General features: G+C 37.0%; 4 protein-coding genes, 3 long non-coding RNA genes and 1 pseudogene across 15 annotated transcripts; 3 read left to right on the top strand and 5 right to left on the bottom strand.

The window, feature by feature from the left end:
• Nucleotides 1-8,017: 8,017 nt before the first annotated feature.
• LOC148842535 (casein kinase 1-like protein HD16) lies at nucleotides 8,018-15,306 on the top strand. Of its 3 annotated transcripts, XR_016103013.1 has the most exons (17): nucleotides 8,018-8,893; nucleotides 9,799-9,930; nucleotides 10,035-10,108; nucleotides 10,193-10,262; nucleotides 10,353-10,408; nucleotides 10,590-10,661; nucleotides 10,809-10,903; nucleotides 10,993-11,059; nucleotides 11,145-11,274; nucleotides 11,351-11,569; nucleotides 11,681-11,823; nucleotides 11,909-12,083; nucleotides 12,648-12,738; nucleotides 12,825-12,982; nucleotides 13,072-13,260; nucleotides 13,352-13,601; nucleotides 14,754-15,306. XR_016103013.1 is itself a non-coding variant. In XM_088956941.1 (16 exons), exons 1-16 carry the CDS (start codon nucleotides 8,531-8,533, stop codon nucleotides 13,409-13,411), a joined length of 2,094 nt encoding a protein of 697 aa, XP_088813067.1. In that variant the 5' UTR covers nucleotides 8,018-8,530; the 3' UTR covers nucleotides 13,412-13,869. The 3 variants fall into 3 exon arrangements, 2 of the variants coding, with proteins under 2 accessions (XP_088813067.1, XP_088813068.1); XM_088956941.1 differs by lacking the exon at nucleotides 14,754-15,306 and having other exon boundaries at nucleotides 13,352-13,869; XM_088956942.1 differs by lacking the exon at nucleotides 14,754-15,306 and having other exon boundaries at nucleotides 8,177-8,893; nucleotides 11,693-11,823; nucleotides 13,352-13,869.
• On the top strand, nucleotides 14,754-17,539 carry LOC148842534 (uncharacterized). 4 transcript variants are annotated; one of them, XR_016103014.1, is made up of 5 exons: nucleotides 14,754-14,871; nucleotides 15,123-15,222; nucleotides 15,317-15,403; nucleotides 16,738-16,958; nucleotides 17,073-17,539. XR_016103014.1 is itself a non-coding variant. In XM_088956943.1 (4 exons), the coding sequence occupies exons 1-4, from the start codon at nucleotides 14,821-14,823 to the stop codon at nucleotides 16,833-16,835; spliced, it is 336 nt and encodes a 111-aa protein (XP_088813069.1). In that variant the 5' UTR covers nucleotides 14,754-14,820; the 3' UTR covers nucleotides 16,836-17,060. The 4 variants fall into 4 exon arrangements, 2 of the variants coding, with proteins under 2 accessions (XP_088813069.1, XP_088813070.1); XR_016103015.1 differs by having other exon boundaries at nucleotides 15,110-15,222; XM_088956943.1 differs by lacking the exon at nucleotides 17,073-17,539 and having other exon boundaries at nucleotides 16,738-17,060.
• A 993-nt stretch (nucleotides 17,540-18,532) lies between these two features.
• Nucleotides 18,533-27,802, bottom strand: SHH1 (SAWADEE HOMEODOMAIN protein). 2 transcript variants are annotated; one of them, XM_088960053.1, is made up of 10 exons: nucleotides 27,568-27,786; nucleotides 27,122-27,201; nucleotides 25,270-25,355; nucleotides 25,071-25,116; nucleotides 24,840-24,981; nucleotides 20,998-21,061; nucleotides 20,151-20,202; nucleotides 19,192-19,335; nucleotides 18,959-19,078; nucleotides 18,533-18,838 (listed from the first exon to the last, which is right to left on the bottom strand). In XM_088960053.1, the coding sequence occupies exons 2-10, from the start codon at nucleotides 27,128-27,130 to the stop codon at nucleotides 18,794-18,796; spliced, it is 708 nt and encodes a 235-aa protein (XP_088816179.1). In that variant the 5' UTR covers nucleotides 27,131-27,201; nucleotides 27,568-27,786; the 3' UTR covers nucleotides 18,533-18,793. The 2 variants fall into 2 exon arrangements, with proteins under 2 accessions (XP_088816179.1, XP_088816181.1); XM_088960055.1 differs by lacking the exon at nucleotides 27,122-27,201 and having other exon boundaries at nucleotides 27,568-27,802.
• LOC148842533 (uncharacterized) lies at nucleotides 23,001-23,363 on the bottom strand. Its single transcript, XR_016103859.1, has 2 exons — nucleotides 23,228-23,363; nucleotides 23,001-23,143 (listed from the first exon to the last, which is right to left on the bottom strand). It is a non-coding gene; the product is annotated as an uncharacterized LOC148842533 (long non-coding RNA).
• A 17,591-nt stretch (nucleotides 27,803-45,393) lies between the features above and the next one.
• On the top strand, nucleotides 45,394-118,496 carry LOC148842529 (putative RNA-dependent RNA polymerase 3). 3 transcript variants are annotated; one of them, XM_088956541.1, is made up of 19 exons: nucleotides 45,394-45,869; nucleotides 46,244-46,400; nucleotides 46,498-46,627; nucleotides 47,495-47,569; nucleotides 48,810-48,999; nucleotides 64,856-65,054; nucleotides 65,135-65,222; nucleotides 65,349-65,492; nucleotides 79,455-79,517; nucleotides 79,610-79,681; nucleotides 81,264-81,370; nucleotides 81,825-81,973; nucleotides 87,969-88,191; nucleotides 104,817-105,042; nucleotides 106,497-106,642; nucleotides 107,074-107,236; nucleotides 115,002-115,140; nucleotides 117,868-118,031; nucleotides 118,139-118,496. In XM_088956541.1, exons 1-19 carry the CDS (start codon nucleotides 45,572-45,574, stop codon nucleotides 118,295-118,297), a joined length of 2,892 nt encoding a protein of 963 aa, XP_088812667.1. In that variant the 5' UTR covers nucleotides 45,394-45,571; the 3' UTR covers nucleotides 118,298-118,496. The 3 variants fall into 3 exon arrangements, with proteins under 3 accessions (XP_088812667.1, XP_088812666.1, XP_088812668.1); XM_088956540.1 differs by having other exon boundaries at nucleotides 118,123-118,496; XM_088956542.1 differs by lacking the exons at nucleotides 115,002-115,140; nucleotides 117,868-118,031; nucleotides 118,139-118,496 and adding an exon at nucleotides 111,558-111,820.
• On the bottom strand, nucleotides 47,627-111,367 carry LOC148842530 (uncharacterized). Its single transcript, XR_016102814.1, has 3 exons — nucleotides 110,960-111,367; nucleotides 103,363-103,670; nucleotides 47,627-48,107 (listed from the first exon to the last, which is right to left on the bottom strand). It is a non-coding gene; the product is annotated as an uncharacterized LOC148842530 (long non-coding RNA).
• On the bottom strand, nucleotides 52,920-54,035 carry LOC148842531 (C-type lectin receptor-like tyrosine-protein kinase At1g52310 pseudogene; annotated as a pseudogene).
• A 12,920-nt stretch (nucleotides 118,497-131,416) lies between the features above and the next one.
• Nucleotides 131,417-132,773, bottom strand: LOC148842528 (uncharacterized). The gene is made up of 2 exons (XR_016103855.1): nucleotides 132,568-132,773; nucleotides 131,417-131,614 (listed from the first exon to the last, which is right to left on the bottom strand). It is a non-coding gene; the product is annotated as an uncharacterized LOC148842528 (long non-coding RNA).
• Between the last annotated feature and the right edge of the window lie 4,547 nt (nucleotides 132,774-137,320).

The raw sequence follows: 137,320 nt of genomic DNA, 5'->3' as shown, positions 1-137,320 counted from the left end.
AAAATAGAAACTAAAAGAAATAGCAACTCTAGCTTACTACAGCTAGTTATTTGGGCCGACTCAATAAATTAAAATTACTGCACATGACAATCCTTTCCCCGTGAAAACGTCCTTGTCCTCAAGGACACAAAGTCTAGGAATTTCTCTCAAAGTTTATACTCATCCTCCCAAGTAGCACCGGTTGTTGGAAGCCCCTGCCACTGTATAAGTAGTTCACGTTTATGCCCTTTGCCTCGAGAGTTTAGAATTGCTATAGGCTGAGGTTGCAAGTGACCTGATGTTTCTGATACTAATGGAAGAGAATAATCAATTTTATCAGTTGTACCCAGTTGTTTCTTTAGGAGTGACACATGGAAAACTGGGTGAATCTTACTTCCTGGCGGAAGATCAAGCTGATAAGCCATCGACCCAATTTGTTCCAGCACACAGTATGGCCCATAAAATCGTGGGGAGAGTTTATGTGATCTTCTCAATGCCAACGAAGTTTGTCAATAAGGTTGTAATCTTAGATATACCCAATCACCCACGTCAAATTCTCTCTCGACTCTTCCTTGGTCATAAGCAGTCTTCATTCTAGCTTGTGCTTGTTGGAGTTGGCCTCTTAGGTCTTTCACAACTTGATCTCTTGCTTGGAGCATGTCATCTATAGCCCCGACCTTTGACGTACCCGGAATATAGGAAAGCAAATTGGGGGGCTCCCTTCCATGCACCACTTCAAAAGGAGTTCTGCGAGTAGAAACATGTAGGCTAGTATTATAACAGAACTCGGCCCAAGGGACCCATTGAACCCACTCATTTGGTCTTGAACTAGTAAAGCAACGTAGGTACATCTCAAGAGTCCGATTTATTGCCCCCGTTTGGCCATTTGTTTGAGGGTGATAAGAGGAGCTAAAATTGAAGCTAGTCCCCTGAAATTTGAAAAGCTCTTTCCAAAAAGCACTTATAAAAGTGGAGTCCCGATCACATACTATAGAACTTGGCATGCCATGGAGTTTGAACACATTTTCAAAGAATATTTGAGCCACTTTTGGTGCAGTGTATGGGTGAGACATTAGGATAAAGTGTGCATATTTGGATAGCCGATCTACCACCACAAAAAAGACTATCTTCCCCTTAGATGGGGGTAGGTCATCAATAAAATCCATAGAGATGTATGCCCATACGTGTGTAGGAATAGGCAATGGTTGGAGAAGTCCTGTCGGCTTTTGATGATCTATCTTATGGTGTTCACATACATCACATTGCTTGATGTACCCAGTACAGCTTTCCTCATCTACCCCCAATAGAATATCGCCTTTACGCGATGAAGAGTTTTGTAAAGACCCTCATGCCCAACACCATGAATTTCCTAGAGAATGATTGGGATGAGTTCTGAGTTTGATGGAAGATAGATACGTTCCTTAAAGAACATTACGCCATGTCGATTTTCCCATGGTCCAATAGTTTCTCCTTGCTCGTGTAAGTGATGAATTCGTTGCAGCTCCGGGTGTGACTGGTTCTCGCCCTTGATGGACTCCAGCCATTGAGGAAGAGGGCTAGAAACTACATTGAACTCCCCCTATGTTTCTCTTCTTGATAAAGCATCTGCTGCCATGTTATTCCTACCCTTTTTGTTGAGCAGCCATTTTTGTTGATGTTCTATCATTATTCGTTGCTCCCAAAGAAATTTGAGGTTGCGTTGATCAGTTCGAACCACAAAGTAGCGTCCAAGCAAGTAAGGTCGCCATTTTTTTACTGCAAGAACCAATGCCATAAGTTCATTTTCATAAGTGGACAACAAAAGGTATTTTCCCTTCAAGGCAGTGTTGAAGTAAGCAATAGGTCTTTGTTCTTGCATCATATTCCACCACAAACGAGAGCTGGAAATTCGGCAAGGCTAAAACTTGAGCTTGCATCATGGTTTGTTTCAATAATTCAAACGCCCCTTTTGCCTTTTGGGACCAAGAAAATGCATTTTTTCACAACATGTCAGTCAAGGGGGCTGCAATTCTGCCATAACCTGCAATAAGCTTTCGATAATAGCCCGTTAATCCTAAAAAGCTCCTCAAATCTTTGATGGTTGCTAGTTTTGGCCATTCCACCATTGCCTTCATTTTTTCTAGATCCACCTCCACACCGTCTTGACAAATAATATGCCCCAAATATTTGATTTGGGTCTGCCCGAACTGACATTTTTATTTCTTGACTGCAAGATGATGAGCTCGTAGAATAGAAAGGTAATTCTAACATGTTTCAGATGTTCATCCCATGTGTTGCTATAAATTAGAATGTCATCAAAGAATACCAAGATGAATTTCCTTAGATGAGCCTTAAAAATTTCATTCATAAGTGATTGAAATGTAGATGGGGCATTAGAGAGGCCGAAAGGATTACCAGAAATTCGAAGTGCCCGTGGTGAGTTTCGGAAGGTTGTTTTATTACATCAAGAGGGTCCATTCGTATTTGGAAGTACTTGGATCCGAGATCCAGTTTGGTGAAGAATTTGGCGTCGTGTAGCTCATCTAATAATTCATCTATAACAGGAATTGGGAACTTATCTTTGACTGTCATCCGGTTTAGTGCTCGATAGTCCACACAAAACCTCCAACTTCCATCGTGTTTCCGCACTAAAAGTACCGGGGAGGAGAAGGGGCTTTGACTAGGATGAATTATACCTTGTGATAGCATCTCCTCCACCAAGCGCTCAATCTCTTGTTTCTGGAAATGCGGATACCGATACGGGCGTACACAAGTTGGTCCTACTCCTGGCTGGAGAGGAATCCTGTGATCATGAGAGCGCAGAGGTGGTAGTCCCATAGGTGCTTCGAACAGATCGCTGAACTCAATGAGTAAAGGCCCCATTGTTTCAGACAGTAACTCCGCACGATCTGCATGCTCATGTTGGATTGCACAAAGCTGTAAGATAATTCCCCTACTATCACTTTGCCTCAATGTTCTAGGAACAGCTTCGAGAGCTCGAAGTTCTGAGGATGTTGAACCTTGTAGCAACACCTTCCAAAATCCCATAAAATTGGGCCAAGAGTACCCAACCACTGCACTCCTAGAACAACATCACAACCTTCTAAAGGAAGCAAGAAAAAATCTACCTCAATAGGAATGCCTTGCAAGGATAGTTTTACTCCATTACAACGTTCTAGACTTGACAACCTTTCCCCATTAGCGACCACCACGTTAAACAAATAGCTTCTTTTCGGCTTGAGTCCACTAATTTTGGCAAATTTAGGATGCAAAAAATTGTTTGTGAAACCATAATCAATTAAAATCATTAATGGTGTCTTACCAATTTGTGAGTGGACCCGCATGGCTTGTGGGGATTGAACCCCAGCCAAGGCATGTAAAGAGATAGTCGGTATCTCTTCTACATACTCTTCTTCTGTGGTTCCTTCATCCTCTTCTTCTAATTCAATGAAGAATAGTTTCTTGCATTTATGACCCATGGTATACTTTTCATCACAATTGTAGCACAACCCTTGTTCTCGTCGTTTTTGTAGTTCAGTTGGAGATAATTTTCGGATTGGTAAAATCTTTTCTGGGTTGGTGCTTTTAGAACCATTCGGGTTTGAATTGTTCCAGTGGTTGTTGGAATTGCGAACTGAAGAATGGAATGTTGTGTTAGTGGAGCGCCTCACTTCCTGGGCCTTGAGTTCATAAGTACGTGCTAAACCAATTGCAGCGGACAGATTTTGAGGGTTTTGGATTCTCACATCAGCCCTTACCCCATCTTTTAATCCACTAATAAAACACTCAGCTTCTTGTTTATCTAACAAAGTACCAGCTCGTGCTAGAAGACTCTCAAACCGAGTTTGATAATCTGAAACAGTCCCCGTCTGCTTAAGCTTGCATAGGTCTCCAAAGAAATCTTCATATTCAGTCACAACAAACCTCTCTAGTAATCCCGCCTTCATTCCTTCCCAAGTAACCAAGTGTCCTTGGTTTTTGCGTCGCTGGTACCACAACTGAGCACCTTTCTCTAAGTGATAGGCTGCTAATTTGACATGTTCTTCCAATGATGTCCTTTGAAATTCAAAGAATTGTTCTGCACGGCAAATCCATAGAGTTGGATCTTCCGAGCCATCATAGCGAGGAAAATCAAGCTTTGCAAGCTTAGGAACCACCATTCCACCTGCGTACCTAGCACCACCTTGTCCATGTGGTCCCCGATTCCTATTGACGGACCCTTCTTCCAACAATTCAAATCGGGAGTTCATTGTCCCCATTAGTTCTTCCATCTGTTTAAGGAGCCTCTATTGACCTGAGCCCAGATTCTCCACCTGAATTTCAAGTCGTTGGAGTCGTTGATCGTCAGCCATAACCAGCTTTGATACCAACCTGTCACGTTCTGGGTTGATGGCATGCTCTCGTCCCCTTCCTCGCCCCCTACCTCGACCTCGAACTATGTTGCTAAGGCAAAGTAAGAGCAGAATCAAAGAATTTGGGAAACAGAATTCAAAGACAAGCCTTTGAAAGTTTTTTTCATCCTCTCCTTTCATTGCTCAAAAATAATAGAATTTATAACTTACAGGCCCAACAAACTTAGCAACTACAAAAAACAGCGACTTCTAGAAAATAGCAGCCACTAGAAAATGGAAACTAAAAGAAATTGCAACTTCTAGAAAATAGCAACTATTAGAAAATAGAAACTAAAAGAAATAGCAACTCTAGCTTATTACAGCTAGTTATTTGGGCCGATTCAATAAACTAAAATAAATAAAAATTGTTGCACATGACACCTTCACTTTAATCTAGGCTGCGTCGAACTCGAATCGAATCAGTGTTGTTGATTTTGTGTTTCTGTTAAAAGATATTGTCATGCTCTCTTCTAGAATTTCTGTTAGATTTAGCTTTGTTGTCAGGGAAAAGAATTGTGTTGCGCATCGAGTCCCAAAGACTTCTTTGGGACAAGGGGGAGTTTCTCTCTTTTTTTCCCTCTTGGGTTTGGGTCTGATACCTCTTTAGGGATCCCTATTTCTTATTCACCGTTTGTTGCTTCGTTCTGTTTTAGTGTTTTTTTTGTTTTTTTTTTTTATTACTGGATTTATCCTGCTATATAATATATGGTCAGGGCAAAGAGATGAAGAGGGATATGTCATATGCTAAGGCCTCGTTTTTCAGGCCAATTCAGAGCTAATGCATGGCTGCCTTTTGGCCATGTTGAATCTCCTGATGCTCACTAGGGGGCCATATCATAGTTTCCTTCATATGACACTGGTTTTACCACCCAATCATAATCGGACACCTAGTCTATGAAAAAAAATGAAATCTATAGCAAAATATTAAATTATACAGGGCAACTCACACGTGCCTGCTTTGTTTGGGGTTCCCTATCCACGTCTGAATTCTCTAGATTGGGTTATTTGATTTAGGATATTAAATTAGTTTTAATTTGTAAATAAACAATAAAATCTCTCTAGAAACTTAGGTTGGCGCTTTTATTTGTGATAAGAAACTTAGATTTGATCTGTGTTTGAAGAATGTTAGCTAACTTTCTAATCTGAATTAGGAAACAGAATGATTTTAGAACTAAATTGGGACCCATGCCACCCTTTAGTATTTTTATTTTGATTTAAAAATTGTGTAGCCTCCATTTCTCTGCAGTGGGAGGTCTACCCATGTGCTTTGAAGGAGTGCCCTCTTTTTCTTATGGCTGGTTTTTAGTTGTTATGAGAAGCAAAACCATTCATATTGATGAACGCTCAACGTCTGAGTGCTCCAAATACAACGTTAAAGTTGTTATTTCCTATTGAAAGAAATCGTTTTATAACCAATTGCAAGGTAAGGAGGAGAATGACAAATTTGCCGGTGAAAAATAACGATTAATTGATTCCTTCTTTTTCATGTGTTTTCCCAATTTATTTTCAAAAGACTCGTATTTATCATAAGCTGCCTAAAGGTTGTATTTGTTTTGAAAGAAAATAAGGGAAGGGAGGGAAAAGAAATGTTTTAAACCAAATACAGCCAAAATGTTTTAAAAGAGAAAAAAAAAAGCATTCAAGATTTTCTTTTTCTTTTTAAAATAAAATAAATTCAAGTTGGGTATGTAATATTCCTTTGTCAACCATATACATAAAAGAATATGCAGAATTAAGACCTGGAGGAAAGGTCTCCCGGAAATCCATCTAAAATATCGTCAAATGGGTGAATTGTTAATCTCGTTTACATGTGTGGATTGCCATTTTGAGATTGGTCCATAAAGTAGAGGAGTATACCACATTATACTAACATTTTTAGATTTAATATACATTAAAGAATTTGACCTCCCGTCTTAGTCAACTTATCTGACACTTTTTGGGTTCTCCTTTGAACCCATCAACTTCGATTTTATTCCTAATTTCTTTCCGACCTCTTTCTCCCATATTAGGTCAGTAGGGATTCAGCGATATCCCACTAACCTAACAATAGGAATTAGGGAGCGGGGCTGTCTATAGGTTGGTTTTACTGATCGATCTAATTAATAATTGAGTTGCTTTTAGTTCTTGTCTGTTTAAAAATGATACAGACCCAAATCTTCTTTAAATTTGTATATATTTTTATGTCTAAAACGATAAACTTGATAATAAAAATACTTGATTTATTGATACATAAATAATTTACTATTTCATTGTTCTTTTTACCAATGTTATATTATCAAGTTTAAACTGTTATTTACATACATAATTATATATGTCAGTGTAATCAAGTCTAATTGCCCAATTATCCCAATTATTAATCTAGAGGTTCTGGGTCCATGTTTTGTCCCAATTAAATGATGTATTTGGCACTGGTATAGAGCATAGACTGTCCCAAATCAGACCTAATTCATTGGCAGCTCTAATCCTTCATCTCTCCTTCAATTGAAGGATGATTCAGTCTTTCTATGTCAGTTGGTTCCCTTGAGCATAAATGCAGATTTAATTCTCACATAGAAGAGGTTAATAGTGTGTTGTTTATCACCAAATACAAAAACAGAAAAGAAAAAACTTTAGATGCCGAGTCATCTATAAAAATGTTTAGTTAAAAAAAAATATTTCAGCTATTGTTCTAACTTCTTTTGATGCAAATCACAAGATGGAAACATAGTTCAAGTATTTGGTTTGAAAAGGTTGCAAAATTTAACGACCATGTATTAGATGAAGCTACTGGTCTGTCAGTTAGGTTTCGGTTTGAATAGAAAACAAAACATAATTAATTGATATTTCAGTTAGACCACGAATCAAACCAAACTGAACTCGAAATGATTTCCGGTTGGGTTTGATTAAATTTTTTGTCAGATGCCTTCAGAAAAAAAAAAAAAAAAAGTCAGATCGAACAAAAAAATGAAAACCATATATTTCAAAAATCAAATCAGACCAACTTATAAACCAAATAGAGTAAATCGAGTCAACTTATTTGGTTTGATTCCATTTGATTTCCGGCTTGACAACCAAATTTAAAGACGTTGTTTTGTTCCCACACATTGAGAATATCTCTTATATTTTATATATTCTAAATATACGGTTGGATGGACGGACGTGATCGGCAATGTATCGTGAGGGTGACGCTTTTAGAACCTATGATTCAGATTGTTCACATCTGCGCCTCACTTGCGTCCCGCATGTACATTTCAGCGTGCATTGAGAATATCTCTAAAAAATTATCCTCGAGAGATGTTTTCAATACACGGTTGAGATATTCTGTGGGTGCCCGTCGGGCGCGCTTTGTGGGGCGCAGATATGAACTCACCGGTTTCAGCCGTCCAAATCTGTCCAAATTCAAACCCTTTGGGTCTCGCCCTGATAATTAAGATCGTACGATCTTGAAGCGGGTAGATTTTGGTCTACGACGCCAAGACGCTTTAAGATGGTCCTCCATTTTAATGGTCCTGATTGATATATACCAGACCCATCCTCCGAGGATCGATGGCGTCAATTCAACGTTAGACTTTTGTCCGGTCCTTTTGTAATTTAATCCAAACATGAGGAGCATCTGGCAATTCTCTTTCTTTGTCTCGTAGTTCTGTTATTTACAGAGAAATAAGCAAAAGTGGAGGTATCTATCAAAAAAAGAACGTAACAAAACTGTAGTTAAAATGAAATTTTCTCATTTCTAGAAACTCAAATCTAATCGTCCATCGGCTCCTTCGATCGTAATCAACGGCCGAAAGGAGCTTCTTTTAATTTCTGGATATACCTATATACGCTTCGGCTTTCTCTTATATCTAGTTTAGTTAAATAAATAATAAGAATAAATAAATAAACAAGAAATTGTTACATCTCAGGAAGCGTTTTTTCCCCTGAATGTAGTAGAAGCTCTCCTCTCCCCCCACGGATCCCCAGAATCACATCAGCGAAACCCTAATTCTTTCCTCTGAAACTCTTTTTATCCGTCTTCGATTGTGTCGTTTTTTCCCTTCTTTGATTATTGTGCTTGACGTCTAGGAAGAAAGTTGATTTCTTTATTTATTTGCCTTCCATACTCAGTCGATTAGGGGGGTTTTGTTTGTATGGTTCTGTAAAATCAAGGTTTTGTGAACGAATAGATAGGGGTTTCAGGTATGAGATTTGATGGATGAACGATGCCGGAACTGCGTAGCGGAGTGCGCAGGGGCCGGGCAGCAGCACAGCCAAATGCGATCGGAGGGGAGAAGGTGATTCCCAAGACCAGAAAGAGGCGAACTGCAAAGAACAAGCAGCCGATCGATGAAAATATTGTGAAAGGTACTGTTCCGTCTCCATCATTACAAGCTAAGGAAGAGGAGAAGGTTCTAGAAGAAGGCGGAGTCGCCGGAGGAGTCGGCGGCGATCTTGTTGGATTGGTTCGCGCCGAGGAGGAAGGGGTAGGAGAAAAGCTGATGGACAATTACGATAGTGGAGCGAGAAGCGCTGACAAGGCTCCTGGAGCGGAAGATGAAGGGAGCACCGCTCCGCTTCCTGAAAAGGTTTGCTTTTTAGTTATTCTCTTCTCTTCTTTAATTGATCATGGCTTTGGCTCGGCATTTTCGGCTTTCATCTCGTGGAGATTCTGATGTGAATTGCTTGGTGCTTGAAGGAGCTTAGTTCATTTTTTTGTTATTTAGGGGCTTCAACTCCTTGGTTTTGCCAGGGAGTTTACGATTTAAGCCACTTGGAGATTATTATGTCTTTGTCTCTATTTTGGTTTTTGCTGATAACCACAAAGGGAGCATTGTTAATAACCAGTAATTTGAACCATGGAATTGAGCTTTATTGCAACGGTTTTCTCATTATATGCGTTATTTACAGTGTTTTTGGGACAGAAGATATGGATTATGGAGTGACGCCAAATGGGGCTTAAGAATTTAGACGTAGTTTGTTATGTATTCTGTTAAAATAGGGGTTCTCTTCAAATTTCCGACTTTTCTAGCGTTGGAAAAGGGGAGTTATTGGGTTTCGATATTTGGTATCTTTTTTACTCTTCTGTTTTAAATTTTATGTAAAGAATTGCATTATGCCCACTTCAAACGCTGAAAGAATGGATCTCTATGTACTGGTTCTTTTAATCCTTTGTTTGATTTTGTTTGTGTGTGTGTGTTTGTGTGTTCTAAACTATGTCCATGTATTCTGCTGGGATGGTTCAAGATGTAAACCTAAATTGCAAACTAGTTAGTGTGAACTAGGGGAGTTAATTATTAATGGTTTGGAAATGTTCGTTCATGACCTACAGAGACCCCTATGCTATATTGCTAGCATCTAATTCTTTTGGTCCCCCTCTCTGGGTTCTCCCGTTTTAATGGCAAGTGTGCAGATGCCAAATAACAATACATATGCTACATTGCATTTGAGTCGTTCCACTGATATTTTTAACTGCTTGCTTTATCTTATACAGGTCCAAGTAGGTGGTTCCCCAGTATACAGAATAGAAAGAAAGTTGGGCAAAGGAGGATTTGGACAAGTTTATGTTGGTCGTCGCATTTTGGGTGCAAGTACAAATGATAGAACTGGGCAAGGAGCTGTTGAGGTATGCTGTTTGCTTTTACTAAAGGGTTTCATCTTTTAATAGTGTATGAGTAGGAGCCAATGGATTCCATTTTGTTAATATATTTTTTGCTCTGTGTGAGTTAGGTGGCATTAAAGTTTGAGCACAGAAGTAGCAAGGGATGTAATTATGGACCACCCTATGAGTGGCAAGTGTACAAGTATGTCACTTTGTAACTATGACTTGCATAATTATTTAATATCATGAATGGATCTCTCACTAACATCCTGTGGTGTTTGCTCAGCACCCTTGGTGGTAGTCATGGTGTGCCCAGAGTACACTACAAGGGCCGTCAAGGTGACTATTATGTCATGGTATGTTTTAGTTGCCCCTTACAACAGTGTGCTCTTTTCTTTTTCTTTTGTTTCGGATTGCTTTTTGGTAACACTCTTTAATCCCCATAGGTTATGGATATGCTGGGACCAAGTTTATGGGATGTCTGGAACAACAATTCACACACGTAAGTTCTCTGAAACTGGTGTGAATGTGTTTATGTCTAGGATTCCTTGGTAGTCTTTGATGAATTGTTATTTATTTCTGGTTCATCATTTAATTGAAACTCTACCATCTCAAATAAACTGCTCTTTAAAGAATTGACATTTGTATACTTGTGCAAATATTGATACTTTTAATAACTGCAGGATGTCCATCGAAATGGTTGCATGTATTGCAATTGAAGCAATATCAATATTGGAAAAGATGCATTCCAGAGGGTGAGATGTTCTGTCATAAGTGTGGATTATGCAGCTTCCTTTTTTATAATTGGCATCTCTTTCAGAATTCTTATGGTCTCCTAGTGCTGTAAAATATTTTATTCTCGGTTTTTAGACTTTTAAGTATGATGTTTTGATTTTTGACAGCTATGTGCATGGGGATGTAAAACCTGAGAACTTTTTACTTGGCCCCCCAGGGACTCCTGAGGAGAAAAAACTATTCCTTGTTGATCTTGGATTAGGTAATTGATACATATACAGATATCAGCATTGATATTATCGTAAAAAGAGTAGTATCTTATTCTTTATCTTCTGATTTTGTGGGTATCAGCCACTAGGTGGCGGGATGGTTCAACAGGTCAACATGTTGAATATGACCAACGACCAGATGTTTTTAGGTACAATTTTCAATTATTATTTTTGTTGTTGTTGTTTTTCTTGGTTTATTGATAGTTTTGGCATATTGGCATTGTGGTCTTGCAGGGGAACAGTTCGATATGCCAGTGTGCATGCTCATCTGGGACGGACTGGAAGCAGGCGAGATGACTTAGAGTCACTTGCTTACACTCTTATTTTCCTTCTCCGTGGTCGTTTACCTTGGCAAGGATACCAAGTAGGTCCATATAAACTCTAGTGTAATTCTGTACAATGTCTTGCACTTGCACTGCTTCTGACCTTATTCTTTATAGGGTGAGAATAAAGGGTTCCTTGTGTGCAAGAAGAAGATGGCAACATCTCCAGAGACACTCTGTTGTTTTTGCCCAGCCCCCTTCAGACAATTTGTTGAGTATGTTGTGAATCTCAAATTTGATGAGGAACCAAACTATGCAAAATACATTTCCCTTTTTGATGGGATTGTTGGGCCAAATCCAGATATTAGGCCGATTAACACTGATGGTGCACAGAAGGTACTCTTTTATGCTATTACTTTTCATTCCTTTTTAACATTCAGTATCAAGCTGATATTATTCTGAATTTCATTATTGGATACATCTAATGTTTGGTTACATTTTGTGAAGCTTATCTATCAGGTTGGCCATAAGAGAGGGCGGCTGACAATGGAGGAAGAGGATGATGAGCAACCAAAGAAGAAGGTTCGGATGGGGATGCCTGCAACACAATGGATTAGTGTGTATAATGCCAGGCGGCCTATGAAGCAACGGTATGTATGCTTCATTTGTCATGTGAATTTTCTACCAGAATTATGTAAAAGTGGGTGTAAATATTATTGCTATTTATTGTTTCAGGTATCACTATAATGTGGCAGATGCAAGGCTTGCACAGCACATTGAGAAGGGAAATGAAGATGGGCTATTTATAAGCAGTGTGGCATCATGTTCAAATCTATGGGCCCTTATTATGGATGCAGGCACTGGTTTCACTGCTCAAGTTTACGAGCTTTCACCTTATTTTCTTCACAAAGTGAGTAACTGCTTGCACCATCACCCTTGTTTCTCATATGTATTCGAAACCAACATGATGTTTGCTTTTCATGTCCTTGCATTATTTTTTTTTTTTATAAAAAAGTGTTTGTGAGATTTTTTTTATTGGAAACGGTAACTTCATCAAAATGTTACAATAATCTCAAAGTACAACTGTCAATCACCCCCTATTATGAAGTTGACCCAAGTTACTTACTCATACAACACTGCCCAAAATATGTTCTCCCTTACTGTCCCTTGTTTTTCTGGTATCCGCTAAGCCCATTAGCTGACCTTCTTGTCCACTTGAAGCACACACCAATCTCCCTCGTTATATAGAGTATTTCCTTTATCCACTGTCTATATTTCCATGCTCCCAAGCAACCTGACTGCATCCACCCCATTAACAGCTTAGAGTCGCCTTCAATCTCCATTTGTGAGATTCCATATTTGCACTTATCACTACATTGTTGATACATTTCTGGACTTATATTTTGTCAAGTGCATGTATTATGCAAATTAATCAGCAAACTAATTGTCTCTGTTCATTTTTGTTCGTTTGAAGGAATGGATTATGGAGCAGTGGGAGAAGAACTATTACATTAGTGCAATTGCAGGAGCTAATAATGGAAGCTCGTTAGTAGTGATGTCTAAAGGTTAATCTCAGTAATTATTGATATTTTGGATTTTTGCAGTTTCTATTTTGAATTCCTAATAACTGAAATTTATCCATTGATCTCAGGTACACAGTACGCTCAGCAGTCCTACAAAGTTAGTGATTCATTCCCATTCAAGTGGATAAACAAAAAATGGAGAGAAGGTTTTTATGTCACCTCCATGGCCACCGCAGGAAGTAGATGGGGAGTTGTTATGTCCCGTAGTGCTGGATTTTCAGACCAGGTCTTGTTGACTTATTTGATGAATATATGTTATTTCAGAAGACATTGGGATTTAGAGGTTATTGACACTGATGTTGCTTATGATTTCAGGTTGTTGAGCTAGATTTTCTGTACCCTAGTGAAGGTATCCATCGGAGGTGGGATAGTGGCTATCGTATCACAGCAACTGCTGCAACTTGGGACCAGGCTGCCTTTGTTCTTAGTGTGCCTAGAAGGAAGCCTGCTGATGAAACTCAGGAGACACTTAGGACTTCTGCTTTTCCTAGTACACATGTCAAGGTAGATTCATCACATGCATTAGTTTCTTTGGTTCTATTATGCAGTGATTTATTGTTGGAGACTGAAATTACCTTGTGATTGGTGTTTGCAGGATAAATGGGCTAAAAATCTTTATATTGCGTCTGTTTGCTATGGCCGAACAGTTTCATGAGCTTCCAAATTTTGTTTATTTGTGGAGATGCTTTGAGACATCATTTTTGAAGATACATGGTTCTGACACGTGCAAGCCAACTCTTACAACTGTACCACTATGTTGGGAAGCGTGAAATCTTTTGTTTTCTGTAGCCAAATTGCTTGGTGGCATCCAGGCTAGAAATTTTGATGTGAACCTTTACTTAACTGTATGTCATTGCATCTCAGCTGCTACTAACACCTTGTGCAGTGTCCATGTCAAGTGTCTGGAGATGCTTTTTGCGCTAAATGTTCATTATCTAAAGTCTTAGGGGATGGTGGGCTATCTTGCTAATTGGTAAATTTGTATAGTGTTGAATAATGATTACTTGATTGAAGGCATATGCACAGGTCATGTTTTGATTACTTGTAATGGTTGAACACATTCCAAGAAGTGTGCATTCTATGACATGTCATTGGACCTGATCGTTTTTATCATGAGTGACTATGAGTTCCAGTTTTCTCTCTTTTTTTTTATTTTGTTTTTGAGTTTTACATGTTGGTTGTTCAACTTATGGTTCTGGGAATTGGGTATAACCAAATGGGAATAAAAATGTATTTGCATCAATTGATGCTTTAGCTAATGGCTCTTATTTGATTTTTATACATGGGGAAGATGATGCATACCTTTCCCCACTTTTCTATTTCAGCAGAAGCAGTCAGTGATGCTACTTGTTGATTGATTACTTGTCAGTTGACTCCTGCACAAGCATATTGTTGATTGATGGCAACTTAGTGATGCTACTTGAATATAATTCCTTTTTATTAGATTAAATAATAATGAACCTAGTAAGCCAAGCTATTCTGTTGCTTGTTCTCTCCTGCCCTTCTTTAATATGGACAAGGTTATTTGGTTCATGAACACGACTCCATTCTATCTAATCTGTTTCCAAAATCATAAAGTTATTGTTGGTTATGGTCGATGCTTTTGGAGTAGCTTGCAAATCAAATATCTATCCCTGCTACTAATGCTTTACCAAATCTGTTGAGTGCATTTGGGCATGCCATTGAGGAATGAAAGACGAGAGAAATTTGCATGTGGTTTCTGCCACATTTTATGAATTCAGAAAATTTTATCTTGAAAGACTGAAACAACTTCTCGGTGGAACTTTAGCAGCAAGATGCATGTGTGGTGATTTCATGTTGGATTGTAAAACAAGGGACAATTTGTGTAAGATGCATCTAATGATTCCTTTTACTTAGGCATGTATTGCAATAACATCATATCATCAAGGACACATCTCTGCTTTCCTAGTTCCCGTATGTCTAAGAACATTATATTGTGATTTGTGAGTGATTTAGTTTTTCCTGCTAATATGTAGTTTGTGGATGTTCAACTATCTATCAGAGTGAAAATTCAAAAGCAGAATAAAGAAATCCTGTGTGAGAATGATCCTATGTCCAAATATTCAAGGAACTGACCAAGTTGCCTCTTGGAAGGTAAGTCCATATCCTGTGTCCAAATATTTAAGGAACTGACCAAGTTGCCTCTTGGAAGGTAAGTCCATATGTATCATGTGAAAACGAAGGTTCTGTTTACAATTCCAGGTTTTCAAGTAGTTAACCTGTCTTGTTTTAGAGTTGTAATATTGATGTGTAACTCTTGATAATATATTCTTTCTTTACTGATGTAGTAATTTGTGGTTTTGTTAGATCTGATTTTACTTCATTTTTTTAGTTGTTTTTCTCAGGACAATATGCTTCATTCACTTGGCTTGAGGAAAATTAGTCCCCTGCTATTTTGGTGCATTAAACTTGTTCAGATCAGTCTACAAGTATATTGTAACCATGGTGGGTACTAACGTTTGTAGGTGCTTTTATACACCAACTTCTGCTAAATATAGATTGATTGAGAAGAAAACATCATCTTCTATCTGTGTATCAGTATATATGGTTAAGAGCCATAATCCAGGGTTGCTGGCAATGGTAGAACAACTTTTCATTATTCTCTTTATTGCCACCGAGCTTGCAGGTAAGCCAACTTGCTCTTGATATTGGATTACCTCAACCATAATATTTGGCTCTTTCATATGATTAAATTACTGCTGTATCTTCACTATATAACGCCGATACTTTGATTTCACGTCCAGATGGCCATGTGAAAGTTTTAGTACATCTCTCTCTCTCTCTCTCTCCTTATACACTATTATTATATTATACTATAAAGTATAACATAATAATATTTTATATTATTTTTGCTATTGATAAATGATTTTAACCAGCAATAGACTAATGCCAAGGAAAACCAAGTAGAATAGGAGTTGGCAGATCAGCAGGATACAGTTATTAGCTTCAGTAATTGGTTACTCTTGTACAGGCTGTTTCTTCTACAAGTTACCAAGGTTCCCTAGGTTGACATGGATTCTAGGCAATTGGTTATGTGTTCATGTGAATTGTGTTGCTTGAGTTATTCTCCTTTTCTTTAGGTTAGGCAAGTCCTTGTCATCTCTGAGGTTGTATTATATAAAGCCTTTTTTTGGTGCTTACAAGGAAGCCCATTGAGATTAGAAGCGAGCATTCACTTATTTTCTCCTTTTGTGAATAAGTCAGCTTGTCAATATGTCTTCTGAGTTCCAAAAGGGCTTTCTAGATGGATCAACAATTTAAATGATTGGACATTCCTTATATTTTTCTTTCCTATATTTTGAAATAAATGAACGTGTCTTGGAACCGTAGGATGGCTTGGATGGGAACTACTCTTAATTGTTGAAGTTGTAAAGCTAAATAGTTGAGAATTAATTATTTCTACAATTAAAACCTTAAACAAAACTGTATAAGCCTTTTGGAGGAGTTTAAGGACCCAATTGATAATGGAAATTTTCAACTTTATGATATTGAATAAATGATAAATCCATGAAGACATAGGTCCATATGCTTTTTAATTGTTTAGTCCTAATTTATTAAAACCATGCGCTCTTGGCGCTGATCAAATGGGAAAAAACCAGTGCTCTTGGATTTACGATGGTGCGAAAGAAAAATGGGGGAGGGAGGTTGTCCTTGGTCCATCGATACAACAGGTTTGCGGAGTAAGAATTTGACTAATGGTCATCAGAGTGTTGCGATTTATTTCTTGGAGGATTGGTTATATTAGTTAAGCATGCGTGGTGTTGGAATAGGTTGGTGAGGATTTTTTGGTCGAAGTTGAGGGTAAACAATACAGCTCGTGTACTAGAACTAGGAAACGCAAAGGGTTCGTCTTGGTCTGTGAGTATTTGATGTTACTTGTAATATTTACTTTGATGGTAGTATAATTTTGAGTGGTTTTGGTGTAGGGTCTAATGGGTACTCGCTCTAACAAATATGCAGGAAACATAGGATCACTCGCTCACTGCGTCGTAGGCCAACCACCCTCCGCTTTTGAGAGCAATGGGTGGTTGTCAATGACTCCATTCCCTCGCTCCTAGTTAAAACAAAATCTAATGTGTGAGTTTGTATAAGGATTTGCAAGCGTACGCTCACTGCGTTCGCTATTCCCCCAAGGTCTTTCGTTTTTTTGTTTTGGAGTGGTCGGAGATAGAGATGCTTGTGTAAGTCCTTTTTTTTCTCGTGGTTTATTGTCACTTGTCATTATACTCTTTTTTCATCTATCCTTCTTATTTTAATGAAAATTTCCTTTTATTTATGATGTATTTGGACAACAGCCACTTCAGTCTTTTTGGAAAGAGTGTTAATCTTATTCTCACGTTTGGTTGCAAATTCTCTGAAGGGGAGTACCGGCAGAGCACATGCTGTTTAAAATTAAAAATATTGAGGATTTTCTGGTTTTATGAACAGTGCCGAGCTGCCGCCACATCGCTGAAAGCTCATGGATACATAAATTTGAGTCTCAAGAATGGCGGATACAAAATAGTGTTTTTTTTTTTTTTGGTAACCCCTTGAGCTCTTTATTGGGATTGGGGTGGACTGTGGAGGGGAATGAAATTTAAGGCAATATCGAATGGAGTGGCCCAGCACTCATCACGGCATGGTCAATTTCTGGTTGAAAATCAATGGATTTTTTTAAGATGGCTAAACACAACCCCCTTCAGTGAATTTTGATGAAAATCCTTTCACCTGATTGGATATTACTTTTATAAAAGTGCTAGTTAAGTGGTGATTAGTTTTTCCATGTCATGTCTTTTCGTCTTGGGAAAATCTATAATGCAAGAAATACATGTGTTCTAAATTTGAACATGTATGGGCTGCCTCCAATCTCCAGCGATGAGAGTAACACTGGCATTCACTACCTGATGCACGAAATTCCCCCAAGTATGGTGATGATGACCTATTATGAGCGTTTCAATATACCACTAACCAATGTCCAATGCAGTGAAGTGACCATTGGCCACCACTGCTGTTTGTTTCAGTTTTCTCTCTTAACCAACTCCTGGCTCGGCTTCGATTTCACACTTCAAAATTCAAATCACCGTTTGACATTCGTACCATTTGACCACGCTTCATTTTCAAATTTCAATAGATACGAGGTGAAATTAATCGTGCGAGGGAAGCATATTAAATTTATTACTATTTGTGAATGGTCTCTCGTCTAATCTAGGGATGAAGCTTTTGGCTTGATTAATAACTATACAATTCCGCATTAATCATTTGCCATTGCATTGCATAGAGTGCGAAAATGGGGATTCCTTATTGCTGGTCAATTAATTCTAAGCTTTTTTTTTTTTTTTTTTTTTTTGCTGGAGGAATTACACATTTAACGTGCCAACGATCCACTTAACATATCCCACCCTGAAAATCACCAGCAATAACTACAAGCCGCCCGACAAACTCAATTACTCAACTGTCACTTATATTTCGTTTTAATCAATAATTCCTTACATTGGACGGTTAAGAGTTGGATCAATCAGCAAGGATTACTGTTCCTGCTAACTTAGATTGTTTGTTAGGACTTGGGACCCTAGTGCCTTTTATGGCATATTCTTCTGATGAAGCGGGATTTGCTCACAGAGCTCTCATACTGACCTCACAACTACATTGGGAACCTCTATCCATGAATAACAGCATACAAATGCGCGGCCGAGACATGCTGTGAGGAGCAGATCCGGTCTTATAGTGATATACTCATGTGCTGGTAGCCCAGTACTATGTCCAAATGGACATTTAATTGTAATCAATTGCACTTGGCAAAACTTGCATTCAATACCAACTCTTGGTAGTCCATATGCTATATTCCCTATATTGTCTTCTTGACATCCAGTAATTGCAAGCCAGTTGTAATAGCTATTTTACTCATCCACAAAAAAAAAAAAGGCATTTTACTTGGACTATTAACTAGTAACACTGTACAATGAAGCTCCATTCGGTTTCAGTTTTCTTACGACACAAGAAATCAAGCATACTAGCCAGTCATGGATTGGGTGATAACCTAATATGTTGGCCGGCGACATAATCTCCTCAAACGAACTCTCTCCTGGCACAAGGAACAAAATGATATTAATTATAAATGGTAACTGCTTATATCAACTTTGATATAAAGTATCCCAAAGAAGCTTTTCTCTGTGATTTTACAGATCCATGTCATTACGAGTACCTCAGTGCTATCATGGTCATAGCGAACCAAGAATAGGCACCTGCAACCCCTTATGTCATGTAGTTTCCTTTGTATTTCCAAAACACGAGCATCATAGTAGATTGCCTGGTCCTTTCTCTCCTGAATGTTGCCCCAAAACTCTTAAGCAGACATGATAACATGGTGGAAAGGGGAGGGAAGGAAATTTCAAAGATATCTATCTCAAGTGAATACGAGCTAGTTAAGTCTCTCACCTGGAAGCAGAGGACAAGGTCTCCAATCTTGACCATCTGACATTCTGAAGGCTCTAAAGGAATGGACCGCTCACGGACTGCCTTTTTCACATTCACCCACTCATCCTCCTCCGCACCAAATCCAACAAATCTTACACGTACTTCCTGAAATAGAACAAAGACATAGGATGTAAACTTGAGAAATGTTGTGTCAAGGACCTCATATAAATGGCAAACCCTCTATTTGAATCATTCCATGTAAGAAAAGCTCCACGTCATTTGTGAATGCTATCTAGTGGAAATAATGTAGGGCAATCATTTGGAAATGGTCACTATCTGAAAGGACTTCTGACGTGGGATGCCCCACAACTACCAGTGTAGGGCATCATTTTATCTCTTGATAAATAGGAGATTACCCCAAGAAAAGTTCCACGTCATTTTTCAATGCTTCGATAGGCATCAATAATTCAACACAGATAATAATCTGCTACGCATCACTATCAGATGTAAAAACCTTGACCCTTGGAAGTAAGCTTATGTGAACTCAAATTGCATGGTGAAGCCCATATTGCTACTCTTTTAATAAATTTGACATTGAGAAGCATATTTCAACTCTATTGAAGTTCACAAAACTTCTTCCGCTGTTAAGAAAACGGATAACCTAAACACTGTTGTGCAACATGTCTCAATCACAAGGTAACAGGCTCTATCCGGCTCAATTACCAACAAGAAAAGCTCCCTAACAACTACATCACCTGTTGCAGATTGAGTATGATTGACAAGCACCACTCTTGGATCAAGTGGCAATGTCAGGGAAAGGCAAGGTGAGAGAAGAATCCAGAAGCACCAAATTTGTGGAATTGACAACTGATGCACATTCCTCAGAAGTATATACCAACTTTCATGCAACTGAAACATTCAGCTTCTAAAGGTTTGATTTTAGAATATTAGAACTCAACTACTAAAAGTAGGATACTTACAAGTTCTCCTGAACTAAGAACTCTGTGGGTGAGAAATACAGCAACATCATACCTGCAATGCCAAATAAATTTTAATTGGCCATCTGCGGGGAACTAAAAAAGAAATAGGGCATGCCAGAGTTTGTGCTTTTATTTACCAACATTATGTAGCATATGTATAAAAGCATGATTTGGGATATGTTATATACTCATATGGATAAAGGAAAGACTAATTTGCAGAAACTGATGGCTCAACAGACAATAAGCTAAATCAAGAAATAGAGACAAGTTAGCATAAATAGCGGACTGGTGGCTAAAAGATATAGCAGAAACTTGCATTTGTCAATGGTAGACTTAATGGCAGACCTGGAATAACAAGATGTTATCATCACATTTACCCAAACAAGACACTATTTGTAATGTACTGCATATAACTTCAGTGTTAAAGAAAAGTAGCCACTTTATTATTTGATTGGTTCGATAAGTTAAATTTGTATTTAGCTGTTCATAGAAAACTCAAAGCATATGATGAATATCACTAGCCATAGATACATCAAGCATATTGAAGATGATTTTCTCTTTTTAAGGCAAATATAATGTCAGAGAATTCACAGATGCCATAACATAGGAGTTATAACCAATTTGTTGAATGGAAAAAGGCGAAAGGAACAAATTAATCTTCTTGCTGGCAAAGAATGCTAAATAAACATTCAACAGCCTGCAAAGAGGCACGAAAGTTACCAGAGTTTCCCTCTATCAGTTGACATAATACCATGGGCTTTATCAACTATTGCATCATACAAGATTACAAGTAAATTTTTGAAATAGTATCCATCAGTTCTCACTTGATTGCTATGTCAACACTTACCATGCCCCATCTTTTGATGACCTAGCTTCGAACTCCAATTCTGATAGATCTGGAATCTTTTCATCTGATTACAGATTGACATAAATAAGACTAAGCTTAATCTTTAAAGATGGCCACCACTGAAAGTCAAAAGGCACCTTAATATCACCAAGAACACCTAAGTAGTGTTTCATTATTGTAACTGAAAAAAAAAAGATCCACTGAGAAAACATGCCAGACAATTATAATCTGGTTTCACATTCATAACAAAATTTCATACGAGATGTTGAAAAAGTAAGCATCAACCACCACAATGATAGTCAAATACTCAAATATATGCCCTTTTAATCTAATAAATAATAAAATGATTTGTTATATTCAAAGGAGAGATGAGGAAAGAAAGTTAAGTAATGGAGGAACAACCCCTCCCTTACACAAGGGTTGAACATGCATATTAGGCTATGGACCCAAAGGAGAAGCTGGGCAGCTACAGAATACATCCCTAACAATTGTATCTTGTTTACGCCCCTTGCCACATTGTTAGCTGATATAGGCATCCACTGATACGAGGTGTTCTCAATGCACACATTGCAAGGATAAAGGGTTCAAGAAGCTTGCAATGAAACAAATATTGATCATGTCATCTAGGAGTTGGTTATAAAAGAATATGTCTGCTGATTTGGATATAGCAAAAAATATAATGAGAAATGGAGACAATTGAGTTTGAAATTTGCAAAATAGAAACTAATAATAATTTAGAGGGATTCACATTACACTCATGCATGAGTAAAAGGTATACAAGCTGGTAATCATTCAAATCAGTATCAGCGTGGAAGCTCATCAATATGGACAGTGCAACCAATGAATTGCACCATCAACATGCTCAAGGCTACAGCAACAGAAAGCACAAGCAACCAAGTGTGGAAAAGGTAGAAAAAAGGAAACTCATCAGTGCTATCCTCTTTGGATGTATTATGCATGATGCATTATAAATGACACAAGACATTACATTGCAATTCTTTTAAGTTTAATTTTTCTATTGTTTATTCTCCATACCAAGTATAAAAGGCTATTGCTTGGTGCGATGATAAAACCTCAGGCTGACAAGTGTGAGAACAGAAGTTCAAGTCTGAGAGCAGCCACTTTGTGCAAAAGAAATGCCAAAGATTACGTTTGTATCCATTCGACCACTTCCAAGACCCCAGATAGCCAGGACCGACATTGGCTAATAATGGTCTTTTTATTTTCCCATACCAAGTATGGGCTCTTAGTTAATCATATTCAATTATTGTAATGAGCTGGTATATGAATCAGCCATATGTCCCTCATCTTGAAGCTGCTAATAGAATTCATACTTGAAGGGTGCCCCAGGTAGGGGAATCCTCTATTTTAATCATGGGCATTTGAAATTATAAGCATTTACTGATGCAGAATGAGTGGTTCATTTAATGATAGGCATTCTATGTTAGAATATTGTACATTTTTTATGGCAATTTAATGTCCTGGCAGAACAAGAAGTAACTGGTTGTATTGAATGTCAATGCTGAATATAGAGCAATGGTTCATGGAGTTTTTGAGCTGATTTGGTTAAAAATTCTTTTTTAAGTGACCTTGAAACTGGATTTGAAGGACCTATGAGGCTATAATATGATAATCAAGTTACAATTAAAGTTAAACAAACTCCAGTTCAGCATGATACAACAAAACATACTGAAATTGATCAGCATTGTGTAAAATTACACAAAGTCTGCATGCATTATGTAAAATCTGAGTGCCAGTTTGCTAACACCCTCACAATAAAGGATTCTAAACCTATGTATGAATTATGATAACTTTTTAATCGAACTAGGCAGGATTTACATCTCTGCTCAGTTTAAGGGAAAGTGTTGAATATATTAGCTACTTAGTTCTTACTAATAAGTACATTTCTGTGATATTAGCTTACCAATGAGGGGGCAGAAAAACTCGTCTTTGGCTCCTAATCTTCACTCTTTCTCCCGATCTTTCTTCTTCCCCCATTCTTCTTACTCTTTCCCCATATGTCATTAACCTAAGTAAATCCGATATCCCAAGTGTAAACAGATGGAAATTATCCCACTCAGCACCTTGCATCCCTAAAATCTTCTCTATTGTATGCACTTCTCCCACAACAAGAACAGTGTTCCTACTTAAATAATGTGAAGGCAAATATGAGTATGTCTATCGAGGTATAGAAGTAGAAGTATATTTGTTGAGCTTTTTTATCACTTACCAGGGTTTTGCCCTTCTCAATACAACTGTACTAATCAATAAAAAGTAATCATCTTGTAGTCCAAGCACTCTTCAGGATTGTTGATGTAATGAGAAGTCAATTCTACGTATATCAGCAACCATTCATCCAATAGGAGAGTATACACTGGTTCAACACTTCAGAATGCACTTAGCTTCATGAAAATTAAGCCTTTTATCAGTGAAAATTAAGCCTGCATGCAAGGTTCAAAGTCTTGATATGATACACCCTGTATCAGACATATTGTATCGTATCTTTAAGGTACTGAAACACTAGATACACATAATTAAGACATTTGAATACTTTTAAGGGTTAATACCCTCCAATATAGATGTTTTGGCTCAATTCTTAGTTTCTAATTAATTTTTAATCTTATATTTAATGGCCATTTGAAACGCCCAATATGAAAAAATTTTGCATCAAGCATATCCATACTCTGAATGCAGACCCAGGATCCATAAATATGGTGTAAAATCTGTTTCTTAGGACCCCAGTAGAACCAATACAGGACTGGGTAAAGGATCAACAAACATTTGACATTTGAGAAAGCACCTACCATTATCAGGAGCATCAGATGGGATAAAATACCAAAACGCCAATTTTCAGCTTACTTACAATTTGTGATCATCCACGGCCTTCAACCAGGTCCTACAGAATGTGGGCTTGTTATCCCCGATTAGATGACAATATAATAGTCAACACCAGGCACTCAGGCAGGGAGGAATTGACATTGAAAAAATGCAACTGTTGACCTTGAGCATATAATAGATGGGTTTCCACTAAAAGCCAACTTGTCTACTTTCTCAAAATCATTGCCTTTAAAATTTTGATAGCTGTAAGTTCACTATCCCAGCCTCCAGTGGTATTTCCATGTGCAGTAGCCACAACCAAAGAAAGGTGATAGCAATACTCAGGGACGCCAAGAAGATAATGCAGTGGTTTCAAAGAAATATTTTTTTCTTCTTTGTTCATATCTTCTGGGTTTTGGAGAATTATACTTGTACTTGAGATTCAAGTGTTCAACTCACCAGGTGGACTTTCTCTTTCAGGCCATAACAAACAGTCAGAAGTTTATTTTAAAAGAAGAATATTGAGTAGCCAGGATGTTGAATGGGTATTATTATTGATTAACCAAAATGTTGTTAATTAACATCCAAGCATTGTTACGAATTGATGCATAATGATACGGAAACACAGAAGACCATTGTGTGTGAAAACAACTGCTTTTGGAGGAAAAAAAAAGTATTCTAAATTCAAGTTTTTCTTGTTTTTCCTTCTTTTTTTTTTTTTTTTTGGTGGGGGGGGGGGGGGGTGCAGGGGGGGAAGGAAGCATAATGAAGGTGAAAAAAGATAAAGGCTGATTTGCTTTAGCAGAACGAGACCAACAAAACCCAACCAATCAAAACCAAGTTAATATGTCAACATTAATACTTAATGCCATAAGCAAGATAAAGAAATACTGTGTTGCGTACCATCCGGGAGAAGGCATACAGAAAATTAAGACAAGAGGAGAAGAATATAGAAAATTATTGACTAAATAAAGAAAAGATAACATGAAATTAATTATAACATAATTAACAAGTAAACAAAGTACCTTTAGGCCTTTCAAAAGAACCCTCGGGTTGATTGTTTGAATCTAGAGCATTAGGGAGATCAATCGATTCTTTAGGGACAATAGCCAATGAAGGCACTTTGGCACCTAATTCTTGCTGCTTATCTTGAAACCAACTTTGAATCTGAGAGATGATAACAACAATAGAAGCCATGAAACAGTGAAAAAGGTAAAAGCATTTCAAGTTAAGGGCAAGGAGGGTGCAGAATGAACCTGTCTCCACTTTACAACAGGTTTTCCAGCACGACCTGCAGAACGACTGCAAGGATAAACCATGATAAAATGAGAGGTTACTGTGAAAACATCACAAATCTTTTCAAGCAAAAAAAAAAAAAAGGCGCTATATTCAAGTCTTAATTAACCAGCTAATTAATTAAATACCAAAGTTGAATATGGTAAGGATGGAACTCACCTAAAACTGCGTGCAAGCTTTTGGCAGGTATCTTCATTCAGTGGGTTTTGTCCTGCCTCCATAAGTACCTTCTCCATTTTCTCTATCTATTAAAATGGTCAAATTAATCAGTCCTGAAGCTAAGCATTAAGTATAACTCGATAACCAAATTCCGCTCTACATTTCTACTATATTCATTTGGGGGATAAGCAACAGTAACGAGGAATTCACTAATGAGTCAAAAATGTTCTCTCTATCCAAAAGTTGATAGTAAGGTACCTACAAAGATGGCAGTATGCAAAGTTGCAAACTACAACTGCCCTCTCTAAAGTCTCAACATGTATGTTCTTTACAAGTATATCCCAGCCTTGGAGTACCCTACACAAGATTACCCCTTCTAAACACTGGTCTAAATAGAGATTCTTCCAATAGATTTGCAGCTCTAGGAACCCACCTAAATGAGAAATTCTGGTTAGATACTAGTGCTCATGCTTCCCTAACTAAGAATCTTAGTCTGCATGATACGTCTTCGCCTAAATACATCTGTTTAATTACCACTTGACAGTCCCCTTCCACTTGTAATTTGTTTCATCCAACAGTTGAAGCAGACTTTACCCCTTGTAGTAGAGCTAACATTTCTATCTAATGAGTTTCCAACCCCAGTGATCCCTGAGAAACTAAGTTGAATATTTCCCCTATCATTTCTGGTTACTCCTCTAGTACTAGATGCACTTGGATTGCTTAAGCTGCACCCATCAAAATTTAACTTACTTCATCCTAGCTCCTGTACGCTCCATTCCATCATTCTTGCTTGTCTTCTAAAAGTCCTGCAATAGTCTGCCAACCTCTAACTATATTATCAAAAGTAATTCCTTTAAATTCCTCGCATGACAATAACTGATGAGCAATTCTCACCATAATGAGGTCTATCAATAAGTGTGCATTTTGCTTCTTGTCCTCAAATAATCTTTACATTTCTGACTCCATAAGCTCCGCAAAGTAGCAGCTCTAGTAAAGTGCCATGATATTTTTTGCCTTCTCTATGACAAGGTACTATTTGAGATGACTAAATCTCATTCTACATTATCATTTGATAGGAAGAAAACAAACAATGTTTATGTTCCGAAGGCATGTGCATTATCACTTTCTTATATGTAAAGGTCAAAGAAAGCCCCATCACCCGTATTTTCTCAGAAATAATGCATATTATCCTATCTATCCCTCTATCTCTCTTTGTACTAGGAGATTATACCATTGAAAAAGATAACAAAACATGAGATATGAAAACATGGTTTATCGTCCTGTCAATGCAAAACTTCCAAAAATGCTTTTAAAAAGAGTGACTGCACCATGATCAGTTCTTTCTGTGTAATGGTTCTGCCCCAAATTCCAAAGTTCTTGGTCATGAATAAAATTACTTTTTTTCTGTTTTGAGTTTGATAGTCGGTGGCCATTAATCAATTCCCAGGAGCAATGAGTTCTCAAAGGCAGGCAGAAACTATGAATTGATTAAATAATTCTCTCACCTTGCACACTATATATGACTATAAATGTAGTTTAAGCAGAACATTTACAACTAGATCAAGGGATTTGTGGTAGAAGATTATAAAGAATGTGAAAAAAGCTGGAGAAGCATACTATATCTTGAACTTAAACCTTTTAAGTGTGGATGAAATGTATCCTCTGTTCCTTCTTTAAAGTCATTTCCTTTCTTGTGTGTGTGTATGTGTATGTGCGTATGCTATTAATAGCCCCATATCGTGTGAAAACATTATGGAAACTTCTAATATAACATCATCATCATCTATGTGCCCCAGATAAATCTACATGTTCGTATGAACTAAAAAGCATTTGATTTGAGGTGTAAGAATACCCGAATCATATTTCCATGGCAAGTTAAGGAGTTGAAATGAAAAGTATATTGACACCCCAATCCAAACTTACCCAGGAGCCCTGAAACCAAAAGAATTACATAGTAGAATTCCCAATGAAGAGACAATCGGCACACGAAATGAATAAACATAAGGAATACAAACTAAAATTTGAATGCGCGTCTTTGTCGGTTTGGCAGTAAACAAAAGAGCTTTTCAGTTTTACAATGATACGTAGAGTCAGGAAATGGACAGTCTCATTCTTTGAAATGTAGTGGTCCTGCTACAAGAAACATATCCACAACCCTCACCCTTCCAGTAGGGGGTCTAAAGAAAGTATAAGCGAAAAATAGGCGAGTTAATACAGTTTCAGTAGTTCCATTGCGACCCAGATCATCAACTGAGCTACAGAGGTTCAACAGCAGAGATGGAAGATAAGCAACATTACCTCGGCTTCTGTAAACCCAGAAAAAGCCCGACTTTCTCTTGGCCGAAGCTGAACCATTTGAGATAATATACGAAGTACGACAATGGAGTCAACAATCCACGATTTCTTGGGTATTGTCCTGCAAATCAAAAACCCATAAGCGTCGCGCAGAGACAGATACAGATAGGAGGATGTACAGAGCGAAGAAAGGAATGAGGGAGACGGACGACAAACGAAGCCGTTCTTTTTCACCTTCGTTTTAATATTATTTTTTTACTGAAATTAAAAATAAAATGAAAAATACGCTGTTCTAAATGAGAGGGAAATCGAAACTTGCCTATAGGCCCCATACGAACTTACGAAGTAGAGAAAACCAAACTAACCCAGAGCAATGAAATAAAATGTCTAATTGATTACTTTATTTTATTGACAAACTCTCAGAAAAATTAAATAAAAATATTATTTTATTGTCTCTCGAAACCGCTTTTATTAAATCAAAGCATGACCGTATTTCCTTGTCCCGCTTCAAATGTTCCTTGTACGAGGGCAATATATAAGATATGAAAATTTCCGTTCAGCCTCGTGTATAAATCAGAATGGTAAATTTGCTACGTTCTATTTTTTTTATACCCATAAGTTAAAAAGAAAAAAGAAAAAAAACACTTATTAATGGATCATGCGATAGGGGATTCTTCCCAATATGGAGATTTGATATAATTAAATTGAATTTGGATAATTCAAATTAATCAATTAAATTTGGATATCTTATTCATATTGAATAACTAATCGAATTTGAATTCGGATATGATCTTATTTGATTCGATAAATATTCAAAATCGATCGATTATTTAATTCTTATATACAGCATATAAAATATTTAAATGTTTTATACAATTTATATATAAAATAATTAAATTATATAAATAATATATGTATTTTTATATAAATAAAATATTTATTTTATATATTTATTAATTATCTAAAATAATTTATTGGGTGAACTCAAATCGAATTGAATATTTAAATATTTAATTGAATTCAAATATTAATTTTCAATATCTATTGGATATCGATCGAAATTGAATATCGGATTCAAATTTGGATATTATCTGATTCAATTCGATCCATTTACACCCCCTAATTGGAACCTATTCTATTGATAGATGATCCAGATTCAAATCATATAATATTATAAAAGTGGTAACCAATTAAGTGGGTTTTCATCATTTAAAAATTTTTAATTGATCAAAACTTTTCCAATACCATGTATTTCAAGCATTATAAATTTTATCTAAACAAAATAAGATATTAAAACAGAAGATGACATAGCTTGTCTTGCCCCAAAATCCAATCATCCATATACAAGGCACACCAGCTTATCATTTCAGCCTAACCCCAAAAAAAATATTAAAATAGTAAAAATACAACGAGTTAAGAAAAGCAAACATTATCCCATTTGAAAAATTAAGAAGCTGATGCTAGTTTTCTCTAATCAATATATCAATTCATTAGAAACTTGATGAAGTATGGATAATGATGTTCTGTTGATCTATTACTCCATTGGCCAAGCAATTTGAAACACGGTTTACTTCATTTTGGATAAGAGGAAAATTTAAAGACAGTTTATCCTATTCTTTTTCTTTTAAGTTTTAACTTCAAAATTTACTCGAGGTGAAGGGGGCCACCTTAGAATTTATTAATCAGCAAACTTCAAAAGGAAAGTAAAATAATACACGGAAGAACATAGCCCGCCTTATCCCCACAACACTTCCTTACACTCTCAACCCAGCCCACAAGCATTGAAAGCCAAACATAAACAAGAAGAAAATACATTAATCAACATGTAAGACAGTTTTGACGCCTTACCCCAAAACCCAACAAAAGAACACATTTCCTTACACTCTCAACCCAGCCCACAAGCATTGAAAGCCAAACATAAACAAGAAGACAATACATTAATCAATACGTAAGACAGTTTAACCTATTCTTTTTAATTTCACACATGATATTACATGATCTTATGCGGATATTAAACTTATCGAGAAAAATATCAATCAAAACTTTGTTATCACTTTCCAATTCAACAGTGATAATGGCATGATTGAGACTAGAGGTGTAAACGCTATTCGAAAATCTGATTTTAAATTTGATATTCGACATAATCGAATCAAATTTAGATAATTTGAATATCTAATCAGTTGAATTCAGATATCCTATTCATACATACTGAATAGTTAATCAGATTTGAATTCAAATATAATCTGATTAAATTCGATAAATATTCAAATTTGACCAATTATTTAATTCTTAAATATAATATATAAAATATTTTATATAATTTATATATACAATAATTAAGTTATATAAATAATTTATATATTTATATACTTTATATCAACAAATTATTTATTTTGTATATTTATTAATTGTCCGAAATAATCAATTAATCGAATTTGAATCGAATATTTAATCGGATTTAGATTCAGATATTAATTTCTAATATCCGTCGGATATCGATTTGAATTCAGATATCAAAATTTATAATTGGATTCAAATTCAAATATTGCTTGATCCGATTCAAATTCTATTCGTTTACACCCTTAATTGGCACAAAGCTGCAAATCATTTGCCTCTCTCTTCCCCCGATGGGCGAGGCAGACATGATTCTTTCAAGGCACCCTAATTAAGGCAAAACTCTTTTAGTATTTACTCACACTACAAAGATAGAATAGAAACCAGTCGAAGCAGAGAGGAGGGGGGAGCTCAAGCCTTTGTTTTGGACTGAATTCATGTTCTTCTCTAAACATGTCAAAATATCTCCTTTGCCTTTTTTTTTTTTTCTCTCAAAACCAATGAGTTGTTCTAAATTTTGGAAAAAATACGAAAGAGATCCTTTACAATATTGCCATGGTTGACAAGAAAAAGGTAAATTTTCTTTTTGGTATAATAATTGGAAACATATTAATGATACTAAGGCTTTGTTTGGCAAATTTATTTGCACTAGTACAAATGCATGGGAGTGCAAATGAAAAAATGCAAATTCTTATATAATTTTCTTTTTGATTTTATTATATTCTGCTTCATGTCATAATTTACTTCATTTATAATGCAATCAAACAAAATAAGTTAAAATTTGAAACAAAAATATGTCAGAATTTACACTTGAATCATTTGCATTGCCATAATTTTGTATCAGTACAAATTTATTTGCTTTGCAACCAAACACAGCCTAATGTTCAAACCAAGTGTTACATGTTGATGGAAGCTGGTGTTTCAATTCAGTTGATCAATCTCTTCAGATTACCATGGACTTGTCTAGGGAATCACAAGTTTCTCTCAATGATAAAGATGATAAACCAGTGTGGAATATAAACCCCAACAACGAGTTCTCTATTTCTTTGGCCTAGAATTTTGATTAGAACTCGTGATAATAAGTCAATTAGTTCGCAGAGGTTGGATTGGAATTCTAACATTGCTATTTGATACATTAAAAAAGGCAATGGTTTCTTAATAAGAAACTTGCAATTATAAGTATTCAAGTCTTGAAACTCATATAAAGACTTAAAAGAGATCATCATGTGTTCGAATTTTAAATATTGCTTCAACAAAGCATCTCATATAAAAGAACACAATTGACCTAGATGGTAGGACCATTTGGCCTAGGAATCATCTAGGGAACCGGTTCCGTTTTATTTCAAACCAGTCCCTAGCCAAAAACCATTGAATTGGTTAATGAGCCATTGACTCGGGCAGTCAACCCGTCCACCCATTCAATGGTTTTTGGCCATTCTTTTTTTTATTTTTTATTTTTATTGTCAGAATGGGTTGTCCATTCAAATTGGACGATTGAACCGTCGACTTGAAAACCGGTGGCCAGAACGGTTCCATTTTCAGGTCATTTTTTCTAGATGTCAGTAATTAGACGAAATAACTTTGTAGTCATAGTCATGGGAAGGGTGGATGTTGCGAGGGATCCCAAAACCTTGAAAGATAAATCCAAAGTGACCTTAAATATAGAAAAAAATGTGATAAATCTATCAAACTAGAAAAACCAAGGAAAAAAATCTGAAAATCAAGTCCAATGTTTTGCTTTGAGACGGAGCTAAACACACATGCGTGCAATCAAAGAAAGAGACAAAGCAGATCAATTTGTAAGAAATTTGAAAAAAAAAATAAACATTGTACAAGAAAACCCAAAGGAAAAGCAAAAGGGAAGAAATAAAATGGTGGTAAATCCTAGACCCTTTTGGAGGATCTTGAAGAAAAAGACAAAAAAAAAAAAAAAAAAAACAAAAACAAACAAAAGCAGAAAACCACAAACACTCGAATAAAGCCCATAACAGAAAAAACCTTTGAAGAGTGAAAATCCAAAAGCATAAAAAACCATAGTTTATGAATCGCCATTGACCTGAATGGGTTCGGCCCAGGAACCGTCCAAGCAACTGGTTCCATTTTACCCCAATCTCGATCTCTGGCCAAAAACGTTGAATCGGTCAACGACCCATTGACCTAGGCAATCAACCATTCAATAATTTTTGGCCCTTTTTTATTTTTAAATTTTTTGTTGTAAGAATGAGCTATCCATTTTAATTGGATGGTCAAACTTCGACACAAAAACCAGTGGCCAAAATGGTTCCATTTTTGGATCATTTTTTAAAACCATGTAAAAAACCCTAAAAAAGTAGAAAAAAGATGGAGAAAAACATAAAGATGGGGACGATACATAAGCTTTGCCAAAACAAAGAGGGAGAGAGAGAGAGAGAGAAAGGATACTAAGTGAATCTGAACCGCACGAGTAAATAGGGCAATGAAGCTTGAGCCGCACGAGTAAATAGGGTAATGCGTGCAATATGACTTCATGGATTTCGCACGTGCACTTTATGGTTCGTTCATGGGGATTCCATTTAATGGACGTACGCTCAGAGGTATTCGACGTTTAAATGCTACTGTTGTGTAGTGATTATAGTGTTGAGAATTTGAATCATGTCTTTGCTAATGGAGTCATGGCTAATGAAATTTTGAAGCACTACAATGCTATATTTATTGTTATTGTCTGCTGTGGAAATTGACAAACAAAAAGACATCATCAAATAAAATTCGGGTTTGGCCTGTTTTGGGCTGAACCTGCTCAAGTTGCACCCCTACCCTATTTTAGCTCTTTAATGGAGATCAGGAGAAGATTGAACTCTTAAAAACTACCCAAGAAAAATGTTTCTAGTGACACTCCTACTTCCTGCTCAGCAGTTGGTCTGTGCTTCGATTGGCTTCTATTCTATCTCTGATAGTAATGTGAGCAAATACTAAAAGAATTTTGCCTTAATTAGGCGTAAAATTTTTCCATTCATGGTTAATACTTAATACTGTTATGGGGTCAGCATCACATGAAAGTCATATACTATTATGTGATAAATAACTTTGTCACCTGTGCGTGGGGTGGGGGTCATTATAATTTGAGCCTTCATTTCTTGAAAGCAAAAATAGTGAACACCCGACAGCATGTCATCCTGTTATACATCAATAATGTTTATCATGTGTGGAAATTTATGATATGAGAACAAATTGTAACCACACTACCCCCCTTGTATTGGTTTGCATTGCACGTAAAGACATTGGATCCCCCTGGGTACCACAAAGCTCGTAGTTGAGGTTACTCACTTGACCCTTTTTTTCTTTCTTTCCTTTCGTTGTTGTTCACATAAGATAAGGATAGTGTTTGTGTGTGTGAGACTTATGACCATAACAAAATTCAAATATGCATCAAACAAAATATAAGTAGTCCATATTTTACATCAATATTTTAAAAATCGACCCAGATGTCAAGACCACTTTGGTAATCGGTTTGACCATTTAGTCCGGACAGATCGGCCTGTATCAATGTAAAAATTTAAGGAAATAATTAAAATAAAAATAGTTAAAAAACTGTTGTTTGAGTTGATAGGACTGATGGTTTGATCGCATGGGTCAATACTATCAAATCAATCATTATTGGCAAATGAACGATTTGGGGGTAAAACGGATATACTAATTGTACCTGCCAATTGGGTTGGGTGGGTCGGGGTCAAGGCATTTTGGATTGGGTTATGAAGTACTGGACCTAACCCTAAATGTTCGGGTTAGGGTTGATCCATGGGTCAATTCAGATTATCTAAAAAAATAACTAAAATTAAAAAAAATAAAGAAAAACTACATGAAATTTGCCAAAATTAAAAGAAATAACTTTAAAATTCCAAATATAAATAAAAAAACTTAAACATTTAATAATTTAAAGAGTAAACAATAAAGAGTAAAAACTAAATAGAAAAAAAAATTAAGGAGTGGAAACTTCTAACAATACATAAATAATCTCGATTAGACTTGACAACCGGGTAAGCGGGTTGACCCATGACCTAACCTAACCCAACCCAGTTTTCCCTAAATTGGGTCAAATTAGGTCATTCTCACATTCAAGTAGCTAAATATAAGACCCTAACCCTGTTTTTTCGAATTGGGTTAGGTCAGATTCAGAGATTGAATCAACTTTTTGCTAGGTCTAATACTAATTCATTTTTGGGCCGAATGGATTTGATCATCCAAGTCAACGAAAGTTAGTTAAGAAACCATGCTTTATGCTTTAGGTAGAGAAAACGAAGGTGATGTCAAATTTCATTATGTGATGTAAGGTGTAAAGCATATGAGCACAAATGTTAGAGAAATAAATGCATAACAGAAAACCAGACTTATGGACGGATTTAAAACTAAAATCTTATGTTAGTGCTTAATTTGTTTGGGGGAGAGAAACCTCAAAGATCACGCAACCTGATTATTTTGACAGACCTATCCACCGAAGAATTCATCTGATAGGGACATAATAGGGTTTCTAAAAGAAGAAGAAATTCATCCGATTCGGTTTAGAAATAAAATCGGCGTTCATATAATACACGAGTTACTCTTATTCATTTAATTTCTCCCCAAATGTCAGATCGGCGACATCTTCATTCCTAGAATGATGGAATCCACGGTCCAAGGAATTTTAATTTGAAAATAACTTTGGCTCTTGAGAGGCAACAGCTTATGTTGAGGGTGTTTTTGGGTGTTAATTCATTCACGCTCATGTCTATCTTCTTAGTCAATTACTATTTACGGCACGAATGGGTTAACATATCCAACCCAGAAACCCTCTCAACAGCATAAGTTAATGGCTCTCAACAACCAAAACTATATCGGCAATCGAAAATATTTGGCTGTTCGCATCAAATAGCCTGTGCTGTTTGATTCCTCCCCAAGCATGATAGTATTCACTACCAAATTAATGTGGGTGTTAAAAGTTAAATTTGACTTCTCATTTGTAAAAAAAAAGAAAAAAAATAAAATATAATTTATTTTATTTTGTCAAAAAATCCATTCCATTGTATTAATGATTCGAATTCACCTTATAAATTTAGGGAAAATGATAATTCAGCTCTGGGTCAGAATTCATAGGTACAAAGTACAATTGGGGTAGGTGTTAGTTTGGAATTGATGCCAATTCAAGGGCGTGTTTGAATGCATAGAGTGTGTTTTTCTTTACCTTTTGAATATTTATAGATTTGTAGTGAAAATCATAAATTTGCATTAGGCCTTTCCATACTTTTCGGATGAATTTATTTCTCTTCCTCTCTCCCCAAAATCCCTTCCCATCCACTCCATCATTGCAATCCACCGGATGAATTTATTTCCAACACCAATATATGTCATTTAGTCATTTGGATGGGTCAACTGTTCAATCACTCAAGCAATCGTTTAATATTACTTTAATATTACTGAAGGTGCAAATTTAGATCAATTGTTCAACACCTTTTGTTTGACCACACCTAGGGCTGCAAACGGATCAGATTGAATGGGATATAGACATATACGAATTTGATTTGTTAACATTCAAATCCAAATCAAATCATATCTATCAAATATCTAGTGAATTCGAATCAAATTCAATTATAATCGGATATTAAATAATATAAATATATTAGACTATAAATAACCAAAATATTGAAGGGATGAGAGATCCATCTTATGGATGGCCGAACCCTGTAGGTAGGTTAGGCGAAATTTCAAAAAATTCTCTCTCCCCATGTAGGAATCACATTCCCTATTTTAGAAAAACTGCATTTTTCAATGATCAATCTTGAACCAAGAATCAAACCATATCTGAAACCAAAAGGTAGGAGAGGGAGATGCCTGATACGAATAAACAATATCCTCCAATGAAGGTGTTCACGCCCAAAGAAATTTCCAAAGGCTGCTCCCACTGAAGATGACACGGTGTAAGGTGGAACAGAATCAGCAGTGTTCTTCACAATAACCAAATCCTTCAGCAAGAATTCGATGGAGGCTGTGAGCACGACTTCAGATCAGCCTTTCTCCAAAGGCTGATATCAAGACCCTTCTTGATCGCTCCTACAATGGAGATCGAACTGGCAATTGGCGGCAATAGGAGGAGAACGCAGGGAGAAGATGGCACAGTCACACTGTTTGTTGTCTTCTCTCTATGTGATCTAAGTTCTAATATCTGGGATTTTTTTGGATGAACTGAATGGTTCGCCCCCTCATCCTTTTATAGACTTAAAGAGATCAGCTCCTGATCCCATTAAGAGTTTCTTGATTCAAATCCTTATTTGAATCTAGACTCTCTTTAACTGATAAGGATAAATCCTTATCTTATCTACAGATTAGATCAGTTCTCTCATAATCTCATTAGGAGGTTTCCATATCCAAATCTCTATTTGGATCTAGACTTTCTGAGTGGATAAGGATAAGACCCTATCCTATCTGCTAATCCAAATCCCAGATCCGCCCCTCTTTAATTAGTCTAACTAAACCAGTTCAAAATGGACTTTAGGCCCAATAAGTCTTATGTGCTCAGTGGCCTTCCAAACTGCTGGCCAGTTGGGCTTCTTTGTATGGCATGGGACCCAAACATTGATCTACACATCAGTCACATGGGTTCAGCCCAGCCTCTGTTACAAGGCCAGGCCGAATACACTATTATGGACAATGAACCCCTTGAGCCCATCACATGGGCTCTTAATGGGCCCAACACTTACATTAAGTGGTCTCTGGGCCAAACGACCTTATAAAAACCCAGGGACTGTGGGCAGATGCAAGATTAGCCCATCAGGTATCACCCTCAATGGTCTTATACTTAACCTCTCATCCCATAATGATCAAACACTACCCAACGAGAGAGGACCTCTCCCTCAGCTGCAAGGAATAATGCTGCACTCTCTACTCCTATGAACATTTTGCAAACATTTTGAAACCATAATATATAAATATATTTTGTAAAACAAATTTCAACGATTGAAATCGGCTGCCGGCAGTCTTGGTTTCCATTAGAGAGAGTACATCCCTGATCATTACCTTTGTCCGACAAAGGGGCTGATCCTGTCACTATGATCACCCACTCAGATGAATTCTCAGACTGTCCCAACATACCTAGGTTTTGACCCTTCTAAGGATCTCACTGATTGACATATCAAATGTAGCCCAATCCGACACCTAGTGTAGTATCATAATCGAGTCTAGGGGTCAGTATAACTTTTTAGTTTTTTTCATCAATCTCCAAGGTCCAAAGCAATACTGGAAATCTGGGCCGGTTTAGGGTTTCAAGTAAACATACACTACATGTACCTCGGGTCTCACCCTGGCAGCTGAGACAGGCTACCCCAACCAATTTGGTGACACATCAGTGTTAGAATCGGCCGAATAAATCTCCCCAGACTTATCCAACGGCTGTGAACATTTTAAATTAACACGAGTCTCATATGTGTCTAGTTTAAGGGTATTACACAGAAACACACCATAAGAACATGAATCAAATATGTACTTTATTCATTTACAATAAATGTCATAATGTACATCATTCTGATTGGAGCTAAGGGCATACACTATCTAACAAACATTATATATTATTAATAATATGAGCTAAAAATGACTTAATAATACACGACAATTTAGTTTAAATACAACATTAAGATCAACTCCATATAATATATATTTTTAAATATACATATATATATATATATATATATATATATATATATATATATATATCTAAATCAAATCGAATCAGATTATATTAGGTCGGGTAGGAGTATATCCATATTTGATCCAAATATAAATGGATTGAATTCGGATCAGGCTTAATATGATCGGATTTAAACTCGGAATCAGATAATCAGTTACCATTCACTGCCCCAACCACACCTGTGTGGTTCAAATACTTGAAGCCAGATGCACACTACTGGTGCTTGTTTGGTTGGAAACTCTTGCTCTCTCTAATCTCCATGTGTTGGTTGTTTGTGAAATATGCATTTACATTACCATCTAGAGAAATGATTTATCTTTCTACTTCTTGAACATAGTCGAGAGGGTAAAGCATGAATTTGGCATGAGGGTTCTAAAAGTCACTATGTAAATAATGGTCTGATTGGTACACAAGTTTTTCAGCCACCACCGACACAAGAAAGAACTTGGAGTCAATCCCCTCTTAGAGAGGAAAAGATTGGTCATGAGTATTTTTTCAAAGGCAATCCAGTAAGAAGTTTGGTAAAGAAATATGCATGCCTGGTTTGAATTCTGGGAATATATGGAGTGGTGTTATGTATTTTCTAGTAGTAAATATTGTGATTGTGTAATCTAGGACTGCTTAATGCTTTCAAGGGTTCATTGTATTTTTCCCTTCTTTTTTTTTATGTAATTCTATATATAATTCTCTTCTTGGATCTAAATATGTTTAAGTGTATATTTGAGTTGTTAATGGATGAAGAGTTTGGCTAATCCTAACTAGTCATTCAAGTTTATCAAAGTCTACAGTCGAACATTGAAGTTAGATTCAGTGTTCAGCAGATTTAGATTCCTATATATCCATTCATGTGGTACTTCATCATACGATTCTTATAAGATACATATGTCTAGATCTCATCATATACATCCAAAAAGCCGTATGTTTTGGAAGAAGATTGTACAGTTTGGGAAGGGGTTTTGATTGATCAAAAAGAAGAATGTATTTCAACCGAGATACCCTTAGGCATGGCCATACATAACATAGAAGTCATACTTGGAAAGGGTGGACAATGAAGCCATAATGGTGAGCCCAAATCTTCTGCACTCACAAATTTGCACAACATTCCGTGCTTTCAGTCAACACATATGCATTGTGCAAGCAACTTCTTAACGGAGACATCATGGTTTTCGAAATCGGATCAGACCGGACGGTTGGACCAGAAAAAACTGGGAATTATGACTGGTTTTGTTTTACCCTATAACCGTTATTTTCCCAAAAACTGTTGATTTGGTCAATAAATCGTTGACCCATGCAGTTGAACTGTCTGAACCATTCAACAGTTTGACCGGTTTTTTATTTTTTAACTTTTTTATTCTTTTTGTCAGAACAGATCGCCGTTCGGTTCGAATAATCTGACCATTCAACCTGACAATTAGACCCCTGACTGGTTCATTGTCCAATTCAGTTTTAAAAACCTTGAGATACATTGAACATCATTTCATATTAAAAAAAAGGTTTTATCACCCAAACCAGAAATAACCAATGATATTTTGCCTGAAGCCTTTGCAGACAAGAGATTTCCAGCGATGATGTTGTATTAGGTTTGGATTGGGTTGAGTTGGCAAAGGTATTTTTCAACCCTATCAGGTTTGAACCACACAAATGTAATCAACCAAATGGTGTTGAACAATTGATCTAGCTTTGCACCTTCATAATTGTTGTATTTCGGTATTGGATATAAGTTTCACTGGTAGGTTGTAGTGATGGGATGGGTGGGAAGGAATTTCGGGGAAAGAGGGTGATAGGGAGAGAAACGGGAGGAAAGGGTTTTTGGGGAGTCAAAATTATTATTACCATGGGATTTTTTTTTAAATAAATGGTTTGTATTTTATTTTTTGTTTTTTTTTTTACAAATGAAAAGGCAAGTTAAGAGTCAATGCATTTGGTTCGCATCTGGAATCGGAATCAGAATGGTTTGTGCCCATAGTCTGTTTTGGTTTATACAGGAATGGAAATGAGAATTGGAATCAGTAAAAATGGGATTTCATTCCCAAGGGAGGGGCAAGGAATAGTGTTCCTTCAAATAGGTGAATGTCATTCCAGCAGGAATGGGAATGAGATTCCAATTCCATTCAACCAAACAGTTGGAATTGGAATAGTCCATTCCAATTTTGCTTCCAAACCCCTATTCTCGTGAACCAAACGAGGCCTAAGTTTTTAATGTCATCAACAATTGGACGTATGGTGATGAATAGGTGTCATGCTTGAGGAGAAATCAAACAACCTCGGTTGTTCTAACTTTTATGCAAACACCCAAAGTTTTCCCACTTGATGGATTCAACCAACTTGCATTTTCAACTAGACTTGTTCATGGGTTGGGTATCTCCATGGGCTAGTTTGGCCCGTTTCTTAAAAAACTAGCTCGAGGCCAAGATATAATATTTTATATAAATAAAGAATTAATATGTGTGTGTGTATTTGGGTTTTGAAGTTGTTTATTATAAAAAAAATCAGTTTTATTGTTGAACAAGAATAACACAATCTTCTTGCCAAATTTCTTGGTTAGGCTTTGGGCTCGAGCTAGGGCTTTGAGCTTTATATTAGGACCATGCTTGGGCTTAAGATCTTAGGCTCGATGGTTGGGCCAAGCATAGGCTTAGGCTTAGGCCTGAACATGTTTTATTAATATGGAGGCATTACCGGTTTTATATAGTTATTTGCAATGGTATTACCCAAGGTTCAAAGTATTGATGTAGTCGCTGTTTTTTTTTTTTTTTTTTTCCAAATCTGGTTTAGAGGGGACAATTTAAGGCCCGATGACATAGTACGAAAATGAAACATGTTGAGAAAAACTTTAAATAAAATAACCGAAGTTGAACTACCAAGAAGAAGAATTCTTCATTGAATAATTAAGGGAAATTTCAATATCAAAACTATCTTAGCCTTCCCCTAGCTACTCTTTATATAGGCATACACTCTTATGGCTCCTACAAGAATGTTTCTTAATCTATGAAAACATTCCATAATAGAATCTTACAAAAAATCCTTAAAAAGAAAATCTTAATCGAGCAATCCTAATATAAGATAACATTTCATAATAGAATCCTATTATAACTCTTGAAAAAGGAAGTCTTAATTGAATACAAATTTGAAATCTCGCTATAACGCTAACTTGATTATTAAGAACTAATATAGAAACTCTGCGATGACGCCTACTTGTTAAAAAATGAACTAAGATAGAAATTCTGTGATTATGCTATATCAGTAAATATTTATTAAGTTGGATTGGTGGCGTCATCTCTATTTCTTATGTGTCTTTAAATGGTCCCGACTTGCATAGAATTTATTAGCTCCATTATATGCTGCATCATCCTCTCCCTACATGTACTAAGATGGGTCTTCAAAAACCAACTTTGTAAATGCTTATTTAGTTGGTCTGAATCCCATACTGCATCACCCAACTACCCTTTGAACCATTGTCTAACTCTAAACACCCCCCATAGGGGTGTATTAGGAAGGCCACAATATGATACATATCGGTTGATAGGGCCAATATGTAACGATATTTTGAACCTTGGTATTACCCTTTAAAGTCAAAAGCAACTAGGTGATTGTTTTGATAGATTTTGTACTTTATACTTTTTCAAGTACATATTATATTCTTATTTTGATACTTTTACTTTAAAATGCGCTTAGATAAAAAAATTCAAAAAATATATTTTTCATAATAAAAACACTAGTACAAAAGTATAATGATAAATACATGTAGATACATAGCTAACACATGAATAATAACAATCATATAACAATGGCGTATTAATATGTGTAGTTATTATGATTATAAAATAAATGAGACCGAATTTAGTAGGCACAACATAAGTAGGCATGTTAAATGAACACTTGATAAGTATTTTGACAAGTGTTACAGGTGAATTTTACTCTTTTTAAAGGGTGGGGTGAGGGTATTTTAAGGGACAAGTGTCAAAAAAAAATTCAAGTACTTATTAATGGTACTTACAATGTTGTGCCTACCAAATTTTAACTTGAAATACACATGGTTGTTACGTAGCAATTATCTAATAGTGACAAACGTCAATAACACATATATAATGGTGACACATGGCAATCACATGATGATAACACTTGAATGATCTTAAATAATAGAGACATGTGACTCAGATAATAGTTACACGTGATCATCAATTCATACGAGACCAAAATTATATTTAGGCCAAAATCACAAAATATTAAAATTATACTCTATGCTTTTAGTTTTTTTTTTTGCATTTTATAAAAGTAGAAGTATAGAACATCCAAACTATAAACTGACAAAGTGTAAAAGAAAGCGAAGGAAATTTAATATCTTTATTTAAAAAACAAAGGTGTATATATAGATACATTAATTAACTATCTTGAGACAAGTGGCCTAACTAATGCAAGCTAAGTCTAATTGGACAGCTAGACTAATAGAATTTGTTTCAATAGATTCACACATGTGCTGTTATGTGTCCCCTCAAGTTGGAGCATGGAGTCGGGCCATGCCCAACTTGGGAGCTAAAGTTTGAAACTGATACCACCCCAAAGCCTTCGTGAAGATATGTGTTGTTGCAATTTTGAGGGGATGTGTGCAATAACAATAATTTGGGATTGAATGCGTTGGAAGATGAAATAGCAATCAAACTCAATATAGTTGGTTCGTTCATGGTAAATGGGATTATTAGCAATGTGAAGGGTTGCTTTGTTGTTACAGTAGAGTTGCATATATTTTGGATGATGGAGGTCCAAATTATGAAAGAGACGTTTTATCCATAATAATTCACCGGTTGTTGCAACCATAGTGCATTACTCGGCTTCTTTGTCTTCCAAGAAAGAGGAGGAGTTAAGAGTGGTAAAGTATCCCGTAGTAGATCGATGAGTGATTAGATAACTAGTAAAGTCAGAATCACAATAGGCCCATAAAACAAGATCATTTGTTGGAGGGAGATTCAAAATTCCAAGCATCATTCCCTTGTATTTTTGAGTTTTGTCTTTTCCTCATCCCCATTTTGAATGCATGAGAAGACTCATTTTCTCAAATTGCTTGGTAAATGAGTTGAATTGGAGTGTATTTATAGATTTGTTCTCTCTATGGGTAGGGATCCATAAGAGGAAAGTACTATAGATATTCACATGCATGTGATGGGGGGTTGGGGTGCTTTTTACACATGTGCCTTAGGCCGGGCCATTGTGTGGGTGAGGGCGTGTGTACATGTACGTATATATGCACGCTACACCGATATTTTTTTGGTTTTGATCAAATTAAAGAGTATGACTTTTGAATTTCAAATTTATTTTTTCTGTTTTGTGTCTCTTCGAACATATACACTATTTTGAAGATAATTCTCTCTGAAATGACACTTCTGTATCCATTTGGGTGACTGAGAACACTCAATAAAACGAGTATTGGTCGACCCGGAAACACACACCAGTGCACTCAATACGGTATTTTCTTATTTGTCAATCATTCTTCTCTAAGCATCATTATTTGTGGTTTGTGGAGATTTGATAAACGAGTGCACACCTGTCAGTAGTCTATGGGTTGTTTTATTTTAGCGATTGATTTACAATCACCTTGTTGCACTATAGGGGGCAAATGCGATTTTAAGGAGAATAACCAAGTGGCATGACTCAACCCTCAACCTTCACCTAGTTGCAATGTTATAGTTTCACAAATTCTCGATTTAAAAAATAATTACCGATAAATTCCATTTTACATTCTTTATTATTTTCCAATATCATTTTGTCACGACAAAAAGAGACCATGATGTGGGGAAGATTTTAGATAACGAAGTATACGCATTGATGCTTTGTTGTAGATGATGCTGCCGCTGCTGGTGTTAGCTAATTTATGGCCATGGTCGTCGATGGAGGAAAGAATCGAAAGATACAAAGAAACGATAGCTGACTGAAATTATTGCGTTGCAGAGGAAATAAGCAGGAAAGCGCAGGCTATGTAGACTAAGTATTAAAGGAAAAACGAATATATTTATTTAAAGACAGAAGGTGTATATACATTATCCGACTTGAGACAAATGACCTAACTAATGAAAATGAGATTAACAGAATTTATTTCAACAGATTCACACACGGGCTACTATACCAAACGACATGAAGTACTCTTATACTTTCATACTTAAAAAAATCTATCGAAACAGCCCCTACAATTTTGTATTTTAATGAATAAAAAAATAGTAATTTACTATTTATAGGGAATGTAATGAGGTGAATTAGTTGGGGCTAGAATTCAAGGACACTCGTAGGTAAACTTTGTTTTTTTTCTAGAGAATTTGAGAGCTTTTGTTCGTAAAAGATTTAATTTATATAAAAGGATGTGTTATGGTCCTATACATAATCGTTGCCTTTTTATGTGCGAATGCTGTTTATCACCTATTTTTTGATTGCCCCACAAAGTAGCAATAAATGGGTTGATTTTGATATCCCATTTTATATCGTCGGATTGAATTATGGTCGAACACACGTAAATTCAATTTGCCGAACCAAATCCATTGACATTTATCTATGAGTAATCATGGGCCCTGCCGCTCTGGGCAGAAAACCTAAGCCCAATTACGCAAAATTCTGGACTAGGCGTAGGCCGAGATCGGCTTCAGTAAGTGCAAGCTCTGTTCGAACAGCCTTACATTCAAAATATCTCTTGTACTTCTATGCTTTATGCTTTATGGAGAGATATTTCGAACGTAAAGTTATAATGAGAATTCGAACGAACTTTACACTGACTGAATCCGGTTTCGGGTAGGCCGGGCTTGAACTACAAATGATCACCCCAACTGATGTTTAGAGTTCCTCACATCCCTACTCTACTCGCAAGAAAGGCATCATACTTGTTCTTTGAAAGGTGTAGATTTTGCACTAACTGGTTCTTGTTCTCACGGACGCCATCACTATTCACTAAAATGCTATGCTCGACTTATGAGTAAGGCATCATCTTTTGAGCCCGGATCTACTCCCTGTGAAAAAGCCTGGGTGCTTTTAACACGGCAGTCCAGCCGTACATCGGGAACATCTACAGCAAATCCCGATTCTGATCTTTTCCAAAAGCAAGAAAGGTATCATACTTGAATGAAATGAAGGCTTTTTTAACACAAGATCGGTATCTACTTCATATCGTACTCGTACGGGAACCCAAAGATTGCATACATTGGTAAATTACTTGTACCTCCATTGGGATTTTAGTCAAATACTTCGCGGTTGGACCACCCTCAATTTTACCTGCTAAATTGTACAGTTATTCACGTTTGATCAGGATATCCATACCATATGGAGTTTGTTAACGGAAGAGACATAATTACGATAAACAATAAACGGAAAAGTATCAACAACTCATTCTATACCACATACGGACATACGGACAGGCCCAATGTAAATTCTCATCCTGGGCTCAACCGTAATTCTCCCATAAAAATGTTTTCCGAAGGAAAAATAAAAAATCTATGCCTTTGCGGCTTTGCCTGAAACATGAAACGCTTTCTTCGCCTTCAATATTTTAGGACAACGCTTTTCCACTGAGTAGTCATTCCAGATGTGACGATTATCGCACGGTTCCACTCCCACAAAACATACAGTCGCCCACAACGTAAATTTATCGATTAATGGGGCCATCACCATCAGAGGACCCTCAAGCATCATCTATAACTTTTGGAAAAAATGCAATAGATCGGACGGCTTCCGTTTATATACGTGTTGGTATTCTGGTACATTCTGTTTAAATCGTACTGCATCGCGTAAAAACTTCTACGTAAGACTCATTCCCTCCAATAAAGCGGCAAATTCATGTTGAACGTTGAGAAGTCGAGAGCTCTCTGCTCACAAGGGCTCAGAATTGCATATCTCTCTGTCACAGTCTTGTTTTTTCCTTTCTTCTTGTTTGGGAACCCTTCTTTTTCAAATCTTCTACGATCCTGACGTTTTTGATACACTCGTGGTTCTGAAACCAGCTTTCTTCCGATGGCAGATCCTTCTGCTGAGGTTCCTCTTCCTGTCTCTGTAGAAGAAATGCTAAGAACTATATGTGAGCAACAGTCACTGCCACCTGCTGAAATGAGCGCAAGGAGAGAGCTGGCTTTGCTTGGAGAAGAGGCGTCTCTGCAGCTTCTTCGGCGAATTTCCGGTCAAAAAATCCGATCCTTGACAGGATTTATCATCTATATGGCGAGAAGTGTGTGTACAACCGTGTCTAGTCGGAAAAGCGTGTGCTTCTCCGGGCCACGTAGTTCTGAAAGTTCAGCTTCTGTTTCTATGCGAGGTAACTTCATATGTGCATAATCCTCTGTTTTTGGTTCCTTGTGAATTCGTCGTCGTCGTCGTTTTCATTTCAGCATTTCTTTATGCCCATTTTAGGTAATTATGCACTGACAGATTTCACTTGTCGTGCTATGATCTTAGTAAAGTTGTAATTGTAACTTATAAATTATCTCTCTTTAAAATGTTATTGGTTTAGTTCAGCATTTGGCAAACGCCCCCATCCACTCTTCCTGATTTAGGTATTCTGTGTATCATGCCTTGGACAGTTTCCGAACTTTTGAGAAAATAGGAGCCGTATAAGTTGTGTCTCTGCAATCTTCACTGAATTTGTAGTTTCTGATTTGGGTTACCCCCTTAACTCATCGTTTCCTGTAGGATATGATGATGCTACCTCTCACTATCCGAGGTTAGAGCGTCTCTGTAGGCAGAAGAGCGGCTTGGGTTTGGAGGGGATGAGCAGAGAATCCCTTCTCATGGCGTTGGGCGAACTGGAATTTAGGAAAGCCTTCTTGATATTAAGTTACATTGGCAAGTAAGTATATGCTTAGCCCCTGCTAACTATCACACTGCTTTCAACCTTCACAATTTGCAGAGACAATTGACATACCATTGCATTATTTCCTTTGCAGGAATAGACTGGAAGATGTTATGACAGTGGAGACGATTAAAAAGATTAGAAACTTGCCAATGGTCAAGTTTGAGTCAGAGGTTTGGAATGATATAGGCTGCCACTATGTCGAGCATGCAGATAGAATGAAGGTGGGTGGATGTTTTCACTCGACGAGTGCTTCTGTTTTCTTCTTTTTTTATTTTTTTTTCAACTTCATGGAGAAAAAAGTTTGAGAAATTGTTACTGAAAGTACTAACCTACAAATACGGTGCAAATTTAACTTTTATTATTTGTACTGGTGGTGGTTGAATAACATATATTATTTCTACCATGAGATCTCATATAGGTCAAGTTATATCTATTCAACTATTTAATGTTCCTATTTATGAAAATGTCACTTGTGAGCATACTGAGTAAGCACTCGATAAATTTTTTGAAGCTGTCGTAAAAATTTTTGAATCATTTTAAGGGTAGGGTGAGGGTATTTGTGGGACAGGTGTCAGAAAATTTATTGAGTGCTTACTTTAGTGTGCTCACCAAGTGTGCCTACCTGTCTTAGAAACATGGCAGCCTGGGCAGATATGTCAATATAATTGTCTTACATCACATATCCATTTTTGATTTTACACAATCTCTTGGGGCTTAGAGTATGTCTTAGAAATATACATACAATGTATGTTGCATAGAGTTGAGCTTAGGATGAATACAAACATGAATGCATCTTGTGCTGTTAACAACTAACGACATTAACTTCTTCCTAGACATGAGAAGAAACTGGATTATGCTGTCTTTATCCTGAGCCTATCTTGTTGATTTCCTGGTTCTTTCTTTCCCCATGTAGTATCTTGATATAATCTATGTTGCATAGGGGTGAACATAGCATGAATGCATCTTGAGCAGGTAACAACTAACAACATTAATTTTTTCTTTCTAGATGTGAACAGAAACTGGGTTAGTGTCTTTTTCTGATGAATCTATCTTATTGATTATCTGATTCTTTTTTTTTTCCCATGTAGTTTCTTGATTGGGATTCTGGAAAAACATACTTGTATCACTGTCTTGTTGATCCAGATGGAAGCTACAGCTTTAAGGTATCCATTTCTTCTCTAACATATTTGCTAGCAGAAACAATAATATTTTCTGCTGCTTTGTTTTCATTGCTTCCTGTCCCTAAATTCTGCTGTGCCCATGATGCATAATCTAAGGTCTCTTTCTGGGAACTACCTTAATTATGTAATTCGTTTAAACTATGTGAATAAATACCCCTATAAGAATATATCAACTATTCTAAACCTCCACATGCAGATGAGAGATCACATATTTTCTTTGCTTGTTTACTACTCTGAACTTCATGTTTCCTTGTAGTTACTGTCACCTATGATATTCACACACACATGGGAAGGACATAAATGGACAAGGTCTCTGTTACAAAATTTGCATGTAAAGATGAAATATCCAAAATGACAAGGCATTCAAGTACAGGATATCTGGGTTTCATAGACTATCACCGTTTCGCCATATCTCTTAGGTCATAATTTTTCCACTTTTACTGGTTCACCTGCATGCATTAGTTGGTAATAACTGTCTTGATAAAACCTATTGTTGATAACCGCTGTGAGTTCTTTTCAACTGCAATACATAAATCATTGAGTAAGTGTAAATGGTGACAACGTGTTATGTATAACAAGTTGTGACAGTTATTGCTTTTGAAAGAATTACTTTGTTTTTCATTTTGAATATCATCTTATATTTGAGATAAATAATTTTCTTCCTTAGGAGAATAATACAATAATGTGTGTGATGGGCTTTACTAATTACTACCATGGCACCATAGCAAATTCATGTATAATATGTTCATTGACATTTTTTTGGAGAAAATGTCCCAAATTCCAAAATTTCAAATATATGAAAAAATATGTTAATAATTTGGGAAATGTATGATATGTTAATAAATTGAATTTTAAAGAATAAACTATATATTTTAAAAATAAATATGTATTGATGTTCTTAAATATACATATATTTAATATACTATACACACAATTACATATATAAAACATGCCATTTTTTACTTCAAACTATTTAAATGAGAATGTATTAAACATGATGCGGATTTGATCAATCTCTTGCCATATTACATTTTTTGCTCCAAATTTTTGCCATGTTTTTTTTTTTCTTAATTTTGAATAACTAGGGGATTTACTAGATTACTTTGTAGAGAGGTCTATGTTTTTCATATTTCTATTATATTCATAGATCAGTTTAAGTGTTTGTTTATCTTTTAAATGAATTATTTGTTGATGTAGACCAACAAACTTATTGATTGTTCAGGGGCCCTATTTGGATACCAAAAAAACTCATCTTCAGAGGGTTTTAGGAGATGACAAAGTACTAATAGTCAAGTTTGTACAAGAGTCAACCAATAAAAATGGATCAACTAGTTATAATATACTCAATACCAACTATGGTAGGATTGCAAAAGAAGGAATTCTTCTAGGTTTGCTCCGTTATCATTTTTTTGGTAAGTTTTATTGTGTTCTTGATTAGTGATGGAATTTGAATGTTGACTCCAATTTAGTCCTTTGTTTCCTTTAATCTTTGTAGTTTGTGATTACCATTATTGTCAGGGAATTGTCAATCATTATAATTTTGCATTCCCAGTTACGCGAGAATTTGCCCCATGTTTGTTAAATGTTTATATTTGGATCTTTTGCCTTAATCTCCTAAACTTATACTATTTTGAAAGGATAGAAGTTGTAGGAAACATTTATATCTTATGACTAATTTAGATGCTTTTTTTGATTAAAGATCAGTTAAACATTCTATTATCTAAAGTATTCTCAAAGCGTATAAATGAATCTAGGTCACAGAGTGGTGCCTTGTTGTCTAGGTGATGAATTTTGACAAAAGAAACCTAGATCCTTAGATTGATTTCCTTGTCATGATAACAATCAAAAAACACCAGAGTTAAGAAATATGAAACAATATCCTAAACAGAAGTGAATTTCACCCAATAAAGCATGTCAGATGATCATATGATTCATATCCACAAAATGGTAACATTTTCTATCATTGTTTGCAGTACTTCAGACACACTATTTCAATACAATGTATACATGGACAAACTAACCAGTCAACAGATTAACAAGTTAAACAAACTAATGGATAAATAAACTAATAAGAGTAACATAGTGGTGATAAACCTGCTTCTAATAATGAGGAGCAACTCTTTCCAAGTAAGCAACAATTGAAATCTGACAATTCATGATGCTAAATCAGAAATAGACATACATACACCTCCATTTCGAATGAAAGATTGAATTACAAGAATATTCTTAGATCAGTCAATACTCTTACTGATTCTTCGACTAGGTCTGGGGGTCAACAGGGAAAGCATTGTTTGGGGAATGCCTGGACTTGGGATGAACTTGTAAACTGATAATGGTATTTACATTGTAATTGGGGGCAGCTTATGCTGTTACCAACTTTGTACGTTATTCTGTTGTTGCAATAAAAATTACACTTACTGTTGCTTATGTAGAAAGGTTAAATTATGAGAAACAAAGCGGTTGGGGGGAGATTGCATGGGCAAGAAGACAGAGAAAAAGAGAAACAAAGGATTTGAGACCATTTTCTCATTCACGCACATTCTTTATTTTTACAATGAATCAAAGAAGCTAAGCTCCAAGCCCTGATTGATTTCAGTCTTCTTGTCCAAACACTAGTGATTGATTGATTTTTTGAAGCTTGGTTTCTTTTTTTTTTTTGGTTTACTCTGGTTCCAAAAATCTTGATAAATAATGATAAAAAATATTGATGGCCCTCTCTTTAATTGCCAAACTCTTAAAAAAACAATAGTTTGGCACTGAGAGAGAGAAATGTTTTGATGTAGCACTGAGAACTGCAAAGTCGTTACCCCCTCACACATATAACTGCTTGTTATGGCACCTTAGTGCCTAGACAACTGCCTTTCTGTATTAGGCAGGTGCCATATGCAATATATTCATGGCAACTCATATGAGTGCCCTTGAGAACCTAGGTGCCTGCATGGGTGACACATTGGTAACTGTTTTATTTGTGACATATGTGCTGCAGGGAGCACTTTTGTCTTTTTACTCAAAGGTGCCACCGGCCTAGCTTTTTGACTTTGTCCTTTGATTTCTCTCTATTTTTCTGATTTTCTTGCTGTTAATATGATATCAGAGCAGGACTCTAGGGCCTGAGAACAGATCAATCAACTCCTCTTTCCTTTTTCTCTGATTTCTTGGATTGAAACTCAATAACAGTTAATCGGCTTGGTCTGAGACAGGTTGAAGTGCTTTTGTTTCTCTCTTTTCTTGGTCGTGTGCCAAGGAAACATTGTGATCATAGTAGTTGAATGTTGTGAGGAGGTTTAGTACTCTTCCAAGGCTCTGTGTGGATTGTGTGATCCTTGTTTAATGAGGTATGTGTTGGAATCAGTTAGCCTCTTCTCTGAGGCATTTTATTTATGTTTTTCTGTTCTTTAGTGCCACAGGGGCACTCTTGTAATTTCCTTTTCTTTTTATTATCAGTTGGGTCGGCCTAATATATAAGCTAATAGCAGGTGCCACCAGCTACAAGTTTGAATCCAGTTTTTTTGTCTCTCTTCTCTCTTCCTCCTCTCCTCCTCTCCTTCTCTCCTTCTCTGACATCTCTTGCCTGAAAACATGGTATCAGAGCGGGTCTTCTGAGATTAGAAGCTGCGAGATCGCTCTCTTCTCTCAGTTTTTTTTTTCTCAGTTTCTTCTTGCTGTGGATCAAACCTGTCAAGGAAGTGCATTGGACTGATCTGAAGTTTTCTATGCCCTTTCTTCCCTTCTCTCTTGGTCGTGTGCCAAGAAACAAATTAAAGAGAGGGAAGTTTGATGCTGTGAAGGTTCTTTTACCTGTTTTTTGTGGATCCTGTGGTCCTTTTTTTGTGTACCCAGGTAAGGGGGTTATGGAGGTCTGAATGACCTGTAAGTGCTGTGATTTTTTGTTCTCAGTATTGTGGATCATGTGATCTCTGTGCCCAAATAGCTGGGTGATATAGGTCAAAATGACCTGTAACTATAATACAGTGGTTGACTATAATTCTTGGGAATTTTTCCAGTAGATGTGTGGGATCCAAAAAAATTTATACCTGACTAAGACTTAACTGAACTGAACTGTGGCTGAACTGGTGACTGAATTGGGGATTGAACTGTGACTGAACTGGGGTCTGAACTGGATGAACTGAAATTGAACAGTGACTGAACAGTGGCTGAACTTGGTCTGGGGTCTGAACTGGATGAACTGAAATTGAACTGTGACTGAACAGGGGCTGAACTTGACTGAACTGTGAACGTAGCTGAACTGAAGTGTTAATAAATTGTGGCTGAACTGTGTTTTTTTTAAACAGAACTATCCTTTAACATGTCATCTGAGGATTCTATCCTGTCTAGTGGGTCCTCTTGTCAAAGTGGAATGAGTGGGGGTTTTGACATGAGTTTCCCCATGGCCGTGATACCTTTTGATAGTCTTAACTACCTAGAATGGTCAAGGGGAATCAAGTTCTACATAACAACTAGGGGGAAGGTAGGCTATATTAATGGTAAAACAAAAGAACCAAAGTCTCAGGGGGTGGAGCATGATAGGTGGGATCAGGAAAACAACATGGTGATGTCATGGCTGTTACTTTCTATGTTGCCTCCAGTTAGGAAGATCTTCATGTGGGCTGAAACAACTATTGAGATTTGGGAGCAGGCAAAATCTACCTATTCAAAGCAACGTCATTATGCCAAAATATACCAGTTGCAAGCTGCCTCCTCTACTTGTAAGCAAGGGGAGAGGACTCTCTCAGCCTATTATTCAAATTTGATCTCAATTTGGAAAGAACTAGATCACTATCAGAACATTGACTGGAAGTGTGATTTTGATGCTAAGGCCTACAAGTCTCTGGTTTCCCAACAATAGGTTTTTGCCTTCCTCTTGGGGTTGAACCCTGTATATCAGTCCCCTAGAGTTTAGATATTAGGAAGTAAAGTGATATGACCCAAAAATTTGACACATAGTTCTCAGACTCACAACAGAGTTCACACACTTGAATATCAACAAAAGAACTAGTATTCATTCAGCAGAAAACAGTAACAGTTGGTCGGTACTTCGAGAGACCGCCGGCTCTCCCAAACACTCTCAATATTTTTCACTCCAAGAAAAACATGCCACCCCCCATCCCCCAAAGCCCCTTCTTATACTCTACTGATAGCATAACTGACTCCCTCTATAAATGCCCAGCTGGCCTAGTTATAAATGCCCCAAAACTCTTCTTATTCATAACTGACATAGCTATAAATGCCCCAAGACTCTCCTTATTCCCTCCAGCTATAATTGCCCTCATGTGATTAATTGTTCAATTATTTCCCCCCCTTAGCTGATTGTTGACCTTCCCTCTTCCTGGCGTTAATTGGGGCCTATCATTACCCGCCGCCCAAAGTCTAACCTTGTCCTCAAGGTTAAAATGAGGAAACTGGTCTCGAAGTAAGTCAAAAGACTCCCAAGAATCTTCAAAATCAGGCAAGTCCTGCCAATGAATAAGCACTTCCAACCAGTAACTCCATGCATAGTGGATGGACGCACACCGCGCACGGCAGCAGGATAATGGAGCTTTGCAACTCTTCCAGTCTCTGAATAAAATTCCTTCTTTCTTTGAAAGCTAGACCTTTTCAATTTCTTGACTGCTACCCTTTTTCCTTCAGGTAAAAGCCCACTATGTGAGCCACCAGTCTTGGCATTTTCAACAAGACGATTACCTTCACTGAAATTCTTTGTAATTGGCCTCAGTTCCTCATTGCTGAAGACTTTCCATGATGGGGTAACTGATGCAGATGTTGATGGATTAGATGCTTTGCGAGACCTTCTGCGCCTCTTGCTCTTCCTGTATGCAAGCAACCAAATTACAACGACCAAAGTTGTGCAAAGGATTATCCCACTAACAGTTGCAAGGATGATAAGATACTCCTTGTGGCGGCGCAGGTGGTAGCATGTGTTCTCTATTTCAAGCATACAGATGAACTCATGAGAGTTGTTGCATCTCTCACCCACAAGGGTTGGCTGGCCATTAGTCACCAAAGTACATGTATTGATCAGATTAATGCCTTTGCATGATGAATTGGAGCAATTGGAGTGAAATGGTGCCCCAGGGAAGATGGACTCATTCCAATGTGTTGCATTGTCAGACCACTTCCAACCAAAACCACCTGTAGAATTGAAGCCTCTTCCTCCAACCCAACAGCCTCTTGCTGTATTAGTGCAGAGTTTTCCAGCAAAACTTAGTTCCTTGGCTGATGTCAGTGCTGCCAAATGCCCATTATAATCCCTACATCGGGACTCGGATTCATCCCAATAACTGGAGTTTTCTATCAGCCCAAAACACTTGCTCTTATTTGGACTGATTACCCAATCATCAGGGCAAGGTGACTTATTTGAGCTGATCTCCCAACTAGTATGGCAAAGTGCTGTTGATTGATAAGCCCAAAGGGCCTGATTCTTATCCTCAATCTTCTGGGCCGCAACCATTTTTTTGATCAACCCAACGGGTTCCATCTGTTAGAGTTCGGCCTGGATATCTGGGCGCAATCCATTCACAAAGGCTGCTTCAGGGACTGATTCTAGCAGGTCAAGTAAGGGGGCAGAAAGCACCTTGAAATGGCGACGATATTCCTTGACAGTTGTAGAGAAACTGATGTGGGCCTCACAGCTGTGGGGCCACTCTGTCCGTAGGGTAGAACCAAGTTAGGGTCTCTTCTGTTCGAACCTGAAATTCCTTAGTGTCCAAGACTGATAGCAGTCTTGATCATCTTCATGGTATCAAAGCCAAGTTAGGGTTTCTTATGTGAGTCTAATACCAGCTGACCACATGAGAATCTCCTAGGACTAGAAGCTGAAAAGGTGGAGTTCGCAGACTGATTCTTGGAGATCGCCAGAAGTGCTAGCAGCTGTTGGAAGTTTTGTTATGGTTGCAGAGTATTGGTGGTCAGGAAGGATCAGAGAAGACTAGGGTTCGGGTAACCCTAGAAGGCAGCGAACAATTCTTTTGTTGTAAGTCATCTACTTTTCTAAGAAAAGATAGGTTGGACCTATCTGGAGAGGAAGGCTGAACCGTTCTAGGTTTTCATCTCTTCGATTCACTAGGGTTTTACAGCAAACCCTATTGTTCTGCTGTGATTAAAACCCTACTGTTTTACACTTCGATTCTCTAGGGTTTTACAGCAAACCCTACTGTTCTGCTGTGATTAAAACCCTACTGTTTTACACCGAACTGTCTCAGCCTTGTTTCTTTCTGCACTAGAGTTTGAAAGTGATCTTGCGGCAAGCCCTAGTGCTGGACTGAATCTTGTGATCTATCTAGAGCTGTCCTCAAGTTTATTGTTAGCATTGATCAGATTCTAGGGTTTCATATTAACCCTACTGCAAGTCTATCTATACAGTACTGATTAGATTGTGCAACTGAATTGAGCACTTTAAGGACTGATTAAAACCCTAATTCTGCAAAGGCAAATCAGACCTCCTTCTAAGCTGTTTTTTCAGAGTTTTTTGGGGTTTTCGAACTCTCTTAAAGGGGTTAGAGCTCTACGGACAGCCACTGTTGTGTTTGTTAGTTGATTTCAGATCAGAGTTATCCCAGTTTTGTGCACATACACTATGAATACAGATCAGGCCTATACTGTTTTTGATTGTGATTGGTAGTCCAAGTGCTGTTTTAAGACTTTACCGAGATGGAGTTTAAAAATCAGGCAGAAGGCAGCTTTGGAGGCATCAGTTATGGCAGTGTTTCTGAGATGGGTGGTCAGATTACAACTGTAAATTCAGGTACTCTAGCTTCAGCCTACCATGCCTCAACTCCAGGTACTATTGAACCTTGTTGGGTAATAGATTCAGGTGCATCCGACCACATGACTAGCTTGCCTTCACTGTTTACCTCTTACCATTTGTCATCTGGTAGGGATAAAGTATCTATTGCTGATGGCTTCCTGGTTCCTATTTCTGGGAAGGGGGACATTAAGTTATCAGATACGATCTCCTTGTCTTCTGTCTTACATGTTCCTAAGCTTGATACTAACCTCCTTTCAGTCAGTAGTATTACCAAACACATGAATTGCTCAGTAACTTTCTTCCCTGACCGGTGTGTTTTTCAGGACCTGGAGACGAAGAAGGTGATTGGGACTGGCCGTGAGACGAATTGGGATTTATCTGCTCGGGGAGAGTTCTCGTCGAGAAGAGTCAGTGGGTAAGAGGTCACTTGTTTCCCAGAGTGTGAGTTCGGTTATGCTTTGGCATAACCGATTGAGTCATCTGTCTTTTCGGTCCTTAAAGAGTCTGTTTCCTACTTTGTTTGAGTCTGTTGAGTTGTCCTAGTTGCAATGTGAAAGATGTGAGTTTGCTAAACATTGTAGAAACTCTTATTCATTGAGTAATAAAAGGAGTAATCGTCCTTTTGATCTTGTGCATACAGATGTTTGGGGGCCATATCACATTCCTTCTATGGGTGGGTACAAATATTTTTTGTTGTTTGTTGATGACCATACCCGGTTTTCTTGGGTTTATCTTATGCGTTCACGAGATGAGGTTCCCGCCCTGACCCAAAACTTTCACCAAATGATCCTAACCCAGTTTGATGTCAAGGTTAAAGTTCTTAGATCTGATAATGCAAAGGAATACTTTGCTAAGTCATTGGCATCTTACCTTCTTACTCATGGGGTTATCCATCAGAGCTCTTGCCCTCATACACCTCAGCAGAATGGGGTTGCAGAAAGGAAGAATAGGCACATCTTGGAGGTGGCTAGAAGTCTTATGTTTACCTCCAATGTCCCTATTCGCTTCTGGGGTGTTGCTATCCTCATGACGGTATATCTTATTAATCGGATTCCTTCCCGGGTTCTTGATTTGTGATCTCCTTTTTCCCTTCTATACCCACATGAGGAGTTGTTTTCTATTCCCCTTAAAACATTCGGTTGTACCTGCTTTGTTCAGCTTCTCGGACCCCATCACTCCAAGTTTGAACCCAAGGCCTCCAAATGCATTTTCCTTGGTTATGCACAAACTCAAAAGGGGTATTGCTGCTATGATCCTGTCACAGGGAGGAAGTTCGTCTCCATGGATGTCACTTTCTTTGAGGAGACACCTTATTATCCTCGGGTTTCTCCTCAGGGAGAGAGTAGTGAGAGTAGGGGTTTAAGTCCTTGTCTTCAGGGGGAGAGCAGTGAGAGTGGGGTAGTTCCTTTACCTATTCCATTGGGTGATGGGAGCTGCAATGGTGAGGGTGGCCAGAGGGATCAGGAGTTGAGGGGGGGCTGCAATGGTGAGGGTGGTCAGAGGGATCAGGAGTTGAGGGTCTATCACAGGCGGTGCAGGCAGGTTGATCCCGATCATCAGCAGTCCAGGCCAGCTCCAATCTCATCTACGGCTCCAGGTCCAGACATTACAGTTTCAGGACCCACAGAGACTTCTTCTATTGTTGCCATTTCACCTCCTACAGATGACCTTGATCTTCCGATCGCAGTCCGTAAAGGGAAACGACATTGTACCACATCTACAACCCACTGTATTTCCCATTTTTTATCCTATGATCACCTATCTCCTACCTACAGGTCCTACCTTAGTTCCATTTCCAATGTCCTATTCCAAGAACAGTACAAGAGGCCCTATCAGTCCTGGAGTGGAGAGGTGCAATGCAAGTTGAAACGGATGCCCTGTTGAAAAATAATACCTGGGAGCTAGTTGACTTGCCCAAAGGAAAGAAACCATTTGGATGCAGATGGGTATTTATTGTGAAGCACAATGCAGATGGATCCATTGAGAGGTACAAAGCTCGGCTAGTTGCAAAAGGGTTCACTCAGACTTATGGTATAGATTACTTGGAGACATTTGCCCCGGTAGCCAAGATGACCACCATTCGGGTTCTATTATCTCTTGCAGCAAGCCACACTTGGCCTTTGTACCAAATGGATGTTAAAAATGCCTTCCTGAATGGGGACTTGCAGGAAGAGGTTTACATGCAGTTGCCTCCTGGATACTACGATATAGAGACAGGTAAGAAGGTCTGCCGGCTCAATAAGGCATTGTATGGTTTGAAGCAGTCACCTAGAGCTTGGTTCGACAGATTCAGACTAGCTCTTGGAAAGTTCGGTTATGTACAGGCCCAGTCAGATCATACACTGTTCATCAAGAGGGTGGAGTCTTCACTGACACTACTTGTAGTATATGTTGATGATATTGTGGTGACAGGAAATGACAGCCATGAGATTGAGTCCCTCAAACAGCTCCATCAAGAGTTTGAGGTGAAAGATCTGGGTACACTACGGTATTTTTTGGGCATTGAGGTTGCTAGATCTAAACAGGGGATCTTTGTCTCTCAGAGGAAATATGTTTTAGATCTGTTGGCTGAAACTGGAAAGCTGGGTGTCAAACCTGCAGATACACCCATTGAACAGAACCACAGGATTAGTGCAGAGAGTGGGGAGCTGCTTGAAGACAAAGTTATGTTCCAGCAGTTGGTAGGAAAGCTCCTATATCTCTGCCTCACTCGACCGGATATTACTTATGCTGTTAATGTTGTCAGCCAGTACATGCATTCTCCTAGAACCACACATCTTCTTGCGGCAGAAAGAATTTTAGCCTACTTGAAGAGATGCCCGGGTAGGGGTATACTATTCAAGAACAATAACCACATGAAGGTGGAGGTTGATGACAAACGGTCTACCTCAGGATATTGTGCCCTTGTGGGAGGAAACATTGTCTCTTGGAGAAGTAAGAAACAAAGTGTTGTCTCCCGGTCTAGTGCTGAAGCAGAATACAGGTCCATGGCCAACGGAGTGGCTGAAATCCTATGGCTAAGATCTCTACTTGAGGAGTTGGGTATTGAGTATGAGAAGCCTCTAATGCTGTATTGTGATAATCAAGCCGCCATTAATATAGCACATAATCCAGTGCAGCATGACAGAACCAAACACATTGAAGTTGACCGACATTTTGTACGAGAGAGGGTCTCATCTCAGGAAATATGCCTCCCTTACATCACATCCAGTATGCAACTAGCAGATATCCTCACTAAAGCTGTATCAAGAAAGAAGCTAGAAGCGGATCTATCCAAGTTGGGAATGATAAACATTTACTCCCAACTTGAGGGGGAGTGTAGAGAAACTGATGTGGTCCGTAGGGTAGAATATACCTAGTCTATCTGTTATGTTATTCTGTTATTCTAGTTTTGTTATTTACTTTTCAGTTTTTTATATTGTTAAGTGTTATGATGTAAACACCAAGGGCAAATATGTCCTTTCATGTAACTAGCATAACATATAAATATTAAATTGAAGTGGCGGCGGCAGATTATTCAGAATCTGTCCTTCCTTTCAAACTTGTGTTCTACTGCTCTCTCACTAATCTTTCTCCTCTCTCTTCTTCACTTTCTCTTCTGTTCGAACCTGAAATTCCTTAGTGTCCAAGACTGATAGCAGTCTTGATCATCTTCAACAATAGTGGATTGACGTAATGATAGAAGCTGCTCCTGCAAGTTTCCCTCCTGAGTTGATCAAAAACGTTCAAGGAGGAGTTCCTTGAATTTTGCCCAACTTCGAAAAGGTCGCCGACCATCCTCCCAATAATACCATGCCAATGCATCACCCTCTAAACAGACCACTGCTGCCCGTAGACGTTCCGCCGGAAGCAAGCCATTAATCTCAAAATAGTGCTCTGCGCGAAACGGCCAGTCGTCTGGATTTTCCCCATCAAAAATAGGCAACTCCAACTTCGGAGGAAGTGAATCAGAAATACGTTCCGGGACTGTCATTGAAGGGGACGTCGGAACAGCCGCACTCTTCCCTTACCAAGTCTTGAACGGCTCCTTCCAGAGACGAGATCTTCGAAAGTCCAGCTGCTATCTCATCACGTAAGCCATCCATCTCCCCACGAAATTCAGAATGCAGAGAAGTCAAGCGTTCTTCAAAACCCTCCACCTGCGATGCCACTTCCTTGCTGTCACTATGGCCGAGGAAAGACGCACTCTGATACCACTGATATGACCCAGAAATTTGACACACAGTTCTTAGACTCACAACAGAGTTCACACACTTGAATATCAACAAAAGAAACTAGTATTCATTCAGCAGAAAACAGTAACAGTTGGTCGGTACTTCGAGAGACCGCCGGCTCTCCCAAACACTCTCAATATTCTTCACTCCAAGAAAAACATGCCACCCCCCATCCCCCAAAGCCCCTTCTTATACTCTACTGATAGCATAATTGACTCCCTCTATAAATGCCCAGTTGGCCTAGTTATAAATGCCCAAAAACTCTTCTTATTCATAACTGACATAGCTATAAATGCCCCAAGACTCTCCTTATTCCCTCCAGCTATAATTGCCCTCATGTGATTAATTGTTCAATTATTTCCCCCCCTTAGCTGATTGTTGACCTTCCCTCTTCCTGGCATTAATTGGGGCCTATCATAAAGATCTTCTTTCAGTACAAGAAGTGTATGCTCTAGTTCAATCCGAAGTGAGCAGGCGAAGTGTGATGAATAGCTTCGAAAGGGAGCAGATTGCCTTAGTGGCTAAAGGGAGTATGGGTGTAGGAGGCAATAAGAAAGGTGATATCCAGAAGAGAGTGGATGATAAAGATAAGTTATGGTGTACTCACTGCCAGAAGGCCAAACATACTCAAGATACTTGTTGGGACCTCCATGGAAAGCCAAAGTGGGCCCAAGAGTTGAGTAAGAAATCATATCATAATAAGAAGCCAAGATAAAAGAGTAAAAAAAAGTTTAATACAACAAATTTGGCCTCTCGGGAGTCTCAGTCATCTACTGCTATTCACTAGGACCGCCCATCCGTTGTCGATCCCCGGGAAGATATCATCAATTCTTTCCGTGACCACTTGGATCTGTATGGGAGAGCAATTGGCCAAATGGATTCTGCTTCTCCTACCTCGACTTCCTTTGCATCTACTTCAGGTAATGGCAATCCTGCCACAGCCTTCCATGTGTCTTCCCATTTATCTGATTCCCCTTGGATAATTGACTCTGGAGCCTCAAACCATATGACGGGTAAGTCAAATTGTTTCCAATCTTATCAACTTTTATCTGGTAGGGACAAAGTGAGATTAGCTGATGGTTCTTTTTCCACCATAGTTGGTGAAGGAACCATAACCCTTCTTTTTAGACTTACCCTTTCTAATGTGTTACATGTTTCAAAATTACCTATAAATTTGTTTTCTGTCAGTAGCATTACAAACTCTTTAACTGTTTAGTGACCTTTTTCCCTTCTTGTGTTCTATAGGATTTGGACTTGGGGAAGATGATTGGTAGAGGTCGTATGGTGGATGGTCTCTACATACTAGAGAACAAAGCTAGTCTTGCGGTCATTGAGTCTACGAGTCAGTCTAGTATGAGTGAAGTTTACTTATGGCATAGTCGTTTGGGTCGTTAAAGGTCTTACTTTCGGATTTATTTAAATAAGTGTCAGTGTCTGAGTTCAAATGTCAAACTTGTCAGTTGAGCAAACATTGTAGAAATCATTTTTCTTCAAGAAATAATAAATTCAATTTCCCTTTCCATATTGTTTATTCTGATGTTTGGGGCCCTGTTACTTTATCATCTATGCGGTCCATAGATGAAGTACCAAAGATTGTGAAAGATTTCCAACATATGATGTAAAGAGACTGGACCGAATGGGTCCTAGTATCTTCTCTTGTAATATCTTTTCTTTTATTGTTGGCTAATGGGCCTCTCTTAATGGGCCTGTTATTTCTTTTTGTTTAATCTCTTTATGTTACTGCCTAGCTGGCCGCCCACTTAAGGGCATACTTGTCATTACTCTAACTTTAATTCTTAATAAAAAAGGATTAGAGGAGAAAGGGAAAATAATTCAATTTTTCTTCTTCTTCCTTCTCTTTTTCGCCATCTTCTTCTCTTGTGTTGCTGCTCTTACTTCTCTTCTTCTTTTTCTTCTAATATTCAAATTTATACCTAATATTTGAGGACTGATTTACATCTTATGATATTTACTCAATTTCAGACAAAGATCCAAATTTTCTAGTCTGACAATGCCAAAGAATACTTCCACAGTGATCTCACGGAGTTCTTTGCTTCGTGTGGGTCTATCCGTCGTAGTTCTTGTGCCAAAACTCCTAAAAAAAATGGTGTTGCAGAAAGAAAAACCGCCGTCTACTTGAAGTGGCTCGTGGGTTACTCATCCATATGAGTGTTCCAAAACGTTTTTGGTTGGATGCTGTGTTATGTGCTACCTATCTCATCAACTGTATGCCATCTCGAGTGTTAGGGTACAAGGCCCCTCATCAGCTCCTATTTCCCAAAGCTCCCATCTTTTCTATTCCCATTCGTGTGTTTGGTTGTCGTTGTTTTGTTCAAAACTTGTCTCCTAACCATGGTAAACTTGACCCTCGTGCTCTTCCTTGTGTATTCTTGGGTTATCCTTCTTTCCAAAAGGGTTACCATTGTTTCGATCCCGTCTCTCGAAAATACTATGTTTCTATGGATGTGTCTTTCTTTGAGGGTGATCCCTTCTTCCCGGTTTCTCCTCATGGGGAGAATGGGGTGAAGGAGAAACAATTTCAAGTACTACCTCCCCTATTTGACCCTCCTCCGTTCCATGTCTTTCTCCGTCACTGCAAGGGCTAGTTGGGTTAAAAAGCTGTGGAGCAACTTGAAACTATACCACCAACATCATCAGATTCATTGGGGACAGATCACATTCCATTAGGTACTATTATTCCCGTTGATATTCCTGATCCTATTGCTATTAATTCTTCTTTTGCCAATGACCTTGACATCCCTATTGCACAAAGGAAGGGAGTTAGGTCCTGTACCACCAGACATCCTATCTCCCACTTTATCTCATATGAGAACATCTCATCCTCCTTTCTTTCTTTTCTCTCTTCCATTGACAGTATCCCTATCCCCAAAAATGTGGCAGAAGCTCTTTCAGTACCTGAGTGGACAGATGCAATGAAAGAAGAGATGGATCCCTTACATAAAAACGGTACATGGGAATTAGTGGATCTCCTTGTGGGAAAGGAACCGGTAGGGTGCAAGTAGGTTTTTACAGTAAAGCACAGGGATGATGGTACAGTAGAAAGGTACAAAGTTCGGTTGGTGGCGAAAGGGTTTACTCAGGTGTATGGAGTAGACTATGCAGAGACATTTGCTCTGGTTGCTAAAGATGAATTCTATCAGAGTTCTTTTTTCTCTTGCTGCTAACCTTGATTGGGATCTCCACCAGTTAGATATTAAAAATGCCTTCTTGAATGGTGATCTTGAAGAAGTGTACATGGTGAAACTTCCTGGTTTCTATGCTCAAGACCAAGAAAAAAAAGGTGTGTAGGTTAAAGAAGTCCTTGTATGGACTAAAATGGTCACCGAGAGCTTGGTTCAACAAGTTTTACCTAGTTGTACAACAAATTGGTTATAAACAATGTCAGACTGATCATACATTATTTGTGAAAAAGGGAGAAGGAAAAATTGTAGCTTTGATAGTGTATGTTGATGACATAGTGATCACAGGCGACTGGAAGGTGGGAATTCAGAGATTAAAGGAGTTCCTAGCCATTCAATTTGAGGTGAAAGATCTAGGTCTCTTGAAGTATTTTCTTGGATTTGAAGTGGCCAGTTTGAAAAAGGGGATCTTCATTTCTCTAAGAAAATACACCCTAGATTTATTACAGGATACAGGAAAACTTGGAGTCAAACTTGTTGACTCCCCTATTGATCCAAACCATAGATTAAGTGATTGTCAAGTTAAGTGATTGTCAAGGTGAGACTATCAAGGATGTGAAACAATTCCAGAGACTTGTGGGCAGACTATTATATTTGTCTATGACACGACCAAACATTGCTTATGTTGTGGGTGTTCTTAGTCAATTCATGCATGCCCCAAAGACTTAGAGGCAGCCGATAGAATTCTCAGGTACCTAAAGAAGTTCCCAGGGGCTGGTTTACTTTTCCAAAAGAATGGCCACTTGAAGGTTGAGGTGTATACAGATGTTGACTGGGCCAGATCAGTTGATGACAGAAAGTCTACTAGTGGGTATTGCACCTTTGTGGGAGGAGGAAACCTAGTCACGTGGAGAAACAAGAAACAATATGTTGTGGCAAGGTCTAGTGCTGAAGCTGAATATAGAGCAATGTCCCATGGAGTGGCTGAAGTTATGTGGATAAAGAACTTGTTGAGTGAGTTGGGATTTCCTGTTGATGGCCCCATATCCATGTATTGTGATAATAAAGTTGCTATCAACATTGCTGCCAACCCAGTGCTCCATGATAGAATTAAACATATTGAGGTTGACAAGCATTTTATTAGGGAGAAAATTATAAATGGGGAAATGTGCACTCCATATTTTAGTTCCACGGATCAACTTGCAGACATCTTTACCAAGGGATTATATCATCCGCGGCACAATGATTTATGCGACAAGTTGGGCATGATTGATATCTATGTCCCAACTTGAGGGGGAGTGTTGGAATCAGTTAGCCTCTTCTCTGAGGCGTTTTATTTATGCTTTTCTGTTTTTTAGTGCTGTAAGGGCACTCTTGTAATTTCCTTTTCTTTTTATTATTAGTTGGGTTGCCCTAATATATAAGCTAATATCTGACGCCGCCAGATACAAGTTTTAATCCAGTTTTTTTTGTCTCTCTTCTCTCCTCTCTTCCTCCTCTCCTTCTCTGATATCTCTTGCCTGAAAATAGTACGTACTCTCGTTAGGTCTGGTATGAACTATTTCTGCTGTAACAGCAGTAATCCTTCAGTATCTTGTGCCTGTGTGGTCTGATTTGGTGGTGAGTAGCCTTCATCCATACTTGGGAGTGGTCTGGTTTGTCTATGAAGGGCGTAGGACTGTTTTTTCTCAAGTAACCTGGAGTTTGATCATTGAGTAGGTGCTGGTTTAGTGTTCAGTGGTGTTGCTCCTGTGTTTTTTTCACTGTGAATTAAGTAATAAGGGTATTAAAGTGCTGTTGCGTTATCAAAATTAAGGTGCTGTTGCAATGCTGGTTTGTACACCAATGTATGTAAAAGGGAAAGGCTTGGTATATGTTAAGCTGGCTTGGATCTCATCCCTTGAGCTCCCCAACTATAGCTTGTTGAAGTGATTGCTGTTATTGGAAAAATAATATCCATCATTCCATCTTGACTTGCAGGCCAAACATGATTTCTTCTTGTTCTTGTTGCTTAAGCCCTCCTTGCTATACAAAGTCTTAGTCATTTATTCATGTTTTGTACTGGAAAGTTATTCCATAATATGAATCTCCTTTTTCTTTCCTTTTTTTCCTATATATTTCAAGAATGGTAACATTAGTTTCATCTATCTTATAACTATTTTTCTTCCAGTTTTCAAAGATGGAGGTAAAGAAAAAAAGAGGAAAAATCCAGCTTCATCACCTGTAAAATGTTATTTTGTTTGCCTGGAGTCTAACGCATCATTGGAGGAGAAAACACAATATATTTTATTTAATAAATCAGTTCATGAAGCACGGTCTGTGTTTATGCATGTACACACAGTTTCCAACATTTCTAAATATATGGCTAGGTTGGTAACCTATTTGCCTTCTTCTATGGCCATATTTATTCTTATTTCCTTTAAAACATCATGATAATTTGGGAGTGTAGGTTTTCTCTCATTTTGTCAAAGACCATCAAGCTTGAGGTAGATCTTGCATCTGTGGATATCCAAAGGATAGAAGACGAACCATGCCGGGTATTTCAGTTTGTTTCCTTTTAGTCTGTAGAAAAGGTTGAGATTACCTTGTTTAATATGCGTCTGTTAATAAAGCTTAATTTTTTGGTATTCATTTTGTTAAGTTGATATGCTTGTGAATTGTAGGATGAGGATGGACACATCATTTGTAATGAAGGTGGGGAACCTCTTATACACACTGATGGAACTGGTTTTATATCTGAAGACTTGGCTTTGAAATGCCCAATGAATGTGGTTAAAGGAAAGAATCTGAAGCAAGGAGAAATTATGGTTTGTAACTTTGTCTGTGTTTCATAATTTGTCAACTGAAAAATTTTTTAATGATAATTACCTTATTTTAAAAGTTGCACTCAAAAGTCGCTTGTGTGTTGAAAAGTATTTAATTCTTTCTAGAAGTTTATTTACTAGATTTTTTATTAGTGCTTGGAATGATCAAGGAAATATTTTCCTTCTTGTTTTTTTTTTTATTCCTGAACTTACCTATTAGAAGCTTCACTAGACAAATTTAGAATTTAAAAAATGTTCTTAATTTATTTTTGCTTGTTAAACAAGTTATTTTGTTTAATAAGCTATATTGGAGAGGACTGAAGCTTTGGGTTGTACGGTGTCTCAATGGCCGCTAAACTATTTGGGAATGCCCTTAGGGGATAACCCGAGGAAAGAGAGCTTTTGGAGCCCCGTAATTGATAGATTTGCTAAGAAGCTAGCCTCTTGGAAGAAGAACTATTTATCTCTGGGTGGTAGAATTACTTTGATCAAATCTACACTAGCTAGTTTGCCTGTGTATTATTTATCGGTTTTTAGGATCCCGGTGAAGATAAGTAGGAGTTTGAAGAAGTTAATGAGAGACTTCTTGTGGGAACCAGGGGAGGAGAGGAAGGATCACAGGGTGAATTGGGAACTAGTCTCTAGGAGTAGGGCTGACAGAGGGTTAGGTTTAGGTAACATTCGGTGGAAAAGTGAAGCCTTGTTGGGGAATGGCTGTGGAGGTGAGAGGGATAAGCTGTGGACAAGGGTAATTTTAAGTATTCACGGTTAGGCAGATGATGGCTAGGACACTGGGACTTTGGCAAGGTCTGTTGGTGCCTCTCATTGGAAATCTATACATGCCATTCTTCCTTCATTTTTGCAGCACATTAGGTATGATCTCTGCTCTGGGAATCAGGTAAAGTTTTGGGAGCACATTTGGGTGGGTGAGATACCTATGAAAGACCAATTCCCTTGTTTTCACTCTCCTGATTTAAGGGCAAGGTTGTGTCCAGTTTTCTAGTTCATTCTCAGTCTAATTTTGGGTTTGATTGGGATCTGGGGCTTAGAAGAGGCTTAAGGGATGTAGAGGTTGAAAATGCCATGAGTCTGGTTCAGATCTTAGACCGGGTGGTGTTGGATTCCTTTGAGAGGGATAAGAGACTATGGACCCTAATTCCCTCTGGAACCTTCTCTTGTGCCTCTTTCTTCAAGTTCCTATTGCCTTCATCCAGTCCATTTGCACAAAACTTTCCAGTTAAGGATGTTTGGGGTGAGCCGATTCCTCCAAGGATTGGAGCCTTTTGTTGGGAAGCCTTCCTCGGAAGATGTAATACATGTGACGTACTCCAAAGAAAAAGGCCTTTTTGGTGCTTGTCTCCGAATTGGTGCATTCTTTGCAAGGCTAATGGTGAAAGCTCCTACCACTTATTAGTTTCTTGCCCCTTTGCTACTGATCTTTGGGAATGGTTTCTTTCCACTTTTGGTTGCAGGTTGACCCCACCGCCAAACATTCAAAGTTTGTTTAGCCCCTCATTCTTTGGTTGGCCAAACAAAAGGGGAAGGATAATGTGGAGATGTGTGAGGGCTGCTGTTTGTTGGACTCTTTGGGAGGAAAGGAACACCAGAATTTTCTCCGAAATTGAAAGAAGTAAAGAATGCCTTATTGAAGTAGTAACCGTGAGGGTGGTTCGTTGGCTGAAATCTTTGGACCTGTTTGTTGATATTTCTACGGATATGTTGCTGAATAGCTGGCTGGAGGTGGCAAATTCTGCTCCTGCTCGCTCTTTAGTTTGTCTTGTGTGGTTACCACCAGGAAGTGGACTTATAAAGCTAAACTTCGATGGAAGTAGTGAAGGAAATCCAGGTCCATCAGGTGTAGGAGGGGTTTTCAGAGATGAGGGTGGGAAGGTGCTCGCTTTGTATTCAGGTTCCATTGGGTTTGGAGGCTCTCTCAAAGCTGAGGTCTATGCAGTACTGGAGGGTATAAGGAAGTCTAAGGAACTGAATATACAAAAGTTAGTTGTTGAAGGGGACTCAAAGCTGGTCTTAATTTGGTTACAAGAAGGTAGTGGACTTTGGAAATATGCTAATGAGAGGAGGGAGATTAAGTGGCTAACTAGAGGACTGGAAATCAAGTTTCAGTGGGTCAAGAGAACAGCAAATGCATTTGCTGATGCTTTGACAAAGCAGGGGGTGGGAAGGGATCAAATGTTTTGGGCTGTTCTGTAAATTTTTCCTTTTTGTTATCTTCCCGAAGAGAGTTAAGCCTGTTTATCTCTCTTTGGAGCGCTGTAACTAAATTCTTTTAATCTAATGAATTCCAGTTATTGATAAAAAAAACAAGTTATTTTGTTTCATAGAGCAAGTACTCGTCAGTTTATTGTTATACTTTAAACCACTAAGATAAGGTCTACACAACATGAAGTGGATAGAAAGGAATTTTATGTCCTCTCCCTTACTATAAGTCTATAACATGGATATTACCAGGCTAAAGTTCATAGCTTGTTGTGAAAAGGCATTAACCAGAAAACTTCCAATTATATGGAAAATGTTATAGCAGTAGTACTGCATATTCCATGAGCCAACTCTCTGAGAAGATTCTTAATCCACAACAGTCAAGCCACCCCATGAGCCATAGCATGATATTTAGCCTCTGCAGTAAATCTATTATAATTTCATTTGATCCGTTATATACACTTGTGTGTACCCCTTATTAACGTGTTTAATTTGAGAGTATTTTAAGTATTTTAACTAAACTGCAAGGCTAAAGATATTAAAACCCATTTGTTAAATAAACTCAATTTAAACCATTGAGAAAAATAGAAACCCTAACATAACATGCAGTGGTTGTAAGGGATAGAAATGGGTATTCAACCAGGGTGGCTTCTTCCTAACTTCTCAAATCAATTAATAAAGGTCACACACTTAAAGTCCCCAGTGGAATAGAAGAGAAAAAACATGGTGCCTTAAGATCTATAACTGACAGAGGGCCTGCTATTTTTTATTTTTGTATTTTCACCCTCTTCTCTTTATTCTCCTTGAAAAAACTATGTTTCTTGTTAAAAATCAAGTCATGTTTCTCTCAAATGATGTTTGCTTTTCTGTTTTGATGTAATAGCTTCAACTTTCACATCTTTCCCCAAATCAAATAGTCTCATGTTTTATGCTAGTTGGCGTTTTTTTTTTTTAATTTTTTTCTTATCAAGAAAAATATGGGTTTCTTTCATGTTTCTCTTTGGGTTTATTGTTGATAGTTTAGAATTGGTTGTTATTCTTGAGTTGATTTTTGCCCTTCTCTATAATGTTTTGCATAACTTTATTTCATTTTTCTTTTTTCCTCAATTTAATTTGTTAAACTAACAACTTTAAGTCATGTTGAACTGAAATCTATCAAGTCCGTATATCCAACTCCCTTAACAAATTTGACTTGAATTGGTATTTTGGTGATTCGTTGGATAATGAATCAAATTTGGATATTAGATAAAATTGGATTCGACTTGATATGTTTGTAGTCATAGCCATAATAGACCTACTTTTCCCATACCTTTCCTTTATTCATTTTATTTAAAGCATCCTTCACTTTAGAAATTCTAATTTTACAAGTACGTCCCCCACTAGCACCCTTTATATGTTCTTTATTTAGCAATTTATCAGAATAGATTTTGCATCTTTCCTTGATTTCCTAGTCTTTTATCAAGACTCTTTTCATCAAACATGATTTAAATCTCTTCCTTTTCTTTCTCTTACCTTTACAAGTTTATATACTCTATTTTCTCCATTTTAGTGCCTAGTTTATGAAAGAGTTTGTTACATGCCCTAAATTTAGCTTTGCTCATTTTCTTAACTTTCCTTTTTTTTGTGATTTTATATTTTTCCAAATTTTCTAAATTTTTAGTCTTTTACCATTTTTTTCATAATATGTCTGTTTTGCTTTGGTTATATTTTGAACCTCCTTATTCCACCACCAAGTTTCTTTGGAGTTTCAAAATTTTTCCTTTAGATTTTATTAAAACCTCTTTTTCTTACTTTCTTTATATAGCTAGCCATTTCAAGCCACATATAGTTAGTCTCCTCATCTAAATCCTATTTTCCTTTTATTATTAGTTTATCTTTAAATTGTGGCAAATTTTGGCCACGTTTGGAAGTGCTTCTATTATAATTCGGCCTGCCTTTGAGTTCTGTCAGTCTGATAACAGCCAAGAAGAGAGAAGAAAGAAGAAAGAAAGAGAGAGAGAAAGGAGGATAAAAGGAGAGAAGAAAAGTCTGGTTCGAATTCGGGAAAGATCACTTCTCCCATTCGGCCAGACATGTTTTATATTACTAATATAATGGAAAAGACACATGTGCCCTTATTTAAGTGAGGGACACTAGTTCTAATATAATATTACAGATCAGCAACCTCAACATAAGTATAAAGACAGAAATACCTCTACACTAACAAGTTCATTTGGTGAAAAAGCTCTAATTGTTTTTTTCCCATTAAAAAGCCTGTTTAAAAAGCAAAAAGTAAAATCAATTTAGCTTTTTACGTTTGCAAGAAGCTATTTTGAACAAAAATGTTGGTGACAAGCCCAACACTAAAAAAAGTGTTTTCAAAAAGCCCATTTCAAAAAGTGGCTTTTTAAGAAGCTCAAAAAAGTTGGTGACAAGCCAAACACTAAACAAGTGCTTTTTCAAAAAGTGGCTTTTTCAAAAGCCTATTTAGGACAATAAAATTCCCAAGCACCACCTTTCTCCTTTTAGATTTTCCCACTTAATTCTTAGGCACCTATTTCATCTCTCTTTTTCTTCTCTTTTAATGCACACATCTACCACTGTTAATCCATGTTGTGTGGTTAAGATTTTCCTTGGAATAATTTGCAAACCTTTCACATTTAAAGTATGTGTCCACCATAACTATCAAGGTGCCGGCTAGGTGATAAGGCTTGCTTGTGGAGGGTTACCTCACTTAACTGCTCCATATTTTTTACATGGTGCTCTTGGACACTTCTATATTCTTAACTTTTAAGATTAGGATAATAAACAAACATTATTAAACGAACTTATTCAGTTTAAGTTAAAATATTAGTTTCTTTTGATTATTTTTTTTATTTGTTGGGGCTCAATCAACATGTATACTATTTTGAACCCTTGAAGACTTCAAAACTTGAATTGATAAGCATGGAAGAACTTAAAATTTTATCCAATCAACACATATTGATTATTTTCATCTCTTCTTCCACCCTTTCTTTTCTTTTCTTCTTTTCCTAATACAAAAATAGAGGCTCAAACCGTTTATTTTCTGAAATTTCTTTTCTTCCATTTTTTCATGAATATGTTAATTTTCTATGTTCCAAATGAACTTACACATTTTTTGTGAAGATTATAGACAATTAATAGCGAAAGATGGTTGCTGCTTGCTATGGAACCTAAGGAATTACCCTAGGATTCATGGTTTTTATTCAAAAAGAACACATCACAGTGACTAGGTGACAATTAATAGTAAGAGGTGGGTTTTATTAAAAAAATCTCCTCACCTAGCTTTTCCTTGACTCCTTAAAAACTATGCCTCTAGGGTCCATTGCCTTTGATATTCAAGATATACAAAAACAGCTTAGCATGTGGAGCACGGAGTTGCATGGTCACAACACTTGGGATTCATGGTTTTTATTCAGAAAAGCACATCACCTAAGCAACTGGGTGACAAGTAATAGTGAAAGATGGGTTTTATTAAAAAAATCTCCTCACCTAGCTTTGCCTTGACTCCTTAAAAACTATGCCTCTAGGGTCCACTGCCTTTGACAATCAAGAAATATAAAGATAGCTTCGCATGTGGAGCAATGAGTTGCATGGTCACAACACTTTCTTTTGACCCTCTAGTAAAACTAAATGAAAAATCAAGTCACCCTATGTGTGCTTGCTTGGGTAATTTGGTTTCAATGTGTTCACATGGTCACCACTTGTTTGTGATCTTCTAATAAAACATAAACTTGCTATTAATCAAACGAAAAGCTAAATTATCCAGTGAGTGCATCTTCTATTGCTACCCCAAATGGCACACTAACAACCCGCTAACATATGAAAAACTAGAGATTGCCTCTAGGTCTTCTACCTTACTATGACAATTTAGAAATACTAGTGTAGCCTAACATGTTGAATGATGAGTTCACACGAACATGCTATTAATCAAATGAAAGACCAAATAACTGAATGAGTGCATGCTTGGGGGATTTGGTTTCAATGAGTTCACATATGAGTACAACATTTTCTTGCAACCCTATAATAAAACACAGACATGCTAACAATCAAATGGAAAATCAAATCACCCAATGAGTGCATGCCTTTTTCCTACCCTAAATGGTACAAAATGACTCACTACATATGAAAAAGTAGAAACTATCTCTAAGGTCTACTACCTTATTATGACAATCATAAATCTCAAGGTAGCCTAACATGTTTTGTTGTGATGTGTTCACATGGTCACAATACTTTCTCGTGGCCTTCCTAGAAAACACTAACATGCTATCAACAAATGAAAAACCAAATCTTCAAGGGAGTGCATGCTTGGGTGATTTGATTTCAATGAGTTCACGTGGTTGCAGTACTTTTTTGTGACCTTCCAATAAGCCATGAACATGCTATGATCAAATTTAAAACCAAATTATGTACATGCTAATCATCAAATTTAAATCCAAAATTCCAAATCACATTGGGACTGCATGCTTAGGTGGTTTGGTTTTGATTAGTTCACATGGTCACAACAATTTTTTTTTGGCAGCCCTCCAATAAAACATAGACATTAGGGGTAACCGAACAGTGGGGTCATTTTCTGGACCGAACCGATTTGTTCCGTTTTTACATTTAACCGAACTGAAACCGAACCGATGCAATCGGTTAACCGGCCGATCGGTTAACCGCGGTTTGGTTTTTCGGTTTTTTTTATGCCCTCAAAATAAAAAAAGGGAACTACGAGACAGGGAGAGTGGGAGTCTGAGAGAATGTCGCCGAAGCAGGAGGGATCGCTTCCGAGGGCGGAGCGTTGAAGGCCGTCGACGTCGGTCCGTTGGGGAAGAACGAAGAGAACTGGGAGAGTGAGAGTCTGAGAGAGTGAGAATCCGAAAGAGAGAGAGCTCAGAGAGAGAGGGAAAGGTGTCAGGTTGTTGTGGAAGCAGGAAGGATCGCCATTCGCCAGTGTCGCTCGAAGCAGGAGGGATCTCCATCGGTCCGTTGGGGAAGAACTGGGACTGGAAGAGACCAGAGAGTGGGAGTCTGAGAGAGACAGGGAGTGAGAGTCGAGAGAGCTCAGAGAGAGGGAGAGGGAAAGAAAGGGAAAAGCCAAAAATCTGTTCGGTTTTGCCAGTCTGGTTGCCAGTCTGCCACTGCCAGACTGGCGAACTAAAAATCTAATAAATGCGAGCTGAAAAGTCTCAGTTCGCATTTATTAGATTTTCAAAAACAAAACTAAATACAAATATATATATATATATATATATATATATATATATATATATATATAAATTACTATATAAAAGATGTAAATCAATCCTCAAATATTAGGTGTAAATTTGAAGATTAGAGGGAAAAAAAGGAAGAAGAGAAGTAAGAGCAGCAGTACAAGAGAAGAAGATGGCGAAAAGAGAAGGAAGAAGAAGAAGATTCGAAATTATCTTCCCTTTCTCCTCTAATCCTTTTTATTAAGAATTAATGTTAGAGTAATGACAAGTATGCCCTTAAGTGGGCGGCCAGCTAGGCAGTAACATAAAGAGATTAAACAAAAAGAAATAACAGGCCCATTAAGACAGGCCCATTAGCCAACAAGAAAAGAAAAGATATTACAAGAGAAGATACTAGGACCCATTCGGGCCAGTCTCTTTACACTCCCCCTCAAGCTGAGCATAGATGTCAATCATTCCCAACTTGCTTATATAGTGTGTCATTTTCCCTCTTGGAACTCCCTCGGTCAAGATATCATCCAATTGTTCGTTTGATGTGATGAATGGCAAACAAACTTCTCCTGAGGAAACTCTTTCCCTTATAAAATGCCTATCAACCTCAATGTGCTTAGTTCTGTCGTGTTGAACAGGATTATGTGCAATGCTGATAGCTGCTTGGTTGTCACAGTAGAGCATCATTGGCTTCTCGTAGTCAACCCCCAATTCTTCTAAAAGGGATCGTAGCCACAGTAATTTTGACACACCATGTGCCATTGCCCTGTATTCTGCTTTAGCTAAGGATCTAGCCACTACAGACTGTTTCTTACTCCTCCATGACACAATGTTCCTAGCGACCAGAGCACAATAACCAGAGGTGGATCTCCTATCATCAATACATCCTGCCCAATCAGCATCAGTGAAAGCTTCCAACTTCATGTGTCCATGTTTGGCAAATAGAATACCTTTCCCTAGAGTACCTTTCAAGTAACATAGAACCCTTTCTGCAGCAGCTAAATGAGTATCTCTGGGATAATGCATAAATTGACTAATAACACTTACTGCATAGGAAATATCTGGCTGAGTCATGCAAAGATATAACAACTTCCCAAGCAGTCTCTAAAACACCCCCTTATCAAATAAAAGCTCACCATCTGTAGCAGAAAGCTTATGATTAGGATCAATAGAAGTGGAGATTGGTTTAGCTCCAAGTTTACTAGTCTCAGCAAGGAGGTCAAGAACATATTTACGTTGAGAAATGAAGATACCATCCTTAGATCTAGCAACTTCAATGCCCAAAAAATACCTAAGATCTCCCAAATCCTTGATCTCAAATTCAGAGTTGAGAAATCTTTTTAGTTTACTGACCTCTTGAGTGTCAATTACCCGTGACCACAATATCATCAACATAAACTATCAAGAAGGCCACCAGAGAGGCATTTCTCTTCAAGAACAGAGCATGATTAGATTGAGTTTGTGTGTAGCCAAAGGAGACAAGAGCAGCCCTGAACCTCTCAAACCAAGCCCGAGGAGACTGTTTGAGACCATAAATAGATTTCTGCAGTTTACACACCTTGCCTTGCATTTCCTTCCCATACACCCCTGGAGGCAAACACATATAGGCCTCTTCATGTATGTCTCCATTCAGAAAGGCATTTTTAACATCAAACTGGTGTAGGGGCCAATCAAAAGTAGTAGCTAGAGATAACAAAACTCTGACTGAGATCATCTTAGCTACAGGAGCAAATGTCTCAAGATAGTCAATACCATACATTTGAGTGTAGCCCTTAGCAACCAGCCTAGCCTTAAGCCTCTCAATAGATCCATCTGAGTGATATTTAATGGTAAACACCCATTTACATCCCACTGGTTCCTTCCCTTCAGGCAAGTCAACAATATCCCAGGTATGGTTCTTATGCAAAGCATCCAGTTTAGCCATCATAGCATCCATTCAGGTTTAGATAAGGCTTCCGGTACGGACCTGGGTATCACACGGGAAGAAATAGAAGCAAGAAAAGAGTAGTAGGAAGGAGAGAGAAGGCTGTAAGACAGGTGTTTGGAGATACAATGGGCTGTACACTTCCGCTTGCCCTTGCGGAGAGCAATAGGAAGGTCAAGGTCTGGGAAAGATGTAGATGGGTCAAAAGAAGGCTGACCTGTTACCTCAGTAATGATGGGAGGAGCAAGAGGCTCTTCTGTAGGAGTGGAAACAACCTGCCCATGTCTGAATCTGTGCCTTTGGTACCACTTTTGGGGAACAGGATGAGGAGGAATTATAGGAGAATGAGGTGGAGGAGGAGGAGGAATAGGAATATCGGAGGTAGGTCCAGTGGGAGAAGTAGACACCTCATGATAGGACTCAAGAGGAATGGGAAGAGGAACAACTGGGGACATGGCAAAGGGCTCTTCAGATTTCTCCCCCTCAGGAGAAATGCTAAAGAAAGGAGTCAACTCAGCAAATGTGACATCTCGAGATACAAAGCGAGTGCCACTAACTGGATCAAAACAGCAATATTCCTTCTGTGTGGAAGCATAACCCAGAAAAACACATTTACGAGCCTTAGGTTCAAACTTGTGCTTTTGATGACTGTGAATATGCACATAGCAAGTGCACCCAAAAACACGGAGAGGAAGAGAAAAAATATCCTCATCCGGGAAGAGAAGGCTAAAGGGGGTTTTGAAGTTAAGGACCCGGGAGGGCATACTGTTGATAAAAAAAGTAGTAGTAAGAACATGGGATGTAAACAAGAGGGATCTGGTAACTTCAACCACATGTCTGTTCTTCCTTTCCGCCACCCCGTTCTGTTGTGGAGTGTAGGAACAAGAACTTTGATGAATAACCCCAAAAGTTTCAAGATAGGCGAAGAGGGTTTTCTCAAAATACTCCTTAGCATTATCAGAATGGAATATTTTGATCTGTGTTAAATTGGGTGAGGATGAGTTCATGAAATTTTTGCACAATAGCTGGTACTTCATCCCTGGATTTCATGAGATAAATCCAAGTGTAACGAGAGTAGTCATCAATAAAAAAGATAAAGTACCTGTAACCCCCCATAGTTGGCAAATGATATGGCCCCCACACGTCAGAGTGAACAATATGAAAAGGAGAAAGAAATCTTTTATTGCTTACTGAATAAGAATGTCTACAATGCTTTGCCTGTTCACACAACTCACAATGAAGACTCGATAAAGACACTCCCTTAAACATATTTGGAAAGAAATGACTCAAAGCAGAAAATGACAAATGACTAAACCGAAAGTGACATAACAAGACTTTGTTAACAGACTTTGACAAAACTGACTCTAAGGCAACTCCATGAGGTGGTCCAGAAGCTCGATCCGGTGTGTCCAGCAAGTATATTCCGTTCGCCTCATGGCCACTCCCAATCATCCTTTGAGATTGCAGGTCCTGAAAAACACAATGAGTGGGAAAAAAGGTTATGCTACAATTCATGGATTTAGTTAAGCTGCTAACAGATAAAAGGTTTGTGTTAAGTTTAGGGACATGAAGGACAGAGGATAAATAAAGGGTGTTAGAGGTCTTTATATCTCCTTTACCAGAGATGGGAGCAAGAGACCCATCAGGAAGGGATATTTTCTCTTTGCCAGAGAGAAGGTGGTATGAGCAGAAGAGATTAGACAGGCTGGTCATATGGTCTGATGCACCGGAATCAATAATCCAAGGGATTTTATGATTACCTGAAACTGAAGCATGATTTGTAGAAGCATGAATACCTGAGTGAGCAAATGTAGATAAAGATGATGTGTTGTTGTTGGAAGAGTGAGATGAAGAAACAGTAGCTTCCAAGTGATTTAGTAGCGTCCCATACTTTTCAAAATCCGCCTTCATTGCTGCCAACTACTCAATGGTTGATTTTTCTTCACTCTCCTTATTTCCTCCTTCAGGTACTGTAGCAACATTAGCTGTCTTAGGCTTTCCTACCTGACTGACCTTCTTAGAGCTGTTGTTATTCTTAAACCTATCAGAAAGAAGCTCAGGATGAAGCTTCCAGCAAGTGTCCTTTGTATGCCTCGGTTTCTTGCAATATTCACATATCTGCTCCTTTTTCTCAGTAGGACCCTTTGGCTTTATTCCAGCATGTGCAAAGTATTCTATAGGTGGACCCTGCAACTGAACCTGCCGCCTACTCTCCTCACTGCTTATCATAGCGTATGCCTGGGAAAGAGTAACCTCATCTCTGGCCAGGATATTTTGCTTAATGATGTCAAACTCAGGGTTGATTCCCGTGAGAAATTCAAACACCCTATTTCTCTCCACCAACTTCCTATACATTTCAGCATCATTCTTACTCTCCCATACAACTGTTTCCATAACATCAATTTCTTGCCATAGGGATTTCAGTATAGAGTAGTAGATTGCTACACTCTTCTCCCCCTGTCTTAGGTTTTTCACATCACTTTTCAACTTATAGACTTTGGCTACATTCAACTTCTGTGAAAAGGTCTCAGTAACACTGTCCCAAATCTCCTTAGCCAAAGACATTCAGAGATAATGCTGACTTATATGAGGTTTCATAGAATTGACCAACCATCCTATGACAATATAGTTCTCTTGCATCCATTTCTCAAATTCAGGGTCTGTCTCTTTGGGTTTCACTTTACTACCTGTGAGATACTCGAGTTTTCCTCTACTACAAACATAAATTCTTATAGACTGTGCCCAAGCAAGATAATTTGTCCCATCTAGCTTGATTGTGGTCACACCAGTCAAAACGGAATCTACTGAGCCAAGGCCGGAAACCGGCACTTGCTTGAACTCACTTCCATATGGCTCCATCAATCAAACGAAAATCAAAGAACCAGAAATTTTGTCTATATAAACTTACTTGAAGTCAAACCAGAACCCAGATGCTTGAAAACTAGGGTTTTACTCCGTCTAGCTGTTGGGGAGGAAGAGAGAAGATGCAACTGCTCCTACCAGAGCTTCCCAATCTCTTCCAAACTTGAACCGCCCTCCTTTAGGAGTCAAAAGACACCTCCCAAGCACAGAGCGCCACACCCAAAGCTTCACCTTTACATGTACCTTCGAAAATCTCTAATCGGCTAGGGTTTTGGGCAGCAACAGAACAACACCACTTCTTGGCAATATCCAGCCAGATTTAAACTCTCCAAATCCTCTACCAACTAGGCCAGAGATCCTCTGAACTATAGAGAACCTATCTCTCCATACACTCTCTTAATCTAAGGGTGTATGGGAAAAGAGGAAAAAGAAAAAAAGGAAGAAACCAAGATGTAAATCAGTCCTCAAATATTAGGTGTAAATTTGAAGATTAGAGGGAAAAAAAGGAAGAAGAGAAGTAAGAGCAGCAATACAAGAGAAGAAGATGGCGAAAAGAGAAGGAAGAAGAAGAAGATTCGAAATTATCTTCCCTTTCTCCTCTAATCCTTTTTATTAAGAATTAATGTTAGAGTAATGACAAGTATGCCCTTAAGTGGGCGGCCAGCTAGGCAGTAACATAAAGAGATTAAACAAAAAGAAATAACAGGCCCATTAATAGAGGCCCATTAGCCAACAAGAAAAGAAAAGATATTACAAGAGAAGATACTAGGACCCATTCGGCCCAGTCTCTTTACAATAAATATATATTATTGTATATATCGATTGGTTCGGTTAACCACCGGTTTTTTTAAATGGTTAATCTAAACCAAACCGAAACTGTCGGTTTTTTTATAATGTCGAACCGAAACCGAACTGACCGGTTCGGTTAACCGATTTTTCAGTTCGGTTTCGGTCAGTTCAGTTTTTCAGTTTTTTTGCTCACCCTTAATAGACATTCTATCAATTAAATGAAAGACAGAATTACCAAGTGAGTGCATGCTTATTGTTGCTACCCTAAATGGTACATGAACTACCTGCTATCATATGATAAAATGGAGACTAACTTTATGATCCATTACCTTATTAGGAATATCAAGAAATGTGAAGGTTGCCTAACATGTAGAGCGATGAGTTCACATAATCATAATACTTTCTTGTGGCCTCTAAAAAACCCATACATGCTATAAGTCAAAGGATAAACCAAATCACATAGTGATTGGATGCTTGGATGATTTGGTCTTCATGAGTTCACAACAATTTGTTGTGACCATCCAATAAAACACAAACATGCCGCTATTAGTCAAATGAAAAACCAAATAACCTAGTGAAGGCATGTTTGCTATTGTTTCACCAAATGGTACCTGAGCAACCCACTATCATATGCAATAGAGGCCAGGCTAAACGAGAAGCCATTGAAACCAAAAAGGTCTTTAATGAAGTTGAAAGTTTCTTGGTCTAGTTTTATGTTGATGGGTGGTCTGGTTGGCTTTTTAGTGATTGATGGATGGTGAGTGCTAGGTGTTGATGGGTGGTCTGGTTGGCTTTTATACCCTATTGTATGTTTTCATGGGCACAGCTCTTTCCTTAAAATGTCTTCACTACATCTAAAGCTGTTTACACCATATAAAGTGATACAATTGTCATGCTTGTTGGAGTAAAGGTATTTAACAGTGGAACACTTCACCATCTGGCATATATTTCATCCTTCTATCTGAATACTTTTCTGTTTTGTAGAGGATTTCAGGTCATGACGGAATTGAGGAGAAGTCAGAGTTGAGATGGTATATTCAGGAACCAGTATGCCAACTGTGGTACTCTTTCTCTGTGTTTCTTTTTGTGTTTCACAGTTAATTATTTAATGCTAAGAGGACGATTTTGTTTCGTTCTAGCCACTATTAATTCAGTTCCGTTTGTTCAACAATGGTTGTGCTGTCAAGGGAACTTTTCTTGTCAACAAAAAGGTAAGCATTAAATTAATTAAAGTATAATTCAACTAGGACTGGATGTCTTTAAAGAGTGAGGTCACAACGAAATGACATATTTCCTTAGCTTGCTTGTAAAAATTACATATTTAAAACATTATCTGTATGCTATTAGTTTTGTGTCATATTTAACCTTTTTTTTTGGGTAAGAAGTAACCTACTTAGGTGGTTTATATGTCATCGGAACTTTTGATGTATGAAATTCTTATGGTGTATAAACTTTCCATTTAAAATATTAAGAGATTTTATGTCCTTGTCTTTGGCTCTTCGCTTGTTTGGATCAGCACCAAATCAAGTTTTTGATAAAAAATCTTTATTTTGGATGAAGAATTGTTCAGAAGTACAAATAGTGCTGAATGCGCCTTATGATAATCTTGGGCTGGTTCCAGCCACTTAAGCTCCCTTGGCTCACTTATCTTACATGATTTCTATTACAACTTTCTTCTTTGAACTCCTTGTTTAGCCATTTCATTGGATAAACAATTGGCAGATCTCTGAATCCAATTAAACCTAATACTTGCCCCTATCTACAATGCTAATGTTCATACTTGTCTCAAGAAGTGTCTATACTATGAAAGGCCCAAGATTATCATTTTTGAACCATATTTTTGAAGATAAATAAAATAGAAACTTCATTAATAAAAGAAGAGATTACAATCAGATAAGGTGATGCGAGATCACCAATCAAAGAAAACAAGAAAAATACATAAAGAACAAAACATGCATCAGTTCCTCATTATCAAATCTAAACAAGACCAGAAGGCTCTCTTCAAAAGGATCATAGGTCAGATCTTTTGAACAATTTCATACCCAGCTTTTGGTCTCCTTCTACCATTAAGTTCCTGTAGTTGAGAGAATGACCCAATCTGAGTTTATTAGTAAAGCTACAAACTCTACCCTGGTTTAATCACCATAAAGAACTAATCTTGAGAAGAGTCAAGATTCATCCAAAATCACTCTGGAAGACAACATACCTAAATCTCCTAGACTAGTCATACTGCATCCATCAAAGTTAATAAAATTAGGGGGTGGAAGAGAATTCAATATAAGTGATGTTTCTTGCTAAGGATGAATCTACAATACCTTGTCATCCTCTAACAATATCATCAGTGGAGAGGGGCAAAATTTCCCAGTGATTTTACTGCAATAAGCCAGCTATAGTAACGCGTTCCCAATTACTGCCTTAATTTGCTCTTTTTCTTTGAAGATTTTTTTTACATTTCTATATTCCCATATATTCCAAAGACTGTAGCCTTTCTATTCTCTTCTTAAGGGATGGGAAAACAGAAGTCTTAAAGAGTTGGATGAGTTTGCTTGCAGACAAATAGAGAAAAGAATAGGAGATTAGTACTTAAGTCTTAGTAGATAGGAAATATTCTCACAGATTGCTTTGCAAAGGAAGCATATACTAGTTGGTAAGTACCACTTTGTTCTTCCTTTTTGCTAGTCTTGCATGGACTCCTAAATTTTTGAAGCCTAATATTCAATTTATGTTTTATTTTTCTCTTCCTACCAACATATTCTTTTTGGTGTTGATATCTTGTACTTCCAAATTTTGTAGCTTCCTCCTAAAACAATTCAGATAAGACCTTCAATGATAAAAGTTGAGGCAGACCCAAAGCTTTCATATGTTCGAACTGCCAATTCATTGGAGATAGTTGCAACAAGGTAAAGTTCAATAATTAAAGAAACTATGGATTTTTCATTAATTGTATAAATACATATTTAATTTTCAGTAACTAGAAATCATTTTTTATGTGCTGTGCTAGTAGGCAACTCAGCTGCTTTTGCAACCCCAGTAAGGGTTCACAAAAATATTTGTGTTTTCATATAGGCCCTATGTTGGGTTGCTAGGCAGCCAAGCTCTTCTCTAGCATTTCACTTTATTGTATACAACATTAAGTCAAATTGAAGTTTATTAAACTTGAAGAAGTGAGTTGTCTAGCTCAGGTAAGATGGAATGATGTGTGAAATTTAAAAAAAAAAGTCTTTTATTCTTTACCTTGACATAATTTTGGTATGATTTAGCAAATTATCTACTGTATTCTTTTTTCTTGGTGTTTAAATCCTACATTGGAACAGTATAGAGCCCATTCCATTTTTTCTAATCTCTCTCTTCCAGTAATCAACCAAGGATGTCATATCTATCAAAATATTTAATTGCACTTCTTAACTATGGAGGGGTTCCAACGGATTACTTTATGAATCTTTTGATGAATGCATTGGATGAAGCTCAAAGTATTCACTCCAATAAACGAGCAGCATTAAAAGGTATTATTCATTGTCATATTCTCAATAGATCGGTTTTATTGTATACACAAAAAAGTATTCCTTTTCATCATCATCTTTTTTTGATTATGTTAAAACTTATGAATTTTGGTGCCCTTTCATTATCATCTTGGATCACTTTCAGAAACTTGATTTCTGTTTAGATGGGAACTGAAGGATAAACTTCCTTTAGGGTGTTGTCCAACTCAACCCAGGATTAGAACTTTAGAAGGCCCTTGGACGGAGAAGCAGAGTGTGTCATGCTGCTGACATGGCTGGAATAAACTAAAATTGAGCCTAATCAATCAGATTTTAGGTGTGAAAAGAATGTATCGATAGAAAGTTCTGGTGGAGCCTCTCTATGGTGTTTTATCTAGAAATCAGATGTTGGATCCTATGTGTTGAACCTTTGGGGTAATCTTGTTCCACCTAGAGTGGAAGCTTTTGCTTGGTTTTTGGCATTGGATTTCATTCTTGCCTTGGACCATTTGAAAGCTATAGGATTTCAAGTTCAACTTCCAAGCATTTATAGATTATGCATGAGTCAAGAGGAAAATGTGAAACATCTGATTCATACATTGTTCCTACGTGGAATTTATTTGGAGGTAGTAAGAAGGTGGAGATTGTGTGGAGTGTAGTGCCTTTTGTTGTTTACTGCTGCATTTGGATAGAAACCGTAGTTTTTTTCAAGACAAATATATTTCAAGAAGAAAGCTGATTGTGGACATGTGTTTCCAGATCATGGAATGGTCTCATTTTCACCAAGTATTTGAAGGTATTATTAGTTAGGGGGTGCAACTCATGGGATGGGTTGAGGGTCAACCCAGGTCCAACCCTAAGCTTCAAACCTCGGGCTCAGGCCTGGCCCAACCCGAGGTCAAGCCTTTTATGAGTAGAATGGGTTAAAAATATGTATAAGTTCCATTATTAAATGCACATATACATTTTATACATTTGTACATGCCTTATCTCAACTATATGGGGTCGGCTTATCATGAGAGTTTGGCAGAAGTTTTAGTGCTGGTTGCCAACCTGAAGCACCCTCCTCCTTTACAATTTGTACATGCATACACAATTAATAAAAGATGTTTTATATAAAGAAAATGCATTATGTGTGTATTTATACATGTTTTATGTAAAAGTCCGAGTATAGGTTAATCATCTACGTATTGTAAATAACTAAATATATACTCTAAGGTGCACATGGGTATAAATATGTGATATATATGTCATGAATACATAATATACACATTCACATTTGTATGTATATCATACAATATCCGGCGGACTTGGGCTAGGCAGGCTTGAGCTTGGGCTACTCAAGGCCTCAACCCACCAACCCAAGCTTAGGTCAGGCCTGAGTTTTCTGGCCCAGTCCTAGCCCGGAGCCTGAAAACATAGGCCCAGCCGATTTCAATACCTTGGGTTGGGTTAGGTCGGGCCTGCCCAAATTGCACCCATGCCCTAGTGTCAATAGAGCTGATTTGAAGGAAGGCTATTGTTGTCATTCATAAGAAAAGAAAGGCTATTGTTCTCTTTGGGATTAGAGGCTGTGGTGGGAGTCTTGTTTTGTGTTTGATTTTGGGTTTTATTTTATTTTGGAGTAGTATCAGAATGTAATGGCTCCTTGATGTAGGACCAGCTCAGTTCTAGTCCTTAGAGAATGTGAATGGTCTTCTTGGATCAGAATTTTATGGCCATTGATGGCTGTAATGGTTTCTTGAAGGAATAAGAGAGAAAATAGGGAGAGAAGAAGAGAGAAAATACCTGGAATCACTCACAGGGTGCCTAGAATCACTCTAGGGCATGTGAATCACTCACCATAGCTAGCATAAGCTGAAGAAAACTCAATATAATTCATTGGCTTTGTGTAAAACGCCCATACATATTTATAGACTCTAAACTCATAATAACCCTAGGAGTCAAACTGTTAGACTCATAATAGTCTTAGGAGTCAAACTGTTAGACTTGATAATCCTAGTAGGACTCCAACTAAGTTGTCATATCCTATTTCAATTCAAAGAAGACTCAATAACTCTAATCCTACTTATGCATTGACTCTGAAATTTTAAACATAAGCAAACTATAACTAGACAAATTAAACCCTATCATTGGACCCCACAGAAATTTTAAAATGACAAAAATACCCCTACTGTCCAAAAATACAGAAATACATAAAATATCATAAAATTCCAATTTTGACTCTTCAGCTCCTGCATCATTCTTCCCTGGTTGAAAAAAACTCGTCCTCGAGTTTTGAAGAACTTGAGGATGAAAAGTTGATATGCCCCAATTACAAAGGGAGTAGGACTTCCCATAGCTACGTGCTTGGACCGTAGAGTAGAGGCCACACACAGAACTAGAAAAAGATCTTGAAAGAAATGTATTTCTGAAACACTACCTTCCCTAACCATCTTTGTTAAATCATCGATAACATTAGTTTTTTGAACACTTAATTCATCAACTAACCATTGTGATGAATCTTCACCTCGCTTATCCAAACTCTTAATTGCAACATTTGGAACCTTTCCTTTGACCTCTAGCTTAGGAATCACCATCTCTATGTGTTCTGCTATCCTTGGTTCTTCAACAAACTCTAGGACTCCTTCCATTGTTGATGTTGGTGGAACTTGTGCTATGTTAGGTTGTAATTCTTGAATTAGTTCTAGTTGAACTTGAAAGGTAAAGTTACTTACTTTTTTATTAGGATCTACTACAGTCAACACATTTGTATCTTGCACCTGAATTTCTTTAATTTGCTCCTCTTCTATTTCTTCTTGATCATTAACCTCAGGCTGATCATGGGTGTTGGAATCATCTACTTTCTTTTCAACTTTGTACCTTCTTCCCATTGACTTCAAGTTCTTTGTTGTAACCTGCTGCTTCTTCTTTTGCTCGAAATTAGTCAACTCCATGTATAGATCATCATGGAAGTCTAGTGGGATGCACTTTTCTTACAAACACCTCTTCATATCTGCCCATGTACTAATTGGATCATCGCCTCTATTTTCTAGTCGTTGCTCTAGAGTTCTCCACCATTCTTTAGCATGACCCGCCAGCTTCATGCACGCAAATCTAATCCTTTGTTTGTCAAGCATATCATGCCAATCAAAATATTCTTCTAGTTCAGCCACCCAATCAAAGAATGCTTGCGGATCATCATCTCCTTTGAAATCTGGTATTTCCCTTTCTCTTCTAACATGTTTGAAAACCTTGCTCCCGTAGCCAACATTATTAGATCTGTTTTCTGCCACCATCTTTTTGAACAAGTCAACCAAAGATCATATGGTTCAGAAACCCAATCATCATTGATTCTAGACCTGCAAGGTTGTCTAGAAGATACCCTAAGCCTATAGAATCGGCCACTTTGTGAGAACATAGTGAATAAACCATTAGCTCTGATACAAACTGATGTAGGTCCAGCTCAGTTCTAGTCCTTAGAGAATGTGAATGGTCTTCTTGGATCAGAATTTTATTGCTGTTGATGGCTGTAATGGTTTCTTGAAGAAATAAGAGAGAAAATAGCGAGAGAAGAAGAGAAAAAAAATACCTGGAATCACTCATAGGGTGCCTAGAATCACTCTAGGGCATGGGAATCACTCACCATAGCTAGCATAAGCTGAAGAAAACTCAATATAATTCGTTGCCTTTGTGTAAAACGCCCATACATATTTATAGACTCTTAACTTATAATAACCCTAGGAGTCAAACTGTTAGACTCGTAATAGTCTTCGGAGTCAAACTGACTTGATAATCCTAGGACTCAAACTAAGCTGTCATATCCTATTTCAATTCAAGGAAGACTCAATAACTCTAATCCTACTTATGCATTGACTGAAATTTTAAACATAAAACTATAACTAGACAAATTAAACCCTATCATTGGACCCCACAGAAATTTTAAAATGACAAAAATACCCCTATTGTCCAAAAATACAGAAAAACATAAAATATCATAAAATTCCAATTTTGATTCTTCAGCTCCTGCATCACTCCTTTTGGTTTCTTTTCTTTGTTTTGTTTGTAGTGAAATCTTATCACTGGAATTTAGTATGAAATTATCTAATAATCTTTCTTTGTTTCCTCTCATGGAAATTTTTCTTCACTATAAGAAAAGGTCATTCTAGGAGTTTCAAAATAACTAAAACCCAAAAGAAAAACTTCATTTGATAATAAAAATAGTTGTTTACAGTCCATCCTAAGAAATCAAAACCTAACCTAAGATCTAAGAAAGACCAATCCACAGAAAAAAAACTTAGACCTAGGAAATCAATTTCAACCACTGTTCTCACTGTGAAAGGTCCAAAAATAACCAAAGTTTCCCAAAGGATCATATGAAAATACACCTACCCTGTCCATACTTTTACATTAACCCGCTCAAATCATATACAAGTTGCATGGTCGTGGGCTCATTGGATGGATAACTGAATGATCTTTCTAATGGTATCGAACTCAAAGCATTTGGACAATAGAAAACAATGGCCTAAAGTAAAGCGAGTATTTGACTATTCTTTGGCCAAGTAAACTGTTAAATTGATAGCAAGTTATGGTTTTCGGTTTAACTGAACTAGAACCCTGGAAGGTTGATGGTCTAAAACTATTCCTAAACATTGCTCTTAAATAGAATTTCAGGAGAATGAGATACTTAACTGGAATACCAAGGCATGGATCTTACCTAAGCATATACCCTGACCTCCAAGGACCCATCCTGAGGTTATAGTGCAAAGGTCAATATTATCGCTATGGTTGCCTTGGGTAAGCACCAAGAGATTTAATTTTTATACCTTGCCTATATAAGAACCACTATCTTTCCTTAGGCCTGAGAGGAAAAATAATATGTAGTTGTCTTGTTCTCCTTTCACCTCAAAGGGGTTAGTCTTGTATTTAGAGATTGGAAGAGGTAAACTGCTTTGTGAGCCTAGTTGGATGGGGGGTGGGTTAGTTGCATATCCTATGGTGTCTGAAGGCAATCTTCTCATTATCCAAGTACATTTGTAACATTCTTTCAATTTGTGAGAGTGCAACAAAGTATGATGGTGTAGATCCCTTTTTTTTATTTTCTTTAATTGGTAATAGATCGATGAATTTAAACCTACTTATCAAATAAATAAATAAATAAAAATCATCTAAGTTTTGTCCTGACTAATGGAGTCAATTACATGAATACTCAATTACAGCAGAAAAGCTTACTCCTTTGAAGGAGATGATTGAAACATCAAGCCAGCCACTCAACACCTTTGACAAGTCCCCAACAATCTTACCTGTTGAGAACAGTAGGACCTCAATACAGATCAGGCTGATTGCTCTTCTCCTGGAAGAACTACAAGTACATTACATGACCTTCCTAATCCATCTGTATAGAATGCTCGTTCTATTGAATATAACCTGATCACCACTGGGAGTTCCATTCTACCCTGAAATTAATATAACCAATAACAACAACAACTTGGCTCACATGGCATTGCCTTATGTTGGGGGGATACATGGAAAAAGGTGCAGGGAACAGATATAGAGCATTGGGGTAAAGAGTGAAGGAAGAGTATGAATCCATGAGTAATAGGGAAGCAAAGGGTTTAAGTAACTGGGTTGTGAATGGGAGGGGTAAGGCCAAAGAGGTGAGGTTGACTAATTTGTTAGTCTTGGACCTCTTGGTTGACTTTTTTGGATGGTGTATTGGTGTGGACCTCTTAATTATTTTTGGGCTGCTTATAGGAATGAGAAGCTTAAGTAGGAGCAGTTGGTAGTGATCTAGATTTGTGGTTAACTGGAAAAATGAGTTTTGTGGATTAGCCTCTTAGATCTGCCTCTTCTTTTACTTTTAATGATTTTTGTACTCTTTCTTTTATTTTAATGTTTTTTGCTATAAAAAAATTGTTACTAGTCTCTTACCTTTGCCTCTTCTTTATGCAAATTTCCATTTGTATTTATTCCTTTTCTTCCTAAATTGAGTTAATTCTTGTTTATAGGTTTTCCCCTAATTTCTTTGCTTCACCTGCAGTTGCTCTCAGGTATGGTGACATGGATGATTTTCTTGTATCAAGAATGATTTTATGTGGAATTCCCCTTGAGGAACCATATTTACAAACTCGCTTGTCAGTGCTAATGAGGGAAGAAAGGAAGGGCCTAAAGGCAGGAAAGATTCCTATGAGTGAGTGTTACTATTTGATGGGGACAGCTGATCCAACTGGGATGCTGGGCACGAATGAAGTTTGTGTTATCCTGTATGTATTTCTGCAGCCATGTTGTTTTTGTTTTTTTTCTTGATTTTACAACTATTGGATCACATTTTGTTGGAAAACTATTTAGCAATGATTAACAAAGTTAAGACTGTCAGAACATAAATCTTGAAACATTGTTTTGATATAATTAATTATTGAAGCATGATCATTTTAGTGGATGATGATAATTTTCCAAACTAATAGCTACAGCTAATCATCTTTGCAATTTAATACTCCAGAATGCATTAATGACAAAAGCAATGGACCGTTCAAAGATTGTGCAATTGATGCCAAGATACAGATATGGGTGAGGACAAAAAGGGAAATAAAGATTGTGGTTATCATTTCTGAACCAGAATGCTGTTAACAACCTTTATTTTGCTTTTTGATTCGAAGTAATGCTTTCTACAAGTACCTGTGAAATTTGGGTAAATGCCAAAAAGTATCTTAACTTTATCCATTCACCTATATTAATACAATAGGATCACTGGAATTCTAACAAGTTTCAACTTGAAAATGTTGTTTTCAATCTTCCAGTTCGTGAGAGAACACCAAAGGTTTCAGGGGTGTCCAATGTGATAATCGACCCCCACCTCCAATGAGTCAAAAGCCCTTGAAGGGATAAAGGATAAATATAAAGAATTACAAAAGAGCCCTTAGAGGGCTGAAAGATAAAAGGAAGAAAATATTAAGACTATAGTACAACAAGGACCATAAAAGTACAGTACATCAAATGTCTTCCTTCTCCCCCTCAAACTGTTGCTGAGACATAAGAATCAGTTTGCCCATAAGTTATAGATGTCCAGATCTCGTCATAGGCTTTGTAAGTATATTCGCAATCTACAAATCAGAAGCTATATGTAGAAGAGAGATGGAGCCTGCAAGACATAGATCCCTAATAAAGTGACAGTCCACCTCAATGTTCTTAGTTCTCTCATGGAACACTAGATTAGATTCAATCTTGATGACACTAGTGTTATCAACACAAAGAGGAATAGGTGTAGGGAGGTGAACACCAAGATCAGCAAGGAGAGACTGAAGCCAAACAATCTCACTGCACATAGATGGCTTAGTTCTATATTTGGCTTCTGTAGATGACTTAGAAATTGTTTGTTGTTTCTTGCATTTCTAGGAGATGAGGGAGTCACCCATAAAGACATACCACCCTGTAGTAGACCTTTTGGTGTTGGGTTAGCCTGCCTAATCTGCACCAGCATAAGCCCTCAACTAAATAGGAAAGGAGGTAAAGAATAGTCCTTGAGATAAAGTGCCATGGGCATAACGAATAATCCAGTGGACAACAATCATGTGGGGTTGGTGAGGGGCTGAAACAAATTGACTAACTACCTGAACCACATGAGAGATGTCTGGACGAGTCATGGTGAGATAGATGAGGGACCCAACAAGTTGTTGATATAGAGTAGCATCAGGAAGCAAGGTCCCATCACATTTAGACAACTTAACTTTGAGCTCTAGAGATGTATCAACCTGTTTGGTTCTATAAGACCAACGAGCTTAACAAGATCAAATACATATTTGTGCTGGCAAACAAAGTAACTTTGATCACCATGTTGTATTTCCAGCCCCAAGATATAAGTAAGAGAACCCAAGTCTTTCATATGAAAAGAACTGTGGAGAAGAGACTTGGTTCATGAATTCCATCCTCATCATCCCCAATCAACAACGATCAACATATCATCTACATACAATAGAAGGATTGTAATGCCTTGAGATCTTTGACGAACAAAGAGTGAGTGATTAAAGGCACTTTGATGATATCCAGCAACAACAACATCTTGAAACTTCCCAAACTAGGCCCGATGAGCTTGTTTGAGGCCATGTAAAGATTTCTTTAGCTGACAAACAAGGGAAGGATCACCACTGTATCCAAGAGGAGGCTTCATGTATGTTGTCTCCTTTAGTTCACCATGAAGAAAGGCATTCTTCACGCCTAACTGATAAATGGCCATGAATGCACAACAGAGAGATCTAGGAGGATATGGACAGCAATAATCTTGGCAACTGGAGAAAATGTCTCCTCATAGTCAATGCCATATTCCTGGGTGTAACCTTGAGCAACAAGACGATCTTTGTACCGATCCAATGAACCATCAGACTTCAACTTAATGGTGTAAACCCAATGACTTTCAATGACTAAAGCATCTGAGGGAGGAGCCATCAAATCCCAAGTATCATTCTCATGTAAGGCATAATTTCTGCATCCATGGCTTTTCTCCAATGCATAGTTGTTAGCGACGCCTAGGTGACAGGGCGCCCTTTGAGGCTCAACTCGCCTAATCGCCTAACAGTTTTCTACTTTCTACTATAAAAAAACTTTTTTATTCATTCTTTTTTGAGATTATAATTATAAAACAGACATTATTAAACTAAAATAATCATTTTGTGTGTTTATATACTAATTTCTTTTTATTATTTTCTTATTTATTAGGGTTTAATCAACACAAACATTGCTAAATGCTGTATTAAACCCTCAAAGACTTAAAAAACTGCACCAATAAGTAAGGAAGAACTAAAAATTTTATCTAATTAGCACATTTTCCTCTTCCATATTCTTCTTTTTCTTTTTCTTCTTCTTCTACTACTAATACTACTACTGCTACCAATACTTTTTATTTTCTTCTTTTCCTATAACAAAAATAAGGGTTCAGCCCCTATGTTTTTTGAATTTTATTTTCCTTCTTCCTTTTCTTCTCATGAATATGTTAATTTTCTATACTTTAATATGAAATTTATACTTTTCTTATGAAAATCATGAATAATTATTAAAGAAATATGGTTATGCTACCTAGGGAACTACCCTAGGATCTATGTTTTTAGCATAAAAAATTTATCGCCTAGGCGACTAGGCGCCCCCCAGTTGCCTAGCCTCGCCTTGGCGCCTTGAAAACTATGCTCCAATGAGGACTGATAATGGCCTATTGATATGAGCGGGGAATATCTGTGATATAGCGATCAAGAGGTCTAGAAATACGAGAGGAACGACAAAGAGATGTGGTAGGAATAGTAATGGAATCTAAAGGAGCATTACTTATAGGAGCATCAATGGAGGAACGATTTGGGCCTGGAGGAAGTGGGGACGTGGGGTTGTAGGTGTAGGATCTGGGGCATGTAATCTTTTGTGAGAGAAGGTGAGAAAATCTTTCACACCAACTAGAGGAGAAACATCATGTGAGTTAATTTTGCAAAACAGAGATGGATAGAGTAAATAGTCTAGCAACAACAACAAAAAAGGAAATATGCTCAAGGAAGACAACATTTCAAGAAACACGAATGCAATGAGCAGAGGGATCTAACAAAGAAATCCTTTGTGATCTGGACTAAATCACGTAGGCACACATAACAAACTGTACGGATAACTTGGAACCTTCTCGAGACGGAAGATGAATAAGGCAAAGACTCCCAAAAACATGGAGACTAGATAAGTCTGGAGGATGACCAAATAGTTTTTGAAAAGGAGACTTATTAGCAAGAATAGAAGAGGGAACACAATTAATCAAGAAAACAACGATACTAGCAACCTCTACCCAAAATGAAGAAGGGGCATTTGATTCTTGCAGTAGGGTTCTCACAACACTAAGCACATGACCATTTTTACACTCAATCACTCCATTCTATTGAGGTGTGTCTGGACAACTTCGTTGAACAATCCTATGACTTCTCAGGTAGGATAAGAAGTCTCCATCAGTGTATTCTTCCCCTGAATTTGAGTGGAGAATATGCATATGAGACTGAAATCGAACTTGTATCATAGCATGAAAAAGCCAAAATGTAGGATATACTTCTGATTTATGTTTCAGAAAGTAAATCCATGTGTACCTGGTGTAGTCATCAATGAACAAGACAAAGTACTTATATCCGGGCTGAGAAATAATAGATAAGGTCCAAACATCACTTTGTATAATTTCAAATGGTGAGGTGGCATGCTTAGATGTGTGAGGAAAGGGTAGAGTGCGGCTTTTACTCAAATAGAGGTGGATTTGAGCTGAACCAAGCTGAATATCTAACTATTCGAGTTCAGCTTGCCAATAAAGTATGAGGTTAAATCTTGAGCTCGAGCTTGATTTCGAGCTAGAGACTTGAGCTCGAGTTTGGCTTGAGTCAAAAGCTCGTAAGCTCGAGCTTGATTGTGAGTGAAATGTTTTATAGAAATAAAAGGTTATACATATAAGTATTATTTTTTATTTGACATATAAAAATTAAGAATTATAAAAACTAGTTATATATAAAAATAAAAATGTTATGTGTATAACATTTTTTGTTTTATATATATTTATATATATTATTTTTTATATGTATAATATTTTTATATTTATTAGTTTTTATATGCATGTAAAAGCTCGATTAGGCTCGTGAGCCTCATGACCTGAGCTTTATTGGGCTCGAGCTTGGTTTAGACCGAGCTGAATTGAGCTTTTCATGAGCTGAGCTCAAATAGCTTGTGAAAAGTTCGGCTCGTGGCCACTCCTATACTCAAACAACAAGAAACGCATGAAGTATCAAAAGTATGTAAAGATGGAATTTATTTTTAATAAAACCAAAGTCAAACAAAAATTTCAATTTTTCAAAATGTGCATGTCCTAAATGTTTATGCCATAAATCCCAAACATTATTTATTTACCCAACAAAAGATCTAGAAGAGGACGAGCTAAAATATACTGATGATGTTGGTGCATGAGAATTCTTTAACTCCAATGCAAATAAACGGCCCAACCTACTCCCCTTCCCTTTCACCTTCCTAGTGTTTGGGTTCTGAATCAAACAACCATCATGAGAAAATGCAAGTGTATATCCTTCATCAACAAGTTGGTCAACAGAAATTAGATTAGTAGTAAGGTTAGGAACAAGAAAGGTTTTGGTAAGAGGAAAGGAGGTAGTGGATGACAGCTCAAGGGACATGTCATTACTACCAATGATATTCAGTTTTTCACCATTGGTAGTAATGATATGTCTATGATGGGTTTTAGAAATGCTATTTGGGGGTTCAAGGTAAGCCCCTGTCATATATGATTAGTTGCTTTGGAATCAATGATCCAACATGAGATTTAGAGGAACAATAACAAAAAAACTCACTAGATAGGCCAATAGCAGAAAAGACAGAAGATACCAATTGCCAAATTTTGTCATCCATAGATGTAGAAGGATCACCCTTAGCAGAAGAATCACCCTTGGTAGAGTAGATATCTGTGGTTTGTCCCTCAGTCACTTGATATGCACGTGGATGGTTCTTCTTCTAAACACCCTTAGATGGCCTAACCGGATGGTTTGGAATGATGTGACCATGCTACTTACAATAAGTGCAAACATTCTTCTTCTTGCAATGAGAACCAATGTGACCAAACCCCTTGCACTTATAACATTGTATTTTTCAGAAGTCCTTAGCACCAGATTTCTTGTTTCCTTGAACAAAAAAAGTTGTGTCAGCCCTAGAGTCAATTGATTTCCCATCGATACTTGCAGCAGTTAAGAGTCTAGTCTCCTCCCTCAACAGTTCACCCATCATGGAATCCAAATCTAGAAGAGTTTCTCTACTCAAAATGTTAAACCTGATTCTCTTATATTCAGGTCTGAGTCTCATAAGGAGTTGATTCACTTTCCTCTTCTCAAAGTGCTGTTGGAGATACTTGACACATTCTATAGGGTCCAAAGGGTCTGTATGGATAAGCTCATATTCTGCCCACAAGTCAATGAAACCGGCATAATATTCCTGAATCTTCTTATCTCCCTGGCAATAGCCAAAAATCTTAGATTTCAATATGATATTGTCTAGACATGTTGGATTGATGGTACACCTTCAAGTATGCATACATCTCATAAAAAGCACACATTCTTCTCATGGGTACTGCAATATGAGATACAATTGACCTGAGTATCCAAGAAACTATTTTCCCATTATTCAACTTCCATTGTGAATAAGCCTTGGTATCAGTTTCATTTGGCCCAGTAACCTTTCCATTCAAATATCCATCCAGACCTTTCCCTTCAACAAAGAAGTCAAAATGGAACTTCCACATGCTGTAGTTGGTTCCGTCGAACTTTACGGGAATGATACCAGCCTTCTCAGACATTCCGAATCACAACAACAGTCCAAAACAGGTTAACAAAGCTCATAATGAAGCTAAAAGAAGGAAGAACCAGAGATTAACCACCCAATTTAAATCAGTAACAGTTCAAGAAAAATGCTGAAGTAGTACTTCACTAAATAAAACGAGATCATACTGCTGAAATCTCAGAACAATAGGTTCATATTGATGTCAGTCCAAAAATGGAAAATTTCAGGACTGTTGACTACAAGGTGGGATCAAAACCCTATTAAAACCGAACCAGCCTTCAAAACAGATTAATAACCAGTTAAAGGAGGCCTGGTGGCACCAACTATAGAGTATTAGGCTGATTGAATCAGCAGATTTAGAGAAAACAAGAAAAAAAATGACCTATTGGGCGTATTTTCCAGAAAAAAATCTATCACCTTCGGCTGATCAAAACAGCCTTCAAATAATCTTCAAACAAAGTTCGATACTAATAAAAATACTTCTCAAACAATGTCAATCTTCCAATTCATGAGAGAACACCAAAGGTTTTCAGGGGTGTCTAATGTGGTGATCGACCACCACCTCCAATGAGTCAAATAAATATTAATTATGTATAATTACAAAAGAGTCCTTGAAGGGGTAAAGGATAAATACAAAGAATTGTCAGAGCCAGATCGAAGAGAGAGACAACACAGCCGAATGGTGGGTGTGACAACCTGTGTCAGTCGACACCCTAAAAGAAATATTTATATTAGGTTGTAAAAGGACAGATCTGCCCTTAATGTATAGAAGAGAGATAATACAAAGAATTATGTACAAAAAAGAAAAGTAGAAGTACAAAAATATCCCTACGGCTAGATTTCACTGTCTCTACACTCCCCCTCAAACTGATGCCTAGGAATGAGCATTAGTTTGTCCATGAGAGATAGATGTCGAGCCCATGTCATTGCTTTAGTTAACAAGTTTGCTAGTTGGAGCCCGGAAGAAACATGAGGAAGAGATATGGTACCCTCAAGAAGGAGATTGCGAATGAAGTGGCAATCAACTTCTATGTGTTTGGTGTGCTCATGGAAGACGGGGTTCGATGCAATTTTTATTGCACTGATATTGTCTGCATAAAGAGGAACAAACAATGGTGGCTCATTTAGTATTTCAAATAGAAGAGTCCGAAGCCATATGATTTCACTACACACGGAAGACATAGCCCTGTATTCAGCTTCAGCAGAAGATTTGGACACAATAACTTGTTTCTTGCACTTCCATGAGATAAGGGGGTTGCCTAGGAAGACACACCAGCTAGTAGTGGACCGTCGGGTGTTAGGGCATCCAGCCCAATCAGCATCCGCATAGGCCATAAGATGAATGGGAGATGATGAGGAGAAGAATATCCCATGTGATAGTGTGCCTGGTACATATCTTATAATCCGATGAACTGCAGATAAATGTGGTTGTCTCAGAGAAGACACAAACTGGCTTACTATTTGAACTGCATAAGATATGTCTGGCCGAGTCATGGTGAGATAGATTAAACTGCCCACTAGTTGACGATAAAAGGTAGGATCTTCAAGGGGAGACCCATCGTCTTTGCTGAGTTTCAGGTTCAGTTCTAGTGGAGTGTCCACAATCTTAGAATCACTAAGATTTGCTAGTTTAACCAGATCAGCCGCATACTTCTGTTGATTAACAAAGTAGCCTTGAGAATTTCTGCTCACTTTAAGCCCCAAGAAATATGTCAATGGCCCTAAGTCCTTCATCTTGAAGGATTCACTGAGTAACTGTTGTAGCTTGGAAATTCCTTCTATGCCATCCCCTGTAATGAGTATATAATCAACATAAAGGAGTAATATTGTTACTCCTTGCTTCCGCCTTAGGGTGAGCAAGGAGTAATCAGAAGAACTCTGAATAAAGCCAGCATTAGTGATGACAGATTTAAACTTCTCAAACCAGGCCCTAGGTGCTTGCTTCAGGCCATAAAGTGACTTCTTCAGACAACAAACAAGCTGCGCGGATCTTTACAATATCCCGGAAGAGGCTTCATGTAAACTGTCTCTTTCAATTCCCCATGGAGAAAAGCATTCTTGACATCCATCTGATGAATTGTCCACTATTTGACTGCAGATACAACCATCAGAAGTCGTACAGTGGTCATCTTAGCTACAGGAGCAAAAGTCTCTTCATAGTCTATCCCATATTCCTATTTGGAGCCCTATGCAACAAGCCTAGCTTTGTATCTGTCTAGGCTTCCATCAGATTTTAGTTTCACAAAATAGACCCGTCGACTTCCTATGAGAGATGTCTCGGGCTGAGCTTTGATCAGGTCCTAGGTGCCATTCTCTAGAAGAGCTCGAATCTCAGGATCCATTGCATCTTTCCAATGTGGTTATGCTACAGCCTGTTGATAAGATCTGGGAATGTCTGTGGTAGATAAAATGGCAGAAAAGGAGCTATGGTCTGGTGAATAACCATAACGGTTAGGTGGACGAGAAATTCTAGAGGAACGATGCAAAGTAGGAGCAAGAGGTTTAGAGGAAAGGTCTTGAGCACTTACTGAGGTAGCTGGAGTGACTGGATCAGCAACTGGAGGCAGAGCAGAGGGGGGGATGGAGACTGAAGAAGGTCGTTGCTTCCTGAAGTAGGTTTGAAGTTGTTGCGGAGGTGACAATGGAGTATCTGATGTACCTACAGAATCAAAACTATGCAGCAAGGAAACAGAAGGAGCTGGGAACTTAACAATATGTTCAAAAAATGACACACTTTCAAGAAAAACTACATTATGAGAAATTTGAAGAAAACGAATCAAAGGGTCATAACAAAGATGCCCTTTATGTTCAGAGCATACCCCATAATGGCGCACAAAGTTTCTTGTGTAGTTAACTTTGTGCGTTTATGGGGTGGAAGGTGGACAAAAGAAGCACATCCGAATACTTTGAGCATGGATAGGTTTGGGGATTTGTGGAAGAGGGATTGAAAAGGAGAGGAGTTGTTCAAAACTGATGACGGAAGATGATTTATGAGATACACAGCAGTGCTGGCCGCCTCCACCCAAAACCAAGAGGGTACGTGGGAATCTTGTAGAAGAGTTTTGACTACACTCAAGATATGCCCATTTTTCCTTTCTGCAACCTCGTTTTGTTGTGGGGTGCCTGGACAGGACCTTTGGGTTTGAATTCCATGTTGTTTTAAGTAGTTTTGGAAATCCCCATCAATATACTATCCCCCTGAATCCGATCGTAGCACACAAATTTGGGTATCGAATTGAGTAGTAACATAGGTGTGAAAGTGCTGAAATACGAAGTACACTTCAGATTTCTTTCTAAGAAAGTAAGCCCAAGTGAAACGAGTGCAATCATCAATGAAGGTTACAAAATATTTAAAACCCATCCGTGAGACAACTAGAGACGACCAAACATCACTATGTATTAAATAAAAAGGGACTGTTGCATGTTCAGAATGAGAAGGAAAAGGCAAAATATGACTCTTACATAAGCCACAAGTAATGCAGCCTTTATTCACATTTTTAAGAGAAACATTAAAAACAGGTAAACTACCAGAGGAAAATAACTGATCAAGTTTCTTAGAAAAAGGATGGCCTAGTCGTTTATGCCACAACTACCAATCTTTATTACAATTAATAGATTCAAAACTAGATGTAGTAGAAATCAAACATGAAGTAGAAGCAGGCACAATTTTATTTTTCTCAAATTCTAGAGCAAAGAGTCTTCCCAGTCTACGCCCCTTCCCCTTCACCTCCCTAGTTTGCTGGTCCTATATCAAACAACCATCAGAAGTAAATGAGACATTGTTACCTTCCTCTACAAGTTGGCCAACAGAAATTAAATTGGTGGTAAGCTTAGATACAAATAGGGTTTTAGACAAATGAAACGGAGATGACTTAGAAGTAGATAAATATAAATCGTCACATCCAAGTATATCTAATTTCTCACCATTAGTAGTAACAATGTGTTTATTGGGGAGATGGGGTTTAGGACACTGACCAAGAGTGGTCCCTGTCATATAGTTAGAGGCTCTTGAATCAATGTACCATAGGTAGTTTGGTGAGGGACAATAGGTAGGAGACTTACCAGACAGGCCCATAGCAGAGAAGGCTGAAGAGATAACAGAGGACATGAGCTGTCTAATTCGTTCTTCAGACATGCTACCTGAGGTATCATTTTGCCCAGTCACAGAAGTAATGGAGGATGCTGCATCTGATCCATCTACACCCGTCTGATAGGCCTTGTAGCTTCCTTTCTTCTGATTTGATCCACTGCCTTTTTGAGGCCGAGTAGGGCATTCAGTGATAATATGGCCAACCTGCTTACAGTAGGTGCATGTATTCTTTTTCTTATAGTGTGAAACAACATGCCCGAACTCCTTACATTCATAACACTGTATTTTAGAGAAGTCCTTCCCTTTCGGTTTTGTTGCTAGAAAGACAGTATCAATGTTAGACTCCTTTCTTCCATCTAGGGTAGTCTGTGTGGCAAATCTGGTTTCAGCCCTCAGAATTTCCCCAAGAATAGTATCCAAGTCAGGAAGTGTTCATCGACTCAGGATTTTAGATCTAACAACTTCGAATTCAGGTCTGAGATGCATTAGGAAGTGCATAATCTTTCTTCTATCAAAATGTTCCTTCATATACTTCACACAACAGTCCGAAGGATCATTCACCATGTGAACGAGCTCATATTCAGTCCAAAGGTTAATAAACTCAGCATAGTACTCTTGGACCTTTCTTTCTCCTTGATAATAGGAGAAGATGTCAACCTCTATTTGGTACTATCTTGGGGTGTTTGATTGCTGATATACTTTTTCGAGATACTCATACATCTCAAAGGCAGTTCTGTATCCTCTCATAGGAATTGCAATGTCAGTTTCAACGGATCCTAAGACCCATGATGCATTTTTTGCATTATCAAATCTCTACTGATTAAGACCCTTGATGTCCGAATCATCTAGTTTAACTACTGATCCATCCAAATATCCCCAGAGACCTTTTGCCTACACATGATGGGGAGAATTCCATTCTTTTTGATGCCATTGAATCACAAGAGCAAGAAAAACCACAGAGAGAAGTGTTCAAAACAGTAGAATAAAGGAGTACCTTTTAGCCAATGTCCAGAAAAGGAAACTGTAAGGGTCTGCCGAACTCTGAAGTGGCTTAAAACCCTTCCAAATCAAATCCGATTCAAACCAAACCAATTGGAAACAGTAGATCTGCCCTGGGCGACACTAGATCTAAAGTTTCATCCTGATCCGATGCTTCTAGAGGGAGATCCAATCCAAAATAGAAATCTGGTGGCGCAGCAGTCTAGGAAAAGAGTCTGTCGAGTTCTGATTGAATGCAGCTTCAGAAATAGGGTTCAAGAACACTCAAGAGTCTCCCAAATACTGTTAGGGAGAACTCTAAATAACAGATAAGAAAGGGGTGAGGAAGTAGTCACTTGCAGATCAGATCGTGACCTGCTCTGATACCATGTCAGAGTCAGATCGAAAAGCTGAGAAAGAGAAAGAGAGAGAGAGACAACACAGTCGAATGGTGGGTGTGACAACCTGTCAGTCGACACCCTAAAAGAAATATTTATATTAAGTTGTAAAAGGGCAGATCTGCCCTTAATGTACAAAAGAGAGATAATACAAAGAATTATGTACAAAAAAGAAAAGTAAAAGTACAAAAATAGCCCTACGGCTAGATTTCACTGTCTATACAAGAATTACAAAAGAGCCCTTGGAGGGCTGAAAGATAAAAGGAAGAAAATAGTAAGACTATAGTACAATAGGGACCAAAGAACTATAGCACATCAAGTGTCTCCACAGTTGTAACTAACTTCAACGTGCCCACTTTGCTATCCATGGTGTCACAACTCACTATACTCCTCAATTTGGCGTATGGAGATTTGAAATGCCCAACTTGGATAAGAGGGAACGAAATTGATCACGGTCTAAGGATTTAGTGGGAATATGTGCTGGTTATTGTTAGAATTAGTGATAGGGGCATACTTGTCTTTTCCCTTGTTATTTTTCTCTCTTATATCTGTTGTGACTTATCTAGGGGCATTGTTGTCACTTCAGCAATCAGTAAAAGGTTAATATAAGCTGGGTTGACAGTGAGGAGTTAGTTCGATTTCTCCTTGACTTCTCTTCCCTTTTTTCTTGTCTTAATCTTCACTATCTCTTCCCTACTTCTTTCTCTCTTTTTCTTTCACTTATCTTTCTTTATTGAAGTTGGAACATGGTATCTGAGCTCTAAGGGTGATTGTCACTGTTCACGTCTCTCCTTTTTTGTGCCTTAGGAATAAAGAACATTCTCTATTCTTAATTGGAAGGGAAAAGGTGTATACCATCTGTTTGATAGTTTTCCTAAGTGATACACTGGTGATTTCTTCTCATATTCATGGGTTCATCAAGTAGTAACATTAAACCTACAGTATTTGTGGAACCAGATCTCATGACTTTTCAATTAACTAAGGTAAAACTTAATGGTACTAATTATATTCCATGGGCCAAGTCGGTTAAGGCATCTCTCATTGCAAAAGGTAAGTTGAAGTACATCAAGGAGGGCCCATTGAAAAGTGGATCGGAAGGGTACAAGAGAATGCCCAAATTATTTGACTTCTCTTTGGGACAGTATGGAGAATCATATTAGTGCGAAACTCATGTTTCTCGACACGATCAAGGAGACTTGGGACCATGCCAAGCAGCTGTATTCCAGACAAGACAATGCCACAAGAATTTACTAGTTATACCAAGACTATTTTTCTCCTCAACAAGGGGATAAAAGTGTTGAAGAATACTATGCTTCTTTAGAAAGCTTAAGGAATGAACTTAATGTTTATCAACTCCTATCCACTGATTTGAAGACACAACAAGAACAAAGAGAACATCTAGATGTTGCAAGGTTTTTATCTAGGTTGAGTTTTGAATTTGGACTGGTGTGGGCCCATATCTTAGGTAGAAGTGATCTTTCATCATTGTCTAAGGTTTTCTCCTGCATAAGGAAAGCCTCAACTCCACAAAGTGATCATGCCCCACCTTCAAATAGATCAGCCATGGTAGCTTCTAGGGGAGGTTTTACTGGTAGAGGTATGTATGGTAGAGGTGGAAGTAGTGTGGGGAGTTTTTGCTGTGGGCCCAAGGGTGGACATGGAGATGGTAGAGAGGCAAGAGGTGGTGGTGGTCGCAGTGATGGTAGCTGTAGTTCAGTTTGAGTGCTCACATTGTGGACGAGCTTCAATTTGGCTTGATTTAAAAGCTCATATATTCAAGCTCGGCTAGGCTCTAGATTGAGACAAGCTCATATATTCAAGCTTGCGAGCTTCACAAGCCGCTATTTGGTGGGCTATTTATCTGAATAGAGGAAGCTGTGCTTCGCACCTTGCCAGAATTTGAATGTTTGGATCTCCTCACTTCCTGGTTGGCTGGATATCCAATGATTTCATAACAATGCTCTTTGTGTGTCCTATTTCCTTACAGTTATCACACCACAGTTTAGACCAATTGTTATATGAAGAGTTGTGTGGGCCATCTTTGGCTGTTGTGGTATGCAACCACTGCATCATAGTTGGTGTCCACAAAGAAACAAGCATTTGGTGCTTCTCTTCTTGGGCAATGGTTCCATGCCCGGAAAATTAAACCGAATTTTGTTGAAACTATCATTCATGCCCATGGGAAAATGATAGGCCTTCCCTCTTGCTTTTGTTGCAACAAATTCCTTAGCAGCACCCAAGGATTTAAATATCGATACAATACATCCGATACGGGGTGTATCGTATTGGTATCGGATTAGGGTGATATAGGATGCGTTACGAATGGAAACATATCCTGTAAATCATACGTATCAGACCGATACGAGTGCATATCAGCCTGTATGGCATTGTATCGGCCGATACACATAGATACTGACCGATACACAACGTCTTCGATTAAAAATGCAAACGCTTCTAATAGCAGGATTTGAACCCGGAACAACGTGCATGTGGCTTCGAAAGCCTTAAACTCTCTGTCAAACCACTTGACCATGCCATGCTTTGTGATATTTAACAAAATAACACAAGTTTTATTAAAGTCTATCCAAATAAATAATCAATATTTATGTTTAACAACTCCAATTAAATATAAACAAATGGAATAAATAATCTATCAATTCTATATTTACATCAAAAGGAGTACCCGAAAAAAATATATTTACATCTAAAGATGATTTTAATCTCAAGAAATTTATACAAATAAAATATTAATAGTAGAATAATTACCTTACTACTTAAAATTTATAAATTTGCACATGCTATATATCTTACAAATTTTAAATATTTTTATAATTATTAATTAATATTTTAATTTACATGAAATGACAACATATTTATTATTTCCAAAAAATAAAAATTTGTTTGCAAAATATTCAATAATATAATATTAAATTGAATTTATCAAATCCACTAATTTACATTTATATGAAAAATTGATTTTTAATTTCAAAAAAATATACAGATAAAAAACTTAATAATAAATTATTATTTTAATAATTAAAAATTATGAATTTGCATATGATATATATCTTAGAAATTTTAACCAATTTTATATATTTTAATTTAAACTTATATATTTTTATAAATTATTAAATGATAATTTAATTTATTACTTAATATTTGGTTAAATTTTTTTTGTTAACTTTAAAATGTAAAAATAATAAAATATAAAATAATTGATATGATAATTAGGATATATATAGTAAGTTCATCTTGGACTCTTAATTAATGCATTGTATGATATCTGTCCATTCTGCTATTAATTATAATATATTTTTATGTAGACAATTAAATATATATTTCTTATATATTTATACATTATTTATGGCTATTTGACCATAATTTAGTGTTATTAATGTATTTATGAAATTTGAATGTGTTTCCCTAGTGTATCCAAGTTTTTCATATTTTTTTGTTCGTATCCATGCATTTCCAAAGCGTATCAGTATCGGTATCAGTATCAGTATCAGTATCCGTATTCGTATCCAAGTTGTTTGATACGATACTGATACTTTAATCCTTGGCAGCACCATACTTTAATCCAAGTTTGTCGTATAGGATCTTCAATTTTGTGAAATTCACAGTTACAGAGAGATTACCTTGTTGTAGTAAGGCTGGATCATGTTTCAACTGATGTGTACGTCCAGCGCTCCCTTGAGAAAACCTCTCTTCCAGACTTTTCCACATCTCATGTGCTCTATCAGCATACACCACACTCTTATGTAAATCTTTGGAGAGGGAGTTGTATATCCACCGGATCACCATTGAATTACATTTCATCCAGGTTTGTTTTTCAGGTGATGCACAGTCTGGACAGAAGGGATTTTTTTTTGCTGCCCACTTTGTCCCACTCATCTGTGTGCTCTCTCTTTTTGCCTTGCAGGTACAGCTTGTGTAACCTCTGATGCTAAAAAAATGGAAAGAAAAAGAATTGGTTCCATTGTCTTCTTATTAATGTCATTCCATGTAGGTCTTGTTCAAGAGGAGAGCATTTTTTTTCAAATAAATCCTGTGCTATTTATCTCTTTGGGTCATCCTTTCCACCTTCATTGTTTCAAAGTTCTTGATTTGTGATATTTTATCTAGTTTATAGTCGCTTGCTTTTCTTATCCATTTGATCCATACGAACCCTAAACATTATTTGAAAACCCTGGTTCTTCATCAACTTCTCCATATTACTTTCACTATTTATTCAGTTTTATCCTCCTCAAGGCCCCATATGGGAAATTTAAAACCTTAATATGAGTGTAAATAGACAAGCAGTGGTGTTGGGTGAACATCCTCTACAATATGAAACTAATTCTTTTTTTGTATTGCGGGGGGTGGGGGGGGGGGGGGAGGTATTCTAGGAAGCAGCTGGGGAGATATAAAACATGCTTCATTTGGAGTTATATATTACATACAGAACAAATCCGTGTAACTACACATTGTGCATCATGGCATTATTAATAAAATTTTCAATTACTGATCAAAAATTTTAAACCTTAATAATCAGTATGGGAAATTCTTCTTTCTATTTCTCCCTACAACAGTGGTTCACAGAACCTTGCATAATTGATTCATTCATTCACATTAAATCCCAATTGGTTTAATTGCTTAAAGCAGTCCTTTGGTTACTGGCCCTTGTTTATTGATAATGTCGTTGATTAATATGACACATTTTGAAGGATAGGTCTATCCAGCTAGGTACTTTTATCTCTAATATCTTATTTGGCTTAGCATTGGATTAAATACTACAAGATCCAAGTTCCTTCCCATTCTTTCCACCCGTCAATTTATATGCTTTTTCTCAGTAACTCAAGTTTCCATGGAGGACTGACCTTCAGGCCCTTTATTGACATATCTAGGGCATCTCCAAAAAACTCTTCCTGCTGAACATGGTATATTTTACCAACAAAATATTATCAGTTCTTTACAATTACATCTTTGAAAAGCATTAACTATATAGTTTATATTCTAGATCACACTATATAAATATCACATAGTTACAATATTGGCCCCCATTGTTTGCTTGTATATATGTGACATTCTCTTATTGTCTAATTATGTGCAGTGACAGTGGACAAATTTCGGGAAAGGTGTTAGTGTACAAGAATCCTGGCCTTCATTTTGGGGATATACATGTCTTAACTGCAACATATGTCAAGGAATTGGAGAGTATTGTCGGAAATGCTAAATATGCCATTTTCTTTCCTATAAAAGGGCCACGCTCGTTGGCAGATGAGATGGCAAATAGTGATTTTGATGGGGATCTGTATTGGGTTTCAAGAAATCCTCAGGTTGGCAGTAATTAATAAACATTTAATTTAGTTTCCTAGTTAACAAGTTTTTTCCCCTTTGTAAATATTTGATTTCTCCATTTTCAAAAAGTTAATACTGGCTTGTATTTTTGGAAGAAACTAAAATACATACATCAGATCCTTTGTACAAAGAGAATCTATACAAGAGGTCTTCCAACAAAATTTAGATATATTAAAAAGACAAAATATCACAATGTACCAAAAAGACATTCATAATAAGTGCCCAGAACAAGTGATTTACTGCCAGCCAAGATCTTAGCAGGGTACCAGCTGTCTTGCTTAGGACATTGTTTTCTGTCTTTAACAGAAGGAAGAAGAGATAGAGAGATAAGGACAATGTTTACTGTCATGAACATGCATATTTTAATTAGTGTGCCAATATGACTTGTCATTTTATTTTGAAGGAGAGACTTAAGAGATTAAACATTCTTTCACTACATTAACTTATATATCAGCACCGGCAAGATTATTGTCAATATCCTGCCTTTTAAACTGAAGTAACATTTAGAGTTATTATTTTTATATAAAGTTAATTAATGTGGTGCCTACTATATGTAGTACAGTGTTCAGTCATTTGGATCATCATCACCAGTCATGCTAGTCTAAGCCTCATATGATTATTTCTGTCAACCCATTCTGATCTTGTTTTGGCTCTGGCACAGCCTTTGTTCCTGTACTTTGAAGGATGCTCCTTTTTTCCTTCCTTATTATCAATTAGTAATCCTTATTGGCTGAAGTAAACAAGACAAGAAGAGAAATTAGAGGTAGAAGAGAATAATGATGGAGAAAGGATAAGAGAGATATTTTTTCACACTCAAAAATCTTATTGGCACATGGTTCTCTTGTATTTATTTGTATTGGATAATCATAGTCTTGTTATGAGCAACAAATTAGATTTGATTCAAGAAGAGAAAAACCAGAAAAATAAGAGAAAATTTGGAAGTAATTGATATAAGAAGTAGAAGAAAAGAAAAAAAAAGAGAATTTGAGAAGGCGTTCACCCTGTTCTATATATAGTGCTGTCCTATTGTAAGTATATGTCCAAGGAGAAAGACTAAATTACCCTTGTTTTCAGTACAGAAATAACATTGAAATGTAACTTAGATGGTCAACATACAGAATTACAAATATACCCGAATTGAAAATACTGAAATGTCCCAATTGCTCCTCACTCTACATGCTACTACAAATGTACCAGTATGGTAAAAATAACCTCATCCCGTCATTTTAACAGTCTTTTAACCATTAAGTTGCTATGATCCCCTTTCAATATGGTAAATGATCTTCATTCTCCATGAACATTGTCTAGAGTCTTGATAATTGTGATAAATCATGCTCCAAAAACAAGGACTATATAGACGTTTTCGTTCTTCAAGAATTGACAAAGTTTTGATTTGTACAATATTTGTTATATGTTGTTGTGTCTTTTCCAGCTATTGGATTATTTTAGACCAAGCAAACCATGGAAACAGACTTATTCAAAGAAAGCACCATGCCATCGGAAGCCAACTGATTTTTCTGCTGAGGAATTGGAGAATCAGCTTTTCCATCTGTTCTTAACAACTAGGTTTGAACCTAGGTAAGGACACTCCTATAAAACTTATTCTGTGTTTATAACTCTAGGTTATCCTTATCCCATTCTATGTATCTATTTTGAAAAACTGAGGGGTCAATCCAAAATCTTCTATCCCTTTTTGTAGTTAAATTTTAGGTTTGCTTGATCATCTGTGTTGTTCGCATTATAAACTCCACCAACCTGGAAAATCAGTAAGTTAATTTTAAGCATCGTTTCATTTTGAAAAGAACCTATTACTACTTATCATATTTTCTTCCACCTTAAAGTAACCTCTAATTCATTAAAAATTTTCCAAGTGCTAGTTTCAATCAATGATCTTTTCTAAGGATGCACAAACATATATCTATTGCTTTCACTTATTTAAAATATAGCTACTTTGTACTTACGTCATACTTTGCCATCTTAACAACTGAAGTGGTTTCTTTTCTCTCCAGTAAGGCTGCAGGTATTGCAGCAGATAGCTGGTTGGCATTTATGGATAGACTCTTGACATTAGGAGATGAATGTTCTTCTGAGAAGGAATGTTTGAAAAAAAAAATGCTTCAATTGGTTGATACATATTATGATGCCCTTGATGCACCAAAAAATGGAATTAAGGTTAGTTATGTTACTCTTATATGCCAAGTCTCCATGATCTGTTGTTGGTAATTCTGTTCCTTTTTTTGTAAAATTTTTTGGATTGCTAACTAAAATGCTTTATTAATTCAATGAAAAATGAATATTATATGTACAAAACACCTTGTATCCCTTGGTGTAGGCTGGAGCAAGGTTCAAAGTATTGATACGATACACCCTGTATCAGGCGTATTTATCATATCTTTAGGGATCCGATACACCTGTTCACAGGTGTTTCGGGAACCCTCTTTTAATGAAAAATATATATAAAACTGAAATTTGAAAAAAACTAAAAAAAACATAAAAAGCGCACGGGTTGGAGTCCTCAAAACAATGATTTCCTATTCATGTCTATAGTGCCATGATACGTGGCTATTTGTTCATCCAGCTCACCCTGACTATTGATTCCCCCTCTATTACTTTCTTCTCGATGTTTAACAACCTGGCTAGTCTCAGTCCTTGTGGTACTGCTGATAATTCAACTCTTAGAGAGTCTCCATGACAAGTTGGGCTAGACCGCTGGAGCACAATGCTAATATAGTACCATTTGCATCTCTAAAGGCTATCTGTTCTGGAAGGCCCTGGATTTCCAAAGCAGCTTCCTTCAAATTGTAGCTTTAATCTGTCATTGCTAGGTAATAGCTAATTCATTAGTCACTGCTCTTATGGTTGATGAATCAGCTACCATTTACCATCCTCTAAAAATGTTATCTATGGAATATGAGCAATATGTGTCTTTATGACTGCATCCATGGCTTGATTTTACCCATTGAAAATCCTTGTGTTTCTTTCCTCCCAATCTCCCATATAGTTCATAACAGTGCTACCCCAGTGCTTCTCCATGTAAGTCTCTGTCTTCTTCTTAGCTTTTAAGGTAGCCTGTTCTGTTATCAGTATATTATTGCAGTTTCTCTTCCAGAGTCATGCTGCGAACTGAAAGAAGGTACTTTAATACTTTCTAAATAAATAAAACATATTGTGATATAGGAATCGAGATTTCATGAAGTGCCCTTGATGCTTGACAGCTTGTAAGTGTTCGTAGCTATGGCCATTCCCATGCCAAGAATTTTAGATTGGGAGACAAGGTAGGTAACTAGAATGTAAACGTGACAATATTTGGTCAAGAGCAAATCTTCGTTAACTTTTGTAACACTTGAAAGCAATGCTTAGTTCTATTTCATTAGCATTACTATTGGTTTGATAAAGCAAACTGTAGAGAGTGATCTGACATAGAAACACCACTGTCAGTGATTTAGGATGAGATAGTAATCAATGAATTTAATCTGGCATTTATTTAGAGGTTGGATGCACTGAATAGGTTATGCAGAATACTAACTGGCCTCCAAAAAGAACATATTAAGAACTTGAAACTTGAATCTATAATTCCGGGGTTTAGGGAATAGGAGAAGAAGCATTCGGGAACTAAGGTGGTGTTTGGTAGTGCCGGAATGACCTTTGAGCTCTGTAATTGTTGCTTCTTGGAGGTTAGTGGTTGTTTCATTTAAATATCTGGACATACCTCTGAATTCTGAAAATGTTAAAATTTCATAGGTGGTATCCTCTCTAAACAAATTCAGTACTAAATCAAGAGGCTAGTTGGACAATATTGCCCTTTGACCATTTAGCAAATGAATTGACCATTGAAGTTCCACATAATCTCCTCATATAATATAGTATATAATATGCTAATATAAGATTGGAGGCTTTGACAACCCTTATACTATTCGGAAAAGGCAATTTTGCCCTCAAATTAAAACAAAGGGCCAATTTAGACTTTAGATTTCAAAAAAAAGCCCAACTGTAAGCAGATAACGCCGAGTGTTATGATACCTTCACAATTCGTTAAATAATGAATAAAATAATAAAGGTAAAATATAAAAACCTCCCTTGAGGTTTCTTACAATCATAAAAACCTCCTCTGAACTTTTAAAAAAATTGACAAAACCTCCCTTCCGTTATTGACTCAGACGGATAACATTTACCTGTGCATAATTTTTTTCCAAATACCCATTTTACTCTTTTGTAAAATGAGTATTGAAATAACTAACAGATGAAGAACGGTGACGGAGGGTTTCTTCTTCGTCTGTACGAGAGAGAGATGGAGTTGGGTTTGAGATAGGGAGACGCCTCCAAGGCCTTCGCTTTTGCGGACAAGAGTCATAAGGTTAGTGCCAAAGGTCTAGGGTTTTGCATGGGCTTAGGTGTTGGGATTGTTAACAGTAGAGAGGACGAGAAACTAGAACCTGATGAACGGGATTCTGCTTTAAGTGTTGTAGATGAAATGGAGGAGAAAAAAGGATTCTACCAATCTGCCTATTCAACTTGATCTTCTCCCTCCTGGTCCCGTCCCTCGTAACCCTCCTTCGCAGCTATACTTTCCATGGCCAACTGAAAATGGTAATACCCGATGTGGCCAAGTAGGCCTGTAAATGGATCGAATTCGAATTGAATCAGGCTAGATTCGAATTCGAAATCGATTATGAACACTAATATTCGAATTTGATTCGATATCCGACGGATATCAAATCTTTGAGTTCGAATTCGATTTCGATTATCAAATTGAATATCCGATTCGAATTCGACTGAAGAATCTGAAAATTTTTGAATAGCAACCATTCTCTAATACTGTAATCAAATTACCTTGGGAAAAGAGGCATGGGACGGCGGTTGGCATGGGTTGTAGCACAAGAAGGTGATGCTGGCGATTCACACTGAAACTGAGAAAAGAAGATGATGGGTCCCAGCAGCAATCACGGGTTGCAAGGTGATGATTGAGAAAAGAAAATGATGATTCTCAGTCTCATTGTCACTGAGACTGAGAAAAGAAGGTGAATAATGATGGGTTCTCGACTTCTCGATGGCGATTCAACGTCTCACTGTCAGTGCGACAGAGACTGAGAAAAGAGAGAGAGAGAGAGGTGACGAGATGAGCGACGATGGCGATGACCGGTGATGGATCAACGGTGGTTGCTCAGTCAGCGTCCAACGACGACAAAGGGAGTGACGGAGGTCAGAGGATTAGGGTTTTACACTTTTAGGGTTTTGAGAAGATGAGAGAGAGGGGGTAAGGAGGTTCAGGTTTGAATGAAATGAAAGAGTTCGATGTGATTTTTGAACTCATTAGTCATTATTTGTTATTTTTTATTTTATTTTTTTAATCTTTATATTATATAATAATATAATATATATTATATAATATATTAATATATATATCCGGATATTTATCGAATCAAAGCATATCCGAATTTGATCGGATAATTTAATCAGTAAAAAAATGTATTCGAATTTGACTGAATATCCAATTCGAACTATCGGAATTCGATTCGATTATGCCGAATCTTGGATTCGAATTCGAAATTATAAGTGGATCTATCTCTCCTTCTTCCTCGCGCTTTCCTCTGTCTTTGACAAGTTCGAACACAGAAATGTTGGAAGGTTCATTGATGCCCTGTAATTAGCATGGCATTTTAGATGTTGATGTTATTTTGGCAGATTAACAGTTCCCCGGAAACTACTGCTTCAACACTGCATCTGTATAGAAATTGTGGGTTAGATAAAACTTTCCCGTGATCATGGTCAAAACAAAGACTCTCACATGTATCTTCTCTTTTTGAAAAATCAAACCCAGGATCCCCATTCTGTTATCTTGATATCCAAGAAACTTCGTGAATATAAATAAGAGCTGAACGAGTAAATTGAATGTACCAGAAACTTTGAAGATTTATCATTCAATTTCATTCTTTGCAATCAAAACGTTCACAGAGTGCTGCGAGATTTAGTGTTGATCTTTCCATTACAAGGGTGATAATAAATAAGGAAGATGAGCAAAGATAGGAAGGCGAAGTGGTACTCACCATTCTTAAGATCTTTGTCTTCAATTTTCTACGAATACAGAATCTATGACAATATTGCGAAGGGGCTGAAGACGCTATTGCCTTCTGATCTGGAGGCGACCATGATAGTTTATTAGTTGTGGCTACACATTTCTCTACCGCCCATAAAGTGCGGTTAGGCTAATCTTTTTTCCCCTACTAAGGATACTAAAATTTCTGTCCTTCCCATTGTTTTTCATTCCTATATATACTAAGTACTGGTTCAAGTTTGGGCTTTCGTCTGAAAATTAGTGTCGACAAAAAGTAAAAAGCCATTATTTTAGCTTAATAAAATTCGTTTAGTGGTCTTGACCGGATTTACACGTCTATTCTGGATGAATAATCCTGTTTAACTGAGTGCATATATAGAATCTGTGCCATTTATTGGTTTACTGAAACCACGGTTAACACTTGTTCATCATGTTGACCAGTTATTCCGAGTGCTCTTGGCTCTGATTCCATGCCCAAACATGATCAGAACTAGAATTACTCTTTACGTTTTATGGGCCACACATCGTATGACCAAGAGAAAGAAGCACTTCAACACTGTAATAGCCAGTCACTGAAAAAGGAGGTAGCTTGAGCCAACCACAGAGCAACACAGAGACGTGCCATATAAGTGCTTTTGGAGCCTGAGTTTCAGAAGACTAATTTTGATGAATTGGAATTGCTGGTTTGGGTTGTGGGAGAGAGATCAAACATCAAAGGTTTTTATTTTATTCAGTGGGATCCACTTACAATTTTTCATTAGTTAACGGATTGTGAACAGCGTCACTAACACTGGGCATTATCTACTTATGGTTGGCCTTTTTTTTTAAAAAAAAATCTAGGGTCTAAATTGGCCCTTTTTTTAATTTGAGGGCAAAATTGCCTTTCCAAATAGCACAAGGGTTGTCAGAGCTGTTATCCTTTTAATATATTATGTGTGTGTATTATATTATGTATGCATGTATGTATGATAATATAATACATAATATATCAAAGTTTTGAAAGGTGTAGGCCTCAAGGCACTTTGAGGCTTAAGCCTGAAAAAGTTTCAAAATACGCATAATTAACTACTATATATATGTGGTTAATTAACTAATTTCTATAACTACAATAAACATGCATTATCATCATCATCTAAGCCTTGTCCCAACTATATGGGGTTGGCTACACGAATCCTGTTCTGTCATTCCATTCCGTTTGTTGTCATATAAAAGGGCCATTACACAATGTTGGTCCCAGCCATTTGGGTCTTGGGAGGGGTGGACTAGATATGGAGTATGGACCTAACCTTTGGCATTTTCTTTGTACAAAGTGGTCATTATCAGATTCAAACCTGCATTCTCATGCTTGTTAGCCCAAGATTTTACCATTAATTATTGGACCATTAAATCATTTCTCACTACTTCAACTACTGACCTTTTTGGTCTACCTCTAACTCTTCTAGCCCCTTCTACTTGTAATATATCATTTCTTCTTATTGGTGTTGTAAATGGTCTTCTCTGCATGTGATCAAATCATTTTTGTCTACTTTCCCTCATTTTATAACCTATTGGAGCTACTCTGAGGTTCCTTCAAATAAGTTCATTTCTGATCCTATCTAATTTTTCCGCTTATCCTAATCTTTTATCTGTATTCTGTACTTGGACTGCTTTCCTGTTGGTTTTAATAAAATTATCTGTAATGTTTATCAAAAGAATCACTACTTTCAGAATTTAAATATGTAGAAAAATTGTTTCCAAAAAGCATATATTAAAAACTTAAAACTTGAATTTTGCATTTGCATCACTGAAATGATAAGTAAAGGAGCTTCATCTCTTTTCTTGAACTTGGAGTAAGACTGTCACTGGTAAGAGGTGTTCCACTTCTCTTCTGGGCTTAAAGTAAGGGTCTCATTCCTCTGAGCATCAAGGGAAAAGCATGAAGATACAGCAGACAATCCATGACTTGGCAGAAACAATGTGAGAGATGTCTCAACTATACTTAGCATCTTTTTGTATTTTTTTTTTTTGGGGGGGGGGGGGGGGATGGAGGCAGAATGGGTCTGGACTCCCAAGGCTATATTGAACTCTGTTGGACTTTGACTTTGACTCTCAAAAGAAGAAAAACATGATATCTTTTTTATCAAGCTGTTTCTGCTTTCTGTCCAGCAGTAGAATATTTATAAGGCCTAAATGGAATTGACTAAAAGACCTGCTTGCTACAAAAAGCTGACTGGAGGTTCCTTTAAACCCATCTAAACTGTAAAGTTATTCCAAAGGACTAAAATTTGGGCTTTCACTGTATCAAAGTACCATCTAGGATTCAGGATGCTTTGTGCATGGCAACCCAGGTAAGCACATCCTAGGTCTGCTGCATCACGACTCATGCTAATTTCTCAATCAACTAGCAGCAGGTAGTCATAACTTGTTAGGGTGACCTTCATGACAGATAGGTTGTGAGCTACCTTAAATAATCTAGTTGGAAAACAGAGATAGGTTGGACAACTTGTGAACTGCCTTAAATAATCTAGTTGGAAAACATGTTTTCATATGATGTGGATGCTGATGATAAAAACCATAAAGTTAACTAATGTAAAACACTACAAAGAACTTATGAAACCCAAAAATGACAAAATTTGACTCTCTAGGATGGGGTATGATGCCCTCTAAATTATGATCTTAGACATTCTAATTTTGGTTCTGACAAGTTTGATCAGCTTGCTTGATTCTTCTTAACTGGTGGAACAAGAAACTGTTCAGGCCTTTGTGAAAATTTAGTCCTGAATCCTATCTTATGACAAAGATTAATCTTGATTCAGACGGTTGAAACTCGTTTTGGATGTCTTTGATTCTATTTTTCATCTTCTGACTTTTTGCTTCTCCAATGTACTACTATATCATGATTTACATCAGTTATTGATGAGCTTGCTCTATAGGCCAGGCCACTCAGATCTCATCAAGCATTATGGTTAGGTGCACTTTATCTTGATCTGATTTGTTTAGATTAAATGTGGACAGAACATCCACAAGAAGTTAATTTGATTTGTCAAAGTTTCAAATTTTTGATAGATTAAATTTGGTTTTCATTGCATCATTAGATTCTTAGTTCTTTTGACATTGGTGACTTTTATGTATCCATTCCTCCCCTCATCTTGGGGAGTTTGCCTTTTTGTGTAGGTGTTGTAACTAGGGTTCTGGAGAAGGTCCAACTTGCTGTTTCTTTTCTGGGTACAAAGACTAGCTTTTTTGAAAAATATAAACATGGGTTCTGGTTTCAGAAATGTTTTGGGGAATCTGACTAAAACAAACTTAAAAACATGGATTTGAGGACCTGTGCAATAAATGTAAATGATCATCTATTCCTTGGAGCTTTGCCTTGAAAAAGAAGTTATTCAAGAATTCTGGAGCATCAGTGTTTGATGCATGCTCCACATACACTTTCTCCATTTAAAAGGTTTTATGGAACACTTGTCAAAAATCCACTCAGTATATTGGTGGTTAATCCTAAAATTTATGGGACTACTCATCCATTCGGAAAGGTTTGGGGTCTAGAAAGGAATCGGATTTATAAAAGAAAATGTTGATTATATATATAGCATGAGGATGTTATGATGAGCGAAACATCTCATTTCCACTTTGCATATCATACTCTGTTTCTCATCTAGCTGCTTCATGGCATCAATACACTTTTCATTTTTTTTTCTCTTGCTTTTTAATGACATAATGCATATAATCCCTTTGTACTGCAAGTTTCTTTTAATGATCACTGTATGAAGTAAACTTTATTACAGAATCTTGTTTTAAATGATTGTTTTTACATTATAATCTGAAATTGAATCTTAATCTGCATCAAATGACTCTTCCAAGCTTGATTTGGTGACCTTGTTTGCTCTTTTTTTACCCAAACAGGTTGAAGTTCCTAAGTGCTTGCAGGCTGAGAAATTTCCACATTTCATGGAAAGGATGAATAAATACAATTCAACTTCTGTTCTCGGATTAATTTATGATGAGGTGAATTCATTTCAAAAAGCAAATCTATCATCAACAGGTAACAAATGTGTTCATACAGTTAATAATTTGAGATTTACAGGCTTGAACCTTTGTGCAGAAAATAATATAAATTTGAAAAAGGGATTAATTACATCCTTCCAATGTTGTAAGATTCAGTCCGGAGTGGACAGTCAGACTATGAAAACCATGAACCAGCAGTCATTTCAGTGTTTTAGAACCCTGGTTTTTCAAATTTCTGAAAATTCGCTGACCCATAAAAAATTGGCGAGAACATTGAAAAACCATCCAAGTTTCAATGACCCACATATAAGTTATGAAATGGCAATGACAAGATTTGAACCTGTGACCTCTTTCTTGTGTGTAATAACACACTTCCATTGATTCATCACACCATTCATGTTTTCTTTTCTCTTTAATATCTATCTATATTGATCAAATATGTGTACATTCATGAATATAATGTGAATTCAAAGACTTGAACCCTGGTAACTTGTTTTAAACCATTTAGCCACTACCTGTACATGTGTTAAAACATACATAATTTTATATCTTATCTATATGACGTCTTGGCTCATTGGGTCAACCCAGTGGCCAGACCGTTTGTCATGTGGCTCAACAGACATTCCGGTTTTGTGTCTGGTCCAAGTCTTAAACATTGTCCTCTTCTTTAAGAAGGGGGCACATCACTAACCAATTCAGGCCTCAGGGAGTACATGTTTTAAAAGAAAATTACTTTGTAATGATTTTTATCATTATAAACAGGGGTTTCTTTGTCTTTTCACTAGGGATATGCCTGGTTTATCAAAATTAAAGAATGTAACGTGCCCAATTCATTCTCCATTTGAAAATACATTGTATACATTCACATTAATATGAATCAACTAGACTGGCTTTCCTCACATGATATTTCATTATGTCTCTCTCTATTTCTATGTTTTGCCCCAACATAGATATAAATGATTCATTCTATGAGAAGTGGAAAGTTAAACAGTGACTGGATTAAACTTACATAAATACTTCAAAAGATAATTATGCAATTTCTGAAAGTCGGTGTTGTTACTGGTTTAGGGCCTCCATTTTCAGCTCCGTTGGAGCTCAGACCTTGATTTGAGTAGCTAGGGCCAAGTGCAGTGGTGGAGATCATCACCTCAAAGTATGCATGTCAGGAGAGGAAAAGGAAGCAACATAACGCCATAAATTCATCTCTAGGCACTTTTTATCAAATCTAAGCCATGGAATATTTTAATTGGGCAAGAGTAGGAAGTATATAACGCAAATGATAGGGAGGGGAGAGGGGGTAGAGAATAGAGTAGTGTAATGCATAATAGGTGGGTGGGGTGAAGAGGGGTTGGGCGATGAATTTTTGGGAGAAATATTGAATTATGGTTTAGGTCTGAGCCGTAATTCTGATATTCAGTGGCACATGTAGGTTTATTTTTGTGGAGGGCCTGATGATTGAATGCTATGGACTTATTTTCTCAATCAGGTCCCATACATTACACCCAGTATCATCCAGTGCCGCCAGACCAACTGCAGCACTAACTAGTCAGTCAATACTCATGAATCATGATGCGATCACCTAAATGACTAAGCATTAACTAGGTCAACTAGTGAACCGCAAAGCTATTTTAAAGCTTTATTTGTTTGTTTCTACCTTTTATTATTTGAAATATATAGACTATGTTAGTTATCAAAAAATATATGGACTTTTATTATTTTAGAGCTTTTTCCTATCAATGGTTAATCGATATGGAGTTGCCACGAACAAAAGAAACATCTAATAGTCAAGCTTCCATTCTTCTTTAACTATGGTTGTCATTCCCTATCCGGCCTGACTTTTTATTTGTTTGCAAAACAAAGACTGTAAACCAAATGTTCAATACCCTTCTTTTCTTGCATAATTGTAATATTTATTTACATATTATGAGATTGCATCAATATCTTAAATTCGGAACATGTCTTTTTTATCAACTTGTCAGCACCTAGAAACCATGCCTGTCTTCACAGCACAAGATTTCTGCAGCGCTTAGTAACTTACTTTCCCTACTCCGCACCCTCCAAAAAAATGGTATTTTGTTCTTTTAAATTTGTTAGGCAACAACACAATTCCCTCGTACTTGGTCGCATTTGTTATGTTTTTGGGAGGGAATATGAGCTTATGGGTGGTGTTTGTACTTCTTTTCGGGATTACTTTTATTGATGAATTTGTAGGGGAGGTGATGCCATATGTAAGAGGTTGGATGATCTATTTTCTTTTTATTTATTTTTCTTGCTTGATGATTTCTGATCGCCTATCTCTTTACCTTAATTTTCTTTTAATAAATTTACTTTTACTATCAAAAGTACCTTTTGGGGCTTTTTCTAGGTTTGACCCTAGTAGAAACTTTTTGGTCTTTTGCATTTTATTAAATTTTCTTTGAGTTAGACAGTCTTGGTTGGGTTGGGTATATTCTTCTATTTATTATGTTTCTCGTCTTCATGAAATATGCCATGCGGCCTTGAATGGAGAAGTTACCGGGTCAGGGTGAAAGATCTCTGCCCCAAGAAAATATTTGAGAGTACAACAAAACAATGTACCTCAGTGGTGCTAAGTAGATAATTATTTAAATGTACATCCCAAGAAGGATTTCATGTCTCGAAATTCCCAACTCCTGGTTACTGAATCTTTTTTAACTGTCCCTAGGTCTCTGTGTTAAAGAATTTCAGTGAATAAATCTAAAATCCTTGTATGATCAGTTGGCACTTCTACCATTGTGTGATGCAGAAGTATGGAAGCTCTTTTGTTTTGATGGTGAAGTTGCTGAAGCTTGCATGGAGAAATGGCAGATGCACTATAATGAGTATCGAGATGAAATGAAAAGTGCGATGGAGCTTGATGGTGAGGCCAAAAATGCATCTGCAGGCGAAGTTATACAAAAGTATAAGCAGGTAATCTTTTTCCAAGTCCTCATGCTTTTCGTTGTGCTCCAGTGGCTCCTCTCCAGTTTCATAAATTAACTGACATGCCACTGCAATGTAGCTCTTATATGGTGCAGCAAATTTTGAACAGAGTTCAAGAACGAGACAGGAAATATTTGAGGATTCTCTTGCCATTTATCATGTTTGTTATGACTATGCAAGGACCAAAGGGGTTGAGAAGTGTAGTTTTGCTTGGAAAGTTGCTGGCGAAGCCCTTTGTATGCTTTACACCATAAAGCAGGATGGAGGATCCATCATCTGTTCACAGTCTATTCTACGCGAGCTCCTAAGCTAATAGAAAATTCATTATTATTGTAATTTAAAATTTAACTTATGAACTATATATATATATATAGACCTTCTTGGTAGTGCTTCGTACAATATTTATCAAGGGGTGGCAATAAGTTCCTGGCTCTGTTTTGGAAGAGTGCAAATGCCGGTTCATTGCATAGATGTGCTTTCGTTCAGATTTATAGATATTTGATAAGAATACATTTATGTATTTAAAATGGAAGTAAACATGAACTCCAAGACATGTCTGCATTCAAAATGAGAGCAAAGTTTGCATCCAGAATCTGATTGTAAACTTTGCACTCAAAGTTGGTTAATTTTAAAAGGTAGGTTTCAGTCTTGGGATCTGTGTTTGTACCTAACACAACAAAAATTCAATTGACAAGATTATTAAATTATAATCACAAAACTCGGCTAACTTTGCATTTTTGTGAACTAGAAATATTTGTGATGATGGGATTCTTTGAAAGTAAAAACTCCACACTTTAAAAGCATGAAAATCCAGTCACACATTGGGAATTGCTTTTTTATTGTTTTCAAAGTTCTAAATATCGATAGGTCTGATACGTCGGTAGGGGCATATTGGGCAGTATTGGAATTGCTTTTTTATTTTTTCTACTTTTTTTTTTCAAATTTGGTTCATAGGGGCTGGTTTAAGGTTCCTCCACACCCTCAGTAGGGGCATATTGGGGTTATCTCGATACGGGCTGATACATAATGACTTTTTGAATCTTAATTGCTTTTGCTTTTTAGGATCTCGGCTTGACATAGTAGTATTTGTATGGAACATTTTTTTTTTTTTTGTATTTGTACTCTTCTTAATCCAAGACCAAAAATCGACTCCGGATTTCCTACCCATGAGAATTCTGCCCACATCTACGCATAACACATTACCCCCGGTGAATTGGGAACATCTCCCCTTGCATAATACTATGTAGAGATGAGATGTTCTCTGACTGATAAATGTGGGCAGAGTTTGTGTGGGCAGGAGATCTGGACTCCCAAAATCAAGCCTGCATCTCAGGAACGTAATTATAAATTATAATAATAAACTACTTTGCCTTTTTTTTTCGAGCAACCATTTTGCATCATTACTTGGATTTCTGTATGAAGAGATGAACAACACCCCATTAAGCATTACGGCATCCCAGTAATTTGGGTTCATTCGCATGAATCCCACTTTTGCACCATCTCTTCTGTCAAATTACAGGCTCTAAAATCTTCTTTTCCTCAAATCAAATTCTTTTAGCCTTACAGATTGCTTTTGGAGCTGTAAGCCTGCACCAGGTCACTCTTAACTATGTAGTTTTACACAGAGAAACTGTGTTCCTTTGAAATGGCAGATGTGGCATATCTCCTTTGGAATGACCAACATTTCATGCAGCATTGTCTCTAGGAACATTTTCCGTATTAACTAATTGATTGGTTTTTGGATGAATATTACAAAATGCGGATTTCAGCTGCTCCCTCTCTACCTTCGGTGAAGCTGGGCTTTAGTTGAGACTGCAACTGAAAACCGTTTAAGTTTCTATTTGTTACAACATGAAATGAGTGGGAAGTATTTTAAGTTGAAATATTTGAACTATATATTTTGCTTCCTTTACAATAAAGATTATGATTTCCTTGCATTTACATTGAAACAAATTAAAAGGGCAGAAAAACAAAGTTTTCTTTGTAAAAGCAATACATGAAATGTTTCAGTAAAAAAACACACACACACCGTGCAAAAGATCTTTTGCTACAATGCAACTTTTAATGAATTTTTAATAAGGTGGGTGAACTAGGGCTGTCAAAGGCTTTATGGGATCAGGCTTCATATGACCTAATTATTATAACCTTTTTGCCGTTATAATCTATAACCGACAAGCCCAAACTTGCTTCTATTACAGGTAGATCATGAGGGAAACGTTATTCCTTTTGATAAGCAGAGAGAATCCTAAGAAGCGTTTTAGAGAGCTTCTGTCGTAAATGTGGATAAGCCCAAATTTATCCGTATTTGAAGAGCCTAGGACTGAAGTGAAGCGTCCAAGTGGCTATGACCCATTCCATCTCCATCTGTACAGTTTTCCGGTTGCTTGTGGTTGTTACATATGAGCCAACTCTATTGAATTTAGGAGTGCTTTTTCATCCAAACAGACAGGCTCATGGAAAAATCACTTTTGGAAAAACAATTTTCCATTAATTTTTTAACATCTTTTTTGTTCGAAATAGCCTCCTGCGAACACAGAAGTGAAATGGGGAGAAATATTTCCAAACGTGGTCTAAGTAAACAATTGAGATTATGCAACCTTGGGAAGCTCATTTATTGGAAAACTTTGGAACAGAACTGGATAAAGGAGTTTGGCTTCGGTCAGGGCAAAGCCTGTTCGAGAAGCCTTTACTGAGTTCACATCTCCGCCCCACAAGGAACCACCCCACAATGTCCCACAGTACATCCCCACCATGTATTGTGAATATCTCCCAATGGTAGTATCAGTTCCGATGATGTCATCATCGAGAGATATTTCTAATACACGGCGGGGATGTGCTGTGGGGCATTGTGGGGCAGAGATGTGGTCTTGTCTTTACTGTCTTGCATTGAGAATATTTCCATCTTTATATATTTTATTTCATGGAGAGATATTCCCAAGTTGGAAAAAGCTATTAGAACACTGTGAGCACGAATTTGCCCTGACAGAACCCGATCTCTGGATAAAGAAGCTCAATTTTGTCATTGGAACAGTTGGATTCACATGCATGAATATGCTGTTGAGTTTGAGAGGATGCCTGTAACTAGTATTGGTATTTTGAAAGGAATTAGTATCTCCTGCCAACAAAACGTATTGGTCCAACCCTCTACCAATGTGATCTGACACTATACATTTAACTATGAGATTGGGATCCCACATAAAAGTAAGACCTGCCAAAATCGGATTTGGTACTCCCAAGACTGTTTATAACTGTTTACAGTCGTAAAAATAATATACAACTATGATAATGTTCCCAACGGTTCTGTGAGTACTGAATCCTAATTCAGATTCTTTTGAGTTGGTAGTAGGACTTTGGGACGTGTTTTGTTGGCAGGAAATCCAGATTCTTTTGAAAACCAGAATTACATACAGATCAGAGCAGTGAAGCTGCGGCACCCAATCCGGATTTAACCTGCTGGACTGCTGGTTGATGCAGCAGGTGTGGATGAATTGGTTTAATGAAACAAAAAATGAAGGGTCATCAAGCAGTTGTGTGGAAGCCTGACTAAACCCTCAACAGTCAACATCCCCAACAACAAAGAGTTTAAGAATTCAACCGTCGGTGCTGATTCTCATTACAATTCACATGGCCGTAGCGGGTACTGATACTTTAATATTGTGTTAGTAAGATATCATCTTCCATACACAAGCATGGAAATGTCAAATCACATGAATCTCGTGTGATTCTCTATATATGCATCTTTTCCATTTTCCTTCTGCTCTGTTTGTACTGTAAATCTAAACCAGATACAAATTTTATATCCTAGTTTAATTTTGTTTCTCTTTCATTGTAATTATGATTTATATCTCTATCTGAAGCAAAAGTCATACCTTGTCTTTTTGTCTTATTTGCACTCACTAGTAGTATAATATCCCAAAATTGATGCAAAATTTGGATCACCTTTCTTCTATCTCAGTTCTTTCTCATATAAGGTGGGGAATGAATCATCTTATTTCTTGGTTCTTATCTCATTCTCTAACAAGTAACCCTTTTTATTAGCTTTATTCTCTTCCACAGTTTCACATAAGGTGGGATCACATTATTTTACAGCTTTTTTCACTTGTCACAAACAATTAAATAAGACAAAGTCAAATTTGAAGCAAAAATAAATCAGGATTTACATTCAACCTATTTGCACTGTCAAAAATTTACACCAGTGCAAATTTGTAAAAAAAAAAAAAAACTGAAACTTTGTGGTGCTTTTTGTTTGTTTGTTTGTTTTTTTTTTTTTTTTTTTTTTTTTTGTGATATTACACGTTAGTCATTACTTGGGCAGGTTCTCATGCATATTCTTTTAGCCTAGAATCCACCTCTCCGTGTCCATGCTTATAACAATAGGTGTATTAGACAAGCAGGTCTCATATTTGATCTTTTGCCAAAATGGGTTCGAGTTAGGGTTTTCTCAAAATTTGAATGGGCTAGACTGAAAACCCGGGCCTAATACAATGTAAAATCTTAAATTCAGTTATCCAATTTGCACCCATACTTTTTCCATCACAATTCAAATAAGTGAAGGTATATTCAGATTTAGTAGGCACAACATTGTAAGTACATTCAATTAACACAATAAATATTCTGATAAATGTATCAAAAGTTTTTAATCTTTTCCAAGAGTAGGCTGGAGATATTTTAAGGGACAAGTATCAAAGAATTCTTCTAAGTGCTTATTCGATGTACTCACCATGGGTGCCTACGCCTACCTAATCCAGACTGATTTCTTTAGTAAATCCAACTATATGCAAACCTTGGCTGTATTAGTTCTTGTAAGCCTCTTTGTGGCATTATCTATCTCCAGCACTCGCACTACAGCTTATGCAATAGATTTCAAAAACATTTTGGTGTATAGATTAGCTGGAAGCATAGGAAAAAATGATCCAAACAGGCACAACAGCAGGCTCCCAGAACAAAGGAGGGTTTGGAGGATCCAAGGCGCTTGGGAAAGGATTTGCAGCATCACTCACAGAACAAAGGAGGGTTTCTCTCCCAAGTAAACCCCGGCGGCTTTCCGATCAAACATATATAAGAAACCATAAACAATTAATAAATCAAAATTAAATAAATGACACAGAAATAATTTAGAATACATTTGACTGCCCGTCCTACTCCTACCTATCTTTTTACAATATGAATATGGTTAAATATAACAAGTAAACCATTAATCTGGTAATTTCTCAGTTCTATAAAGGCCTGTTTGCATTTTGGGGAGTTACTTATCTGTTTCACAATAATGATCATTTTAATTATAAAAAGTCATCATTAAAAGGGATAATATTGTCTCATCTAAGTATTGGCAACTTTTCCTTTAGGTGAGAGTTATTTATCCACCTAGAAGATAGGTAATATAAATTTTTTACAGACCTCTCGTAAATCTGAAAAAATATAACATGAGTGTCTTTAGTTCTCATTGACCAATTTTCCCACTTTCAAAAAAAAAAAAAAAGGACAGAAAAAAAAAGAATGGGCCCAAAGTTGAAGCCCAATTTTCAGACAGAAAAGGGGGGGGGGTGCATTTACACAATTACACTTATGGTATTTAAAAATGAACCGGTCAGGGGTCCGGTTACTAGTTCGAATAGTCCGATTGTTCGATCCGAACGGCCGGTCTATTCTGACAAAAAAATTAAAAAAAATAAAAAATTTAGAAAATGGTCAAAACCGTTTGAATGGTTAATCGGCCAGTTCAGCAGTTTGTTGACCAAAATCAATGGTTTTGGGGGAAAACGGAACCGGTCAGGTGACCGATTCCCGATTTTTCCAGTCCGACTGTCTCGTCCTATCCGGTTTTGAAAACCATGTTATGTGTATTGAACAATTGCAGCATTGTATTATGTGGTAAATCAAATATTTTTTCCTGATTTTCAATGCTCTAACAAACAATGCCAAAAACACTCACCACTATACTAAGCAGCCTTTAGATTATGTTTGGTTTGAAGGAAAAGGTAGGGAAAGCCATTAAAGATTTCTTTACCTTACCTTACTTTTTTCCTTTTTTCCTTCAAACCAAACAATATTTTAGGTGATAAAGGTTTTGCCGGTTTAGGCAAGATCGATCAAACCTGCTCTCTAATTTCACGGCCTCACGACATCCCTAGTTACATTGACATTTACAAGCATGGTGGACATACAAATTACCAAAATTATCCTTTGAAAACATACAGCAAATGCGAATTATATTGGTTAATTCTACTGCAAAAAGTTATGAACACAATAGGAAAGGGGCCACGCATGGTGACCCTGTTTCCTAAAACAAGACTTTGTTTACAGAATTTCCAATACAGTGAATTAGTTGTTCTGGCCCTACCTTAGAAGACGAAATGAACTTATTAGAAAAAGGATATTCATGGTGATTAGTTCATACAATATAACTGTAAAATGAATTGAAGTTTTACAAAACTGAATATATGGTAATTATGAGAAATGACATTCCTTCTATTTTTTTGTGAATCATTTTCCAAACAGATTTTGGTGCTCTCCATCCATATCTGAAAACACTAGTATATATCTTCAGACAAAACATTAATTAATAGTTACCTAAATACTATATTTTGTAATAAATTAATGTGGTCCCATGCAATATGCAAGCTTTATTAAGGAAAATTGAAGCAGGAATCCTATAACAATTCTCGAGTAGCTTGAACCAATCCAAGTTCAACATTAACCCAATCACGACCAACCAAAGGGTGCCTCAGCTGGCATGTGAACTGATTCGTTCCTGATGTGAAATGAATTCCTGCAACCACTGATTTCGGAAAAAAAAATGTGGAGGTTTAGTGGTGTACGGCACCAAATATCAAAAAGAAAACCAAACACAATGTTATTAATATTTAATTTAACTAGCAAATTTATTCCAGAGCCTGGATCCATCTGCTGTATAAATGGCTATCAACGAATCTTGAAGGAATATGCCAGTGTTCCAATGTGTATAGAACACCGACGTGTCCATCAGGATCAGGAGATTGGTTATACAGCCGCTTACACAGCGATGCGAGTAGCAGCCAGCAGATCCCATGTGCTTATACAAACTCTTAGGCTATGTTTGATTTGAAGGAAAAAATAGGAAAAGGAAGAAACTGTAAGGAAACATATATATGTTTGGTTTATAAAGGTTTTTTCCCTTTTCCTTACTTTTTCCTTCAAACCAAACACAGCCTTAATGAAAAGTTATTTCAATGCTTTTACTAGTAGAATTTATAGGATCTAGGTGTCACTGAAGAAATCACACCTTGAAGCTAGGGTGTAGTGTAGGAGACAATATGTTAATGACATATATATATATATATATATATATATATATATATATATATATATGTTTAAATCATCAAAACACACTTAGGCAAATCGGTAATTTCTAATAACATAAAATGTGGTGACAATTGTTATGGAGGAGGGCGAGATACATGGTCAATTGGTCATCAACCCCTCACATTCACATGTAGCTGTAGATGACTGAAGACTTTCCAAGTATAACGTAAATTTATGACAGTGCCAACCATGTAAAGTTATTTGGGACCATTTTGCATGAATATATACGAGTCAAGGAGTGAGCTCTCTTTCCATGAATTAATTCCTCATTGGCAGCTTCTTTCCAAGTTTTAACCTTAGTTAATGGATGGTCAGCAATTGACCATCTTTTGTTTTCTAAAAGAGGAGCATTGACATCCCAGCAGTGACTTTAGAGCAAAGATCCAACATGTGAAGAGTTGAGCTTTTTTCCTTTCTATTGCCAATCAAATTATGTTGGTAGGTGCTCACTCCCTTTCTCATTTAAACAAAATCCAGAAGGTCGAACTTAATCACCTCCATCGTTTCATTGCTAACCATTGAAATTCACATCTCCTGTGACATGTCCAGAATCCTGATCCCCCTTAAAAAACATACAAATCACTTACTAAGGTGGTGCACTAATTAAAACAAAAGAAATCAAAGCTTTTGATGTATTAATATGGACCCGCCTTTAATGAGATAAAGTGATGTCTTGGTGGCAGCATAGTAATAAATCTAAGGCCATGACCTTTTGGTTTTAGCCCTGCCCTACGACACTGTCTTAACAAAATGTTAAGTGAACCCAATCAAATACCAAAATCAAAAAATTGCAGAATTGAATGGACCCCTCAACCTCAATCCTGTTCTCAATTCATGACACCCTAACTAATCCAAATAGTTAAAGAAACAACAAAAAAATAGTCTTTTCAACTTCATGGGTATTTGTCAATCTGAAATTTCAAGTTATTAATGTCGCATCACAAACCTATAGGGATATGAGTGTAAAACTTTGTAAAAGATATTTGATGAAGAGAAGCTTTCCTCACTTGAGTGTTAGATAGAAAATTATTTAATGACTGACAAACTTCTAGTTATCTGTCCCTCTATTCTTTAAAATCATTTAGACTCAGTTTTGGAAGGAGTATAGATACGAATGGAGTGTAAAACTTTGTATTTAATTATGTGCAGTATACATCTTTGTTATACTCTTTCTAAATTGAGCTTTGTATTTAATTAGGTTTGACTATGATGCAGAAAAGACATTATTCAGGGAAAACTAATAACCAATTAACTATTACCATAAAGGCCCAAAAAGATGTCATCATAAAAATAGTAATCAATCAAGTGGATTTTATTGATCAAAACCTTTGCTATCAAGTCTTTCTGGTATCATAAATTTCTTCTTTTACTATTTTCTTTTTGTTTTTTCCCTTTTTATAGAATTTGGTCAATGGCTCAATGCAAGGGAGCACATGTTGACCATTGACCATATATTTTTTCGGTCTGTATCAGCCGTTGTTTCTAAACGCCCCGACTTTTGGACATACATGATTCATCGTCATCAGTATTTGTCCCCCCCCCCCCCCCCCCTTTCTCTCTCTCTCTCTCGGTCGGTCGGTCGGTCGGTCGCGAGCGCCTCCGTCTTTAATTTGGCACAACGGGCATGGAAACTCGTTGACGCTTTTCTAGACCCCCAGGGGGCTGCGGTGAGTATTTGAGAAAATCATTTCTTCTGGTTACAAATATTGTCGAGCAGCTGGTGAACCCTAATGGAGCGGTCAGATGCTGACTCCGTCTAGAACGTAGAAGGAACGCTTTTGATGTTAGTTATGAAAACAGTTGGAGGTTGCAAGCTAGACCAGCTTTCAGCTAAAAAGATCCTCTTGGCTTGTTGTAATATCAAGCAATTGAGCATGAAATAAACAACAATTGAATTGGGTGTCTGAATGGTCCAAGTTTTTGGCTTTAATGGCAAACAGCAACCAACACCTAATTGATGAGACATATTTGAGGAAAGAGGTAGAACGTCTCTACATTCACTTTGATATCTATGTGTCGTGATTCTTCTTCAAGTATTTGCAGTCATTGTGTCACAAGCATTCTTCCGTTATAAGACTCATCTATAATAAATTTAAGAAAAGAGAATTTAATGACTTGAAAATAAGTTTAATCAGATTTGAGCCTCTGAAATTTGGATTTGGGCCAACATATAACATACATTTGCAGGTCTGAATTGAAAGCAATAACGGAAATTTCAAAGTCAATCCTATCTACCCCCATTGGAGAAGTACTTGATGGGGCCGTTTTCATTTTTCGATTAACATCTACCCATCCTTTTACAAATTAATTCTCTTTATTCAATGGGGATGTTGGTTTTTCTTCTACCATCAAGCCAATCCATGCAAGTGGTTGAATATAAATTTGATTAATTTGGTTCCGGGTCAAGGTCTATGTTTAGAGTTGGCTTTGGATTAATTTGTTTGATTAAAATACCTCTATTTTTAAATTGGTCACTCTTGTGAGAGTATAAAATGTAATTTGAACTATTACATTTCTCTTCATTCAATTCCTTTTCATTAATTCTTATGTTTAGGGATCGCCTCCTATTCTTTCACTGAATCCTATACTAATTAACTATATTAATAAAATAAGTGTAACAAAGAATAATTGTTTTTATTGATAATAAAATGAAGTTTTTTATTATTTGGTGGCAAGTTAACAATTTAACCTTTTAGGTAAAATGTGTCAATCCTATATGTCATAATTAAATAATATTATAATAATAATTAACAAGATGAAAATATATAAAAGTATAAAAGTACCCAAAAAAATGTAGAAAGCATTTGAACATATCTCTAATATTATATATTTAACAAAAATAAATGTAACAAATAATTATACTTTTTATACATAATATTATAAAAAATTAGAAAATTTTGAAAACATATTATTTAATATCATCATCATCATTAAATATTGACTCACCTAATGGTATATACTACAAGCACAATGGATATGGATGGAGTATCCATTTTACATCAAATGGAATCTTTAGGTTATTAATCATCAAAATCTTTACAATGATGCCAATATATAATAATGAGGGCTTAACCTGTTTTATAATTGCTATTAAGCATCAAATATTTATAATGATGGCACCATATAAGATAAAAAGTAATAAGATGTTTTATATTTGCTTTTAAACATTAGCTATTTATGACTATGTCATTATATAAGACAAAAAGTAAAGATGACTGGTGTTTTAAAGACCAATCCAAAGGCCAAATCTTCTTTGCCTTTGGACCGCAGGTCACTGGTTCAACCATTTGGGTTGAATGAGTGATGGGTTAGATTGTGCCACATCAACAAATACAATATGCAATTCACACCCGATCACTGGGTCAAACGAGTCAATAGTCCAGTTGCTCTCAGATGGTTTTTGACCAAATAGTGGGTTTTACTAAAACTGGACCCAAAATCATGATTGGGTGGCAATTTGAACCGTTCAACTGTTCAGGTCAGCGATGGGTTGAAAACATTGATGATGACAATTAAAGTCATCTCTCTTAGGCCTGCTAATGATACTCGAAATTCTATGACCTGATACGACATTCGATTCAATTATCTCATATCTAAATGATGTATTTACATAATCGAATTAGATTTAGATTTTGCAATCTGAACTTGATTTTATTATAGTATAGCATTTATTGATTTTAATATATAATATCTATATTGTTATATTTAAAATTATAAAAATTATTATATTATATATGAAATATATATATATATATATATATATATATATATATATATATATATATATAATATGTTGTGTTTAAGTTGAAAAGTAATTAACTTTTTAATTTGTTTTTGTATTTAAAAAATTAAAGTAGAACCAAATTAAATTCGAATCCAATCCGTTTTTGGGTTTAGCTAGATCTAAACCCAAAATAATCTCTCTCTCTAGTCTCTCTTGAGTCCAATATTTTAGGTCATTCGACTTCATCTCAAACTCGGATATAAATTGAAAAAACAAATTAAATTTATACAAATTTAATTTTGATACCATTCGAGTTCTCTCACTGAGTCCGATATTACATGTCATCCAACTTAGTTTGATACCATTCGAGTTTGATTCAATGTCAATATTTTCAAATTTACAAGTTGTACTCGAATTTAAGTAGAAAATAATTTTGGACTTAAATGACAAGTGTTTTCAAATTTATATTTATAAATATAAAATATTATATATAATTTCTCATAAGCTTAAGATTGGATTGGGCCAAACCTCATTCTAGGTGTTTGCTTTCTTATATAGAATATTTTATAATATGTGCTATATTATAAGAGAGAGGGGGTTGTGTGGGACCCAATGGAATAAGAGAAAGAGGGTAAGGATGACAATTTTCACTATCCCCGTTGTACCCACCCAATTGGGTCAAGGACGGATATTATGTTGGAGAACGGGGACAAGGATTAATAGGGTATAGGGATACCTAATTGAGGACAGGAATGGGGATGGAAAGTGAAGTCCTCGCTTTCCCTTGAAGTCGATTATATATTAAATATTATATATTATATATAAATATTTTTTTTGTTTGAATTGTTTCATTAGAGAAGAGTAAGAATGGACTTTATAATAGAGAAAATTAAGACATATAAGGAATTTTACGAGGAGACATATATAGTAATTTTTTTTAGTTTTTGAGAGGCCTCTAGTCAAATCAACGATTTTTAGCTAAATAGCAATTTTATCGGACTATCCAATCTGATCCGATTTTCAAAACATTGGGTTCCACAGCCCCCTGAACAGCCAAAATGTTCAGTTAATCTGAATTTAGGTTTTAACATCAGTTTGGTTCTAGGCCAAAGGTTTGTGTTTAGGGTTGGTCTTGAATTGGCCTTTAACCCCACCAAGTTTCTTACCAAGAAAAACACTCAATCCATCTAAATTTTACTGATGTTTTATTAAATAGGGTCAACAAGGGATTAAAAATATTTAATAGGAAATAGAGGGATGTAAACAGGGTAGATGTTGCAAACATTGACCATTGAAGTGAGATAAAGGGAGAGATATGGATATAGATAAAAAAGCGTTTGCTTGAATAGCCAGGGATCAATGGACAATTTCTTTGCTGCAATTATTCAAAATGCATGTTAATGCAATTGGTGAAGCCGTTTGAAGTAATAAAGCAACATGATTTTAAGACATAGGCCGGGCTATCGAGGAAATTGGTTGGAGGTAATTGATTTCTTGTACGAGTTGTGAAATAATGTGTGAAAAGATTAAGTTCTAGAAGAAAACATGAAAGACATGTGACCTTAAGACAGATTTCAGATGGGTAATTCATGCCGAGGTTTTAGAAGTTTAACAGTAATTATAACCATTCTGACCACCGGTTTTTAGGTTTATAGTTTGGATCATCCGGTTTGAATGAATAATTCGTTTTAATTTAAAGATAAAAATGTAAAATATAATTAAAATAAAAATAATAAAAAAACCATTAAATAGGTTGATTGGCCAGATCAGTGCGAATCTTCTAACAATTCAATGTAGAGTGGACTCTTTTTAGGCCTTAAAGACATATGATAGAGTGCCAATATTTGGATGTTAGTTTGGGAAACGAAGGTAAAAAGGAGAGATGAGAAATATCTTGGTGATGCAAAGGTCTTCTCAAATCCTATTACACTTATTTATTTATCTCTATTTTAAAATAGAGGAACACGAAAATTTGGATGTCATAAATAGAAAATAGGAAAAGGGAGCGGTGACAAATGTCAATTATCAAAATTTGTACTTGTGTGTGTACATATATCTGTCTACTTATCTGTGTTTGTAGCTTATTGGATATAAATCTATGGGCCATAGGGATGTCAATGGATTAAAAAAATCTGATACTCGATCCGACTTGGATGTTAAAACCTATGTTTGTTTAGTATAGGATGAGATGTCGATTTGAACTCATTTGGTCTGATAAAAATTTGAGTCTAACTATATGTAATATAATAATGTATATATGTTTTTTGTTTGATAGAAAGGATAGTCTATGTTATTGAAACTAAAAGAGTCAAACAACAAAGATCCTCATTAAGTCCTGGAATACACTGACTAACAGTCCAATCGGGCCAGTAAAACAAAAAGAAATCAAAATCATCAACTTTAGCCACCTGATTCGCCTGTCTTTTAACAAAATAGAAATTGACGTTAAAACCATCAACTTTAGCCAAAATGTCCGAGATCTTTAAAGGCACATTGATAAGGTTCCCTGAAAAATAATTAATAAGAGATAGACAATCACTTTACTATGCCCCAAGCACCCGGGGGAGCATAATAAGAACGAAAACAATCGGTTAGGAGTTAGGGGTGTAAACGGATTGAATTCGTATAGGATCAAGCAATATTTAAATTAAAATCCGATTAAAAATTTTGATATTTGAATTCGATTAATTAATTATTTTAGGTAATTAATAAATATAAAAAATAAATATTTGATTTATATAAAGTATATAAATATATAAATTATTTATATAATTTAATTATTATATATAAATTATATAAAACATTGAAATATTTTATATATTATATGTAAGAATTAAATAATCTATTAAATTTGGATATTTATCGAATTGAATCAAATCATATCCGAATTCAATTCGAATTATCCGAATTCGATTCGATTATGCTGAATCTCAAATTCAAAATCGGATTTTCAAATACCATTGACACTCCTATAATTAGCCATGGCTTGACCTTCACTGTTCCACACTACAACACCAAAATTATCCCTCTTAGAAGCACAAAAACTACCATTTGTCTTGATGGAGGAGTCCAAAAGATTGACTCTTCCTATTTAGGGAGATGGACAAACTCTTGCATCCTACATGGAAGGTTTTCTTCCTTATTTTCAATTGCATGTTAGCATCCTCAAAGATGAAGGCATTATGTATGTGCCTTCTAAATATTTTATAGAAGCTCAGTTTGGAAGGAGTATAAATACAAATTTATAATGCTCAGTTTGGAAGGAGTACAAATACAAATATGTAGAATGCAAAACCTTACATTTTGTACATTTTGTATTATTTTGTATGTATTTGTACTGTACAAGTTTGTATTTGTATTCCTTCCAAACCGAGCCCGAATCAAAACATAGGTAGGCAAAAGCTCTTGCTTCTTATCAATAACAGAGTTACATAAATCAATCCAGGAGGAGAACCACACCGTAAAGGATGGGGGATAGAGAATAGGGCCTGATGAAGATCAAAAGTTGCTGACTGTCTTGGGATCAGCTTGGAGGTTGGAGGGTTCCTACAAGAGAAGACAAGGTCAAAGGGCCTAGGGTGAAATTCTGAGCTTAGGACTCCGACGAACTAGTAAGGGCTGAGCTGTCTGAAGTGGTAAAGCCAATAATTAATAAGGGCAAAAGTATATAATGAATGAGGAACTAACCTTTAAATAGGCTATGGGGCTCATGCCAAAAGGATATGTGTTTGAGAGGTGTTGGACACTTGGAAATCAGCCATGGCACCTAGAGCTTGGGCAGGACACTTGGAGCTCGGGCATGACACCTAGAGCTTGGGCAGGACACTTGGAACTGAAGTGGAACACGTACAGGTGACTCACACACCATGTTTTCGATGCATGGAGGAAGCTCAGGGCCCATTGATTGATAGGAGAGCCATGCGCAATGATGATGTGGTTAGGTGGGGCTACCAGATGGCCACTCTGTATATATGTGGTGAAACTTGAGTGTGCTTCCTCTGATGCAACTCACCTTGGTGAAGTGTGCTTTCTCATGGATCTAATTCGGGTCGTACACCGAGCTACCGCTTGGCGGGTCAACGGTTTGGTCAGAACAGTAATCAGGTCCCCTAAGATGAGCCCAACTCGCCATCAACAAACTGTGTTAGAGCGAGGTGGACCCTGGGTGTTCGAGATAGGTTCTTTAGGTTCGGGGTGGCGTTAATCAACTGAGGTGGGAGCTCGTAGGAGGAGGCATAGATGCTCTCAGAGTTGCCACGTGTCCAAATTCCATTGGGGCTCACTTCTACCCCATCAGGGTCTATTTTAACATTAAAACAACTTCCAAACCAAAACTCTAGATTGGTAGGAGTAGAGAGCATCAAAACCGATTATAGCTCACCATCGCAAATAGGAGAGAAGTTACAGATATTAATACCTCTTTTGGGCAAGGTCGATTTAACAACTATAGCCTCTGAACAACATTTCCAAACAAACATCTTAACCTTAGGCTCTACTGATATGGTTAAAGAGGCTTCCAATGATTACTCTTCATCCATAAATCCCGTTCAACTCCATTATCAACTGGCCTTAGACCCATGATTTTAAAACCCTCCATATTAGGCAACTAAGGGTTATCCCATATCCTAACCTTAGAACCAAAGTAGAAACTCCAACATCATAAGTCTTAAGAGAACATTCCTCCCAACTAACAAACTTTTCCATTCTCAAGATCCTTTACTAGACAACCTAGAAAATAAGAAATTTTTAATTTTTAAGTATTTGGCTTTGATGACCTTTGCCCATAGGCTATCTTCCTCAATGCAGTCTCCAAGAAAACTTAGGTAGCAGGGCACGGTTGAAATAATAAGGATCTCTAAAACCGAGACCCGGCCCCATCCCCTTTGTCTTTGCTAACATTCTCCTACTTGATCCAATTTATGTTTTGGTTGGAGTTGTTATCACCCAACCAAAATCTTCTTTGTAATTTAGCCGTTTCATTACAAATTTGCTTAGGGGTCAGGAAATAAGACATAGAATAGGCAAGAATGCCCATGATCAAAGAATTTACTAAGACTTCTTTCCTTGATTAAGGTAAGATTAATCTGCTGTCTTGAAGTTCTCTTTAGCATACATGATATCTAGAAACACATGGCATTCCTCAATGATTGCTCTAGTGAATATCTAATTTCCATCTACAAAGAACAAGTGAGAAATAGTAGGACAATCCTTGTTCAACTTAACATTAGATGCACAATAGATACCAAATGATTAATATTTGTAGAGAAAACTTCAAAACAAAGAACAAAGAGATATGGAGATGGATGGTCTCCATGTCTAAGGTCTAATTAGGGCTGCAAGCCGGGCCGGGTTAGGTCGGGTTGAGGCCAACCCTAGCCTAACCCTAAATTCTAAACCCCAACCCTAACCCTAACCCTAACTCTAACTAAATTCCTTCAACCCTAACCCAACCCAACCCAAAGTCAATTTCGGGTTGGGTTGGGTTCAGGTTGGGCCCAACCCAACATTCTTCCCATCCCTTAAAACCTCATAGAATTTCTCAATTTTATATCTTAACTCAACTTTTACTACATATATTAATCCTATGTTTCATTAGAATTTGTTTGTTGACATTTTTTTTGTTCTTTTGGTACAAAATTTAGAAAAACAAGTGTTAGAAATGACTATAGTTTATTATGATTTATGAGTTATGCCTTACGATAAATCTTTCTTGGGCGGAAAACAACATAGAAGAGATGAAGAATAAAATAAAATAAAAAAAAAACATAAAATAATGTTATTAAGGTTTTAGTCTTTCTGATTAGGATTAAGTGAAGTGATTATCTTAAAAGAAATACATGATACTATGTGGTGGGGACTATGCAAATATCATGCATCTAAACAAATCAATGTATGTTATATATTACGTATAACATATATTTATATATGACATGTATTATAGAGTGAGGTTCGGGTTGGCTAAGGGGCCAATCCTAACCCAATCCGAAATAAAGTCGGGTTCATGAATTTCAACCCTAACCCTAACCCGAATATCAACTCCACCCAACCCAACCCAACCCAACTTTTTTGGGTTCGGTTCGGGCCAACCTGGCCCAAGTTGCAGCCTTATGTCTAATCCCTCTCCCAGGTTTAAAACTTTGGGTAGGAGACCCATTAATAAGGAGCTTATAGGACACTATAGATATCATATATAATGTTTTGGGAAATTGTCTAAAACTCATCATGATTTTTCAACATTTCTCTTAAACTCACCATAACTTTTCAAAACGTCTAGGGAACCCCATGTTAGTGACTTTTTCTTTTTCAAAGCTCACCAACCATTAGAGCACTGTTAATGTTCATTGACAGAAGTTGTCCACATCAGCATAAATATAATTTTTATGTCCAAACTGCCCCTAAATGGCATGTCAATCTAACTGGCATCTGATAGAAGTGAATGTTGGGTCCTATAGAGCCATGTGTCCTCTTGACATTAGATCTTTTCTTGATCTCGGTTCTTGTTGCATTTGAATTTAAAAGAGATAAAGTTATAGCTATGTTGTTTCAGTAGATGTGGAGCATCGGATGAATTTGATTTGAATCAAAAGCATTCTTTTTTTTTTATTATTTGAAGCTCTGTTTTTACTTAAATATGTAAAATGGGCAAAAAAATTTTTAGACTGAAATATTTGAGATATATTTTTGTTGTATTTTTATCAAAGTTTTGTTTTATTTTTCATTTACAACAGAACAAAGGATAAAATGGTAATCTACCAATATCCATTAGTCTATTTATTATCAACTTATTGACACGAGGTTCCCTGGACGTATTGAAAAGTTATGGTGAATTTAAGAGAAATGCAGAAAAGTCATGGCGAGTTTTAGACAATTTCCCTATATTTATAAGTTAAAAATAATTAACTTTTAAAATTTTTCTTTATTTTAATAATACTAGAGCAGAACCGGATTAAATTTGAATATGATCTAAAATTCAAAATATTGAATTCAGATCAAATTCGTAATTGGAATGAATCAAAATCAAATGGTCAAAGTGTGGTCAATGTTCTTCATCTTCCGTAGGGATTGTTAATTAATTGAGGTATGGTGGTTTGATGATTGATAACCGCGGGTTCATTCGTGATTAGTTACGTAGTCTGTTATGCATGGTTGTATTTGCAGCATATCCCGATGCCTGTATGCCAATGGCCCTATTCATCTTTATCACAAGCGATGCGTGCATACAAGTAAAAAAAAAAAGGAAAAAAGAAAAATTACTCATTAAGATGAACGAAGCCTATTATGATAAAAATCTTGCTATAAACGTTCTATATAAACTGTGCTGTCAAAAGAACTCCTCATGCATGAGACGTTAGTTTTAGTCCATAGGGAGTAGGGACTCGTTGCAACAATTTAAATGCTAAAAGCATGGATTTATATCAGTCCAATCATGTACACTGAGTTTCCTTAAAATACTTTCAGCCTATTTTTGAAGGCGGCTATGCTTGGGAGTGCTTAAAATAAGTGTTTATTTACATTGGGATCATACTATTAAGTACTTATTGGTGTTTAAAAAATAAGATTGAAATAAGTGCTTATTTTAAAAATAAGGGCTTATTTTTTAAGCTCAGATTTCTAACTCTATTTAAGTGTTCATAAAATAAGCACTTATTCAATTTTTTTCTCTCAAAATTGTTCCCGATAAATTTTTAGAAGATCAATTATAGCCTTTCAATACTTTTACTTTTAGCAGCAATATTGTTACTTTTAGGAAAATAAAGTATTTTTACCAAAAAACTTCTATGAAAATAAAGTACTTTTATGAAAACATGTTTATGAAAATACTTTTATATGAAAGAACTTTTACAAAAATATTTTTATGAGTATTTTTTACGAAATTACCTTTACAAAAGCATTTTTATATATAAATACTTTCATAAAAACACTTTTATGAAACATATTCGAATTCCTGCAAAATACAGCCAACGCACTTTTTGAATGTTCGTCACTTCGTTGAGTATACTTACAAGTTACAATATTGTGCTTATTAGATTGGGGCTAACGTGTGAAAATATCTATGGTATTAGAAAGAGTTCGACAAATCAAAACACTCATAGATTTTGAGGAAAACTCATCTGATTGTTTACCATGACGCCAATTGATTGATTATATGTTTTTCCGATACAATGTATTTCCGGCATATGACCGGTACCCCTGCAGCACCAAATTAATGTTG

The sequence above is a fragment of the Nelumbo lutea genome, chromosome 8, assembly GCF_056320005.1.
Source record: "Nelumbo lutea isolate HS-2025 chromosome 8, American lotus-T2T, whole genome shotgun sequence".
In the NCBI taxonomy this organism is placed as follows: domain Eukaryota; kingdom Viridiplantae; phylum Streptophyta; class Magnoliopsida; order Proteales; family Nelumbonaceae; genus Nelumbo; species Nelumbo lutea.
The sequence above is the reverse complement of the archived record's forward strand: the minus strand, read 5'-3'. Positions and strand labels throughout refer to the sequence as shown.

Bases quoted from the DNA above. Each gene is read 5' to 3' on its own strand.
- LOC148842529 (XM_088956540.1), top strand. From the start codon at position 45,572: ATGGCAGATCCTTCTGCTGAGGTTCCTCTTCCTGTCTCTGTAGAAGAA. The intron at 47,570-48,809 runs GTATCCATTTCT...TTGATTGTTCAG, and splicing joins ATGGAAGCTACAGCTTTAAG to GGGCCCTATTTGGATACCAA. The intron at 65,493-79,454 runs GTTTGTAACTTT...TCTGTTTTGTAG, and splicing joins TGAAGCAAGGAGAAATTATG to AGGATTTCAGGTCATGACGG.
- LOC148842535 (XM_088956941.1), top strand. From the start codon at position 8,531: ATGCCGGAACTGCGTAGCGGAGTGCGCAGGGGCCGGGCAGCAGCACAG. The intron at 10,904-10,992 runs GTAATTGATACA...TGTGGGTATCAG, and splicing joins CCTTGTTGATCTTGGATTAG to CCACTAGGTGGCGGGATGGT. The intron at 12,983-13,071 runs GTCTTGTTGACT...TTATGATTTCAG, and splicing joins GTGCTGGATTTTCAGACCAG to GTTGTTGAGCTAGATTTTCT.
- LOC148842534 (XM_088956943.1), top strand. From the start codon at position 14,821: ATGATCCTATGTCCAAATATTCAAGGAACTGACCAAGTTGCCTCTTGG. The intron at 14,872-15,122 runs GTAAGTCCATAT...TGTTTTTCTCAG, and splicing joins ACCAAGTTGCCTCTTGGAAG to GACAATATGCTTCATTCACT. The intron at 15,223-15,316 runs GTGGGTACTAAC...TCTGTGTATCAG, and splicing joins ACAAGTATATTGTAACCATG to TATATATGGTTAAGAGCCAT.
- SHH1 (XM_088960055.1), bottom strand. From the start codon at position 27,624: ATGGTTCAGCTTCGGCCAAGAGAAAGTCGGGCTTTTTCTGGGTTTACA. The intron at 19,336-20,150 runs GTAAGTATCCTA...GTTCTATTTCAG, and splicing joins TTCTTAGTTCAGGAGAACTT to GAAGTACGTGTAAGATTTGT. The intron at 18,839-18,958 runs GTACTCGTAATG...TCCTTGTGCCAG, and splicing joins ATGACCATGATAGCACTGAG to GAGAGAGTTCGTTTGAGGAG.